Source organism: Muntiacus reevesi, chromosome 17, assembly GCF_963930625.1.
Source record: "Muntiacus reevesi chromosome 17, mMunRee1.1, whole genome shotgun sequence".
In the NCBI taxonomy this organism is placed as follows: domain Eukaryota; kingdom Metazoa; phylum Chordata; class Mammalia; order Artiodactyla; family Cervidae; genus Muntiacus; species Muntiacus reevesi.
In genome coordinates, this window is record NC_089265.1 from 145,797 (window position 1) to 289,975 (window position 144,179).

The 144,179-nt window shown below is 37.4% G+C and overlaps 1 protein-coding gene and 8 pseudogenes across 1 annotated transcript; 8 read left to right on the forward strand and 1 right to left on the reverse strand.

Moving 5' to 3' along the window:
* Nucleotides 1-141, forward strand: part of LOC136148776 (olfactory receptor 8H1-like) — a 949-nt pseudogene extending 808 nt beyond the window's left edge.
* A 27,496-nt stretch (nt 142-27,637) lies between these two features.
* On the reverse strand, nt 27,638-28,576 carry LOC136148277 (olfactory receptor 5AS1-like). The gene has a single exon (XM_065907752.1). It carries the CDS (start codon nt 28,574-28,576, stop codon nt 27,638-27,640), a length of 939 nt encoding a protein of 312 aa, XP_065763824.1.
* Nucleotides 28,577-51,463: 22,887 nt separating this feature from the next.
* LOC136148730 (olfactory receptor 5F1-like) lies at nt 51,464-52,454 on the forward strand (annotated as a pseudogene).
* Nucleotides 52,455-62,999: 10,545 nt separating this feature from the next.
* Nucleotides 63,000-63,818, forward strand: LOC136148683 (olfactory receptor 5F1-like; annotated as a pseudogene).
* Nucleotides 63,819-68,491: 4,673 nt separating this feature from the next.
* On the forward strand, nt 68,492-69,302 carry LOC136148731 (olfactory receptor 5F1-like; annotated as a pseudogene).
* Nucleotides 69,303-72,061: 2,759 nt separating this feature from the next.
* On the forward strand, nt 72,062-73,937 carry LOC136148732 (olfactory receptor 5F1-like; annotated as a pseudogene).
* Nucleotides 73,938-83,531: 9,594 nt separating this feature from the next.
* LOC136148733 (olfactory receptor 10AG1-like) lies at nt 83,532-86,711 on the forward strand (annotated as a pseudogene).
* Nucleotides 86,712-99,466: 12,755 nt separating this feature from the next.
* On the forward strand, nt 99,467-100,135 carry LOC136148734 (olfactory receptor 10AG1-like; annotated as a pseudogene).
* A 14,042-nt stretch (nt 100,136-114,177) lies between these two features.
* LOC136148735 (olfactory receptor 10AG1-like) lies at nt 114,178-115,116 on the forward strand (annotated as a pseudogene).
* Nucleotides 115,117-144,179: the final 29,063 nt, after the last annotated feature.

Sequence of the window (144,179 nt, forward strand, 5' to 3'; positions counted from 1 at the left end):
GAATGGATCAAGTGGCTTCTGTTTTTTACAGTTATCATCCCCATGCTGAATCCACTCATACACAGTCTTAGAAACAAGAAAGTGAAAAAGGCTCTCAGTAGAGTCAAGCAGAAGAGAAAGGTCTCCAAGGAATTAAAGTAGCATTGATGATAAATTTTAAGGCCACTTTTTTCCCTATAATGTATTTCTTTATTCTTTTTCCAGAAAGTTAATTCCCCACCTTTTTTTTTTTTTCTTCTTCTTCTTCTATTGAACCATCCTCTGCTTGCCCAAATATAATCTCAGGGATTTCAGGGACTATGCCTTTATAAATTCACCTTGTAATTGGAAAGCATGAAACATGTTAATATATGTGATTATCAGGGGGACTGATTTGCAAAATGAAAAAAAAAAAAAAAAGCTGTCAGCTTTTAAACTATATCATGCACATGCCCGTGTACAATCTATTTCAAAGAATTTTATGGTGGAGAAAGAGATCTATTTGGGAAACAGTGATAACATTTTAAGAAATTATCTCATTTATTTTGTGGAGAAGCCATACAACAGAGAGATTTTGAGCACTTGCTTTGGCAATAATATTCCATGATTTACAACTCTAGGTCTGCTATCTTTTATTGGTATAACACTTAATAAATCACTGAAACTTTAAGCCTCATGTTTCCTCAACTGCATAAAATAAATAATAACCCCAGGTCCAGAAGGGCTTCCCTGGTGGCTCAAATGGTAAAGACCCGTGATGTGGAAGACCTGGGTTTGATCCCTGGGTTGGGAAGATTCCATGGAAGAGGGCATGAGAATCCACTCCAGTACTCTTGCCTGGAAAATCCCATGGACAGAGGAGCCTGGCAGACAGACTACAGCCCATTGAGTCACAAAAGAATTGAATGTGACTGCGTGACTAAGTACACACACAGCACCAGGTCCAGAGAGTTTCTGCAAATATCAAATCAGATAGTAGATGTATCCAATTTAAGGCTTTACTAATTAATGGTGACCATTATCACTAGAACAGTCACATTGCCAGACATTTTTAATGCATAATGGTTTTTGCTTAAATAATTCACAATTTTGGAATTAAAATGATGTATGTTAATATTGGAGACAATGTGGAAAAAAACTGAAAAATTTAAAGAAATGGAAACTTCTTCTTAACAGATATAAACACTTTGAAGGTGTTCCTCTACCTTGATAGTTATATATGTATATATTACATACATGAGAAATATTTCTGTCATTTTCTATGTACTTTTTGGCAATTCTTCATGCACAATTGCAAGTTCAATCTTTGATTTTTTTTTTTCTTTTATCATTTAAATCCAAGATGAATGTGTTTAGGGGACATGAGGAAAACTGAGTCTCTTATTTTGCAATGCTTTGGATATGAAATGTTTGCAAATTTATCCAATTAAAAATCTGCATGAAGTGATATATCTTTATTGGCTACCTGAAAGCATTCAAGATCCCTACCTTTGTGATATATATCAACAAGTTTCAGTAAATTGTTTCTTTCTTGAAATTCTATGCATTTAAAAATAGCATTGCCTTTCTCCTGATTTCTATAGTTTTGTGTTGATCATTAAAGGTACATTCTTGAATTAAATGCTTGACTCATGTGTTTTAACAATTTTTCAGAGACAAGTCATAAAGCTACAGATTTACAATGAATTCAGGTTTTGTGGCAATCGATAAACTTTAGGCAGGTAGAGTGCTTAAATTTCCTTTTTTTTTTTTAATTTTTTTTCTCTACACAATCTTAAATTGCAGCTTATTATTTTTATTGACCTGCATTGTCAATTACTCAGACAGCTATTGCATGTAAATTTTTATCTTGATGGTTTTACAAACATTTCAAGTCATAAACAATGCAAAATAAGTCTCAATTATTCCCATGTACCAGTGATTCGTAGTGTATGCAATTTTTCCCTGTAGAGGGCATTTAATAATGTCTAAAGGTATTTTGGGGGCTTCCCTGATGGCTCAGTGGATAAAGAATCTGCCTGCAATGCTAGAAACACAGGAGATGCCAGTCCAATCCCACTGCTCAGTAAGATTACCCTGGCGGAGAAAATGGCAACCAACTCCAGTATTCTTGCCTGAAAAATTCTATGGACAGAGGAGCCTGGTGGGCTATAGTCCAAAGGGTTGCAAAGATTCATATATGACTAAGAGACTGGTCACATGCACAAAGAGGTATTTTTAGTTATCTTCTTTGAGGAGAACAGGTGTAACTTGCCTCTAATGTTGACCTACCAAGGACATGGCAGTCTCCATAACTAAAAATTATGCAATCCCAAGTGGCAATAATGTTGAAATCCATAAGTCTTAATTTACTTTATTAATCTTTGTTTTGATAGGTAAAACTTGGCATAGCTGATTTTACATGGAGCATCTCACTTTAGATTTATGTTTTTTCTTCTGAACTTTATTTCCTCCTTATAGTGTTTTATTCAATCAATAAAGATTACATTTTTAAACTTTCTCTTATTAAATTATGTACATATTACAATTTACTACTTCATTGCTTTCTAGAGAAATTGTAACTTTTTCTCTTGTTACAATTTTTTAAAAAATCAATATTTTCTCGCATTTAACACTGGAAGGGACATTCAACAGTCTAATTCACTTATTCCTGCTTGTCATTTATGTTATGTTCATCCCATGTTTTACCTCTTCACATGATCTAATCCCTGTGAAAAATCACTTTTGACATATCTTTAAGCTTGATAGTTAATAATCAGTCAATATTCTTTCATGTTTTTCACATGTGGATATTTTTATTATGCTCTGTATACAGGGGAAATTTCCTTCTGCTTAAAACTTACATTATTTCTTATTATAAATCTGGAAAATCCCCTTAGCTTCTGTTTGTTGATAAAGTCATTACTATTTTTTTTTTCTGTCCATTTTTGAAGAATTCTTTCCCTAAGAATAGAGTATTCCATATTTACTCCACTTTCTTTCATACTTAAAAATGTAAATTGGTCCTGCCCTCCCCCTGCCCATATTTTAATTTCTCTGATAAGTTTTCCCTAAATCTTACTGTTGCTACTTTGACCATGAAGCACCTACTCATGGGTTTCTCTGCATTTTTTGATTGGGGATATTCTGTTTGTCTTGAATACACTTGTTGAAGATTAATCAGTTTTGATAACATTTTAGGCCCTTTACCTTAAATTATTTATTATTATCTATTTTCTACTCTTTTCCTAGAGCAATAACTCCAAGTATTTCAGGTCATTAAATTGGAGTAAATATATATCCTATGTTCTGCTTTATATTTTCTTTTATTCTTTTTCTGTGTCTCATTTTAAATAATTTTTATTGGAGTGTATTTCAGTTTATTATTCCTATCTTATGGTGTGTCTAATACATTTTAAATTATTCCTTTGAGCTCTTATTTTCAGCATTTATGGGAATATTTTTTCCACCTTAAAAAACCTTTTGTTTCTTTTATAACAATTTTTTCTTGATGTATATCTGAGGTACAAAACATTACACATATGGAAAATATGGATTTGCATGAATTTGGACATATGTGTACATGATGAGAAATGCTGGGCTGGAAGAAGCACAAGCTGGAATCGAGATTGCTGGGAGAAATATCAATAACCTCAGATATGCAGATGACACCACCCTTATGGCAGAAAGTGAAGAGGAACTAAAAGGCCTCTTGATGAAAGTGAAAGAGGAGAGTGAAAAAGTTGGCTTAAAGCTCAACATTCAGAAAGCTAAGATCATGGCATCTGGTCCCATCACTTCATAGGAAATAGATGGGGAAACAGTGGAAACAGTGGCTGACTTTATTTTCTGGGGCTCCAAAATCACTGCAGATGGTGATTGCAGTCATGAAATTAAAAGACACTTACTCCTTGGAAGGAAAGTTATGACCAACCTAGACAGCATATTAAAAAGCAGAGACATTATTTTGCCAACAAAGGTCCGTCTGGTCAAGGCTATGGTTTATCCAGTGATCATGTATGGGTGTGAGAGTTGGACTCTGAAGAAAACTGAGTGCCGAAGAATTGATGCTTTTGAACTGTGGTGTTGGAGAAGACTCCTCAGAGTCCCTTGGACTGCAAGGAGAACCAACCAGTCCATCCTAAAAGAGATCAGTCCTGGGTGTTCATTGGAAGGACTGATGCTGAAGCTGAAACTTCAATAATTTGGCCACCTCATGCGAAGAGTTGACTCATTGGAAAAGTCCCTGATGCTGGGAGGGATTGGGGGCAGGAGGAGAAGGGGATGACAGAGGATGAGATGGCTGGATGGCATCACCGACTCGATGGACATGAGTTTGAGTAAACTCCGGGAGTTGGTGATGGACAGGGAGGCCTGGTGTGCTGTGATTCATGGGGTGGCAAAGAGTTGGACATGACTAAGCAACTGATCTAAACTGAACTGATACATCCATGAAATCATTACCACAATCTAGGTGATAGATAATTCTTAAAGTTTTTTCACGGATCTTTGTTTTGTTTTTCTCTTGCTGTGTGAATACTTAATAAGGGATTGAAACTGATCAAATTTTTAAGTACACAAACTGTATTGTTAACTATAAGCTGTATGTTATACAACAAATCTCTGGAATGTGTTTACCTCATGTAACTGAAACTCTAAGTTCATTGAGCAACAGTTCCCCATTTTCCTGTTCCCCTCAGAGAGATATCTGCACTCTCAAGGCCATTGTAGCTTTAGTCACAACAGCCAGAATGTGGAAAAACCCAATGTCCACCACCATTAAAAAGAATGTGGAGACAGTGGGTCTATTCATAATATGGGACATTACTGAACCTTAGACAACAGGCAAACCCTGCCATGTGCATAACATAGATAATAACATGCATTTTACTGAGTGATATAAGCCAATCCCAAAAGGGCAAACACTGCATGCTTCCCTGTATACACATCTAAAGAGCTATCTAATATAGCAACTTCAGAGAAGCTGAGAACAGAATGTTTCCATTTACCTTTATTTCTCTCTTGAAATATTTCATCTTAAATTTTTTTTCCAAATTTTCCCTATTTTTAATATGTTAATTTTAGTATTTTTTGAAACCTTTTTGTAGCTCCACCATGTAGATGTCCTGTGGTTCTGTTTGTATTCTGTGATTTCTTGTAAACAGAAGTTTCACAGAAACTAAAGATGATGCTACTTTTCACAATAGAGGGTTTCACTTTCTGTTTAAAAAGATATGAACAATGACAGAATGACTATGTTTATCCAACTATTAATAAAGCTGGGTCTTCTGTTGGAAGCCAGACCTCCTTTTTCTTCCAGGCTGTCCTTGTTCGGGGGTAGAATCCCTGTGCTGTTGACTGGGAAGTGGTCCCCTCTCTCTCTCCATCTCTCTCTCTCTCTCCATCTCTCTGTCTCTCTTCAGCCCTCAAACACTGCAGAAAATGCATTTTAGCGTTTTGGAGGTGTCAACTTGAGCCTCGTGCCCTACACAGCTGCACATCACAGCGAATCGTGAAGTGGCTGCCGGCCTCGTGGGGATGCAGGCCTCTCGCCTCCGTGGATGTCATCACCCAAACACCTAGAGACCAAGAGAGAGTCCACCTTGCCTTTCCAGTTCGGTCTGAATCCACAGAGACTGACCCCCTTGTGCTTCAGAAAGAAACACCCAGCGCCTCTGTGCCCGACTTAAAGCAGGGTCCAACCTGGAAACTGTTTTGGGAGAAGACCTGCACTTCCTCTGTCACTAGCTCTTCCCTCCAGAGGACGTGGTGTCTTCTCAGCAGCAGATAGCAGACGAGCCCAATCTGCCTCTGTGGCCCAGAACCGGCTCCTTAGAGTCTTCTGTCCACTGGCCCATCCCATTTCCTGTAGGAAGAAACAGTTGCGTGCTTAGGCTCCCGAAGCCCAGTTCATTTTGTCATCCCCTCTGACTGCAGAAAGCTCCACTGTTTTCTTTTTTCTCCCAGAGCAGTCACAGGACACAGGTCAGAGTCAGGAGTGTTCCCTTTGGCGGATCACAATCCTTAATGTTTGCATTGTTTGGAGCAATATCAAAAGCTCCTCTCTGCTTTTCACAAGTTCTCCACTTAATTCTGTCATTATATGGACCATCCTAAACAATATCTATCTACCTATGCTCAGTTCCTCTGCCGTGTCCAACTCTTTGTGACCCCGTGGACTGTAGCCCACCAGGCTCTTCTGTTCATGGGATTTTTCCAGGCAAGAATATTGGAGTGGGTTTCCATTCCCTCCTCCAGAGGATCTTCCTGACCTAGGGATCAAACCTGTGTCTCTTGCATCTTCTGAGTCTCCTGCGCTGGCAGGCAGAATCTGTACCACTGAACCACCTCAGTAGCCTTATCTATCTATGTGTGTGTGCCCACCCACTCAGCTGTGTCTGACTCCATGTGACTCCATGGACTGTAGCTTGTCAGGCTCCTCTGTTCATAGGATTTTTCCAGGCAGGAATACTCGAGTCGGTTGCCATATCCTCCTCTTGGGGATCTCCCCGAACCAGTGATCAAAACTGTGTCTTCTGCATCCCATGGTCTCATGCATTGGATGTGGATTCTTTACCACGGTACTACCTGAGAAGCCCCGTATCTATCTATAGATGGTGTTAGTCACTAAAGTCGTGTCTGACTCTGTGACCCCAAGGACTGTAGCCCTCCAGGCTCCTCTGTCCATGGAATTTTCCAGGCAGGGATACTGGAGTGGATTGATATTTCCTTCTCCAGTGGATCTTCCCACCCCCGGGATCGAACCCAGGTCTGCTGCATTGCAGGCAGATGATTTACCATGTGAACCACCAAGGAAACCCTATCTATCTATACCCATCACCTGCTTTCTGTCTGTTCATTTACTTCTTTGATCTCAGGACTTACTCAGGCACAGAACATTGCTAATGTTCCAAGAGGAAATACAACCTTGTAGAGTGAAACCTGGCTCCTGACAATGGAGATGACAATGCAGATGACACATTTTTTTGTTTTTGATCCCTTGAAGAAAGAAGTGGCAACTCACTCCAGTGTTCTTGCCTGGAAAATTCCATGGACAGAGGAACCTGGCAGGTTACAGTCCATGGGGTCACAAAGCTGTACATGACTGAGAAAAACAGGCACACATGCATAGTGAAACCTGTGAAGTATATGCTGAAAGAACCACAGTTTTCCCTGAACACTTGTGGATCCTATCTTATAGCCCACACTGCATTTTCAAGCGTGTTTGCATCAGTCAGACAAAAAGCAGCTCACCTCTCTAAGGTTACAGCTCCCTGAGTTCTAAACGACTTCCATTCTCTTTTCCTGAGTAGCTATTCACTTTTATCAACAGATAACATGTGTACCTTATCTTTGCTTTTCTTCACATTTTTATTCAAATCCTGTTTTAATCACATCCATCCATCCAGAAGTAAAAGTGCTCTCTCGTTTCATAAAAACTGTTCCCTGTGTTTTTCATTTTGAAACATGTCCAGCATACAGAAGGGATTCATGAAAAATACAAATTTGTAAAAATAGTTAATCACTCATGTTCCCTTACCTATAAATACCAATTGCAATTGCTACATAGGTTTTAGTTCTAGCTCTCTCATCTATGTATAGACATAGAATTCTTATGGCATGAAGCCCTTAGGTCTAAATTTTTCCTCTTAACTAATTTATCTTGCTAATGACACAGATACAAATTCCATTCATGCAAATGCTTTCTTTAAAAAAAAAGCATATTTTTATAAATTAAAAATAAATTTAAACATATAATTTTTATGAATAATAAGTACATAATATTTTACAATATTCAAGACACATTCATGCTTTCCAAAATTTTGAGATTTAATGTTAGGTAACATTCATCTTAGAATAGTCTACAAGCTCTGTTCAGTATACTATATCACATAATTGCTTTTTTAAATATTTTGATTCATATTATTTAAAATCTGAGATCCTTGAATTTGACTGAATTATACAACTTTTCACATTCTTTCTCTCTTGTAGTATTTCACTCCTTAAAAATACTAATCTGTCTATATTTATAATTGTATAACTAATAACTGCATATATATATATTTACATATCTATGGACGAAACTCTAAAGTGGTATGTTTATTCTCTTTTTATAAGTAAACAATTGTTTAGCAAATTTAACTATCATGTTTACTAGTATAGAATTAAGACACACTATCCTTCACGTGTATTGAAGTCTCTTGCCCCCATCACATGTTCAACTTCAGAAAGATTATAGGTGACTAAAACAATATATACACTGTAGGTTTGGGAATGTGCCATTGTATTTTATTTGTTTGCCTGTTAAACACTTTGGATTCACCTTTGGCTTTTCCCTCCTTCACCATCTTGCCAGGTCTCTCATCAGTATATATCTTTCATTTGTTTTCTCACAATTTTCACCATGACAGCTCTGGTCTAATGTGCCATCTGTTCAGTTCAGTTCAGTTCAGTTCTGTTTAGTCACTCAGTCGTGTCCGACTCTTTGCGACCCCATGAATCGCAGCACACCAGGCCTGCCTGTCCATCACCAACTCCTGGAGTTTACTCAAACTCATGTCTATCGTGTCGGTGATGCCATCCAGCCATCTCATCCTCTGTCGTCCCCTTCTCCTCCTGTCCCCAATCCCTCCCAGCATCTGGGGGTCTTTTCCAATGAGTCAACTCTTCGCATCAGGTGACCAAAGTATTGGAGTCTCAGCTTCAGCATCAGTCCTTCCAATGAACACCTGATCTCCTTTAGGATGGACTGGTTGGCTCTCCTTGCAGTCCAAGGGACTCTCAGGAGTCTTCTCCAACACCGTAGTTCAAAAGCATCAATTTTTCAGCTCTCAGCTTTCTTCACAGTCCAACTCTCACATCCACAAATGACCACTGGAAAAGTCATAGCCTTGACCAGATGGACATTTGCTGGCACAGTAATGTCTCTGCTTTTTAATATGCTGTCTAGGTTGGTCATAACTTTCCTTGGCTAAATGGTTGTGCAACCTCCTGCCCAGATTTCTGCCTTCCATTTTGCCATTCTATGGTCTATGCCTGAACCAATAGTTCAGGCAGAGTGAATTTTTTAAATTGTAATTTGGATCATGTCACTTTTCCATCTGACTCCCACTGTGCCTTTTCTTCACTCAAATTCTAAGCCTGTACATATACAGACATGATCTTGACCTCTTTTCCTCTCTGGAAGCATCTCCTGTTTCACCTCTCTTTCTGTCTTTATTCCAGTTCTGATCTTTTTGTTATTTCTTGAACATCCTAGGAGATCTTTTCTTCCCAGAAAATCTTCCTTTAGAAATTCTTATGCTATGAGGATCTTACATCTATTGTTTTTTCTCTTAACCAATTCATCTGACTGGTGACACAGGTTCAATTCTTCCTGGTCATGTCAAACATCTTTTTCTCAAAAGAAAGAAATAGAAATCTTAATCCTTTCTTAAGTCTTGTGGGTGATTTTCATGAACTACCTCTTGAATATGCCCCCTTCTTTGTATTACTCTTATCTATTTCAGAATAGCTTTTTTCTAATTTGTTCTTTTATTTTCCAAAATATTGGTAACAGTGATGTCCTGGGAAATTTCTTAAAGAATGCTATTTGCACATCATTGATACTCTCATTTATTAGCCATTGAGAGGGTGTAAAATGTGTTACACTGCTATTAAAGGCCTTCATATATATGGCAGAAAATAGCTTGCTAGACTTATTTTCTACAGCTTTTGCTTTAGAATTCTAGCCTAGAGCAAACTTCATATATTTGTTTTTATGTTAATAGTCCTTCCCACTTACCTTAGTCCTCCATTACCAGATCCTCTAGCAAGCTTTGGTTCCATACATTGACACTCTTTAGGTTTGGACCAAGCAGAGTAACTGGTACAATAAGAAATACTCAGTAAAAATGTGTTGAATGAGCAAATTATAACTAATGAGTATTTCCTTAGTCATTTTTCTAAGCTATGTTTCTAAGATATTATAAGATATGCAATGTAAGCATAAAATCGAAGATATTGTGAGACTTGACTGATGGCATTTTTAGAACAAAAAGCAATGGTAGTATCGAAGAAAACCATGCCAATGAAACATTTCAATTTTTTTCTGCAGTAGCAATGCATTTGACAAATGCCTGTTGTTGGAGTTTTCTATTGATTTTTGAGTCAATGACAATTTCTTCTAAATTCATGGTGAGTTCTTTCAGTTTATCATGAGAATTTGTTAGAAACAAAATATGAGTCTTTTAAGAATAAAGCCATTAAGTTGCAGAATAATGAATGGTGAAATAGAGTGATTTTTAGTCTCTTTGTCAAACTCAACACTTGTGTCGCAAATCCCATGAGTCTTGATTACAGTTGTGTTTGTTGTGTAACATTTGTTACACAATGTTTAAAATATATATTTTCAGATTAATGTTAGATTGGCAAAGCCACGGAGAAAACTGCATCAAGTGAAGGTTCTCTGCTGCCATATTGACGGTTTTGCTGCATTTTCACATCCTTATTCCTCAGTGGAATAAATCAGTGGGTTTAGCATGGGGATCACCAATGTATAAAACACAGCAGAGACCTTCTCCTGTTCCAAGGAATAATGAGAGCTTGGCTGGATGTAGCTGAAGGTCACAGACCCATAAAAAATGGTCACAGCAGTCAGATGGGAAGCACACATGGAGAAGGCTTTGTGCCTTCCCTCAGCTGAGCTGATTCTTTGGATGGCAATGATGATGTGACTATAAGAGACCATGATGATAATAAAAGTGAACATTGCAATGACTCCAGGGAATATTAAAAGCATCATTTCACTGTTATGAGCATCTGAACAAGAGACCTTGAGAAGAGGGGGAATGTCACAGAAATAATGATTCACGATGTTAGGACCGCAGAAGTCGAGTTTTAGCAAAACTATTGTGTGTGTCAGGGAGTTAATGAGCCCTCCCAAGTAAGATAAAAGAACCACCTGAATACAAACCCGTTGGGTCATAATGACTGTATGTAACAGCAGCTTGAAAAAAAAAAAAACAACAACAGCAGTTTGGCTGTTGCTACGTAGTGGTTATAAGCCATCATAGACAGGAGAATGCCTTCTATGGTTACATACAATGCAAAAAAGAAACTGTAGAACACACCCAGAAAAGGTGCTGAACTTGTGTTTTGAAAGGAAATTGGCCAGCATTCAGGACCACAGACAACAGGGCAGCCAACACGCAGAGAGAGGCCGCCGGGGAGGAAGACCCTGGTGGGTGATGCCGGGCATGCGGCTGGGTCAGCGTGTGCATCCCCCGCTGCCTGTCGGAGTGACAGAACAAACAAGGGAAAGGAGCAGAGAGAGGGGGACCTGCAATGGAGAATTTTCAGTTAAACCTACCAGAAGGAGTTCCTTCACACCTGTGTGATTCCAATCTGCCATGCATTCAGGCTTGTATAGCTCTTCAACTGCAGAACAAGATGGTATCACTCAGACAAAAAAAATATATATATATATATATATATATATATATATATATATATTTACATATATGTATGATTTCTCAATGATCGGGTGTCCATAATAACAGGAAGCATCTACAGGTTTAGCCTGTGATTAAGCAAAAAAAAAAATTAGCTTCAGCAACAGACCATGTATTTGCTAGACAATACATTTATAATGACTCACACTTTTGAAACTAGAGATTATTTTATTCCTTCCTTCTCAGTTTCTAGCCAACATTGCAATAAGGAATCTATCTTAGAGCATGAAACTACTAATTGGTAGAACTGACATTCTAACCCATATATGGCTTATATCAGCCACCTGACTTGGGCAATGACACATACAAGATCTCTGCTTACGAGGGCTACAAACTCTGTAATGGAAATGTGTGGCTAACCTATTCCTATTTTATAATACCCTGTTAGCTTTTGACACTCTTTCATAATATTCAACTCCTTTTGTTTACAAATCTCAAACAGCAGAAACTTTTTGCCTCACCCATGCTCAGATTCCCCACTTGGACAAACAATGGCTATGCCTTCCACGATAGTTGAAACAGGAGGAAGTGATAGAGACATATTTTAATTTGCTATTTAGTATTAAAGCTCACCAAAACCTAGCACTGTAATTTAACTTGATAATTTTTATATCACACTCTTGTATTTGCCTTCCCATCTTTTTTTTTAATTAACACGAAAACAACAAACCCAAAAACTTCATGTAAGGAGGTAAGCTGTGAGTATGAAGTGTCAAAACTATTACCTTCACATCTCTGATGATTTTTGTATGTTTGTTTGTTTGTTTTGTTTTTATTCAGTTCAGTTCAGTTCAGTCACTCAGTCATGTCCGACTCTTTTTTATTAGCATTAAGATAACAAACCTAAAAAACTTCATGTGAAGAGGCAAGGAGTGAGTGTGAAGTACCAAAGTTATATTGGTCAGATATGTGTAGCTTTTAAAAAATGTAGGCTGTCATTCAATTTCACTTGCTTTTTTGGCATGATATAATATTAACTGAACATATTTATGATTTAATATCAATAAATTAACCATTTGTATATACTTTCATATATTTAATATATACTATTTGTTATATGAGGCCTTCCCAAGGAGCATCACTGTAAAGAACCCTGTATTATTGCAGGGGACAGTAAAGATACAGGTCTGACACCTGGACTGGGAAGATCCCTTAAAGGAGGAAATGGCAACCCTCTCCAGTATTCTTGCCTGGAGAATTTTGATGGACAGAGGAGCCTGGTCAGATATGACTGAAGAGACTTAGCACACACTTACTACATATATACTTTCTGCCAAGAAATGTTATATTTGTTAGAGATGCACAAGAAAAACACCATGCTCTCAAGGTGTTTACATGTTATTGAGAGGGTAACAGGCAGGAAGGCCAGGGGTCTCCATATGGAGGAAATAGGCTGCAAGTGCCAGACATTTTTATCTCTCTTAAGCAGCAGGAGGAAACAAACCAGCGATATTTTTTTCCTTCTCTATACAAATTTAAAAGGAAGTTTCTCTTAAAATGCTGTGTTGCCATGACACCTGGTTTCACCTGAAGCTAACTATTCTCAAACCTTGAGTTAACCAATGCATTTTTCTTATGGAAATGTTTGTCTTAAACTATGCTAATGTACCCCAGACTCTGTCTTCAATCAGCCAAATGGCTCAGAACTTACTTGGCAAACCAGTATGTTATACTCAGATATTGTTTCCCTAATCTATGTAAACAAAACTATTTGTATGGTAATCTGCCCTTCTACAAGATTCAAGCCAACCATTTTATGGCCTGGGATAAATCATCTGGTGCCATTCTGAGTTTTAAGATATTCCTTTCTTTTTATTAACAGACTGCTAGTGACTATATAACATCCAGCTGAAAACTAACAGGAGGGTACTCCTGCCCCCTTCTGATGCCTATGTCAGAAGCTTTCTCTATCTCCTTTATACTTTAATAAACCTTTATTACACAAAGGCTCTGAGCGATCCGGCCCACCTCTGGCCCCAGATTGAATTCGTCTCCTCCGGAGGCCAAGAATCCCAGCGTCTTATCATTCAGCAACAACCTCTCATTATTAGAGAAATGAATCAAATAAGTACCTACTGATATTTCACATACAACAAGGGTGAATACCATGAAGAAAAGTAATGAAGGAGAGGGTGAATAGAGATGGTAGTTACTTTATTCTGTTGAGTATTAGTTTCTTATTGTTGCTGTAAAAAGTTCCCAAGAATTGGTGGCTTAAAATAACAAGCATGCATTTTATGCAAGACACTGGGTTAGGTGTTATACATCTCAAGAGGGGTGTTTGAGTTGTGCTTTCAAGGAACTTGAAGTCTGTGGAGGTCAGGATATGGATAAGTCTGGGATGAAAAATTCAAGTATTGTTAAACAAAACCAAAATCTTCATTGTATTAGTACAGAGGTTCATCACTCACAAACTGAGATTATACACTTGACCCTGTCTATATTTTAGATCAATGAATTTGGCAATCCAAGTCTACTATATCCAGGAAAAAGAAGAAATAATTTCTTGGAAAATAAGTATCTTTTTTTTCTGTTACAATATCTAGATTGTAAAATACAGAATTGGGGTATTATAATTTGGTACTAGGTGATCAGTCATGTTCAACTGTTTGTGACCTCATGGACTGTAACCCACTAAGCTCCTCTGTCCCTGGGGTTATCCCAACAAGAATACTAGAAAGGCTTGCTTTTACTCCTCCAGAGGATCTTCCAGACCCAGGGACCAAACCCCTGTGTCTTGTGTCTCCTGCATTTGCAGAAGACTTCTTTCACCAGTGCGCCACATGGGAAACCCAAGAGCACATTTGTGTCTTTTTTAATGGGAATATTTTTTTTTCTTCCTGTGAGGATTCTTAGTGTAATGGGGACATCATGTCACTGGTGTGTTAGGACTAGGATTGAAACAGGCTGGAACCTGAGACCTGGAACTCTTTGCTGCAGTGCTTGCACCTGGACAAATGTCTCCTTGAGCCACAAAATACAAAGAAACTATGAAGGACACAAAGATAGCTGTGCACGTGCACAGGTGGAGCCAATTGTGGACAACAAGACACAAAAAGACCAACCGTGCCCCTGCCCACCTCCCCCCTCCCAAAAAATAAAACAAAAAACCCAACTGCCACTTCTAAAGATCTGGGAGCAAAACTATGGTGTTGGGAGCAAAACCAGGGTACTTTGCGTGCCCCCTGCATTTACACCACCAAAAGGGTGGGCAAGCCATATAAGTCATCCCTCCAGCCTGACTCTTGGGACCCACCTCTACTCTCGCCCCATCAAAGGAACAGCTTGTCCCGCTTTGAGGAGCAAGCAAAGGAACCTATAATTGTTTTCACTCCCCCCACCCTGCTGCATCGGGGTCACAATAAAGCCTTGCCAGAATTTCTTGTCTAACCTCATCAATTTCTATTGATTAAGGAGGGTCAAAATTCTGACCAGTAAGAAGATGGCTTGAGTTCCAATATAACTCTTCCTTTGACCTGTTGCATATTCCTTATACTAATAAAAAGAAACAAAGAGAACAAGTGTGTATAAGTTTCTCTTCATTACTCAGAGAAAGAGAGGGAAAAACGAAGTTCTGTGCCAGCTTAATGAGCATAAGTCTTCACATAGAGGATGTAATAGTGACCTGAAGCACAATACTGATAGACATGCCTCAACACCAGGACACAGGAAAACCAGGTGACAATGCAACAGGTTAAACAGCAAGAGTTATAGCAACAGCTTTATCAATGGAAGGCATAATAGAAAACTCTAGGTAGGGAAAAGTGTTACATCACACGAAAGTATGATTTTCTCTCATGCTGTTAGAATTGCAACTAGAATGCAGAGTCATTCTGTCACTAAATTCAAGATTTCTGTTACCAACCAGTATCACTTATCTGATAAAATTAGAGTCTGCTTTTGAACAATAGTAATGGTGAATATTCCCTTAGGAAAAAGAACTACTGGAAACATTTTTGTGACCGAAAGAACATACTCAAATGCACTTCTTCCAAATCTCAGAAAAGTATCCTGAAAAGTCAAGATTCCCCAGAGAAAAGCATTTGTTTAAAAAATATGAAATTCCTGCATTGTAGTTTACTTTTTACTTGTAACTCCAAACAGACATTAGAAATAACACAATCAACAATGATCAAGGTCACAAAAAGAAAGGTAATGGTAAGACAAATCACAAAGTTAAAAGCATTTAGCAGGGTAATAAAAAAGTGATCCCAGCCAAGTATCTATCAAAACAGTCAAAACAATGTCAAAATGATGGTATAACTATGCTGTAAACCAGAACTGAACTATCTCACTATACTCTCTCATGAAGCTTTGCTTCCCAAATACGATTATGTTTTATAATATTTACAACTGAAATTGTAAAATATTATGTGTAAACATTGCATTTCATTTTTATTTTGTTCATGTTGCTACAGAATATTGTATACAGGTACATATAGAATTGAATGCATGCTATATGAACTATTTGTTACTTATAAATTCATAGCTATGCACATTTATAAGTATAAAAATATGCATTTCCATGTTTAGCCACTCAGTCGAATCTGACTCTTTGGTGACCCCATGGACTGTGGTCCACCAGGCTCCTCTGTCCTTTGGATTTTTCAGGCAAGGACACTGGTGAGGGTTGCAGTATTTCTTTCTCCAGGGAGACTTCACAATTTAGGAAGTGAACCTTCATCTCATGTGTCTCCTGCACTGCAGGCAGACTCTTTACCTACTGAGCCATGGAGAAGCCTGTATATAAACATAGCTTAAAGTAATATAAACTAAAATTTTATGATTAAAGTTGTTTATAAAACATCAATACACACACACACAGAAACTTAAATAGCAGTCATTAATAAAAATTTAGAAAGAAATACTATCAACAACCACCACCTTGACATAATGACTCAAAACTACATAGATCATACAGTCTAATTTTAAAATAAGACATATTGGAAATTTCCATGGTCCAGTGGCATTCTTACTGCCAGGGCTCCAGGCTGGGTGCTTAGTCGGGGAACTAAGATCCTGCAAGCAGCACGATGTGGTCAAATAAAATAAAATAATAAAAAATAATACATATTTATTTGTAGACAACTTTATCCAGGCACACTGCATTTGCAGTGGGCAGAAGTAGCAATGTATAGCAAAAGCATTCCTGAGCTCTGGAGATCAAGTGTCTGTGTGGATCCCCAGCTTTTGTTACAAACAGGATGCAATGATAAACTCAAGAAAAGTAGAAAATAATTCTTTAAATATGATTACTAGAACTATAAAATAAATGTAGAATAAAAGAGTTTTTATTAACAAACTGTTACTAATAACATTAGGAAGAAATGTTTTTTCTTGTACTATAGCCAAATAAATTAAAATTTTGAGATATAATATTCTACTTTCCATAGAATATCTCAAATTTACTGCAACTGTGAAAATGGCTTTAAGTTACCATGTGTGAAAATGAAAGTGTTAAAATATTAATCTTCAGTTGTGTCTGACTTTGCAAGCCCATGGACTGCAGCCCGCCAGGCTCCTATGTCCATGGAATTCTCCAGGCAAGTACTGGAGTGGATTCCCATGTCCTTCTCCAGGAGATCTTCCCAATCCAGGAATTGAACCCAGAACTCCCACATTGTGGGCAGATTCTTTACCATTTGAGCTACCCGGGAAACCCCATGTTAAATACCATAACCATACACAGACGCATGAAATATTGAGCATGTGTATTAAATAAATAGTTCCCATTCTCCAAAAAAATTAGAAGAAAGCATTTAAAAGATAAATAAAACACAGACTAGGACATTGTTATCTGGCTGTTTGAGAAAAGTACTGAAATCATACAGGTGGTAACAGATTTTTAGTGTGAAATAATAGGAAATGTCAAAATTTTAAATAAAACTATTGCCACTTCCTAAATATACTCACAGTTAAGCAAAGTCCAGAGTAAGCAGAAGATCTAGAAAAGACCAAGTTTTCATGATCTTAAAGGATTTATTACTGAAAGTAAAGCTTTATTATGTTTGCTTCTTTTTCTTTTGTGGTCACAGTTAGTATAAACAGCTCCTTGTGTAGATATGAATATGAGATGTCCACAGGCTGAATCATTAGCATTTTTTCTATTCTCTTGAGACTGAAACTAATCAAAACTGCAAGTCATCTCAATGGTTGTTCAGAAGGTGACTCTGCTCTCACTTTTTATATAAAATATATTTATTTTTATTTTATTTTATATTTTTACATGTATTCCCCATCCCGATCCCCCCTCCCACCTCCCTCTACACCCGACTCCTCTGGGTCCTCCCAGTGTACCAGGCCCGAGAACTTGACTCATGCATCCCACCTGGACTGGTGATCTGTTTCACCATAGATAATATACATGCTGTTCTTTCAAACATCCCACCCTCACCTTCTCCCACAGAGTTCAAAAGTCTGTTCTGTACTTCTGTGTCTCTTTTTCTGTTTTGCATATAAGGTTATCGTTACCATCTTTCTAAATTTCATATATATGTGTTAGTATGCTGTAATGTTCTTTATCTTTCTGGCTTACTTCACTGTGTATAACGGGCTCCAGTTTCATCCATCTCATTAGAACTGATTCAAATTAATTCTTTTTAACAGTTGAGTAATATTCCATGGTGTATATGTACCACAGCTTCCTTATCCATTCATCTGCTGATGGGCATCTGGGTTGCTTCCATGTCCTGGCTATTATAAACAGTGCTGCGATGAACATTGGGGTGCACGTGTCTCTTTCAGTTCAGGTTTCCTCGGTGTGTATGCCCAGAAGAGGTATTGCAGGGTCATATGGCAGTTCTATTTCCAGTTTCTTAAGAAATCTCCACACTGTTTTCCATAGTGGCTGTACTAGTTTGCATTCCCACCAACGGTGTAAGAGGGTTCCCTTTTCTCCACACCCTCTCCAGCATTTATTGTTTGTAGACTTTTGGATAACAGCCATCCTGACTGGCGTGTAATGGAACCTCATTGTGGTTTTGATTTGCATTTCTCTAATAATGAGTGATGTTGAGCATCTTTTCATGCGTTTGTTAGCCATCTGTATGTCTTCTTTGGAGAAATGTCTATTTCTTTGGTCCATTTTTTGATTGGATCATTTATTATTCTGGAATTGAGCTGCAGGTCTTGCTTGTATATTTTTGAGATTAATCCTTTGTCTGTTTCCTCATTTGCTATTATTTTCTCCCAATCTGAGGGCTGTCTTTTCACCTTACTTATAGTTTCCTTTGTAGTGCAAAAGCTTTTAAGTTTCATTAGGTCCCATTTGTTTAGTTTTGCTTTTATTTCCAATATTCTGGGAGGTGGGTCATAGAGGACCCTGCTGAGATTTATGTCGGAGAGTGTGTTGCCTATGTTCTCCTCTAGGAGTTTTATAGTTTCTGGTCTTACATTTAGATCTTTAATCCATTTTGAGTTTATTTTTGTGTATGGTGTTAGAAAGTGTTCTAGTTTCATTCTTTTACAAGTGGTTGACCAGTTTTCCCAGCACCACTTGTTAAAGAGGTTGTCTTTTTTCCATTGTATATCCTTGCCTCCTTTGTCAAAGATAAGGTGTCCATAGGTTCGTGGATTTATCTCTGGGCTTTCTATTCTGTTCCATTGGTCTATACTTCTGTCTTTGTGCCAGTACCATACTGTCTTGATGACTGTGGCTTTGTAGTAGAGTCTGAAGTCAGGCAGGTTGATTCCTCCAGTTCCATTCTTCTTTCTCAAGATTACTTTGGCTATTCGAGTTTTTTGTATTTCCATACAAATTGTGAAATTATTTGTTCTAGTTCTGTGAAAAATACCGTTGGTAGCTTGATAGGGATTGCATTGAATCTATAGATTGCTTTGGGTAGAATAGCCATTTTGACAATATTGATTCTTCCAATCCATGAACACGGTGATTCTCCATCTATTTGTGTCCTCTTTGATTTCTTTCATCAGTGTTTTATAGTTTTCTATGTATAGGTCTTTTGTTTCTTTAGGTAGATATACTCCTAAGTATTTTATTCTTTTTGTTGCAATGGTGAATGGTATTGTTTCCTTAATTTCTCTTTCTGTTTTTTCATTGTTAGTATATAGGAATGCAAGGGATTTCTGTGTGTTAATTTTATATCCTGCAACTTTACTATATTCATTGATTAGCTCTAGTAATTTTCTGGAAGAGTCTTTAGGGTTTTCTATGTAGAGGATCATGTCGTCTGCAAACAGCCAGAGTTTCACTTCTTCTTTTCCTATCTGGATTCCTTTTACTTCTTTTTCTGCTCTCGTTGCTGTGGCCAAAACTTCCAACATTACGTTGAATAGTAGTGGTGAGAGTGGGCACCCTTGTCTTGTTCCTGATTTCAGGGGAAATGCTTTCGATTTTTCACCATTGAGGGTGAGGCTTGCTGTGCGTTTGTCATATATAGCTTTTATTATGTTGAGGTATGTTCCTTCTATTCCTGCTTTCTGGAGAGTTTTAATCATAAATGAGTGTTGAATTTTGTCAAAGGCTTTCTCTGCGTCTATTGAGATAATCATATGGTTTTTTTCTTTCAATTTGTTAATGTGGTTTATTACATTGATTGATTTGTGGATATTAAAGAATGCTTGCATTCCTGGGATAAAGCCCACTTGGTCATGGTATATGATTTTTTTAATATGTTGTTGGATTCTGTTCGCTAAAATTTTGTTAAGGATTTTTGCATCTATGTTCATCAGTGATATTGGCCTGTCGTTTTCTTTTTCTGTGGCATCTTTGTCTGGTTTTCAAATTAGGGTGATGGTGGCCTCATAGAATGAGTTTGGAAGTTTACCTTCATCTGCAATTTTCTGGAAGAGTTTGAGTAAGATAGGTGTTAGCTCTTCTCTAAATTTTTGGTAGAATTCAGCTGTGAAGCCATCTGGTACTGGGCTTTTGTTTGCTGGAAGATTTTTGATTATAGTTTCGATTTCCTTGCTTGTGATGGGTTTGTTAAGATCTTCTATTTCTTCCTGGTTCAGTTTTGGAAAGTTATACTTTTCTAAGAATTTGTCCATTTCATCCAAGTTGTCCATTTTATTGGCATAGAGCTGCTGGTAGTAGTCTCTTATGATCCTTTGTATTTCAGTGTTGTCTGTTGTGATCTCACCCTTTTCATTTCTTATTTTGTTAATTTGGTTCTTCTCTCTTTGTTTCTTAATGAGTCTTGCTAATGGCTTGTCAATTTTGTTTATTTTTTCAAAAAACCAGCTTTTAGCTTTGTTGATTTTTGCTATGGTCTCTTTGGTTTCTTTTGCATTTATTTCTGCCCTAATTTTTAAGATTTCTTTCCTTCTGCTAACCCTGGGGCTCTTCATTTCTTCCTTCTCTAATTGCTTTAGGTATAGAGTTAGGTTATTTATTTGGCTTTTTTCTTGTTTCTTGATGTAAGCCTGTAATGCTATGAACCTTCCCCTTAGCACTGCTTTTACAGTGTCCCATAGGTTTTGGGTTGTTGTGTTTTCATTTTCATTCATTTCTATACATATTTTGATTTCTTTTTTTATTTCTTCTATGATTTGTTGGTTATTCAGAAGCGTGTTATTAAGCCTCCATATGTTTGAATTTTTAACAATTTTTTTTTCCTGTGATTGAGATCTAATCTTACTGCACTGTGGTCAGAAAAGATGACTGGAATGGTTTCAATTTTTCTGAATTTTCCAAGACCAGATTTATGGCCCAGGATGTAATCTATTCTGGAGAAGATTCCGTGTGCACTTGAGAAAAAGGTGAAGTTGATTGTTTTAGGGTGAAATGTCCTATAGATATCAATTAGGTCTAGCTGGTCCATTGTTTCATTTAAGGTTTGTGTTTCCTAAAAATATATTTATTTTTTAGATAAAGCAATTTTAAAAATGTGCTCTCTAAAACTCAAACATCTTGGGATAAGGTGCAAACAGAGATGCAATTGCAATTGCATCTAAATGCCATTGCAGAAATTAAAGATGTGTGTTTCAATGACATAGACACTACTCAGACATGTGCTCAAATATTCTGATGGTGAAACAACTGCAGTTGTCCTCTTTCCTGTAAAATGGAACCATTCGAACATACTTTATTTACCTCATTGATTCATTATGAAATTGACCCAGTGACTCAATGGTAAAGAATCCTGGGATTTTGATTTTTTTTTTTATTTGAATCCTGAGTTGAGAAGATCCCCTGGAGTAGGAAATGGCAACCCTCCAGTATTCCCACCTGGGAAATCCCAAGGACAGAGGAGCCTGGTGGTCCGCAGTTTATGAGGTCACAGAGTCAGACATGACTGAGTGACTAAACAACAACAGTTCACAACATCATACTCCAAAATTTTAACAGTCATTCACATTAAAGTTTTATGAGAGATTACACACACACATGAAATTAATTCAAATGTATGCTCTCTTTATGCTTATTAATATAATCAGTTCAATTCAGTTGCTCAGTCATATCTGACTCTTTGCAACCCCATAGACCGCAGCAGGCCAGGCCTCCCTGACCATCACCTACTCCCACAGTTTACTCAAACTCATGTTCATCGAGCTGGACATGCCATCCAACCATCGCATCCTCTGTCGTCATCTTCTCCTACTGCCTCCAATCTTTCCCAGCATCAGGGTCTTTTCAAGTCAGTCAGTTCTTTACACCAGGTGGCCAAAATATTGGAGTTTCAGTTTCAGCATCAGTCCTTCCAATGTATATTCGGGACTGATTTCCGTTGTGATGGACTGGTTGGATCTCCTTGCAGTCCAAAGGACTCTCAAGAGTCTTCTCCAACACCACAGTTCAAAAGCATCAATTCTTTGGTGCTCAGCTTTCTTTATAGTCCAACTCTCACATCCATACACGACTGCTGGAAAAACCATATATTTGACTAGATGGACCTTTGTTGACAAAGTAATGTCTCTCCTTTATAATATGCTGTCTAGGTTGGTCAGAGCTTTTCTTTCAAGGAGTCTTTTAATTTCATGAGTGCAGTCACCATCTGCAGTGATTTCAGAACCCAAAAACATAGTCTCAAGCTCTTTCCATTGTTTCCCCATCTATTTGCCATGAAGTGATGGGACCAGATGCCATGGTCTTAGTTTCCTGAATGTTGAGTTTTAAGCCCTGCCAATGTAGGTAGATGTAAGAGTTCACCCCCTGGGTAGGGGTGATCTCCTGGACAGAGCAGGGCCACCCACTCTAGTATTCTTGTCTGGAGAATCCCATAAACAGAGGAACCTGGCAAGCTGCAGTCCATAGGGTCTCAGAGAATCAGATACGACTGAAGTGACTTAGCATGCATGTATGCAAGAAATGATAAAACCATATTTTTTTGTTTGTTTGTTTGTCTTTATCACATTGGAGACTAATTTTGTATAAAAGTACAATGAAGCATAGGCATATATAGTTAGGACTAATAGTGATGTGTCAGTTAAAAGGACTGCATATACTCTCTATCATACTTAATAGTATTTGCAGTCACTAAAACAAAATATGGATTCTCAATGTTATTTCTTAATCTCCATTCTTATCAAAGTGCCAAATGTTACCTCATGTTTTTCAAAACTACATTTTTTTACTTACTTCTGAGAAAAAAAATTAGTTACAGATAAATTGAATGACAAACTACCCTACAATTGCACTCACTTCACATTCTAACAATGTAATATTCAAAATCCTTCAAGCTAGGCTTTAGCAGTATGTGAATCAAGAACATTCAGATGTACATACTGGGTTTAGAAAAGGCAGAAGGCCAGAGATCAAATTGCCAACATTTATTGGATCATAGAAAAAGCAAGATAATTCCAGAAAGACATCTACTTCCACTTTTTTGAATACACTGAAGTCTTTGACTTTGTCGATCACAACAAACTGTGTAAAATTCTTCAAGAGAGGCAAATACCAGTCTGTCTTACCTGTCTCTTGAGAAACCTATGTGCAGGTCAAGAAGCAACAGTTAGAAGCTTACATGGAACAATGAACTGGTTCAAAATTGGGAAAAGACTATGTCAAGGCTGTATATTGTTGCCCTGGTTATTTAACTTATATTTGGAGTACATCATGTGAAATACCAGACTGGATGAATCACAAGCTGGAGTCAAGATTGCTGAGAGAAATATTAACAACCTATGAGATATGCAGATGATATCACTCTAAGGCAGAAAACAAAGAGGAACTGAAAAGCCTCTTGGTGAGGGTGAAAGAAGAGACTGGAAAAGTTGGTTTAAAACTCAAAATGCAAAAATTAAAATCATGGCCTCCAGTCTCATCATTTCATAGCAATAAGAAGGAGAAAAAGTGGATACAGTGACACATGATTTTATTTTCTTGGGCTCTAAAATCACTGCGGACAATAACTGTATCCATGATGTTAAAAGATGCTTGTTGCTTGGAAAAAAAACTATGACAAATCTAGACAGTATATTAAAAAGCAGAGACATCACTTTGCCCACAATGATCCATATAGTCAAAGCTATGTTTTTCTCAGTAGTCATGTACGGATGTGACAGTGGTCCATAAAGAAGGCTGTCTCCAAATAACTGATGCTTTTGAATCATGGTGCTGGAGAAGGCTCTTGAGAGTCTCTTGGACTGCAAGGAAATCAAATTGGTTAACCCTAAAGGAAATCAACCCTGTATGTTTATTGGAAGGACTGATGTTGAAGCTGAAATTCCAATACTTTGGCCACCTCATGTGAAAAGCCAACTCATTGGAAAGACCCTGATGCTTGGAAAGATTAAAGGAAAGAAGGAAAGGGGGTAACAAATGAGTTGGTTGGTTAGCATCACCAACTCGATGGACATGAGTTTGAGCAAACTCTGGGAGACAGTGATGGATAGGGAAGCCTGGTGTGCCTCAGTCCATGGAGTCGCAAAGAGTTGGACTTGACTTATTGACTGAACAATGGCAACAAATTCCTTTGAAGATATCTGCTTTGTCCTTTAAATATAATTTTTTGCCTTATGTCACTAGAAAAATTGGTATTTTTTCAACTTATGCCATAAAATTAATTAGCCCCTGATCTCCAAGGCTCAGTATAAGGGTGATCAAGATTAGAATTGGAACATAGATTTTATTTTTTTTTAATTTTATTTTATTAGTTGGAGGCCAATTACTTCACAACATTTCAGTGGGTTTTGTCATACATTGACACGAATCAGCCATTGAGTTACACGTATTCCCCATCCCGATCCCCACTCCCACCTCCCTCTCCACCCGACTCCTCTGGGTCCTCCCAGTGCACCAGGCCCGAGCACTCGTCTCATGCATCCCACCTGGGCTAGTGATCTGATTCACCATAGATAATATACATGCTGTTCTTTTGAAACATCCCACCCTCACCTTCTCCCACGGAGTTCAAAAGTCTGTTCTGTACTTCTGTGTTTCTTTTTCTGTTTTGCATATAGGGTTATCGTTACCATCTTTCTAAAGAAAGATGGTAACGATAACCCTATATTTAGGAACATAGATTTTTAATTCTGACCTGAACTGAAGATATTCATCAAAATTCAGACATTTTCTATAGAGGGAACCTGAATTTAGTATTTCAAATTTGTAATGTTACATTACCTTCTTATGACTGAAATGAAATCTATCTTTTCAGTATTCTCTTTCTCTGACCATAGATAGGCAGAAAAGTAAATCTAATAATTTACTTAATTGTTACAAATATTCTACTTTATTCTGAAGTGTGGCTTTTCACTATATATATACATATATATGGAGAAGGCAATGGCACCCCACTCCATTACTCTTGCCTGGAAAATTCCATGGATGGAGGAGCCTGGTAGGCTGCCGTCCATGGGGTCGCGAAGAGTCTGACACGACTGAGTGACTTCAATTTCACTTTCCACCTTCATGCATTGGAGAAGGAAGTGGCAACCCACTCCAGTGTTCTTGCCTGGAGAATCCCAGGGACGGGGGAGCCCAATGGGCTGCCACCTATGGGGTCACACAGAGTCGGACAATACTGAAGTGACTTAGCAAACAAATACATATATATATGTACATATATATATTTCTCACTTTATGTGTTCATTAAGATTATGTCATGAATTTCTGTGTGTATATTATCAAGCCAGATATTATGAATTAGGGAAATACTTCAGACCAAAATAAATAAAATAATATCTGAGTTTTTCTTACCAAATTATTATTCTGACTTAAGTTCAGGCAGTGACCTTGCTATTATGGGTTTCTCTTGTGTTATGGACAGAGAAATACAGTTGAGAAAAATTTTTAGTTCTCATTCTCATCTGGGTATAATTTGCCTCCAGTGGGATATTGGCAAGGTTTGGATACATTTTTGGTTAACCTAAATAGGGAGGATGCTTCTAGTATCAAGTGAGTAGAGACCAGGTAGGCTGCTAAAACCCTAAACTGTACAGGGTAAACCTCTCCTCCTCTTCTTCCCCCAACAAAGGAGTATTGACCCAAACTGTCAATAATGTTGCTTTTAGAAACCAAGCTAATTAAACTTCTACAATTTTATAGTTTACATGGAAGTTGTAGTTTACTTATTTTAGACCAGTTTATTTTTGCAAATGAAAAATCTCTTAAATTTAACAGGTCCCTATTAAGGAAGCTGACATGCTTCTTTGTGCAACCTTATGTTCATTAACACAACAGATAGATGGTTAGAGGAAATCAGCTCATTCCATGAAAATCTCATTAGCTCTTTGCAGCAGGAGGAAACACTAACATTAAAGGAACAATACACAATAACCCCTACTTTTCAGAAACAGTTCAAGAATAAGATCGAATGAATGACATTGTACTCTGTACTCTAATAAAGTTTTCATTGAGGGCAAATGTTTCAACAGGATGAAGGGACACTGAGTTGAATCTTAGGTCCCAATTTTTTTTTTTAATTTCTCTCAGCATCCCAGAATCTCTGGAATTCTTCATGGATATTGTTAAGGCTTGTTGTTTCTTCTAGGAAATCAAACCCAGCTGCTCTCTTAAAATCATATAATAATGGTAAAATAATGAACAAGTGTATGCCGTTATATTTTAACAGGAAACAAGAGCTTTATGTATATTCTAGGAGATTTTTATATATTTGATCATTTAATTATCAAATTATTCATATACTAGGGAGATTACATATATTAATTCATTTATACTTCAAAACAACCCATTTCATTGGTAATATTTTATTGTCTTTATTTTCAGGGTTGTAATCCTGTAACAAATCCAGCCATTTATAGCTCTACAATTACTACCAAATGCACTGTATGATGTATTCATACCTACACAGTGTATTCCTTCAACTCTGTCAAGATAAAATAAAAAGGAAATTAGGACTCAAGGATTAAAAACAACCGCAGAAAATGTCTGATAATTTAATCATCAAAACTGATCCCAGAGAAAAAAGGATTCATACTTCAATTGATTTACATGGTCAATTTACAGAATACAGTGATCAAAGCAATTGTTGACCTCTTCCTGAAGATAGAGTCAGTAACTTAAGTGTAAATAATTAGTAATGTATATAGTTAATAGTCTTTATGATCTTCACAGACTTGGTTGGATTTCCCAGGTATCCACAGTGAATGAAAGAGCCTATTATGGTAATCAATCTAGCCTAAAGAGAAAATACATGCTATAATTTCACTCTCTCCTAATATGAATGTGACTATCACTGTATGTGCTTCTATCTGATTTTCTGAGAGCCATTGTAATCATGATTATCCATCATGAGTAATGTCAAATTTCTCTGATGGTAAATTTTCTTTAAGTGCAGAATCTAGGCTTATTTTCCCAAACACAGAAAACTGAATTTACTCACTCATCTATCCATTCATTCATCCACTTATTCACTAAATATATATAATGATGACATGCCTTACACCAAGCTGCATAGGTGTTGGAAAAATCAAACAAGATACATATTCCCAGCTGCCAAGGACTTTCTCATATGGAGAGGTTGACAGACAAGTCAACAAATACCTTCAATATTAGATGATAAAGAATATAAAAAATTCAATGTACAAAGAGCAACTATTATTTATTTTAATTCAGAAACATTTCCCAGAGCAGAATTTTCACAAGTCTGTTTTTGTAAGAGAGGATAAAAGCATTTTACAGAATAGAGCATGAGTAGTTATTTTTATTTCTGAAAGATGGGAAAACGTTTAAAATATTTGACATATAGGGTGATGTACAGCTGATTATCAGATTGGAAGGATAGGCTTTGCCTTAAATGTTGTTAAATAACTTCAAATCCTATTCATTTGAAAGTCCAGTTTCTGTCCAATAGCTTTCTGAGGGCATATTTTACATCCTTGTTTCTGAAACTGTAGATTATTGGATTAAACATGGGAAAGACAACTGTATAAAACACTGCAACTACTTTGTCAGTGTCTGGGGAGTAGCTGGTAGTGGGACGCAAGTACATAAACAGAAGTGTTCCATAGAATAAGGTGATTGCTATGAGATGGGAGGCACAGGTAGAGAACGTTTTGCTTCTTCCACCTGAAGACTTGATGCCCAAAACAGTGAGGAGGATACAGAAGTATGAGAAAAAGATGACCACAAAAGTGCTGGTCTGGATGAAGCCACACAAGGCAAAGAGCAGAAGCTCATTGATGTAGGTGTCTGTGCAGGATAATGCCAGGAGAGGTGGGATGTCACAGAAAAAATGGTTTACGATGTTGGAGCCACAAAATGGCAGTCTGAATGTGAGACAGACGTGGACCATTGAAGTCACAGCCCCACTGAAGTAGGCCAACACAACGCAGAAGACACAGACTCTCCGAGACACAAGAGCAGAATAGAGCAGTGGATTGCAGATGGCTGCATAGCGGTCGTAGGCCATTGCTGCCAGGATAAGGCATTCAGCATCAGCAAAACAACCAAAGGAAAACATCTGTAGTGCACAGCCAGAGAGGGAAATGCTTTTCTTGGATGCTAAGAAATTTACCAGCATTTTAGGAGTGATTGCTGTAGAGTAGCTAATGTCTAAGAAAGACAGGTTGCTGAGAAAATAATACATGGGGGTTTGAAGGCTTGAATTGATATTAACTAGGATTATTAAACCTACATTTCCCACCACAGTTAGTGTATAGACTATGAGAAATACCAAGAATAGTGCAACTCTGAGAGGTAGATAATCTGTGAATCCAACAAGTAGGAACTCAGCTGGCATGGTATAATTATTTTCCAACATCCCCTTGGTTATCTTGTCTTTCTCATCTGAAATAAATGGCATCAAGATACATTAATTGATTTGAGTGATTGATGAACCAAGGATATTTTTATTCTTCCTTCTAAAGAAGCAAAGATAAGGATAGAATAACCGTTAAGGCATTTTCTGTTATGTGCTTGGTTTGTTTTCTTTTTTTGTCACTTTTTATTTTTTTCCATTTATTTTTATTAGTTGGAGGCTAATTACGTTACAATATTGTAGTGGTTTTTGTCATACCTTTGTCACTTTATTTAAAAAACAATTAAAATCTTCATTGATGCTAAAGAATGTTATTCAGGTATGATGCTTCAAGAAGCAGTGATTCTTTAAAGACTGTGCACATTAACATATGATACTAATTCCTTTAAAGATGAAAAAGAATGAATTTGGCTGAGTTGATAAGTCCTAGTAGAACTAGAAGAACTGGCAAAGTCCTTATAGGCAAACGCCAATTTTTCAAATCCTAAAATCATATTCTTCCTTGTACAGGAAAGTATAGTTGAGAAAAATTCTAGGGAGAATGCATCCACAGATACACTGGATTAATCTACAGAATAGCTGTGATGTTGGGAGGTAATTTAAAATAACAGATAAGAGCATACCAGTTATCCAAGAGATGACTGGGTTCAAATCTAAGCTTTGCTACATATAGAATATATACTAATTGGTTATGTGAGCTTGATAAAGTTATTTAACCACTCTGTGATGATTAGAGGAAAAACAGATATTTGTAAAATACTTACATAACTGATACATAGTACACATTAGCATATATATATTTTTTACTTTTAATTGCTTACTTAGTAGTTTGAAATGCCCAGTTGTCTAAAAATTCATCTTATCTTTTTAAATTTTTTTATTGATTTTAATTGGCAGATAATTACCTTATAATATTGTGATGGCTTTTGCCATACATCAACATGAATCAACTATAGGTACATGTCCCCTGCTTCCTGAACATGCATCCCACCAAAATTCATCTTATCTTTGACATCGTGGGTACAGGATCTGACTTCTCTTAAACGTAATAGCCACTGTGTGTGTGTGTGTGTGTGTGTGTGTGTGTGTGTGTGTGTGTTCTATATAAATAAATTGCTAGGTAGCAGTAAATCTTTTACACAGGCATATAATTGTTCCTTCCCTTTCCCTAGGTTTATGTCTCTTTCTTGACTATGGAGTATGGATATAATGATGTCTGGTGTGAGGTCACAGAACATTCTTTTGAAGGACAACCATATTGCTGTACTTATTAATAAACTTTTAAACTAAGACTATATTGGGAAAAAGTATTATATAGTGAGAAGGAGAGAGTGCCCAAATGAAAAAACTTAGGATGAATGTCAATGAAAAATACAGTGAGATGGAGTATCCTGCAGGCAATTAAAGATATGCAATGTTGGAAGTGACTTAAGTCAGGAACACTGCAGTAAGTAATAAGAGGAACAAATAATGAGGATCTATTCTCTCTGCTATGCATGGGAATCCTATCATTCTCCCTGCCTCAAAAGTATGACCCACAATCTTCTAGAGGATCCAATCTTTGTTGGGAACTAAATGTTTAAAAGGAAAAAGTTGATTGGGAAAAGATGAATCCAAACTCTTAAATGAGAAAGCAATTACTGTGTCTATGTTGCACAAGTGTAATTTCTTTTTTTTTTTTTTCCATTTGTTTTTATTCATTGGAGGCTAATTACTTTACAATATTGTAGTGGTTTTTGTCATACATTGACATGAATCAGCCATGGATCCACATGTGTTCCCCATCCCGATCCCCCCTCCCGCCTCCCTCTACATCCCATCCCTGTAGGTCTTCTCAGTGCACCAGCCCTGAGCACTTATCTCATGCATCCAACCTGGGCTGGTGATCTGTTTCACCCTTGATAGTATACTTGTTTCAATGCTATTCTCTCAGAGCATCCCACCCTCGCCTTCTCCCACAAAGTCTAAAAGTCTGTTCTGTACATCTGTTTCTCTTTTTCTGTTTTGCATATAGGGTTATCGTTACCATCTTTTTAAATTCCATATATATGTGTTAGTATACTGTATTGGTCTTTATCTTTCTGGCTTACTTCACTCTGTATAATGGGCTCCAGTTTCTATGCTTACATAATATTCAGATTCTTTTTATTAACTCTTTGTCTTCCTTTTTGTAAAGAATCAATTCAATAATCATGAAAAGGACTTTCTTGAATTTTCTTGTGTGTGTGTGTGTGTGTGTGGTGTGTGTGTGTGTGTGTGTGTGTGTGTGTGTGTGTGTGTGTTGCCTGTGAGACACTCCAACAGTCTGACTCCTGTTTTGTTTGATATCACTGGAACAAAAGAGGCCCCAAAAATGAAGAAACTGGGGAAAGTAAGTGTCTGGAGACCTGGACTCTAATCCTGGTTCTACTAATTTAAATTATTTCATTTTTATTTATATCATCATATCCTCATTTATAAAATCAGACCTACTGTATTTATTTTTATGCTTGTCATCTAAGGCAAAAATATATATTCAAGAACTTCATAATAACTTACTAAACTTTTATATGTTTGCAGATTATTAGTAGGAATTGTTGAATCAGGCAAGTTTATTAAAACTTGAAACAACAAATGAACAGACATGCAGCATGAAAAATGTTATAAACTCTCACCAAACATAAATGGAGTATAACTGCCACCACCAATAAGACAACCGAGGCAAACTATAGTTTGTTTTCTTGAACAGCTTTAGCTTGGGTTTTCCTTGAACTGGAGCCCTGATATATTCACTGTGATACCTAGTTATGTGCGTTAAAGATGATACTGATGTGGTGAAAGCAACAAACAAAGCTAAAATTATCAATACGTTTTTCAATCACTTGACCTGCATCATTTTGTCAAAACCTATTATTCTACAGATAGATATTTTTCTAACTTTATAAGTGATAAAACTGAAACGTAGAAATGTAATTAAATTTTCAGAGTATGCACTGACAGAATCCTGTTCTCACTTTTTAACCAAAGTACTATGATGGGTCTGATGTTGAAATACTTTCTACTGCTGTAGGAATATTATGATATATCATTTGAATATAGAATGTCAGTGTGGGAAAGAACCTCAGCCATCATCTGAGGTTCTTGTTCTTCAGATGCCATGACTACAAGATCATTCAACATGGGGCATGACCACTAGTGACTTGGATGAGTATATCATATCTAAAAACAGGTTAAGAGATCAAAGTATGATTTTTATTCCTTAAGTTTCCATGAAAATTGAAAAACTGTCTAGAGGGTTTCTGTAGTCAGTTGTTGAATGGGAGACTGAGCATCCCACAACAATTCCACTTCTTTTGAAGAGTTCATCTCATACTACTTTGAACTGAGACCTTGATTAATCTAACATAAGCTGAGCCCCACTGATCCCCAAGGAAATCTTATGTGACAAATCTACTTCTAAAAACTACCCAACGATGGATTTTCATTTTGCTCTTCTGCATAAAGTATTAAGTGTAAAGTTTGCCCTCTCTCTCCTTTTCAAATTATGCTGTACTGTACTAATTAAACACAAACAGGATATGGAGTCAGGCAAAATTTAGTTTAACCTCAGATGTGACTTTGAATGTTCTATAAGTCATTGAATTTCTCTAGGCCTAAACTTCTTTATTTCATTTCATTAGCATAATATATACATGCGTGCTAAGTTACTTCTGTTGTATCTGACTCTGTGCAACCCTATGGACTATATAGCCCACCAGGCTCCTCTGTACATTGAATTCTACAGGCAAGAATACTGGAGTGGGTTGCCATTTCCTCCTCCAGGGGATCTTCCTGACTCAGGGATTGAATCGAAGTATCTTATACCATAAAATTGAAATCAGGATTAAATTGGATAATTTATGACACTTTACAGAGCTTGTTATATTATAGGTGCATGAAACAATAAATACATTATCTATTATAAATATTAATACTATTGTGATTATTTAATCATTCAATATCTGACTTCAAAATCATAAGTTCCTTCAGTTAATAATTAAAGGGACAATCATAAAATAGTTATACTGTATGTTAATACATGCATATTCTCATAGAAGCTAAGGTTTGGCTTGCTGATAAAATTTAGCTTACTAAATTTAGCTATGGAGTAGGAAATAGCAACCCATTCCAATATTCTTGTCTGGAAAACTCCATGGACAGCAGAGCCTGGCAGGTTACAGTCAGTTGGGTCACAGAGTCGGACATGACTGAGCTACACACCTAATTTAGCTAACTCAGTTAATTAGACTATTGGATATTGCAAGATTTCCAAAATAGCCATACTTGGATTTCCCATTATGGAAACAAGGACCACAATGAATCAGTCAATGACTTTTAGAAAATGCCATGGGGAAGGTCAGGTCAGATTTATACTCCACCATCCCCCCATCCACTCCTCTAGCTCACATACCTACACAAACTGAGAAAACCCTGCAGAGTCAGGGAAGATACATTTTATCTAAGGCAACAGTATCTTTGCTATATCCACAACACACACTGTTAATGCTTCGGGGAATCTGTCACCTACCTTGGCACCATCTGGACCTCTGAATTGTAGTATTTATTTTGTGCAAGAGGTTGACACCAGATTTTGCACATAGATGTTACAAGGGATAAATATTTATATTCTTGATGAGACAAGTGGGATATTATCCCAAGATAATTCCCAATGCCAGGTGGATTTTAGGTTGGCAATAATACTTTTTCTAGTGGTGTGGCTGGAATGATTCCCAAAGAGAAAAATGTAGAGTTATAATATAATTGACTATTATGTAGCCAATTACAATGTAATCCCTAACAGACAAATCTAAGATTAAACAACAAAAATCCTTTTATTTCTGCAAGATGATAGAGAACAAACAAAAAAATGTTATAAATCCTATGATTTCTACCAGATATTAAAAGATACTTTACAGCCTTTAGTTATATGAGAGGATCTGAAAGAGCAAATTCAATGATATTGAGAACAATCCCAGGTACCCACATTTTAGTTTGTTTCTTTCAATTTTCCTAGTGACTAGAAGGAAATATGTCTTGTATGATAAGATGTAAGAGCTTATGACTCAGGCAACCTGGATTTGAAAGTTAGATTTGCCATTTCACAACTCTGAGACTTTGAGTCACTTCTTAAATGTTATTGCTATTAATTGTAAAGTGATAAATACTAATTGTCCACCTCGTCAAATTCTTATGAAAATTGGGATAATACATGTAAAGAGTTAGTCCCTGCTTCAGCAGACTGCACACTTTCTTTTGTAATTGTAGCAGTATTTTTAACAGTATTTCTTTATAATTTAAAAAGCAGTTCTAGATTTTAACTTTCTTTAAATTATTAACAGGACTTCCCCCATGGCTCAGTGGTAAACAATCCACCTGCCAATGCAGGAGAGGAAGGTTCTATCCCTGGGTCTGGCAGATCCCCTGGAGAAGGAAATGGCAATTGATATTCTGGTATTCTTGCCTGGAATATCCCATGGGCAGAAGAGCCTGGGAAGCTACAGTCCATGGGTTTGCAAAGAGTCAAACATGACCAAACACGCATGCACAGGAGAAACAGGAAAAATGCAAACACCTGAGTTTTAGCTTCTAGGGAGATGGGAGAGAAATGTTTCCTCATCTTCAGTGCTCAGTCCTGGCTCCTAAAAATGTTCTGTGACACCCCCCAATCCTGTGGAGTGACCATTGTTACCTTAAAGGAAATGGTCTCCTGCATACAGCAGTCTCTAAAGTGACAAAGCCAAGAGTCACAGAGTGAGGTAGCAACATTTTTATGAGTATGTCATATATTAAATACTGAACCATCCCAGGGAGACCATCTACATACAATCTAAGTGAACTTCTCCTTGCTTTTCTGTCTAATCAAATAGATCTCTCTTACCAAGTAATGAGGACAGAAGTGTTTATTTATGGAAACTCTGTTTATTGATTACATTCTCCTATCATTATATGTATATATATATAATCATTATATATATATGTATATACATATGTATGTGTGTATATATATATAAATGCTATCAGGGAAGCTTGTGGCTCAGACGGTAAAGAATCTGCCTGCAATCCAGGAGACCTGGTTTCAATCCCTGGGTTGGGAAGATCCCCTGGAGAAGGGAAAGGCTGCCCACTCCAGTATCCTGGCCTGGAGAATTCCATGGACTGTATAGTCCATGAGGTCACAAAGAGTCAGACAAGACTGAGCGACTTTCACTTTCACTTTTATTCTGGGCTAATAATACTGCAGCAATACATTCTTTGCTTTAACCACTATAGCATAAGAAACTGACTATCAGGAGGCTAAGTATTTTGTGTTTTTGATTTTTTTATATTATTATTATCCTTTTTTGATATTTCTTTTTTATTTTTGAATTAATTATATTTTTAATTGAAGAATTATTGCTTTACAGAATTTTATAGTTTTCTGTCCTACATGAACAATAATCAGTCATAGGTGCACCCATGTTCCCTCCCTCCTGAGCCTCCTTCCCATCTCCCTCCCCATCCAACCCCTCTGGATGGTCACAGAGCCCCTGTCTGAGCTTCCTGAGCCACACAGCAAATTCCCATTGGCTGTCTATTTTACATGTGGTATTGTAAGTTTTCATGTTACTCCCTCCTTAGTCACAGAAAAGTCCTCACACTGTCCTTGGAAACTAAGAGAAGTTATCCTGAAAATTATTTGGACTTTTAGAATTTGTCCAGGTCCAGCTCCTCTTATGCAAATTCCATGAAATACTTAAAAGTTCTTGACGGATTGCATGATTTATCATGAAAGAGACCTTACGCCTGTGTTTGTAATAGAGACATTAGGACCCATGATGACCTGATGTCTGATGCATAGTGAGGTCCTCTATCTCAACCAGAACCAGTAACAGGGTGATGCTTATTTCTAGAAGCTAGAAAGCTAACTTGCTGAAGCAAAAAAAAAAAAGAAAAAAAAAAGACCTCTCTATTTAAAATATCTAAATTCTTCTGCTAACATATATAGTTTCTTGACGTGCTGAGTCTCAATTTTGGGGTTGCTATAGAAATATAGAATTGCCTGCAGTGCTGCCTAAAGAGGCCTTTCTGAATATAGTAATACATCCTACACAAACTGTCATTGTTTAAGAAGATCTACTGTGTGGTGACAGATGCCCTCATTTATATAGAAGATGCACCTTCCAAAACTGAAAGCAGTTTATTAATATCTTCTATCTTTTATGAGGGCAGAAACAAAGTTTAGAAAAGTATGCTTTCTCTTCCAGACGATATCCCAGCATGTCCCATGTGACCAGACTCAGAGACAAGGTATCTAGATCCTGATATTTCTAGTTGTTCATTTTATAGTCTATTTTCAATATGTGGATATATGTGTACTTTGTCACATAGTGAGAGGCAAATTTGTTAGTTTTGTTTTTTCCCTAGAGATTTCAGTTCAGTTCAGTCGCTCTGTCTTGTCCGGCTCTTTACGACCCCATGAATTGCAGGACGCCAGGCCTCCCTGTCCATCACCAACTCCCTGAGTTTATTCAAAATCATGCCCATTGAGTCGGTGATGCCATCTGCCATCTCATCCTCTGTCATCCCCTTCTCTTCCTGCCCCCAATCCCTCCCAGCATCAGGGTCTTTTCCAATGAGTCAACTCTTCGCATGAGGTGGCCAAAGAATTGGAGTTTCAGCTTCAGCATCAGTCCTTCCAAAGAACACCCAGGACTGATCTCCTTCAGGATGGACTGGTTGGATCTCCTTGCAGTCCAAGGGACTCTCAAGAGTCTTCTCCAACACCACAGTTCAAAAGCATCAATTCTTCGGCACTCAGATTTCTTCACAGTCCAACTCTCACATCTCTAAATGACCACTATAAAAACCATAGCCTTGCCAAGATGGATCTTTGTAGGCAAAGTAATGTCTCTGCTTTTTAATATGCTATCTAGGTTGGTCATAACTTTCCTTCCAAGAAATAAGCGTCTTTTAATTTCATGGCTGCAGTCACCATCTTCAGTGATTTGAGACCCAAAAAAGTAAAGTTTGACAGTGTTTTCACTGTTTCCCCATCTACTTCCTATGAAGTGATGGGACCAGATGCCATGATCTTAGTTTTCTGAATGTTGTGCTTTAAGCCAACTTTTTCACTCTCCCCTTTCACTTTTATCAAGAGACTCTTTAGTTCTTCTTCACTTTCTGCCATAAAGGTGGTGTCATCTACATAAGAATGGTCTGATTATTGATATTTCTCCCAGCAATCTTGATTTCACCTTGTGCTTCTTCCAGCCCAGTGTTTCTCACGATGTACTCTGCATATATGTTAAATAAGCAGAGTGACAATATATAGCCTTAACGTACTCCTTTTCCTATTTGGAACCAATCTGTTGGCCCACGTCCAGTTCTAACTGTTGCTTCCTGACCTGCATATAGGTTTCTCAAGGGGAAGGTCAGGCGGTCTGATATGCCCATCTCTTTCAGAATTTTCCACAGTTTATTGTGATCCACACAGTCAAAGGCTTTGCATAGTCAATAAAGCAGAAATAGATGCTCTGGAACTCTCTTGCATTTTTGATGATCCAGTGAATGTTGGCCTTTTGATCTCTGGTTCCTCTGCCTTTTCTAAAATCAGCTTGAGGATCTGGAAGTTCATGGTTCATGTATTGCTAAACCCTGGCTTGGTGAATTTTGAGCATTACTTTACTAGCGTGTGAGATGAGTGCAATTGTATGGTAGTTTGAGCTTTATTTGGCATTGCCTTTCTTTGGGATTGGAATGAAAATTGACTTTTTCCAGTCCTGTGGCTACTGCTGAATTTTCCAAAGTTCCTGGCATATTGAGTGCAGCACTTTCACAGCATCATCTTTCAGGATTTAAAACAGTTCAATTGGAATTCCATCACCTCCATGAGCTTTGTTCATAGTGGTACTTCCTAAGGCCCACCTGACTTCACATTCCAAGATGTCTGGCTCTAGGTGAGTGATCACACCATCGTGCTTATTTGTATCATGAATATGTTTTTTGTACAGTTCTTCTGTGTATTCTTGCCACCTCTTCTTAATATCTTCTGCTTCTGTTAGGTCCATACCATTTCTGTCCTTTATTGAACCCATCTTTTCATGAAATAGTCCCTTGGTATCTCTAATTTTCTTGAAGAGATCTCTAGTCTTTCCCATTCTGTTGTTTTCCTCTATTTCTTTGCATTGATTGCCAAGGAAGGTTTGCTTATCTCTCCTTACTGTTCTTTGGAACTCTGTATTCAAATGGGAATATCTTTCCTTTTCTCCTCTGCATTTCACTTCTCTTCTTTTCACAGCTGTTTCTAAGGCCTCCTCAGACAGCCATTTTGCTTTTTTACATTTGTTTTCCATGGGGATGGTCTTGATCCCTGTCCCCTGTACAAAGTCACAAACCTCTGTCCATAGTTCATCAGGCACTCTGTCTATCAGATCTCATCCCTTAAATCTATTTCTCACTTCCACTGTATAATCAGAAGGGTTTGATTTAGGTCATACCTGAATGGTCTAGTGGTTTTCCCTCCTTTCTTCAGTTTAAATCTGAATTTGGCAATAAGGGACTCATGACCTGAGCCACAGTCAGCTCCCAGTCTTGCTTTTGCTGACTGTATAGAGCATCTCCATCTTTGGCTGCAAAGAATATAATCAATCTGTTTTCAGTGTTGACCATCTGGTGATGTCGATGTGTAGAGTCTTCTCTTGTGTTGTTGTAAGAGGGTGTTTGCTATGACCAGTGTGTTCTCTTGGCGAAACTCTATTAGCCTTTGCCCTGCTGCATTCCATACTCCCAGGCCAAATTTCCCTATTACTCCAGGTGTTTCTTGACTTCCTACTTTTGCATTCCAGTCCCCTATAGTGAAAAGGACATCTTTTTTGGGTGTTAATTCTAAAAGGCCTTGCAGGTCTTCATAGAACAGTCCAACTTCAGCTTCTTCAGCATTACTGGTTGGGGCATAGGCTTGGATTACTGTGATATTGAATGGTTTGCCTTGGAAACAAACAGAGATCATTCTGTTGTTTTTGATATTGTATCAAAGTACTGCATTCCAGACTCTTTTGTTGACCATAATGGCTACTCTATTTCTTCTAAGGTATTTCTGCTCACAGTAGTAGATATGGATGAATTTATTTTTAAAGTTGAAAGCTAGGGAATAAGAAAAAAACAGAAGAGTATTTTATTCATATTTAACTGAGAGTCATTTGGTTTACAATATTGTATTAGTTTCAAGTGTACAACATAGTGATTCAGGTTTTTTTGCATTTTACACCAAGTTATTATAAAATATTGAACATATTCCCTGTGCTGTACAATATATCCCAGTAGGTTATTTAGTTTCTATTATTCTGATTTTTTTCCCATTTTTAATTTATTTATTTATTTTACTTTACAATATTGTATTAGTTTTGCCATGCAATGACTTGAATGCTCCCTGGGTGTACATGTGTTCCCCATCCTGAATCCCCCTCCCACCTGCCTCCCATCCCCCACCTCCCTCCCCATCCCATCCCTCTGGGTAATCCCAGTGCACCAGCCCTGAGCACCCTGTCTCGTGCATCAAACCTGGACTGGCAATTCATTTCACATATGATAATTTACATGTTTCAATGCCATTCTCCCATATCATCCCACTCTTGCCCTCTCCCACAGAGTCCAAAAGACTGTTCAATACATTTCTCTTGCTGTCTCGCATACAGGGTGATCGTTACCATATTTCTAAATTCCATATATATGCATTAGTATACTGTATTGGTGTTTTTCTTTCTGGCTTACTTCACTCTGCATAATAGGCTCCAGTTTCTTCCACCTCATTGGAACTGATTCAAATGTATTCTTTTTAATGTCTGAGTAATATTCCATGGTGTATATGTACCACAGCTTCCTTATCCATTCATCTGCTGATGGGCATCTAGGTTGCTTCCATGTCCTGGCTATTGTAAACAGTGCTGCAATGGACATTAGGGTGCACGTGTCTCTTTCAGATCTGGATTCCTCATTGTGGATGCCCAGCAGTGGGATTGCTGGGTCATATGGCAGTCTTATTTCCAGTTTTTAAGATTTTTTGATGTGGACCATTTTTTTAAAGTCTTTATTGAAACTGATATCATGTTTTCCTACCAATTTTTTTTAAACTTGTATTCTCCATTTATTGTTAGTGACACCCTATGATGCATCAAATCTTCATTTATCTGTGGATCCGTTTCTGGACCTTGTTTTCTGATAATCAGTCTATTGGTAAGCTTTCCTTTATGTAATGCAGACAAAGCTAGATAATTTTTCAGGAAAGACTTGATCTTTTTCTTCTGAGCTATTTCACCAAAACTTTAAAAAAGGCTTGTCACTCTTAGAATATATATTTTTTTTTAATTTTGGAGGGAATTTCCTTTATAGACCAATTCAATAAAACTTATATCTTCCAAATATTGAGTCATTCTCACAAACATTATGTCACTGTTTATTTATGCTATTTATTTAACATCTTTTAGTTATGTTTTATCATAAACATAAAAGTTTTTATTGATAGATATATTTCCCCAAGGGCCTTATATAATAAGAATCTGTTATTTAAAAATTATGATCTAAATATCTTCTGTAGTGGTGAGAAAATACTAATTTTCAGATCGAATATTGATTCTATAGTTAACAATTCACAAAGACTATTCTATTAACACCCATAGTTTTAATTATACCCTTTCACATGAGTCTTTTCTTTATCTATCTTAAAAATCTATAATTTATTGTTTTTAGATATCTTCCTCTGCTAGCAGCACCCTCCAGAGAATTATTACCTAGAGTTGGCAACTTTGGGCATCATTTTCCTTTACATAATTTTAAAGTGGATAACAGTGAACTTCTGTTTATTAATTTTGATCAAAAGATGTCAATTCAGTTTTAAGTCCTAATTAATTGCATGTCTGAACCTCCAGTTGCAATTTCTCTAGCTTTCCATGCATCATTATTGACATAAAGGAAGATGGAGGAAACTTATTTGCAATAGTAAATCTTTGGGAAGAAAAATCAAGCAAATAAATTGTAAACATTTAACCATAAAATTGTGAAAGAAGATGTAACATTAAATGTAACTGTCCAGCATTCTGGAAAGTATTTTCATTTTATCTTTTTAATCCACAAATTTGTTGTGCTAATGCTGCCATCTTTTGAGACAGACCTAACCATGCAAAGTGAATGTCCAATGTGTCTCATTAACAATAATCTTTGGTGCTTATTTAAATTTACCTTAAATTTAAATAGCATATAGTGCAATTATTGCTGAAAGGATAAGTACCATAAGCAATGATTAACCTGAGAGATAATTGATGAATAAATTACAAAGGATTGAGAACTCTTTCCTGCATTTTTTTTTTAGTGTAATGAAATCCCTTTGAAAAATGTTGTCCAATTATGTTATTTCTTACTGAATCTCAAGAGAAATCAATAGACATTATAGCTGTTTAATGAATCAACATATTTTTCATTCTCCAATATAAAAAAAAAAAACCTGCACATAGATCTTAGCAAAAGAAGTGGGCAAGTAAATGTCCTGTTTTTCCTAGATTCTTAACTTACAGTTGATTGCATGTATTTGCTTTATTATTTCAAATAAACTTGTTAGAGTAACATATTAGCACACTGAGGTTAATCCTTAGATAGATGACATGCAGTAAAATGTTCACAATCTAAAAAATAATGATTTTTTAAAATTATTAACCTAATCATTAACCTATTCATTTATAAAATTGATTTATTTTTAAATTTACATTTTAAGGTATAATCAAGAATCTTCATTTATTTGGTCATCTATCCACAAATATTTAATGACTATCTACTATGTAACAGAAACTGTTCTGCCAGCCTGACCAACCATTACAAAGATTTGTGCTCTAAAAAATTTATTAGAAGAGTAAAACAAGAAAATTAACTGAAAACAATGCTGTTACTAATAAGTATTTTTAATACAATTTAATAGATTTTTGTAATTAATTATTTCATTCTATCTTTGATGTTGAAGTCTTTGAAAATGTTTAATTAAGGAGTGTATGATAAATTTATCTAATAAAATCATGATATGTGGAAAGCTGAATTGACAAAAATTGAGTATTATCTTTATGAGATAACTTGATAATTAACAAAAATAGCTATCTCATTTAAAATTATCCTTTTATAGAGTTTCTTTTGGTCATATTTGAGTTAAGTGGCATGTGGTAATATAGATCTTATCCTATATCACATAAACTGCAATGTCCCTTTGATGAATACTCAATTTACACCTAATCAAAAGATAACTATTGAAATGCAAAAGTCTATCTCTGGTGCAAATTATTACATAATTTATTTATTTCCTAACAGGATAATCAGAAATAAAACATATACATACACAAAAAGAAGTTTCCACAGATGTATAAAGTTTTTAAGATATTAAGTTAAAAATAAAATAAATCTACTATACTCAGCAAAAAGCAAGTCAGTGATGGCATTGAAGAGAAAGCTATCCATGGGAAAGACACTGTACAAAATGTAACTCTGTGATGCCTGAGCACCAACATGTATTTCATGGTTCCACTTTTTTTATGGAAAATAAATCTAATTAGCTCAAAATTTATCCCTTGAAATATTTATTTGTATATAATGCTAATGAATACCTTATAAAATAAATAGCAAGAGCATCAGTTACTGTCAAGGTAAGTTTTCCAGCTAGACTTTAAGCCTGCATAGATATTTTAAAAAGTGGGTTTCCCAGGTAGCTCAGCAGAAAAGAATCTGACTGCCAAGCAGGAGATGTGAGTTCAATCCTTGGGTCGGGAAGATCCCCTGGAGTCAGAAATGGCAACCCACTCCAGGACACTTGCTCAGAAAATTCTGTAGACAGAGAAGCCTGGCAGGTTACAGTCCATGGGGTCACAAAGAGTCAGACCCAACTCAGTGACTGAACAACAATCTCCTCTTTATTCTATGGAGATATGGGGAAAGTGCAGGAATGCAGTAAGTTTGCATTCCAGAAGACAGCCTTATCTCTGCTTCTTACTTAAAAAAAAAAAAAAAATTGGATCAGTGTGTCATTGAAGGACGTCCTTGTCATTGAAGGATGACTATTATGAGCTCAGATGCCTAATTCTGGATATTGGTCTGCTGCTTAGGAGAGTGCTGAGAAATGACAGTTACACAGAATCTGAAGATCTTGTAACCCACAGAAAGATTGAACCATCTGGTGGAGAAAAGTGTAGATAGAATAAAAAGCCACTTGATTCTGGGGAAACTTTGAAATGACTCCTAGGGCAATAGTCACAAAATCCTGCCTACTGATGGTTTTTGTAGATATTTTTAAGATGTTAGTGATCTAGATAATATGAAATAATATTTCTATTAAAGTCAGTCTTTAAATTTTAGTGAAAATTTAATTTATCAGTTTTAAGAGTGCCATCAATCTCACAAACCTTTATCATTCAGAAGTATATCTACAGATCCTACAGTTCCATCAGGGTCAAATATTATGCACTTACATGTCTTAAATAAAATTGAAGTTATTCAAGTTTTTTAGAAAACAAATGATTAACTATGCATATAATGGCAATCCAAAAGTGGGTACAAGAGAATTGAGTCAAACTTCATTTTATGTTTTCTAGTTACACATAATGTTACCTCACTAGTATGAAAACATTATTATATGTTGGTACAGTCAAATACCTAGGGTAAGATATAAACATGTTAAAAGCTTTAAGAAAATGATGGCTGTATTCCTAGGTTTGAGTGTGTATTCAAAAGAAGTATGGGGGGTTTCTCTGGTGGCCCAGTGGTTCAGAATTTGCCTGCCAAAGTAGGGGACACAGATTGGGACCCTGGGGCAGGAAGACTCCACATACCATGGGGCAACTAAGCCCTAGCCTCACACCTGCTGAAGCCCAGGAGTGGAGAGTCTATGCTCTGCAACAGAGGAGCTACCACAATGAGAAGTTCACACACGGTGTCTAGAGGGTAGCCCTGCTCTCTGTGGCTAGAGAAAGTTATGTGCACAGCAGTGAAGACCTGGCAGAGCCAAAATAAATAAACACACAATATATTTTTAAAAAGGAGTTTGTGAATATCTGGTATTACTTGTACAAATGTTACTTAACAGAATTTCATTTGTCACAGTAAGAGCCTGAATACCCCTTGTGAGCATATGGTGATTTAAGCTTGAAAGTTTATCTAGGAACTGGGAGCAACTCTACAGAATACACAGTACAGAAACACACTCCTGCAACTAGGATCAATTTTTCTTCTCTTCTTTTTTTTTTTTTTTTTTTTAAGCTATGAGAAAGGAGGGAAGAATATACAGTGGAGAAAAGACAGTCTGTTCAATAAGCGGTGATGGAAAAATTGAACAGCTCTATGTAAAAGACTGAGATTAGAACACTACCTCACAAAAATGAATTCAAAATGGTTAAAGACCTAAATGTAAGACTAGAAACCATAAACTTCCTAGATAAGAACAGGCTAAACACACTTTGACATGTCACAGGACTATATTTGGGATCTGTCTCTGAAAGCAAAAGCAATAAGAGAAAGAGGGAAAGGGGGATTCAGTAGATTTCAGTTGTGTCCGACTCATTGCGACCCCATGGACTGCCGCATGCCAAGCCTCCCTGTCCATCACCAACTCCTGGAGTTTACCAAAACTCTTGCCCATTGAGTCAGTGATGCCATTCAACCATCTCATCCTCTGTCATCCCCTTCTCCTCCTACCTTCAATCTTTCCCAGAATCAGGGTCTTTTCAAATGAGTCAGCTGTTCTCTTTAGGATGGCCAAAGTATTGGAGTTTCAGCTCTGGCATCATTCCTTCCAATGGATATTCGGGATTGATTTCCTTTAGGACAGACTGGGTGGATCTCTTTGCAGCCCAAGGGACTTTCAAAACTTTTTGCTAACATCACAGTTCAAAAGCATCAATTCTTCAGGGCTCAGCTTTCTTTATAGTCCAATTCTCACATCCATTCACAACTACTGGAAAAACCAGTCTTGACGAGACAGACCTTTGTAGGCAAAGTAATGTCTCTGCTTTTTAATATGCTGTCTAGGTTGGTCATAACTTTCCTTCCAAGGAGTAAGCATCTTTTAATTACATAGCTGCAGTCACCATTTCCAGTGATTTGGGAGCCAAAAAACAATAAAGTCTGCCACTGTTTCCACTATTTCCCCATCTATCTGCCATGAAGTGATGGGACTGGATGCCATGATCTTAGTTTTCTGAATGTTGAGCTTTAAGCCAACATTTCCCCTTTCCTATCTCACTTTCAACAAGAGGCCCTTTAGTTCTTCAAATTCTGCCATAGGGGTGGAATCATCTGCATATTTGAGATTATTGATATTTCTCCTGGCAATCTTGATTCCAGCTTGTGCTTCCTCCAGCCCACCGTTTCTCATGAAGTATTCTGCATATAAGTTAAATAAGCAGGGTGACAGTACTTTTACTATATAAAACCAGTCTGTTGTTGTTCCCTGTCCATTTCTAACGGTTGCTTCCTGACCTGTATACAGGTTTCTCAAGAGGCAGGTCAGGTGGTCTAGTATTCCAATCTCTTCCACAATTTTCCAAGATTTGTTGTGATCTACATAGTCAAAGGCTTTGGCATAGTCAATAAAGCAGAAATAGATGCTTTTCTGGAACTCTCTTGCTTTTTTGATGTTCCAGCAGATATTGGCAATTTGATCTCTGGTTCCTCTGCCTTTTCTAAATTCATCTTGAGCATCTGAAAGCTCACGGTTCATGTGTTGTTGAATCCCTGCTTATAGAATTTCAAGCATTACTTTACTAGCGTATGAGATGAGTGCAATTGTGCAGTAGTTTGAAGATTCTTTGGCATTTCCTTTCTTAGGGGTTGGAATGAAAAGTGACCTTTTCCAGTCCTGTGGCCACTGGTGAGTTTTCCAAATTTGCTGGCATACCGAGTACAGCACTTTCATAGCATCATCTTTCAGGATTTGAAATAACTCAACTGGAACCCATCACCTCCACTAGCTTTGTTTGTAGTGATTCTTCCTCAGGCCCACTTCATGTCGCATTCCAGGATGTCTGGCTCTAGGTGAGTGTGAGTGATCATACCATCGTGATTATCTGGGTCATGAAGATCTTTTTTTGTACAGTTCTTCTGTGTATTCTTGCCACTTCTTCTTAATATCTTGTCCTTCTGTGTGGTCCATACCATTTCCATCCTTTTTTAAACCTTTCTTTGCATGAAATGTTCCCTTGGTATCTCTACTTTTCTGGAAGAGATCTCTACCCTTTCCCATTCTTGGTTTCTTCTATTTCTTTGCACTGATCATTGAGGAAAGCCATCTTATCTCTCCTTGCTATTCTTTGGAACTCTGCATTCAAATGGGTGTATCTTTCTTATTCTACTTTGGTTTTGGCTTCTCTTCTTTTCACAGCTATTTGAAATGCCTCCTCAGAAAGCTATTTGTTTTGTTGTGTTTTTTTTATTCCTTTTTCTTGGGGATGGCCTTGATCCCTGTCTCCTGTATGATGTCATGGACCTCAGGCCATAGTTCATCAGTCACTCTGTCTATCAAATCTAGTCCCTTAAATCTATTTCCCACTTACACTGTATAATCGTATGAAATTAGATTTAGATCATACCTGAATGGTCTGTGGTTTTCCCTATTTTATTTAATTTAAATCTGAATTTGACAATAAGGAGTTCATGATCTGAGCCACACTCAGCTCCTGGTCTTATTTTTACTGACTGTATAGATATTTTCCAATTTTGACTGCAAAGAATATAATCAATCTGATTTCGGTGTTGACCATTTGGTGATGTGTATGTGTAGAGTCTTCTCTCGTTTTGTTGCAAGAGGGTCATAGAGACCAGTGTGTTCTGTTGGCAAAACTCTATGAGCCTTATACCTACTTCATTCTGTATTCCAAGGCCAAATTTGCCTGTTAATCCAGTTGTTTCTTGACTTCCTACTTTTGCATTCCAGTCCCCTATAATGAAAAGGACATCTTTTTTGCATGTTTATTCTAAGAGTTCTTGTAGGTCTTAATAGAACCATTCAACTTCAGCTTCTTCACCATTACTGCTTAGACTTGGATAATGGGCTCAATAAAGGATAGAAATGGTAGGGACCTAACAGAAGAAGAAGATATTAAGAAGAAGTGGCAAGAATACACAGAAGAACTGTACAAAAAAGATCTTCATGATCCAGATAATCATGATGGTGTGATCACTCACCTAGAGCCAGACATCCTGCAATGTGAAATCAAAAGGGCCTTAGGAAGCATCACTAAGAACAAAGCTAGTTGAGGTGATGGAATTCCAGTTGAGCTATTTCAAATCCTGAAAGATGAGGATGTGAAAGTGCTGCACTTGATATGTCAGCATTTGGAAAACTCAGCAGTGACCACAGGACTGGAAAAGGTTTGGTTTCATTCCAATCCCAAAGAAAGGCAATCCAAAAGAATGCTCAAACTTCTGCACAATTGCACTCATCTCACACGCTAGCAAAGTAATGCTCAAAATTCTCCAAGCTAGGCCTCTGCAATATGTGAACTGTGAACTTCCAGATTTTCAATCTGGATTTAGAAAAGGCAGAGGATCCAGAGATCAAGTTGCCAACATCTGCTGTATCATCAAAAAAGCAAGAGAGTACCAGAAAAACATCTACTTCTGCTTTATTGACTATGCCAAAGCCTTTGACTGTGTGGATCACAATAAACTGTGGAAAATTCTGAAAGAGATGGGACTACAAAACCACCTGACCTGCCTCTTGAGAAACTTGTATACAGGTCAGGAATCAACAGTTAGAGCTGGAAATGGAACAGCAGACTGGTTCCAAGTAGGAAAAGGAGTACATCAAGGCTGTATATTGTCACTGTGTTTATTTAATTTATATGCAGAGTATTCATGAGAAATACTAGCCTGGAGGAAGCACAAGCTGGAATCAAGATTGCTGGGAGGAATATCAATAACCTCAGATATGCAGATGACACCATGCTTATGGCAGAAAGTGAAGAACTAAAGAGCCTCTTGATAAAAGTGAAAGAGGAGAGTGGAAAATGTTGACTTAAAGCTCAACATTCAGAAAACTAAGATCATGGCATTCAGTCCCCTCGTTTCATGGCAAATAGATGGGGAAACAGTGGCTGACTTTATTATTGGGGGCTCCAAAATCACTGCAGGTGGTGATTGCAGCCATGAAATTAAAAGACGCTTACTCCTTGGAAAGAAAGTTATGACCAACCTAGACAGCGTATTGAAAAGCAGAGACACTACTTTGTCAGCAAAGGTTAGTCTTGTAAAAGCTATGGTTTTTTCATTAGTCATGTGTGCATGTGAGAGTTGGACTATAAAGAAAGCTGAGCACCAAAGAATTGATGCTTTTGGACTATGGTGTTGGAGAAGGCTCTTGAGAGTCCATTGGACTGCAAGGAGATCCAATCAGTCCATCCTAAAGGAGATCAGTCCTAGGTGTTTATTGGAAGGACTGACGTTGAAGCTGAAACTCCAATACTTTGACCACCTGATGCGAAGAGCTGCCTCATTTGAAAAGTCCCTGATTCTGGGAAAGATTGAGGGCAGGAGGAGATGGGGATGATAGAGGATGAGATGGTTGGATGGCATCACTGACTTAATGGACTTGGATTTGGGTGGACTCCGGGAGTTGGTGATGGATAGGGAGGTCTGGCATGCTGCAGTTCATGGGGTCGCAAAGTGTCAGACACGAGTGAGTGACTGAACTGAACTGAACCGAATTGAGCTGATATTGAATGGTTTACCTTGGAATAAAACAGAGCTCATTCTGTCATTTTTGAGGTTTCATCAAAGTACTGCCTTTCGGACTCTTTTGATGACCCTGATTCTTGCCCATGGTAGTAGATATAATGGTCATCTGAGTTAAATTCACCCATCCCAGTCCATTTTAGTTCACTGATTCCTAAACCATTGATCTTCACCCTCCATGTCCTGTTTGACCACTTCCAATTTTCCTCTACTCCTGGACCTAATATTCCAGGTTCCTATGCAATATTGCTCTTCACAGCATCAGACTTTGCTTCTATCACCAATCATATCCACACCCAGATGCTGTTTTGGCTTTGGCTCCATCCCTTCATTCTTTCTGGAGTTATTTCTCCACTGATCTCCAGTAACATATTAGGCACCTGCTGACCTGGGGAGTTCATCTTTCAGTGTCCTATCTTTTTTCCTTTCCATGCTGTTCATGGGGTTCTCAAGGCAAGAATACGGAAGTGGTTTGCCATTCCCTTCTCCACTGGACCACATTTTGTCAGAACTCTCCACCATGACCCGTCTGTCTTTGTTGGCCCTACATGGTATGGTTCATAGTGTCTTTGAGTTAGACAAGCCTGTGATCCATGTGATTAGATTGGTTACTTTTCTGTGATTGTGATTTCTGTCTGTGTGGCCTCTGATGCCCTCTGCCTGTTCCTACCATCTTACTGTGATTTCTCTGACCTTGAACAGGGGAGTATATCATCTCGGCTGCTCTCCGCTTGAGCTCGTCCCAGCCTAAGAGGGAGTTTGCTGCTGCTGCTAAGTCGCTTCAGTCGTGTCTGACTCTGTGCAACCCCATAGACGGCAGCCCTCCAGGCTCCCCCATCCCTGGGATTCTCCAGGCAAGAACACTGGAGTGGGTTGCCATTTCCTTCTCCAATGCATGAAAATGAAAAGTGAAAGTGAGGTCGCTCAGTCGTGTCCGACTCTTCACGATCCCATGGACAGCAGACTACCAGGATCCTGTGTCCATGGGCTTTTCCAGGCAAGAGTACTGGAGTGGGGTGCCATTGCCTTCTCCTAAGAGGGAGTTTAGGGATATGCAATTAAGAAGGATAGGCTACTGTGTGTAAAATAGATGACCTACAGGGATATATTGTATAGTGTAAGAAATTATAGCCACTGTTTTGTAATTTTTTTAATTTTGTTTATTTTTAATTGGTGGAAAATTTTTCTTGGTTTCTGCTGCATAACACAAATCCATTATAATTATATATATAATTATTTATGTATATAACTTAAACTATATATAATTTCTAATTATGCATGTATTTATACATAGATATATATACATAGGATAATTTTATCTAATAAAATCAGCATATCCATCTATACCTATATCTATATATCTATCTATAATATATGTATCCCCTTCCCTCTTGAGCCTCCCTCCCCTTCCCCTACCCTACCCCTCTAGCTCTTTGAATAGAGTATAATCTGCAGAAATACTTAATCGCTATGCTGTTCACTTGAAACTAGTACAACATTGTAAATCAAGTATACCCAGATTTGAGAAGTTACATGTTCCTAATCTATTGTCTTAATGCTCAGGGCATAGTAATCTTTTAAGCAAATGATGTAGTTAGTGTCCCTTTGCATTTCACTCAAGAACAGAGTTAGAAGTTAAACTTACCCAGAACAAAGGAGGAGTACACATACATACACACAAAGGGAAGTGTAATAATTTTGTTGTTGGTTATGTACCTTTTTGATTAAGCTTAACTGATAAATAAAGAAGCAATTAAATATCCAATTAAAATTGTTCTATTTTACCTGGACAAAATATTTAAAGTAATATAGAGATCAGAAACCATTTTATGATCAAAGTACCATATGCTGTATTTCATTTATTTTCATATGATCAAAGTGCCACATAATGTTTTATTCAGTTATCTGCATATGATCACATTTTAAGTGCTTTGAGACTGAAGCTTCTGTCTTAAGAGGACTGACTCACAATTAAAAGCTATAATCTTGTTCCCATGGTTACCCAACCTTCTTTAAGGATGGCAAAATAAAAGGGAAGTCATGTATACATGCTCAGAAGGTGGCCTGAATTTTTTGCAGAGAGGTAATTCAAAGTTTTATGACTTTTCACTTCATCAAAAAATGTAAATCTTTTTATTTTAAATTTCACCTGAGCTTTTTCTAATTCTAATAAAAAGGAAAATAATGGACAGCACAACTAAGACTCTAAGAAGGAAGCTATAAATACCTGGTGCTGTCATTCACTGCTATGGACGGGTACAGTATATGTGACTACATGGAATTAATTTGATAGTGTGCTTTGTAATGAGTGCAGTTGTTTTGTTCCACTTGCAAAACAATGCAAAAGCATTCTTAAGAATGACATAGATGTCAAAATATTGGTTATTTGCAGTAGGCACTGTTTTTGCTGCTTGAAGAACACCGGTGTGATTTCTGAATGGTGATGCATGAATTTTGCTGTTGAAGAGTGTACAGAGCAGTCTTGATGAGGAAAGAAGGCATTGGAGTTAAACTTACATGCTTGTGCAGTGGATGAGAGAGAACTCAGCAAGAACAGCTCTATACTTTGCATTTTGGATGACAATAGGCTAGGAGAGAAAGAATAGAATGTATATGTTGCATTTTCAGAAACTTAAATGGACTATACGAACTTTGACCAGCAAACAGGGAGTTCCACAACCCAGATTCAATACAGACAATTGCTTATTGAATTCCAAAGCTTGCTCATTTGTCCACTAATTTCCCCTTTACTAAAGTCATTCTGGGAGTTGGCGATGGACAGGGAGGCCTGGCGTGCTACAGTCCATGCAGACTCAAAGAGTCGGACATGACTGAGTGACTGAACTGAACTGATAGTCACCCTGCTTACTCTACTATATTATCCCAGGATTTTATTTTTTCCATGTGTTAATAACTTCATTAACATCTCTACTATTTCTTGTGAAATTTGGACAATGACATATTTACAAAGAATACAAGTTTAAGCATATAGTATCTTTAATGAATGGCCAGAAATAAATGTACTTTGCTGATGGAGTTTCTCCTGTTGGGATTAGCAGACACACTGGAGCTACAGGCTATCCTTTTTTTTTTTTTCTTTTTTTGGTGATTTACACACTTACAGCTGTGGGAAATATTGGAATGATCCTTTTAATCAGGACTGATTCCAAACTTCACACACCTATGGCCTGCTTCCTGGCAATCCTGTCTTTTGCAGATATTAGTTATTCATCCACCGTCACTCCAAAGATGCTGGTAGACTTATTATCAGGGAAGAAAACCATCTTCTTTGCTGGCTGCTTTCTGCAGATGTAGTTCTTTATAGCCTTGGCCACAACTGAATGCATCCTTTTTGGGTGAATGGCCCGTGACCACTATGTGGCCATATGCAACCCTCTCCTTTACGCCTTGATCGGGTCCAGGACCGTTCGCCTGAAAACGGCAGCAGGGGCTTTTACATCGGGCCTGGTGAACTCTGTGGTTCACACGGGTTTTGAGCAGCTTGTCATTGTGCAGTTCCAATGGCATCCATCACTTCTTCTGTGACACCCCTCCAATTTTTTTTTTTTGTTTGTTTTTTGTTTTTTGTTTTAATTTTTTATTTTTCAGTGGGTTTTGTTATACATTGATGTGAATCAGCCATAGAGTTACACGAATTCCCCATCCCGGTCTCCCATCCCACCTCCCTCTCCACCCGATTCCTCTGGATCTTCCAACCCCTCCAATTTTTAAGCTTTCATGTTCTGACACACACCTGTATGAAAGCATCTTGTCCACTTTTGCTGGTGTGAATATAGTTGGAAGTCTGCTGGTGATCCTCACCTCCTACTGCTCCATTCTCTTCTCCATCTTCCTTATGCATGCAGGGGAGGGGAGGCACAAAGCGTTCTCCACGTTTGCGTCTCACCTGACAGCCATCATCCTGTTCTATTTCACCTCCACCTATACTTATGTCAGACCTTCCTCCAGCTACTGCCTGACTCAGGACAAAGTGGCTTCCATGTTCTACACAGTGGTCATCCCCATGTTGAATCCTCTGATCTACAGCCTCCGGAACGGTGAAATAAAGAAGGCTTTATGGAATGCAATTACTAGGAAAAGGGTTCCTTCATTTCTGGCATTGTTTCGTTAATTTTCTGAACTAAATGGAGTATTTAATGAATTCTATAATACTGGTTGAAGCTTACTGTGACTGTGGGCTTCATTTTCTTAACTTAATAGAGTACATATTGAACTTTAAAATGTTGGATCAGCTTATCATTTTGAATTAGAATATTTTCTAAGTAATCATGTTGTATTTATATCCAAATATATGAATACAACTGGAGATGTAAGTATCCCACTCCAGTATTCTTGCTTGGGAAATCCCATGAACAGAGGAGGCTAGAGGGCTTCTCTGTCCATGGGGTTGCAAAGAATTGGACATGACTTAGCAACTAACCCTCATATCCAACAGGATAAACTAAATTATCAAATTTATATGAAACTCTAAAACTTTCATCTAATTGTTCTATGTTTCCACTGGGTTCTCAAAAGTATGATGTGTTTTAATGAAACTTTGGTTAGAGAACAAAAAGATTAATTATTGGACTTCCTAGGTGGCACAGTGGTAAAGAATCTGCCTACCAATGAAAGAGATGCAGGGGACAAGGGTTCGACCCCTGGGTCAGGAGGATCCCCTGAAGAAGGAAATGGCAACCCACTCCAGCATTCCTACCTGGAAAATTCCATGGGCAGAGGAGTTTGGTGATCTGCAGTCTGCCATGGGGTAGCAAAGTGGGACATGACTGAGTACCTGATCATTTAGAGACAAAAGTTACAATATCATATGATCTAAGCATATAGAGTATTTTTAAGGTCTATTTAGTTTTTCCTTTGGTCTTCTTTGTCAGAATTCATGATTAATATTAATAAGAGATATTGATATGTTACATATGTCAAAAATACTTAAAATTTATTTCCATTTAAGTTTTTGAATTATTTCCCCAGGAGTCAGAATTCATGATTAATATTAATAAGAGATATTGATATGTTACATATGTCAAAAATACTTAAAATTTATTTCCATTTAAGTTTTTGAATTATTTCCCCAGGAGATGCTTAAGTCATATTTCATACTAAACTTTTAATTGTAGAAGTAGACCTTTTATTTCCCTTCTTCCCCTCATGCAAATATATGTTCACTAAATAATAAGTATGAGCTTATACAAACATATGCTATCAAGAAAATTGCTGACTGACTAGAACGCAACAATTAAAGTAGCACTCCTTGGATTCCTTCCATTCTCCATAGGTTTTCCAATGCTTGTCTCACTTCCTCTCTCCCAGACTGAGGCATATACACAAACCACAAACACAAACATTCAACTATGGCAATTTTTAATCAGTCCAAGGTTCCAAAGTAGGTAGGTCAGTGCTCAGTGAATGAATGTGACACATATTCTTTATAACAAGTTCATGGATTTCCTGGGTATGGGAATTTGTTATCAAGTTAGCAATAAAAATGAGTTAAGATGTGTCTTAAAGTTAAAGTTAAGCATTATATGGAGCTATCTAGGAAGCTGGTTTAGTAGAACTCTGGAGAAAACTGAGTGGGATCCAGGACTTGCTAAGGAGACAGGACCTGAGATGCTGTCAAGCTAACCTTATGGCCTGGCATGAAAGGCCAGTCGGTTCTAACATCCATTACCCTATGGTCCACATAGTTGACCTTCACCAAAGGGATATTCATGAAGTCATCAATGTTGTTAGTTCATCCCTGGACCATGCTCTCACCCCACAGGTCCAAATGGTTATCTCGTCCTGGAGGCCATGCAGCAGACTGATCAGGCTGTTCTCAGAGATGGTTCACTCCTTCACTGAGTGAGTGACTCACCCACATTTTTCTGCACCAGCAGGCTGCTCATTGGCTATATTTTTCTGCTTTCCCTGTCCTGAGTATTCAATGAAATCATATACATGGTCAAGATATATCATGAATAAATATTATATTTCTTGCATCAAATGCTTTAATTTCCAGTATAATTTAGAAATAGAAACAAGGTTTCAGAGATTAAATCCAGTTATTCTGTGATTTAGGGCTTCCCAGGTAAAGAACCTGCCTGCTAATGCCTGAAACATAGATTTGATCCCTGGGTCAGGGAGATCACTTGAAGAAGGAAATGGCAACCTACTCTAGTATTCTTGCCTAGGAAAGCCCATGAACAGAGGAATCTGGTGGGCTACAGTCCATGGGACCACAGAGTCGGACATGACTGAGTGACTAAACACCAAATTCTGAGTTTTAGGTTTTATGTATATCATATTTTGAACCTTGTTCTCTAGTCTCTATGTCTAGTCTCATATTTAGTTACTTTCATTTGCAAAGTCTTCAAATATTTCCAACTTTGGGATCTGTTACCATTTAATCATATTTGTTAATTTTAATTAACTGAATATGTACTGCTTATGTAACTTAAGATTATTTGTTTAGCATTTAATTGCTTGTGAAAATTATTTTTAAAGCACATTTTCTTGCTCATTTTTCAAATAATTTATGTAGAACATATTCAAAATAGTTTTTTTTTATTTTCTTTGACTCGAAAGAAATTTAGATTGTAAAAGCATTCAGTCCTCTAATTATGAGTTTGGTTTTATCTTTCTCTTCTTTAGAATCTGACATTTATTAAACCCTCCCTTGTGAATGTAGCATTCTTTTACACCTTTTGCTATTTGCATTTCATTCTGTTTTTCTAATGTCCCTCATCTTTTATTTCACTTAAACATTTAACATCACCACTTATCAACCAAGTTTTGCCTTATTCAAGGGTTCTTGAGTATTTTATTTACTAAAGTTAATTAATTTTGAAATGCATGCCTTTATGCTTTATTCAATCAATATTCATCAGCAATTCTGGGAAATCAGAGACTAACTTACAAAACCTGTGAATGTCATAAAGTTGGAAAATTAAGCAAACACATTGGAAAGGATGAAATAATCAATATTTAGGAATCACAAAGATTCAAATATACAACCTCCCAAAAAGATGAAATTATTGGAGTCCTGCATTTAGGAAGAAGAAATGTGCAGAGACAGTTGGTATTAATATATAAAAGTAATGTTTTATTTGCATTTGTTAAATATAAACTAAGATGCACAAAAATAATTTTCATTGGTTAATTTAAAAATGGGAAGTCTTACATTTTGTAAACAACTATTAGGTAAAGGGTAGTGGTGAGGTTAAGTGAAACAATAAGCCTGTTTAACTTCACACAACTCAATTAAGTTAAAACATAGTGTATTAGCTTATAATTATGTTTTAAAAGAGAAAGATAAGTGGTATTATGTCAAGATGATGAAAGTAAAAGGGTCACATGTATGGGGAAAAGTGAAATATAAAATAGTTGAATAGATTTAAAAAGATACAATCTGTAGTAAATGAAAGCACAATGAACTTTATTGAAAATATGTAGACATTGAAACATAAATTTATAGAGGCAAATAAGTAGTCTTTTAGAAATTGTATGGAATATATCTCAAATAGAAGGTATGACATCAGAAAGCAAAAAGGCGGTCATTTGTTGCTAAACTTAGGTATAATTTATTTCTTTGGCTGGGAAATTGGTATGTATCATCTTTTTATCTTTAAATTGTGTTATTTTAATCCTACTTTGAAGACATTGCATATACCTATATCCCATCCTTAAACCTGAAAATAGTCTATAAGATGTTTTAGTCACTTAATAAAAATTATTGTCCTAGAGTTGTTACTAAAGAAGGATGAATCTTGGCCAAGGAATTTCAAGTCTTTGCAAAGAAGAGATCAATGGGTTAAAGAGATATGTCATAAACTTGGTTTCTGAATTTGGTTCCAATCCTCAACTTCCTGAAATTGTATGATCTTTGTAAACTTGTGTTGTAAAACAAATAAACCTATAAGATATCATTCATTATCCATGTTTGTGCTGCATCTATGTCAGATTCACTAACACACTGGTTAGAAAAGACAGAAAGGTGAAAAGAACATACAGACTTGGAGAGTATATGGAGATACAAAGTTTATTTAAATGCAAAACAGACTCTTACTTTCAGATCAAAAAAAAAGAAGAGATTTTTGCCAAGATGCATACTGCTGAGCAACTTTACCCTACATTTTCTTCTAGATGTTTTATGGTTTAAAGGCTTATATTTACCCTTAATCGATTTGAGCTAAATTTTGTTCATGCTGTAAGTTAGGTGTCCAATTTCATTCTTTAACAGGTGGCTATACAATTTTCTCAGTATTATTCATTGGAGAATTGGTCTTTTTCCCACTGAGCATTCTTAGCTCCTTTGTCAAATATAACTGACTATACATAAATGTTAGTTGACTCTACATGGCTGTGCTGTGCAGCATGCAGGATTTGGTTCCCCAACCATGGATCAAACCCAGGCCCCACACAGTGGAAGTCCAGAGTCTGAACCACTGAACTACCAGGGAAATCCCTAAAAGACTTGGCCTTAATGGCTCATGAAGTGTCCAAAATACAACATTTTAGGCCTGTAAGGAACAGAAGTAGAATATTATTTGCAATAGTGAGGACATGGAAGGAATCTGACTGTCCAAGAGTGGATGAATAGGTAAAGAAAATGTTATATGTGTATGTACATGCACACACAAAAAAAGGAATTAATAGCCATAAAAAAGGATATCTTACCATTTGTGGCAACATGGATGGACCTTGAGGGCATTATGCTAAGTGAAAAAACTAACCAATCTGATCACATGGAACACAACCTTGTCTAACTCAATGAAACTCTGAGCCATGCAGTGTAGGGCCACCCAAGACAGACAGGTCATGGTGAAGAGTTCTGACAGAATGCGGTCCACTGGAGAAGGGAATGGCAAACCACTTCAGTATTCTTGCCTTGAGAACCCCATGAACAGCATGAAAAAGCAAAAAGACAAGACACTGAAAGATGAACTCTCCAGGCTGATAAGTGCCCAATATGCTACTGGAGATCAGTGTAGAAGTAACTCCAGAGAGAAGGAAGAGATGGGAGCAAAGCAAAAACAACACCAAGTTGTGGATGTGACTGGTGATAGAAACAAAGTCTGATGCTGTGAAGAGCAATATTACATAGGAACCTGGAATGTTAGGTCCATGAATCATAGCAAATTGGAAGAAGTGGTCAAACAGGAGATGGCAAGAGTGAACGTCAACATTTTAGGAATCAGTGAACTAAAATGGACTGGGATGGGTGAATTTAACTCAGATGACCATTATATCTACTACTGTGGGAAGAATCCCTTAGAAGAAGTGGAGTAGCCAACACAGTCAACCAAAAAGTCTGAAATGCAATACTAGGATACAACCTCAAAAATGACAGAATGATCTCTGTTCATCTCTGAGGAAAACCATTCAATATCGAGGTAATCCAAGACTATGCCCTGACCAGTAAACCTGAAGAAGCTTTACCTTCTAGACCTTCTAGAACACCCCAAAAAGATTTCCTTTTCATTATAGGGGACTGGAATGCAAAAGTAAGAAGTCAAGAATCACCTGGAGTAACAGGCAAATTTGGCCTTGGAGTACAGAATGAAGCAGGGCAAAGGCTAACAGAGTTGTGTCCAGATAATGCACTGGTCATAGCAAACACCCTCTTATAACAACACAAGTGAAGACCCTACACGTGGACATCACCAGATGGTCAATTCCGAAATCTGATTGATTATATTCTTTGCAATCAAAGATGGAGAAGCTCTAAAAAGTCAGCAAAAACAAGACTGGGAACTGACTGTGGCTCAGATCATGAACTTCTTATTGCTAAATTCAGAATAAAATTGAAGAAAGTAGGAAAAAACTCTAGACCATTCAGGTATGACATAAATCAAATCCCTCATGATTATACAGTGAAAGTGAGAAATAGATTCAAACGACTATATTTGATAGACAGGGTGCCTGAAGAACTATGGACAGAGATCTATGACACTGTACAGGTGACAGGGATCAAGACCATTCCCAAGAAAAAAGAATGCAAAAAAGCAAAATGGCTCTCTGAAGAGGCCTTACAAATGAATGTGAAAAGAAGAGAAGTGAACAGCAAAGGAGAAAAGGAAAGATATACCCATTGGAATCCAGAGTTCCAAAGAATAGCAAAGAGAGATAAGAAAGCCTTCCTCAGCCATCAGTGCAAAGAAATAGAGGAAAACAATAGAATGGGGGAGACTAGAGATCTCTTCAAGAAAATTAGAGACACCAAGGGAACATTTTGTGCAAAGATGGACTCAATAAAGGACAGAAATGGTATGGACCTTACAGGAGCAGAAGATATTAAGAAGAGCTGGCAAGAAAACATGGAGGAACTATACAAAAAATATCTTCACGACCTAGATAATCATGATGGTATGATCACTCATCTAGAACCAGACATCTTGGAATGTGAAGTCAAGTGGGCCTTAGGAAACACCACTATGAACAAAGCTAGAGAAGGTGAAGGAATTCCAATTGAACTATTTCAAATCCTAAAAGACGATGCTGGAGAAGTGCTGCACTCAAAAAGCCAGCAAATTTGCAAAATCCAGCAGAGGCCACAGGATGGGAAAACATCAGTTTTCATTCCAATCCCAAAGAAAGGCAATGCCAAAGAATGTTCAAACTACTGCACAATTGCACTCATCTCACACTCTAGCAAAGTAATGCTCAAAATTCTCAACAGTGAACAGAGAATTTCCAGATGTACAAACTGGTTCTAGAAAAGGCAGAGGAACCAGAGATCAAATTGCCAACATTTGCTGGATCATTGAAAAAGCAAGAAAGTTCCAGAAAAGCATCTATTTCAGCTTTATTGACTATGCAAAGTGTTTGACTGTGTGGATCACAACAAACTGTGGAAAATTCTTCAAGAGAAGGGACTACCAGGCCACCTGACCCGTTTCTTGAGAAATCTGTATGCAGGTCAAGAAGCAACAGTTAGAACTGGATATGGAACAACAGACTGGTTCCAAGTTGAGAAAGGGGTACGTCAAGTATGTATTTTGTATTACCCTGCTTATTTAACTTGCATGCAGAGTACAGCATAAGAAATGCTGGGCTGGATGAAGCACAAGCTGGAATCATAACTGCCAGGAGAAATATCAATAACCTCAGAAATGTAGATGTTACCACCCATATGGCAGAAAGCAAAGAAGAACGAAAGAGCCTCTTGATGAAAGTGAAAGAGGGGAGTGAAAAAGTTGTCTTAAATTTTGACATTCAGAAAACTAAGATCATGGAGTCTGTTCCCATGAATTCATGGCAAATAGACGGGGAAACAGTGGTAACAGTGTCAGACTTTATTTTTGGGCCTCCAAAATCAGTGCAGATGGTGATTGCAGCCATGAAATTAAAAGATGCTTGTGCCTTGGGAAAAAAGTTATGACAAACCTAGAGAACATATTTAAAAGCAGAGACATTACTTTGCCAACAAAGGTCCATCTAGTCAAAGCTGTGGTTTTTCCATTAGTCATGTGTGGATGTGAGAGTTGGACTATAAAGAAAGCTGAGCACTGAAGAAATACTGCTTTTGAACTGTGGTGTTGGAGAAGACACTTGAGAGCCTCTTAGACTACGAGGAGATCCAGCCAGTCCACCCTAAAGAAAATCAGTCCAGAATATTCATTAGAAGGACTGATGTTGAAGCTGACTCCAATACCTTGGCCACCTGATGCAAAGAACTGACTCATTTGAAAAGACCCTGATGTTGGGAAACATTGAAGATGAGAGAAGGAGACCATAGAGGACAAGATGGTTGGATGGCATCATCTACTCAATGGACATGAGTTTGAGTAAACTGTGGGAGTCAGTGATGGACAGGGAGGCCTGGTGTGCTGCAGCCCGTGATGTCACAAAGATCCAGTGACTGAGCAACTGAATTGATAGATGTGTATTTCTTTATGGTGTCTCAATTCTGCTTCATTTGTCTATGTGCTTAGGTTTGTTTGAGTACCATACTAGTTCAATAACTATAACTTTTGAATATCATTTGAAGTTTGGAAGTGTGATGACTCGAGATTTGCTCTTGCTTGAAATTATTTAGCTGCAATGGAGTTTTACATTGCTCATCATTTAAGGAAACCTAATGTATTTAGGTACAAATTAATGAAGTTTCTTTCTATATATTTCAGTAAATTAAACTCCTCAAAAAAAAACTGCAGTGTGAAATGTGTTGATGCTAGTTCTGGTACTATTTTTTTTTTTTTTAGTTCTCCATTTACAAATCCATCCATGAAACTATGAAAATCAATATGAATCCAGGAAGCAGTGGACTTAGTCATGCTATAAACAGACCTGACATAGGAAACAATATCATGACAAAGAAGATGAAAAGAATGAAATCACAGACCACACTTTTAATAAGAGAATGTGAGATGGAAGAAGAGACTGATGACAAGATATTTGTGAGATGTATTCAGGAAACAATCTCTTAGAATCTGATCTCAGTAACTCTAGCATGAATGTTCTTTATGTATGGATGTGAGAGTTTGATTATAAAGAAAGCTGAGTGCAGAAGAATTGATGCTTTTGAACTGCGGTGTCGAAGAAGGCTCTTGAGAGTCCCTTGGACTGCAAGGAGATCCAACCAGTCCATCCTAAAGGAGATCAGTCCAGGGTGTTTATTGGAAGGACTGATGCTGAAGCTGAAACTCCAATACTTTGGCCACCTGAGGTTAAGAGCTGACTCGTTTGAAAAGACCCTGATGCTGGGAAAGATTGAGGGCAGGAGGAGAAGGTGATGACAGAGGACGAGTTGGTTGAATGGCATCACTGCCTCAATGGACATGGGGTTTGGGTGAACTCCGGGAGTTGGTGATAGACAGGCAGGCCTGGCATGCTGCAGTCCATGGGGTTGCAAAGAGTCGGACATGACTGAGTGACTGAACTGAACTAAACTGAATGTATAAATATGAATTGTGTAGCAGTGTTCTAAATAGAAAACAGCTATTTCCCTAAAAAGCACAATTAGACCAGTTTTTTTTTCCCTATTCCTTTCTTTTCTTCTCAGAAATTTCCTGTTCTTCTTTGAGTTTCTCTCCTCCAGAGTGATACATATAAACAAAGCCACATGAACAAACGTTCAGTATGGAAGTGGACTGGGAGTGACAGTAGAATTCTGGAGGAAATTGAGGGGGAAGTCAGCTCTTGTTAAGATGGTAAATATATTATATAGTTTTTGGAGAGAAATTCCCCATGGCCCTTGTCTTGCACTTGCTGCTAAAGTGGAACCTGATAGAAGCTGTGATGTTCAAGCCAGCTGGGATGTGGTAAAGCTGATCTCATGACCTGTTACAAACTTGTCATCCAGCTCAAAAATCTAGGTCCCTTTGTGGCCAACATAATTCATATTCGTCAGAAGAATATTCATGAACTTAGCAGTTAACATCTTACTTCCAATTTATTTCACTCATAACAGGTGGATTACAGGTTAAATTTACCCAAAAATGTGGTGAGTTACATACACACACAGTTACGCACTCAGACATATGCATACATAGAGGGAGAATTATAATTTTGTAATGGGTTATGTACCCTTTTGGAATAAGCTAAAATTATCAAAAAATAGGCAGTTAAATAGCCAAATAAAAGATTTTATATTTGGAAAATGACTTTAAAGTAACACAGATATCGATAACCAAGTTATGATGCAAATCCACATAGAGTGTGCCGTAATTCCACCTACCTATTTGTGATCGTATTTTAATTACTTTTGAGAATGGAGTTTCTGCCATTTGAGGATTGACTCACAATTAAAAGCTCTAGTCTAGTCCGCATGGTCTTCCAACCCTCTTTCAGGGAAAAAAAAAAAAAAATCCAGGTAAGTGTGTATATTCAAGAAGTGTCTCAAATTTTTAAACAGAGAGAATCAATATTATCTCTGATTTCATTTCATTTCAACATGAAAATTGTCTCTTTGTAATTTTTATGCCTCAATTGAGTTATTAGAGAAGATTCTGATAAGAAAGAAAATAACAGACCAGATGAACAAGTGCTAGGAAAGATATTATTAAGTGTGAACAGCTGCCCTTATCTTTCCCTGCTAAAGTCAGGTATGGTGACTGCTACTACAGAGCATTGATTGGATAGTGTGCTTTGTAATGAGAACAGACGTGTGGTTAACTTTTAAAATGCTACATAGTAATTCTCAAGAGTATAATAGGTATCAAAATATTGGTTATTTGAAACAGGCTATGTTTGCTGCTTGGGGAACACAAAAGTGATGTTCGGATGGTGAGTCATAAATATTGGACTCAAAGAATATAGAGAGCCGTCTTTGTGAGAAAAAAAAATGCATTTGAGTTAAATACCTCCTCAGAAAACGGGGAAGACTTCAACAAGGATCGCTCTGAACTTCGCGTTTTGGATGTGGGCTAGAAGAGAAAGAATAGACCATAAATGTTGCATTTGAAAATACTGAAGTGGAATATGTAGACTTAGACCAAGGATTTGTGGATGCCTCAACCCACATTTAATACAATTGCTTAACAAACTCCAATGTTTATTCATTTTTCACTAGTTTCTACCTTATTTCAATTGTTCTATTTACTATACTCTATTATCCAAGCCTTTTTTTTCCCTCATGTGCCACTAACCACATTAACATTGCTATTACTTCATGCAAACATAGAACAGTGAAATGTTTCCATCTAGTGGAAGCTGAAGCATTATAAATCTGTAATAAATGGCCAGAAAAAATTATACTTCACTGATGGAGTCCATCCTGTTGGAATTAGCAGACACACTGGAGCTACAGCTTATGCTCTTTTGTCATTTTTCTATTATTTATATGCTTACAGTTGTGGGGAATGTTGGGATGATCCTCTTAATCAGAGCTGATTCCCAGCTTCACACACCCATGTATTTTTTACTGGCAAACCTGTCCTTTGTGGGTGTTTGTTATTCATCCATCATCACTGCAACGATGCTAGTAGATTTTTTATCAGAGAAGAAAACCATCTCCTTTGCTGGCTGCTTTCTGCAGATGTAGTTCTTTATAGCCTTGGCCACAACTGAATGCATCCTTTTTGGGTGAATGACCCGTGACCGCTATGTGGCCATATGCAACCCTCTCCTTTACGCCTTGATCATGTCCAGGATGGTCTGCCTAGAAATGGTAGTGGGGGCTTTTACAGCAGGACTGTTGAACTCCATGGTTCACACAAGTTGTATAAGCCGCTTGTCATTCTGTGGATCCAATGTCATCCACAACTTCTTCTGTGACACCACTCCAATTTTTAAGCTCTCGTGTTCTGACACACACCTGTGTGAAAGCATCTTTTCACATTTGCTGGTGTGAACATGATCAGAACTCTGCTGGTGATCCTCACCTCCTACTCCTACATTCTCTTCTCCATCTTCAATACGCATGCAGGGGAGGGGAGGCGCAAAGCCTTTTCCACCAGTGCGTCTCACCTGACAGCCATCATCCTGTTCTATTCCACCTCCATCTATTCCTATCTGAGACCTACTTTCAGCTACTCACTGACTCAGGACAAAGTAGCTTCCATGTTCTGAGCTGTGGTGATCCCCATATTGAATCCTCTGATCTACAGCCTTAGGAATGAGGAAGTAAAGAAGATTTTATGGAATGTGATTACTAAGAAAATGGTCCGTTTATCTGTAGGACTGTTGCCTATGTTTTCTTGACTAAACAGAGCAAGTTTTGAAGTTTTAAAGTGTGGGTCAAGCTTACTGTTTTTCATGAGAGTATTTCCCAATTAATCATGTATTATTATTACTCAAGTACTTGTATCCGATTAGATATAAACTGCTGCTGCTGCTGCTGCTGCTAAGTCACTTCAGTCGTGTCCAACTCTGTGTGACCCCATAGACGTCAGCCCACCAGGCTCCGCCATCCCTGGGATTCTCCAGGCAAGAACATTGGAGTGGGTTGCTATTTCCTTCTCCAATGCATGAGAGTGAAAAATGAAAGTGAAGTCGCTCAGTTGTGTCCGACTCTTTGCGACCCATGGACTGTAGCCTACCAGGCTCCTCCGTCCATGGGATTTTCCAGGCAAGAGTACTGGAGTGGCTTGCCATTGCCTTCTCCGTAGATATAAACTAACTGATATAAAATGTATATCAGACTGTTATAAAATTATATACTTTTTACCTAATTATTTCATATTTCCATTGTGTCATCAAAATTTGTACTTATTTATAAAGTAATCTTGGTTAGGGAAATTAAATTATTAAGTATTTAAAGACAAAAGTAACAGTATCACATGAAACTAGCCAAGAAAAGAATGTAGAATTTTCAGTTTATTTTTTCAAATGCATACTTTTTCACCATTTATGTTTTGTAGTAGATTGCTGTATAGCATATATGCCAAATGTTTTAAGTTTTGAATAGATTCCCATTTTATTTCATGGAATAATTTCCTGGGGATAAGCTTAAATCAAAATTCAGGAACATAATTTTAATAGTAGCAGAAAACACATCAACTTTTATTTCTGCTATTCCTACAAATACATATTCGCTAAAAAAAAGAAGTTATGAATTTGTATAAAAGAATGCAATTTAGAAAACTGTTCTCTGATTAGAATGCACCACTTACAATAGTTTTTCTTATATTACCTTCTTTCCTTTCAAAATTTTCTATTCTTCTCTCACTTTCTGTCTTCCCGATGATTTATACAGTCAAAGCCACCTCACACACATTCAGCTACTCCAGAGTTTAATTAGCTCTACCCATAGATGTTGACATTGAATGGATATAACACACATATTATGGAAATCTATCAATTAACAATAAATAGTCAAAATTAATCATAATATTAAAGCTAACCATTAATATGAATGTGGAATGGGAATTGGATTAGCAGAACTCTGGAGTAAAGTTAGTGTGGTTCAGGGCTTGCTAAAAAGATCAACACATATAATTTTTGAAGGGAAATTCTCCATGGCTCTTTCTGCTAAAGTTGCACCTGATAGAAGTTGTGATGCTCAAGGTATCTGGGATGTGGCAGAACAGATCATGACCTGTCATAAAAGGTCCCTCAGGTCAAGCATCCCTGGCGCTCTGTGGTCTGAACAGCATTCACGTAGTCATTCATGCTGTCTGTTCACCCCTGCGTCCTGCTCTCAGGCCATGTGTTTTCTCTGTTCCTGGCGGCCCTGCAGCAGGCTGATCAGGCTGATCTCAGTGACGATCCACTCCTTCACTAAGTGACTCACCTACATTCTGCTGCACCAGCCAGCTGCTCTTTGGTTGGTCTCTTTCTACTTTCTCTGTCATAGGTACTTCTGGGATCAAGATAGTTCACTAATAAACACTAATATTCTACTCCTTCCACTAAACGCTTTACTTTCTAGTAAAACTTCTGAATAGAAAGATTGTGTTCAGGATGAAATATAGTTATTCTGAGATTTGGGTGTTTTGACATATTGCATTTAGAACCATGTTCACTGTTCTCTTGGAGAAGGAAATGACAACCCACTCCAGTACCCTTGCCTGGAAAATTCCATGGATGAAGGAGCCTGGTGGTCTGTAGTCCATGGGGTTGCAAAGAGTCAGGCATGACTGAGCAGCTTCACTTTCACTGTTCTTTAATTCAGCCTTCAGGAAATCAGCCTTCTATATTTAATTAATCTTGCAAATATTTAAAACTTTGGGATATTTTTTTAAATTAATGAATGTGCTGCTTATATACATTTAGACTAATTTTTGACCTGCAATTTTTGTAACAAGTGTTTTTAAAATTATTGTATGTTCTTTCTTATTCGGGCTTCCCTCATAGCTCAGTTGGTAAAGAATCTGACTGCAATGCAAGAGACTTGGGTTCATTCCCTGGGTCTGGCAGATCCCCTGGAGAAGGAAATGGTAACCCACTCCAGTGTTCTTGCCTGGAGAACCCCATGGACAGAGGAGCCTGAGGGGCCGCAGCCCACGGGGTCACAAGAGTCGGACACGACTTGGAGACTAAACCGCCACCGCTGCCTTTATGCCTGTTTGTGCCTGTTTGCTATGCTCTACACTACTTCCTTCTTCTCTAATTTTCCAAGAATTTTATCTCATTTGAATGTTTAATGTTACCACCTTTTCCAAATATACAGTTGTCAATCCATGTTTTGCCTTATTCAACTGTTTATGAATAATTTATTCACTGAAAGTAGTGAACTTTGAAACCTATGCCTTTGGCTTTGTTTTGGTCTATATTATTTTGTGTTTAGGTCAGATAAATCAGGCTTATAATACCTGGGAACATCACAATTTGGAAAAGTTGGAAAAAAGTAAGTTAAAAAGTTGGAAGGAATGACATAATACATATTCAATAATCACATGGATCCAAATAAATAGTCAAAAGGGGGGATATTACTAAGAAACAGAGCCCTGAATTTAGGCAAAAATTATGCAGAAAGTGTTTGATATTAATACATAATGATGATTTTTTTAATTTAGTTTGTTAAACAGAAATTTCACAACAGAATTTTCATGGGTCTACTGAAAACTGAAAATTATACGTTTTGTAAGCAATAATTAGGTTAAGGTTAGTACTGAGATTAAGTGAAGAAATAATCTTATTCCACTTCATACTGCTCAAGTTAAATTAAACATAGTATATTAATTCATAATCACATTTCAATGGACAGAGATGAAAACATATGCTGTCCAAAAGGTAAAATGTAAATGGTTAGGTGTACAGAAAATATTATAATGTGAAAGAATTGAATTGATGTGAGAATATTCAATCTGTAGAGATTAATGTACACATAACTTTAATGCAAATATGTAGCTTTATTGCAAAGATAAAGCTTCATTGGACATATATATATATATATAGCTTTATAGGAACAATCTTAAGGCAAACAATTTTATTAAAACTATATGGAATATATGACAAATAGAACTGTGGCACCAGAAAACAGAAATGTGGTCATTGTTTGCTAATATGAGATACAATTTATAGCTTTGGTGGGAAAATGCTCAAATTCTCTTTAAAGGTTGTAATATTAGTCCTAAAATGAAAACATTGCATGTACCCATCCACCACCTTTAAGTCTCAAAATAGTCCTTGGTATATTTTAGTTATATAATAAATATTATTCTCCTTAGATTTGTTACTAAAGCAGTGTGGTAATTATTAGCATGGGATTTCAAATTTTGCAAACAAGAGATCAATCTGACGATGAGCAGAGGAAAATGTCTAAGCTAATTGATTGAATTCAAAACATTCAATCTCCTGAAATTGTCTCATCATGTAAGACCAGAAACTATAAAACTCCTAGAGGAAAACATAGGCAAAACACTCTCTGATATAAACCACAGCAGGAGCCTCTATGACCCACCTCCCAGAATATTGGAAATAAAAGCAAAAATAAACAAATGGGACCTAATTAAAGTTAAAAGCTTCTGCTAAACAAAGGAAACTATAAGCAAAATGAAAAGACAGCCTTCAGAATGGGAGAAAATAATAGCAAACGAAGCAATAGACAAAGGTTAATCTCAAAAATATACAAGTAACTCCTGCAGCTCAATTCCAGAAAAATAAATGACCCAATCAAAAAGTGGGCCAAAGAACTAAGCAGACATTTCTCCAAAGAAGACATACAGATGGCTAACAAACACATGAAAAGATGCTCAACATCACTCATCATCAGAGAAATGCAAATCAAAACCACAATGAGGTACCATTACACTCCAGTCAGGATGGCTGCTATCCAAAAGTCTACAAGCAATAAATGCTGGAGAGGGTGTGGAGAAAAGGGAACCCTCTTACACTGTTAGTGGGAATGCAAACTAGTACAGCCACTGTGGAAAACAGAGTGGAGATTTCTTAAAAATCTGGAACCCAGCAATCCCACTTCTGGGCATACACGCCGAGGAAACCAGATCTGAAAGAGACACATGCACCCCAATGTTCATCGCAGCACTGTTTATAATAGCCAGGATATGGAAGCAACCTAGATACCCATCAGCAGACAAATGGATAAGGAAGCTGTGGTACATATACACCATGGAATTTTACTCAGCCTGTAAACTTTTGAGAGGAAAATGTTTACATTAATTCAAATTGAAGCATAAAGTATCTGTAATTAGTGGCCAGAAAAAATTATACTTTGCTCACTGAGTTCATCCTGTTGGGATTAGCAGATACACTGGAGCTACAGGTTATCCTCTTTTGCCTTTTTTTCTGTGATTTATACACTTAACAGTTGTGGCAAATGTTGGGATGATTCTCTTAATCAGAACAGATTCCCAACTTCACACACCCATGTACTTCTTCCTGGCAACCTGTCCTTTGTGGATGTTTGTTATTCATCCACCATCACTACAAAGATGCTAGTAGATTTTTTATCATGGAAGAAAACCATCTCCTTTGCTGGCTGCTTTCTGCAAATGTACTTCTTTATAGCCTTGGTCACAACTGCATGCATCCTTTTTGGGTGAATGGCCCGTGACTGCTATGTGGCCATATGCAACCCTCTCCTTTAAGCCTTGATCGGGTCCAGGACGGTCCGCCTGAAAACGGCAGCAGGGGCTTTTACAGTGGGCCTGGTGAACTCTGTGGTTCACACAGGTTATATGAGCAGCTTGTCATTGTGCAGTTCTAGTGTTGTCCATCACTTCTTCTGTGACACCCCTCCAACTTTTAAGCTCTCATGTTCTGATACACACCTGTATGAAAGCATCTTGTCCACTTTTGCTGGTGTGAATGTAGTTGGAAGTCTGCTGGTGATCCTCACCTCCTACTGCTACATTCTATTCTCAATCTTCCATATGCATCCCAGGAAGGGGAGATGCAATGCCTTCTCCACAGGGCATCTCATCTGACAGCCACCATCCTGTTCTATTCCACCTCCATCTACACTTATCTGAGACCTACTTCCAGCTACTCCCTGACTCAGGACAAAGGGGCTTCCGTGTTCTACACAGTTGTCATCCCCATGTTGAATCCTCTGATCTACAGTCTCCAGAACAGGGAAGTGAAGAAAGCGTTATGGAATACAGTTACTAGAAAAAGGATACCTTCATTTCTGTGATTGCTTACTTTTCTGAACTAAATAAAGTATATAACTTAACTTTCAGAAACTGGATAAAGCTTATCTTCATTACAACTTAAGCTGTGTAATCATGTTCTGGTAATGTTCATGGACATGAATCCAGTTAGATATAACTTATCAAACTTATGTAAGATCATGAAACTTTTTTCTAATCATTGTATGTTTTCCTATAGGTTTCTAAAATGTGATTTATTTATAGAACTGTCTTGGTTAGGGAAATAAAGGGTTAAGCATATGGTGACAGCTTTTGCAATCTCACATGAATCTAGTCATTTATTACATTTGTAATTGTCAGCTTTTTTAAATATATTTTTCAACCCTTGTGATTTATAAAGAATTATATATATCACATATGTGAAAATGTTTTCAATATAGATTTCCACTTTATTGAATTAAGACTGTAATGCTTAAATCAAAACTCAATAATATCATTTAACTGCTACAGTAAATATGTGTACCTTTATCTCCCTTATCCCCACAAACACATACTTATTAATTAAAGAATATGTAGGAATTTGTTTAAATGTATTTGTTTAGAAAACTGCTGTCTGGTTAGAAGGCACCAATTGCAACAACTTTTCTTCTCTTCCCATCTTTTCTTCTCAAAAATTTCCTGTTCTCTCACATTTTCTCTCCCAGACTGATCCACATATTATACATAAAGCCACATGCACACACAGTCAGCTATAGCAGAGTTTAATCAAAGCATAGTTCAAAGTAGGTAGATCGATCTTTGAAGGATGAAACAGACCCATATCCTTTAAAATAGTCTCATGTACTTCCTGATTATGGAATTATTCTACCAGTCATCAATAAAATCCATTAAAGTTAATCCACATATTATATTAAAGCTAAGGAATAATATATAGGTGGAATGGAGTAGCATAGTAGAATTCTGGAGAAAATTGAGTGGGGTTCAGGGCTTGCTAAAATGCTCACCACACTTAGAGTTTTTGGAGGAATATTCCCCGTGGTTCTTCCTTTGTCCTTGCTGCTGAAATTGTTCCTGATAGAAGTTGCAATATTCAAGTCATCTGGGATATAACAAAGCAGATCTCATGACCTGTCACACCATCCAGTGCCCTCTGCTGTCCACATAGTCCAGCTGGGTCTGATGAATATTCCATATAGGCATGTAGTTTGGAGTTAGTGTCTCCTAATTTATTTCACTTAAAAACAGAGCTTCCATGTTGGCTCGGTTGGTAAAGAATTTTCCTGCAATGTGGGAGATCTGGGTTCAATCCCTGAGTTGGGAAGATCCCTGGAGAAGGAAATGACAACCCGTTCCAGTATTCTTACCTGTAGAACTCCAGGGACAAAGGAGTTCAGCAGGCTACAGACCAGGTGGTCCCAAAGAGTCAGACACAACTGAGTGACTAACACACTCACTTTCAAGAACAAAGCTAGACTGAAGGTTAGATTCAGCCAGACAAGTGTAGGGGTATGCACATACACATACACAAAGGGAAGAATCATAATTTGGTAGAGGATTATGTAACCATTGTAATAAGCTAAAACTTCAAAGAAAGAGGCAATTAAATAGATTTTTTTTAATTTGGCAAATAAATAGCTTTGAAATAACACAGAGATCAGAAATTTCCATATAGGGTTTAATCACATCTACTTGCACATGATCATATGTAAATACTTCTGAGACTGCAGTTTCTGCCTTTAGAGGATACATGACACAACTAAAACCTATAATCCAGTCCCCATGGTTACCCAACCCTCTTTAAGGAGAATAAAATAAAAGGATAGCAATATGCATATACTCAGAATGTGTCTCAAATTTTTACAAAGTGGTAATTCAAAATTTCACTGCTTTACATTTCACTTAGAGCATGAAAATTGCCTTCTTTATGTTTTTTTGTGCCTCACCTGAGTTATTAGGGATTCTAGTAAGAACAGAAATAATGGAGTAGACAAGTTAGTACTGAGAAAAATGCTGCTAAGCACTTGGTGCAGTCTCTGTCATTCACCGCCATAAACAGCCACAGTGTGTGCTACCCCCTGACATCAGCTTGACAGCATGCTTTGAAAGGAGAACAGTTATTTGTGTACCTTAATACACTACAGTATCATCATTAAGAATATGATAGATGTCAAAATATTAGTTATTGAACTGGGGTATTTTTTGCTGCCTGGAGAATCACACACAAGTGATTTCCAAGTGGCCATGCATAAATTTTGGAGTTGAAGAATATAGAAAGCAGAAAAAAAATTATTTCAGTTAAATTCAAATACCTGCTCAGAGAATGGAAAAGACTTCAACAAGAATAGTTCTGTACTTTGCGTTTGGATACGGACAAGAGGGGAAAGAACAGAACACAGATGCTGCATGCAAAAAAGAACCTCAGGTGGTGAATGTGTATTTGGATGAGTCATTTATGGATCCCTCAGTACAGAATTAATAGAGTCAGTACTTAATAAAGCCCAATGCTTATTCATTTGTCTACTAATTCTCCTCTGACTCTATTTACCATGCTCTGTTGTCCTAGGCTTCTTTTCCATGTATGTTTTACTTTATCAGTATTTCTATTTCTGGTAAACTGTGCAAAGGGAAATATGCACACCCAGTTTAAATTTAAGCATACTGTATCTGTAATCAATGGGCAGAAAAAATTGCCCTTCACTCACAGAGCTCATCCTGTTGGGATTAGCATATGCATTGGAGGTACAGGTTATCCTCTTGCCTTTTCTTGGTGATTTACATGCTTGCAGTTGTGGGGAATGTTGGGATGATCCTCTTAATCAGGACTGATTCCAAACTTCACAAACCCATGTATTTCTTCCTGGCAACCTGTCCTTTGCAGATGCTTGTTATTCCTCCACCATCACTTCAAAGATGCTGGTTGATTTATTTTCAGAGAAGAAAACAATCTCCTTTGTTCGCTGCTTTTTGCAGATGTACTTCTTTATAGCCTTGACCACAACCGAATGCATCCTTTTTGGGTTAATGGCCTGTGACCGCTATGTGGCCATATGGAATCCTCTCCTTTACTCCTTGATTGTGTCCAGGACGGTCCGCCTGAAAATGGCAGGGGGGAGGGGGGTGGCTTTTACAGCAGGCCTGGTGAACTCCATGGTTCACACAAGTTGTATAAGCCACTTGCCATTCTGTGGATCCAAAGTCATCCATCACTTCTTCTGTGACAATCTCCCACTTTTTAAGCTCTCCTGTTCTGAAACTCGCCTGCATGTGCCGGGAGCCAGCACACGAGATCCCACCCATGACAAGGTCATGAGGGAGAAAACCTGACAGGCAAGGTGGGTCAGGTTTTCAGGGATTCCAAAAAGCTGCCCCCGGTGCTCACCTTAAAGATGATATCTGTCTTTCTGATGCTTGTTTCAATAGACTACTCCCTAATTTCTGTGCCACAGGCAGAAGGTCTTCCCCAATCTCTTTCCAAATAAGAATCAATTTAGAACTTTATCAATAAGCTTCCCGGGTGGTGGTATTTTATGAGATTATCCAGGGTGAAAGGAGTGTTTTAATTTAAACTCCTTTGCTGGTATTTTAGTTTGTTTGGCAAATGCGTTTATGCCCTTGGTACTAATATGCATGATTGCTTATAATACCCTAATCATAAAACAGCATAAAGAACCTGATCACATAAAGGCCCTAATAGGCACAGAGCCCATCGGGGGTGAGGAAGCCCTATTAGAGAACATAAAAATATTATTCTAAAAGTGGTTATAGTTAAAGATTTAGAAAAATAAGAGTTTAGAATTGTTAATTTTAACCAGGAATGCTAAACAGGGGCTGCCTCACTGGAGCTGCAGAGTCTTTGTATGGTAAACCTTTTAGATATATTTAACTGATAACTTCTGCAAAAGGACTGACCTTTGTGTTCATTAAAGAATAGATTACGGAAAATAGCTTTGCATTCACCTAGGTCATAAAATGTCAATAGGCCCCAAGGCCAGAAGATAATGTACAAGACCCTCATAAACAAAGAAGTATGCAGAAAACACCCTGGTTTTGTGAAGAACAAGTTGATGTAATGTTAAACTATCTTCCCCTTAGAAATGTACTAATTTAGGCTATAAAAGCCACGGTAAAAAATAAAGCATTGCCAGACTCTGCAGACACCCCCGTCTGGTCATTCTCTCTCTCTCTCTCTCTGTCTCTCTCTCTGTCTCTCTCTCTCTCTCTCTCTCTCTCTCTGTCCCCTCATCTCAGACTTGGCCCTATCAAGTCTGGTCTCACGTGTCTTCTCTCTCTCTCTCACCGACACCATTCATCCTGAGGCTATCCCCTGGATCCTGCTGAGGCCGGATCCCGGCATGCCTGAAAGCATCTTTTCCACGTTTGCTGGTGTGAATATGGTCAGAACTCTGTTGGTGATGTTCACCTCCTACTCCTACATTCTCTTCTCCATCTTCCGTACGCATTCAGGAGAGGGGAGACGTAAAGCGTTCTCCACGTGTGCATCTCACCTGACAGCCATCATCCTGTTCTATTCCACCTCCATCTACACTTATCTGAGACCTACTTCCAGCTACTCGTTGAATCAGTACAAAGTGGCATCTGTGTTCTACACAGTGGTGATCCCCATGTTGAATTCTCTGATCTACAGCCTCCAGAATAAGAAAGTACAGAAGGCTTTATGAAATGTAATTACTAAGAAAAGAGTCCCTTCACCTCTGGGATTTTTTGGTGAAATTTCTGCCTTAAATAGAGTACATTGAAATTTGGAAAGCTAGATTCAAGCTAGTTTTTCATTAAAATATTTTCTAATTAATCAAGTCCATTCAGTTTCACATACATGTATCCAATTAGATACAAGTAAAGTTACTGAAGTTATATATAAAACTATGGAAGTGTCATTTAATCATTCTATATTTCTTTTGGGTTCTCAGAAATAGGGATAACTTGTAAAGAAATTTGGGTTATGAAAATAAGCAATTCAGTATTTAGAGTCAAAAGTTACAATATCATATGAAATTTACCATGAAGAGTATTTACAATTGTCAATTTATTTTTTCCTGATGCATGTTTTTTTCACAATTTATAATTTGTGATAGTGTTATAAACAACATGTATCAAACTTTTTAAACTTTAAAATAGATTCTAGTTTTATTTATGGAATTATTTCCTGCAGAGTTGCTTAAGTCTAAATTCAGGAATATCATTTTAATTGCAAAAGTAAACATACTAACTATCATTTCCTTTATCCCTGGAAAAACACACATATCTGTTAGAGAAAAAGTATGAATTGGTGTGAAAGAGTGCTATTTTAAAAACTGCTGTCTGATTTGAATGCACAAATTTATGATAGTTTTTCTTCTAGTCTTTGTTTTCTTCTCAAAAATTTCCTATCCTCTCACTTACTCTCTTCCAGATATTAGTACATAAACACAAAGACACATGCACACATACTCAGATAATCACGTTTCAAAGATAATAAATAGTATAAAGTCAAGAAGGTAAAATACAAATGGCTAAGTGTAGAAGAATAAAAATTCCATTATAAAGTAGCTGAATTTATGTGACAATGTGTAAGCTGTATAGATTAATGCGCACATAATTTTTTGCAAATAAGTAGTAGTAGTGGCAGTGTTAGTTGCTTAGTTGTGTCCAATCCTTTGCCACCCCACACACTGTAGCCCATCAGCCTCCTCCAAGGGATTCTTCAGGCAAGAATACTGGAGTAGGTTGCAAATATACAACTTATTGCAATTAGATAGCTCTCTTACCAATCTGTAGCCTTATAGAAATAGTTTTAAAACAAATAGGTCTATTGAAACTATATGGCATGTATGTCAAATGGAAAGTGCAGCACCAAAAAACAGAAATATGGTCATTTTTTGCTAAACTGAGGTATAATTTACTGCCTTAGATGGGAAATTAATGTGTACTTATGTTACCATTCTCTTTAAACTTTGTGATACTAGCCCTTCTGTGGACACATTGCTATGTCAAAAACTGAATTTGTGAATTGGGCTCAAAGCATTAAATCTCCTGAAATTATATTATCATGTTTGCCTTTGTTATAAAACAAATAAGATGTAAAAAATATCATTTATTAGTCATGGTTGCTTTGTGTGTGTCAGTCATTAACTCACGGGTAAAGGAAAACAGAAAGATGAAAAATGCATACATACTTTTTTACACATCTGTTTGATTATCCTCTATCTCCCTGATGTCTAACTAAATTTTCTCCAGTCAATACTGAGGAAGATATGGAAAACAATTCTCAGTCTAAAAAAAAAAAAAAATACACTACAGACAAAGAGGGATAAACACTTTCTCTTGGTTCTTATTTCAATAGCTGCAGTAAATAGTTTGGTTGAACCATCTTTGTATAACAAGCACTGTGGACTTAGTCACCTGTGGCCAGGTGAGTGCATTCACATGTTAGTGCAATGGCTATGTGGAATGTGGGAGATGAGTGTGAGGAATGTTCTTAGATAATTTATGCAGAGGGAGAGCAGGGAAAAAAAGGTAGTGCATCTGTGCTAACTTGGTTAAACTCTGATAAAGAAAGGAAACTCCTGCATTTCTAAGATATGAGTGTTCTAAAGCAGAGTATTTGCAAAGAGTTGGATGCTACTGAGTGACAAACACATACACATCCTAATTCAGGGGGAAGCTTCACTGTAAACAGTCATTCAGGGGCAGCTGGCTTTGGTATTTCCCACTGGTGACTTCCATTGTTTTTTGGTATCTTTTTGTGGTTTTGCAGTCAAAATAGGGAGGAGCAGAATTCTAGGAGATGACCTCTTGTTACTGAGTCCAAGTTCGCTCTGCTTTCCACAGAACAAGCCACTGAATGAATCTGAGAGACAAAATGTTGAGGCAAGGAAAATTACTTTATTTGGAAAGCAACTGACCCTGAATATTCACTGGAAGGACTGATGCTGAAGCTGAAGCTCCAATACTCAGCCTGATGTGAAGAGCCGACTCATTGGAAAAGACCTTGATGCTGAGAAAGATTGAGGGCAGGAAAAGAAGGGATGACAGAGGATGAGAGGCTGGATGGCATCACCGATTCAATGGACATGAGCTGAGTAGACTCAAGGAATCAGTGAAGGACAGGAAAGCCTGATGTGCTGCAGTCCACTGGGTAGCAAAGAGTCAATGACTTTGAACAATAATTGTCACATATGGTTGATTGATTTCTCGAGGCTAGTTGTTTCCATGACATTTTCTTCAGCTATTTACTTTGGTCCCCTGGTCCTGGTCAAAATATTCCTCCTTTGATAATTCTTGCTTTGCTGACCATGGCCTTGGGTTTTTGTGGTCAAGTCAGGAGGTAGGATCAGAAAGGCTGCAGGAAGGGGAACCCCTTTCAGAGCCCAAAAGGGAGCTCTCATCTAACACTCAGAAATGAATTGTCAGAGGAGACACGGTCACTGACAAAGCAAGAGACTTTATCAGGAAGGGAGGCCCAGGCAGAGGCCAGGGTGGTGAGGGAGCCCAGGAGGACTGCTTTGCCATGCGGCTCACAGGCTGGGGCTTTGTGTTGATGGAATTAGTTTCCAAATCATCTTTAGTTGATCATTAAGACTCAGGGTCCTTTCTGGTGGTGCACACATTGGTCAGCCAAGGTGGATGTCAACGAGAAGGCTTCTGGGAGGGGGTAGGATATGTGGAGTCTCCTTTTGACCTTTCCCAGATTCTTCCAGTGGATGGTGTCTTGTTAGTTCCTTACCAGGACTTCCCATAGTAAAATAATTCATGCAAATTTGTACTAAGATTTCTAGACAGGGTTGGCAGTTTTAGTCAGTGTGTTTCCCCTAACAGAAACAGTGAGAATGCCATGCACATGAATCAGCAACAAAGAATGCACATTAACAAAGAATGCAAATTTTAATTCTCAGCAATTAAAGAGAACACAGAGGGGAAACACACAAAACAAAGAACAGAATTACTCATCAGTTTTAATTTTGAGGGTCCTATTACCCAACCATCAAGATAAAAGAGAAAAATATTACATATTACTGTACTCAGGAATTAGACTTCAGAGTTAAAAGGTTGTGATACCTTGCAATGTACATTGTTGCATAACACAGTATCAAAATTTTAGTTTAAACAAACACACATACACATATACATATACACAGACACACAGTAATTATTCCCAAGTTCTGTAGGCCAGGAGTCTTATCATAGAGTTGCGTATTCTTCTGTGTAGGGTCTCACAAGATTGCAATCAGGGTATTATCTAGGGTTGTAGACTCAGCTGAGGATTAACTAGAGAAAGACCCAGTTTTGTTGGCATAATTCAATTGTTTGCAGTTGTTAGACTGAAGGCATCACTTCTGGCTAGATACTGGCTACAGGCTCTCTGTTCCTATGCTCAAGATAAGCAACAACTAATATGATAGTTTGCTTCTTTAAGGCAGCATGGGCAATAGAACTTACTACCAAGATGGATGCCACAGGCTTCTGTGATGGATTCTTATTTACATAATCATAGGCATCCTATTGTACTTCCCTGCCTAGATTAGTAGCAAGGACATGACCAACTACACTCAGTTGGAAGGTATTGACCAAAAGTAAGGCTATCAGGAGGTAGGGACCACAGAAGTCACCGTAAGAGTCTGTCCATCATGGAAGGAAATTCACAATGTTAATCTCATGACCATGCTGGTTTTATGCCTGGAGATAATTTCCTGATCAAAGTAAGGGTAAATAGAACTGAAAGAATAGCACAGATGTATCACTGAACTGAGGGGGCAGAGAGCAGAACTCAACAAAAGATCCTAAGATCTGTCCCAAGGCACAAAACATAAGGGAGGTGTGTTGGTGGCTGAGGCTGGGGACTGACCAATAGACCTGTATTAAATTTTCCTGAGAGTCTCTGGGAGAACAATGGGATATGCATATGCCAGAGAAGGTTACAGGGGGCTTCTAAGAAAATGACGGCCATGTGGTTGCAAAAAGAATGGAGATACTAGAGACAAAACGTAGCTCAGAGTCATAGGAGTCGCCTCCCAACCAGAACAGTCAGCATCTGGGTATATTTGTGAGGTGGGCGACAGTGGGCCTCTGGGCCAGACACCTGGTGTTGTCAAGTGGGTAGAATTGAGCCTTTGTTCTCACCCCAATACCCCAAGGACAAAGCCAGTGGTAAAATCTGAGCCCTGCCAGAATCAAGAGACAGGTAGGTGCCCATTCCTGAGGACAAGGAAGACTTGCCTGTCTGCGCATGTGCAGAAAATTCTTGGGGGTTGAAAAGGGAGGGGCCGCACCCTGTAATAAGTGTGAACATGCACCCATAGGCCTCTGTGGTGGGATCCATCTTAGAAAAAAACTGTGCACTCCTCTTGAGGCGGCTCCATGGACCAGTCAGGTTGAAGGAAGAAGCAAGACAACCGACCAAAGGTAAACAAAACCCCAGAAGGACGGTCCTATATGTGTGATTTATGTCACCTCCTTAGTGCGCTCCTCCCCACTCAGGACAAACCCCTTCCTCTCAGGGTGTGTATCTCTGCCTAGTTTCTGATGTACTGCACTCCTCCTCATTGGAAACGATGCCCATACCCTTTCTTTCTGGGGGTGTATCTCTGCCCTGCTTCTGAGTTGGATAAACAGTTTTCCTGTGTGATCTCCCATGCATTGAGCTATATCTCTAATGGTAAAATTTTTACCTGTTTTTACAGTTTATCTCTTCTTGAAACATTCTTGCTTTCAGTTAGAGACAAGAGTCAGAGCCACTTTAATTCTAGCCCCTGGTGGGCTTGTGGCTAGGGCTCTTGGTTTTCATCCCATGCACCATAGGCTATTTAAATTACCTAGAATATGAAAAGCTCAGGAAGACTAACCCACTATCCAGAAAAAAAAACTTAGAATCAGTTGAAAATGACTGAAATGACTGCAAGATGTCTCAAGTGATGAATTTAGTAATGCCTCCCATAATCTCTTAATAGGATAGCCAAGGACTTGAAATAAAAAATAGCTAAACAAAATTTGAGTTAAATACAGAGTTTCAGGGTTTCCCTGGTGGTTCAGATGGTAAAGAATCATCTTGCAATGAGGGAGACCTGGGTTTGATCCCTGTCTTGGGAAGATTCCCTGGCAAAGGGACAGCTGCCCTCTCCAATATTCTGGTCTGGAGAATTCCATGAACAGAGGAGCCTGGCATTCTACAGTCCATGAAGTAAAAAAGAGTCAGACACAACTGTGTGACTTTCACTTTCACACACAGAGTTTCAACAAATACATAAAGCCTGTAAAAAATGCACTGAAATTCTAGAGTGAAAGGTAAAAAGAAAGGGAATGAAATATAAGTGAAAAGTAAGTAAAATGAAAAATTAATGGGATTAGATTTACAGCAATTTGGACATGTGCAAAGAAATACCAGTGAACTTGAATTCAAATTCTGGAAAAAGAAATAAAACCCATAAAGAGTATTTTTAAAATGATGTAAAAAAATATCACAGCCTCAAGAACAGGCACTGTCTAAAATTGCCTAAAATATGAATAACTGAAGGCCAAATGTAAAGAAATAATTATAGTGACAGAATAATTTTCAAATTTGTTGGAAATGGTGAATATATGTACTATAGTGAGCCCCTTTAGAATGAATAAGAATAAAATCTATCACACCATACTGAGACTGTTACAGAATGCAAGATTGTGTCCCTGATGCATAGTGAACCCAAACACAGCTGACACATCCCACTTTGGAGCAGAGAAAGCTTGACTTCAGAGCCATGCAAGAACAGGTGCCTCATACTCCAAAAACATTTGGAACTCTGGCAAGCATTTTAACTAAGTATTTTTAAAGGTCAGATGAGGGAGAGGGTCCCAGTGTACGTGATCAAATTATGTATTTCATTGATTCAGAGCATTGATAATGTTAGCAGAGCAGCTAACATTATCAATCATTAGGTGCCATTAGGTCTGGAAATCAAGCAGTTCATTTCTTCCACTTGGTAGTGGTTATTAGCATTTGAGGACTTCCCTGGTGGCTCAGATGGTAAAGAATCTGCCTGTAAAGCAAGAGATCTGGGTTTGATCCCTGGGTCGGGAAGATCTCCTGGAGAAGGGAATGGAAACTCACTCCAGTGTTCTTGCCTGGGAAATCCCATGGACAGAGGAGCCTAGTGGGCTACAGTCCCAAAGAGTAGGACATGACTGAACAACTAACACTTGACCTCTTTAGCATCTGAAAAACCCAGGGAATGTACATGAAATACTATTATCTGGGTACTTCACAGAGGAGCTAGACAGAGGATTTCAGCGAGGTGCAATAGGGGTCCTGATCTGTTAGACAAATGACTACTTAAAGTTAAAATATTGACAGGGTAAGCTGGGATTATAATATAGTTACAAGTATAATATATGGCATCAATAACACAGAGAATGCAATCTGAGGAACTGGCAGTATACTGTTACAAGATTAATGCATTTGTGAAATGTCAGGTGTGAAGTGCTTGATGTGAGATATGAAGTGCAATTCGGAAAGTTATAAACAAAGATCAAAGTGGAACAATTTTAACTGTAGGCAAACATTGGCAATTTGTGCATTTAAAATTGTAAGCCCTGACCCAGCAATCCCACTCCTGGGCATACACACCGAGGAAACCAGATCTGAAAGAGACACGTGTACCCCAATGTTCACCACAGCACTGTTTATAATAGCCAGGACAAGGAAGCAACCTAGATGCCCATCAGCAGACGAATGGATAAGAAAGTCATGGTACATATACACAATGGAATATTACTCAGCCATTAAAAATAATACATTTGAATCAGTTCTAATGAGATGGATGAAACTGGAGCCCATTATACAGAGTGAAGTAAGCCAGAAAGATAAACACCAATACAGTATACTAACAACGCATATATATATGGAATTTAGAAAGATGGTAGCGATAACCCTATATGCAAAACAGAAAAAGAGACACAGATGTATAGAACAGACTTTTGAACTCTGTGGGAGAAGGCGAGGGTGGGATGATCTGAGAGAACAGCATCAAAACATGTATATTATCAAGTGTGAAACAGATTGCCAGTCCAGGCTGGATGCATGAGACAAGTGCTCGGGGCTGGTGCACTGGGATGACCCAGAGGGATGGGATGGGGAGGGAGGTGGGAGAGGGGTTCAGGATGGGGAATACATGTAAATCCATGACTGATTCATGTCAATGTATGGCAAAAAACCACTACAATACTGTAAATTAATTAGTCTTCAACTAATAAAAATAAATAAAAAATAAAAAAATAAAAAGTCAGAACAAGATATTAAATATAATCTGCCACATTGAACTGCATTTTGAATAAACAGACTAAAAGTGATTGAAAGTAAAAGAAATGAACGAGTGAGATAATTTCTATATAATAGATCATTAATAAATGTTTTTGAATGTGTAAACATGGAGAGAAGAAAAAAATGAGATAAGGTATAAAGAAGAAAGAAAGTGAAGTCGCTCAGTCGTGTCCGACTCTTTGAGATCTCAAGGACTGTAGCCCACCAGGCTCCTCAGTCCATGGAATTTTCCAGGCAAGAGTACTGGAGTGGGTTGCCATTTCCTCCTCTAGGGGATCTACCCGACCCAGGGATCAAACCCGGGTGTCCTGCATTGCAGGCAGACGCTTTGCCGTCTGAGCCACCAGGGAAGCAAGGTATAAGAAAAATGTACATATATTAGATATTAAAGAGGTCATCATACAAGTATATTCAGCATGGTGTGTGTGTGTGTGTGTGTGTGTGTGTGTGTGTGTGTGTGTACGCGTGTGCATGTGCACACGCGCTAATTGCTTTGGTCACGTCAGATTCTTTGAGATCCTATGGATTATAGCTCTCCAGGTTCCTACGTCCGAGATTTCCCAGGCAAGAAAACTGGAGTGGGTTTCCATTACCTCCTCCAGGGCATCTTCCCAACCCAGGGATTGAACCTGTGTCTCACGTCTCCTGCAGTGGCAGGTGGGGTCTTTAGCACTAGCGCCCCCTAGAGTATGTTCTGAGTATAAAGCAAATCTGTCAAAATCAGAAGCAAAGACAGCTCTCAAAGAACACTTTTGAAATAGGAAAGCATTTTTAAAACAGCAGTAAGGTGGGAAAATGAATCAGACATTTGCTTGTACTATATGTAGTTTATCTTGTATCCCTGCTTCATCCATAAACTTCCATAAGCAAATACAGCTTTTGTTGGTAATAAGAATATTTTCCAGCTTCAGGAAGGAGATTTTTCTAAGAATTCCTCCCAGCAATGAGGGCTGTGTGCTTGTACACGGGGCGAGGGGGGCGGGATAGAAGACACTTCTTCTCTTTTCTGGCTACAGGGAGCTCGTGTCAGAGCCTAGCCATGATCCTCAAATTCTCACTCTGTGCACACTGGGCATTTAGGGATCCTTTTCCTAGGAATAACGTGGTTTCAGTCACAGGGTTCCTGGTCAAAATTCTGGGTATAACACAGTCATAACGTTCCTGCTGGCACATGCTGTGTGGTAAGTGTTTGCCCAAAACCTGTGGAGATCATAGGGGCGCAGATTTAGAGTCAGGAAACACAGTCTTTGTTCTTTTACTTAAGAGTCTAATTCTACATTTTTGGCAGTCAAAGTGGGATCCGGCCCGTAGAGGTCAGTGTTAGGCACTATTTGAATTTACCTAACTTCCCCCTAATAGAAGTGTGGTAAAATGATTGCAAGGGAGTACAACCTCCTGACTAAGGAAAAACGCTGAGGCTCAAAATTCTAAGAAATAGTCTCCTAAGAGCAGAAACCCAGGCCTGGAAAATGACTCTGTTACAGGAAGAATAGCAAAAATTAGTCTGTAAATATTAGATTCATGCTTGAAGTGCTTCTCTTCACAAAATACATGGATGTGGGTTGAAACTGAGAAATGTAAATTACTAAATATTTCAATAAGAAAGAGGGGTTTTTAATTTAGAAAATGTTATAAGTAATGGTTGTTCTTGGGACTTCCCTGACAGTCAGTGGTTAAGGCTTTACCTTCAAGTCCAGGGGACAGTTTCGATCCCTGGTCAAAAAACCAAAAATACATGAAACAAAAGCAATATTGAAACAAATTTAATAAAGGCTTTAAAAATGACCCACATTAAAAGAAAAAAACTTCAAATAATATAGTTGTTCTTAATCTTTGTTTATAGATTTCATTAATGAGCTATTATGTGTTTATTCGGGGATTCCCAGGGAGTCTGAGAGATAATCATACTTTGATTAAAATAATCTTAGTTTCGCTTAAAGGTGCGAGAATAAATAAGTAGAGCATGTTCAGATGGTAACAATGCATGGTTTTTGGAAAAAGACTATTCAGAGAAATTAAAGAAAATAAAATAACACAGGTAAGAAACCAGTTGATAAAGAATTTGGACATTTTCCTGCAGGTACTGTTGGACCATTAAAGGTGTTCCTTCTTCTAGGATGTCTTTGCCCACTGACTGCATCTAGGAAATGGAGGAGGCATGCAATTATATTCTGTGGAAGACCTGAAGGAAAGTCTGGTCTACGGTGGAAGTATTGTTTGTAAAAACACACGAACTTAATTGCCAACAGGAGCATTTAACTAGCAATTTAGATGTATAGAGGGAAAAGAAATATTCCCTTGAGGAAGAAGTGAGGATTTCCTCTATAAAGAGCCTTACTTTATAAAAGCAAGTTAAGTTCTTGTTTGAAAATCTTATAGATCTTTAACAATGTAACATTTTTAAATGTATAAAAAAAATCATCAGCAGGAATAAAGTAACCAGAAAAATTTGAAAAATGTAAACTATTATGTATTAATATTCTATTTTAATTCAAGATAGTTTCTAAATTTCAGGATCAAGATTTAAAAATAATATCAAACAACAATGGGCTCTCCCTTGTGGCTCAGAGAGTAAAGAATCTGTCTACAATGCAGGAGACCCAGATTCAATCCCTGGGTTGGAAAGATCCCCTGGAAAAGGGAATGACTATCCATTCCAGTATTCTTCCCTGGAAAATTTCACAGAGTAGATAGGCTACACTCTGGTGTCACAAAGAGTCCGACATGACTGAACGACTAATACACATGCCAGACAACTAAAATCATGAGTGTATATGGGTTGAGCACCTATTTTTTCTTTAAGATAGCCTCATTTAAGTTAGATTTCTTACTTTCTGCATTAAAAATTTAAATAATGTGTTTGAAGCATTTGAGATATGTGTTTCTAATTTTTCTATTGTTAACATAATACTAACATTAATATTATTCATTTCTAGAAATAATCTATTAAGAAAACTGTAATCAAAAATGCTATATTGCATTCAAATTAATCAAACATTTTGCTAAACTGTCAATAAAGTAAATGTTGCAATTACAACTAAAATAATTTTAATGACAAAGAATCACCTTTTATTAGTGAATTTCCTTCTATAGAGCTTCCTGAGTGGCACTAGTGGTAAAGAATCTGCCTGCCAGTGCAGGAGACATTAGAGACATGGGTTTAATCCCTGGGTCAGGAAGATTCTTTGGATGAGGGTATGGCAACCCACTCCAGTATTCTTGCCTGGAGAATCCCGTGCACAGAGGAGCCTGGAAGGCTACAGGGTGGAAAAGAGTTGGACACGACTGAACATCTGAGCACTTCCCTATATAGGGGAATATACAAAGCACTTTTTGCATTCAAATTATAATTTCCTGAAAAAAGAATATTTAGCTTAACCTTTTTGGTTGATTTTTATTATTGTTTATGTTACTCAATCAAATCAGACCACAAGCAGGGAAGGAATTGGACAAAATATCTGACTACATTTGTGAATCTTTTATATCTTTCTTTTCCCTAGGAACATTTAATTTTGGTTAAAAAGTATTTAAATGTCCAAAATTAATAGAATTAAAAACAGTTAAATGTCAAAAGTTGTGTTTTTAAGCAATGAGATGTATTTTAATTCAGTAATTTGGAATTCTAATTGGTGGAACCTTATGATCTTGAATATAAAAGCTTTGACTTTTACATTCTTATAGTATTGACTTTCTCACTTCTTAGAAAATAACCACTTCTAATAATATTTCCACTTTTAAGTTAATTCAGAAGCATTTATGAAGTAGTAAGTTAGGGCAGAGCCTTATGCCATATCTTTATAGAATGAGTTATTAGGTATAATATTAAGAGTAAAAAGGATACATAAATAGTCAATAGAACATTGTGTTAGATGTTTTAGACCAGATATTATATTATAGACTAGGTTGATTGGGGTAAAAAAAATCATGGAAGTTAGACAATTAATAGTTGATGTTTTGACTGTAAGAAGTAGTTTATCTGCTTTCTCCATTCTCATGCCATAATTTAAATTAAAATGGTGAGACATATAGATTTTTTTAGAATGTAGATGTAGCATTATAAATCATTTAAGATTCTTTATGTAGATGAGTTTATAGATCCTGATTTCAAATCAACTCTCCCCAAATCACAGAACACAAGTGTGTCAGAAAATATCTGAGAACTGATTAATACCAAAGCCCATATCCTAGTCCGATTGTAAAAAAAGAAAACGCAGTCAAGAAATGTACATTTAGAGAGAGAAGATCATTTGAAAATTACAGAAACAAATCTCACTATCATGATGAAATTTGTCCTCCTGAGTTTCACTGATATTCCCCAATTTCAATGGTTTCTTTAGTCATCTACATGATTATCCTGTTGGGGAATGGCGTCATAATTCTAATAACCAGAGTAGATACCACTCTTCAGACACCCATGTATTTTTTCCTCGGCAATTTTTCTTTCCTAGAAATCTGTTGCTACCGGTCACTCTTCCCAGGATGCTCGTGGACCTTTGGACCCAGACAGGAACCATTTCTTTTTGCACTTGCGCTGTACAAACGTGCTTCTTCCTTGCGCTGGGAGCCACTGAGTGCTTCCTCCTGGCGGTGATGGCCTATGACCACTGCGTGGCCATCTGTGGCCCTCTGCACTATCCCCTGGTCATGCGCCCCCAGGTCTGCGTCGGGCTGGTGGCTGCCTCCTGGATCAGCGGTGCTCCAGTCCAGATAGGCCAGACATGCCAGATTTTCTCTCTGCCTTTCTGTGGCTCCAACATAATCAGTCATTTCTTCTGTGATGTTCCGCCATTATTAAAACTGACTCCACTGTGGAGACATCTTTGTTAATGAGATGGTGGTCCATGTATTTGTTATATTGTTTGTCACTGTTCCTTTTCTGTTGATACTTGGATTCTGTATCAGAATTAGCTCCACCATCCTAAAGTTGCCAGCAAACACAGGACGGACCAAAGTTTTCTCCACTTGCTCTTCCCACATCACCGTTGTACATTTATTCTACAGATCAGCCACTGTCACCTACTTAAACCCTAAATCAAATGAGCATGAAGGACTAGACAAACTGCTCTCTCTTTTCTACACAATTTTGACTCCACTGTTCAATCCTATCATATATAGTCTGTGGAACAAAGACGTTAGAAAGGCAATGAGAAAATGTCTTCCCTAATTATCAGGATTATGAGACATTTGAAATAACACAGAAATCATGCCACATTTATGTATGTAATTTGTTCACAGACTTAATTGAAATTTATTGTTCAGTATTGTCCTAACCTTTTAAATAAGCTCATACTGTAATTTCCTTTTAGTAGAGTTATGTCCTCAAGTTTATGGCAATTGTGTTCATTTACTTAGCAATGCTTTACTTTTAAAAATCAGTTTTCTCCTCACTGTAAACTAGTAAATAGAGATATCTAAATAAACAAGAAAGTGTGATATTCAGGATGTGCTATAATTGAAATTATGCCATTTTCCCTTTTTTTCAATGCCTTTCTATACTCTAGATTTATATTCTCTATTAAATAAATAAAACACCCTCAGATACTACAGAATCATTACTAAGTGATTTCCTCATAGGAAAAAGAAAAACCCAAACTATGTAAGGGTATAAATATGAGAAGTACCTATAATCCTATAGTAGCAATAATATCTAATGTCAATGCTTATTGCAACACTATTTTTCTAAGCAAAAAAAAAAAAGAAACAAAAGAAAGAAAATGAATGCTCAAGTTGAGAAAGGTTTTAATAAATATTGTGCATAAATATCAGAAAAATATGGAGTCATTTAAAAAAAGCACATTTCATCTATATGGTAAGGGCCCCCAATAAATCATATATTCTTGTATCCATGTTTTTTTGTCATTCCTTCCTAGACTGACCCTTTGTTTAGCTATATGATTGCCTTTGGCAAGGAAACTTTAATAAATATGAATAACACTTTGACATTAGAATTTGTCCTTTCTAACAACGGAAATCTTTTCATCACTGTGTTAAAAAGTTCAGTCTACACTCCTAGACAATTAAAGAGCACATAGAAAGAAGCTACAGCTCACGTATAAATGATATAAAGATGGAATCAATTTCAACAGATTTGCAATCTGCTACTTTAAGGGTTTTTTAATCAATTACACAACATTCTTTACAAGTTCTTTAAACTGTATATTATTCATTGATGTTAAAAGTTTCTCTCTTTCTATACTGAAATGTACATTTTAATTGTTGTTTTAGAATACTCATATATGGTAAAATTTTCTAAGTACTTTCATGTCTGGAAATTTACTTCACGAAGTTAATATCTTTGGACTAAAATAAAAGTCTTTCTGCTGAGTACTATAGATCAAAATTTGAATGACCTTCAGTATTACTACAAAGGAGTAAGGCACACACACTGTTAGATACTGGGAGTAAGGATAAAAATGCACAACCTAATTTTTTTTTTTACGACCTAATTTTTTAAGTCTACAGTTCTCAACACAATGGTATGTGTGTCTTTACTTTTTTAAGGAAAAAATTTACCATAAAAGACCAAAAACTGTACAACTAAACAAACAAAACTTAAAACCAAACAAACAAACAAAAAAATCTGATTATGTTCTATGGGCATAATGGAATTAAATGCAAATGATAGTTTGTGAGTGGTGGAGAATGGTGAAACGAGGGAGCATGAGAAAATTTCTATGTATGATAAACATGTTCCTTATCTTGGTTGAGATGGTGGTTTCACTGGTGTACACACATGCAAAATATGTCTAATTATAAGCTTTCAGTATGCACTGTTTATTACATTTCATGCATTAGGGCTTCCCTGGCAGCTCAGCAGGTAAAAAAAATCCACCCACAATACAGAAGATGCCGGCTCAATTTCTGGGTCAGGAAGATTCACTGGAAAAGGGACAGGCTACCCACTTCAGTATTCTTGGGCTTCCCTTGTGGCTTAGCTGGTAAAGAATCTGCCTGAAATCAGGAGACCTGAGTTCGATCCCTGGGTTGGGAAGATCCCCTAGAGAAGGGAATGGCTGCCCACTCCAGTATTCTGGCCTGGAGAATTCCATGGACTGTATGGTCCATAGGGTCCCAAAGAGTCAGACATGACTGAGCGACTTTCACTTTCACACATAAGCAAATGTTAAAAAGAAATTTTTTAAAGATTGGAATTGAAAGTAGAAACTTTCAGTAAAAGAAAACAAAGAGAAATTGTTACTATCAGTCTTGATCTACCAACAATGTCAAACAAATATATAGCCTGTAGTAACATGACACTATTGGTAATTTCATATCAGAAATGAACTAAAAACAATATGGTAAATTCAAGAATAAACATCACAGATTGTGTTTCTATTTTATTTTCAATGCATATGTGTCTTTAAAACAAGCATTTTAATATTTTAATTATATAACACTAGTTCATAAAAGGTATCATAGGTCTTATGGTAATTTGGTAGATAATGATCAAGTGCTCAGTTTCTAGTAATGCCCAGTAGCAAGTCAAGAGCTCAATATTAAAAAGAAGAGCCCTTTGAAGAGAATGAAAGAGTCTTACTCAAAAATCCTTAAGGCTTGAGCTATAGTTCACCTTTGGGGACCTGTCAAAGGCTTCAAGCGGCATCCCTATTTGCCACGGAGACTTCAAACACCATTGGATCTCCTGACACATATGGATCAAGTGATAGAGAGGCTTAGACAATAGCTTGGACCTATTGCAGAGCCTTCTGTTGTTCTAGGCTTCATTCAAAACTAGCAGTGTTTTGGGTCACTTGGGAACTGGATCATAGGAACAAACTTGAAAAAAGGAATATGTTGCCTCCCAAATCTAAAAAGGCCTAGTATATCTGATCCTTCTTTCCTTGCTCTAGGAGACAACAGATGTAGCAATAACCATTCATCTGAGAAGAGCTATCTCAATATATCCCCACTTCATTGGCCCTCTAGAAATTTCACTGAGTCAGAAGACCCTTGAAATTTAGTCATGTTTATTTCTTACTCAGGATAAGAAAAGTAAGAAAGTACTTTACCAACAAGCCAGAGCAGTTGCTGCTTCTTGTTTCCTCGGTCCAGTAAACATCATACCATCAGTATTAGGATGAGTGTTATATTCTTTGGAAGAGAAAGATAATTAAGGGCTCTACAAACTAAATTATGATGGAGAGATGGAGAGTTCATACACCCTTGAAGTGAATGAGTGAAGATGTGTTGCCGGTCTTGCTAACAGAAAGCAAACTCTGTCTTGTGGGCCTCACAATGTGGAGAACACGGATAGTTTCATGCCAGGGTCTGGGGAAGTGGTCATTGGCTCAACCATTGAAACTACATCTGGTTCATCAGGAGCAGTTGAAGACACTGCTTGGTTAAGCTCATGCTAATTACTCTTTTTCTTCAATATTTGTCTTCTACATAATTCAAATGGGAGAGCTGAATGGGAATATAGGAAGAATTACCATCACTGTGTCGTTTAAGTCCTTGTAGCACCTGGGTTTCCCAGGTGGTGAAAGTGGTAAAGAACCTGCCTGCCAATGCAGGAGACTTAACAGATGCACGTTCGATCCCTGGGTTGGGATGATCCCCTGGAGGAGAGCATGGCAATCCACTCCAGTATTCTTGCCTAGAGAATGTCACGGACAGAGGAGTCTGGTGGGCTACAGTCCATAGGGTCTCAAACGGTAGGATACAACTGAAGCGACTTAGCACACAAGCATGCACTCAGACAGCACCCATCTCTGTAACACCTCCAGGACAGTAGTACTACTGTAAAATTTTCCCAGAAATGGTCAGTTTTAATGGCTCCTGTTTGGACTTTCTCACCATGACACCCCTCACTTCACAGTTTATGGAACCTTTGTGGGGGTGCTGCCAACTGTTAAGAATATCTATTCTAATTATACATTCTGGAACTTGGAAAATAGCTATAGCTATAGAATGAATTCAAGAACTCCCTGGACTCACTATGAGGTGAATCTGAGCTAGAGTTCTGTTGATCACTTGACCCCCATAAGGTTCTACTTTGACTGGATGACTACAGTGACAACTTGGGTCTCTTGGAATCAATGTCTTTTCACAGCCAGTGTTCAGTTCAGTTGCTCAGTTGTGTCCAACTCTTTGTGACCCCAGGGACTGCAGCACGACATGCCTCCCTGCCCATCACCAACTCCCAGAGCTTACTCAAATGCAAGTCCATTGAGTCAGTGATGCCATCCAACCAACTCATCCTACATTGTCCCCTTCTCCTCCCAACTTCAAAAGTTCCCAGCATCAGGGTCTTTTCGATTGAGGCAGTTTTTCACATCAGATGACCAAAATATTGGAGTTTCAGCTTCAGCATCAGTCCTTCCAGTGAATACTCAGGACTGATCACCTTTAGGATGGACTGGTTGGATCTCTTCCAGTCAAAGGGACTCTCAAGAGTCCCAACACCACAGTTCAAAAGCATCAATTCTTCAGCGCTAAACTTTATTTATGGTCCAACTCTCACATCCATGTATGGCTACAGGAAAAACTATAGCTTTGAATAGACAGACCTTTGTTGGCAAAATAATGTGTTTGATTTTTATCATGCTGTCTAGATTGGTCATACCTTTTCATCCAAGGAGCAAGTGCCTTTTAATTTCAAGTCTGCAGTGATTTTGGAGCCCCCAAAATAAAAAGTCCAATAGTTTCAGAAAATTATGATTATTTATTTCCTTTCCCCAAGTGCATTTACCTTGATAAAATCTTTATGCCCTTTAGGGGAGGATGGAATAAATATCACAAATAAAAATTCTGGCTCTTGTTGCATCATTCTTTAGAGGACCCAAACTCCCCTTCATTGAAAGGTTTCTGGGGCTGCAAAGTGTCTCATTTCTGGGAAGTAATGAGGAGCCATGACTATCTATTTTAATAATTTCAATTCTATTTTGGTCGATTAAGGTCGAGTTAAGTCAGTAGGTGCCCAATACGCTACTGGAGATCAGTGGGAAAATAACTCCAGAAAGAATGAAGAGAAGGAGCCAAAGCAAAAATAACACCCAGTTATGGATGTGACTGGTAATGGAAGCAAGGTCCAATGCTATGAAAAGCAACATTGCATAGGAATCTGGAATGTTAGGTTCATGAATCAAGGCAAATTGGAGGTGATCAAACAGGAGATGGCAAGAGTGAACATCGACATTTAAGGAATCAGCAAACTAAAATGGACTGGAATGGGTGAATTTAACTCAGATGACCATTGTATCTACTACTGTGGACAGGAATCCCTTAGAAGGAATGGAGTAGCCATCACAGTCAACAAAAGAGTCCGAAATGCAGTACTTGAATGCAATTTCAAAAATGACAGAATGATCCCTGTTTGTTTCCAAGAAAACCATTCAATATCATGGTAATCCAAGTCTATGCCCTGACCAGTAATACTGAAGAAGCTGAAGTTGAATGGTTCTATGAAGACCTACACGAGTTTTTAGAACTAACACCCAAAAAAGATGTCCTTTTCATTATAGGGGACTGGAATGCAAAAGTAAGAAGTCAAGAAACACCTGGAGTAACATGCTAATTTGACCTTGGAGTACAGAATGAAGCAGGGCAAAGGCTAATAGAATTTTGGCAAAAGAATGCACTGGTCATAGCAAACACCCTCTTCCAACAACACGAGAGAAGTTGTACATGGACATCACCAGATGGTCAACACCGATATCAGACTGATTATATTCTTTGTAGCTAAAGATGGAAAAACTCTAGACAGTCAGCAAAAACAAGACTTGGAACTGACTGTTGCTCAGATCATGACCTCCTTATTGCCAAATTCAGACTTAAATTGAAGAAAGTAGGGAAACCATTGGAGAAGGCAATGGCACCCCCACTCCAGTACTCTTGCCTGGAAAATCCTATGGATGGAGGGGCCTGGTAGACTGCAGTCCATGGGGTTGCGAAGAGTCGGACATGACTGAGTGACTTCACTTTCACTTTTCACTTTCATGCACTGGAGAAGGAAAAGGCAACCCACACCAGTATTCTTGCCTGGAGAATCCCAGGGATGGGAGCCTGGTGGGCTGCCATCTATGGGGTCACACACACTTGGACACGACTGACATGACTTAGCAGCAGCAGCAGGGAAAACCACTAGGCCATTCAGGTGTGACCTAAATCAAATCCCTTATGATTATACAGTGGAAGTGAGAAATAGATTCAAGGGACTAGATTGGATAGACAGAGTGCCTGATGAACTATGGATGGAGATTCATGACATTGTACAGAAGACATGGATCAAGACCATCCCCAAGAAAAAGACATGCAAAAAATACAAAATGACTGTCTGAGGAGTCCTTACAAATAGCTGTGAAAAGAAGATAAGTGAAAAGCAAATGAGAAAATGATAGATATTCCCATTCTAATGCAGAGTTCCAAAGTATAGCAAGGAGACATAAAAAGCCTTCCTCAGTGATCAGGTCAAAGAAATATAGGAAAACAATAGAAGGGGAAAGACTAGAGATCTCTTCAAGAAAATTAGAGATACCAAGCGAACATTTCATGCAATGATGGGCTCAATAAAGGACAGAAAAGGTATGGACCTAACAGAAACAGAAGATATTAAGAAGAGCTGGCAAGAATACACAAAATATACTAAAAAGATCTTCACGACCCAGATAACCACGATGGTGTGATCACTCACCTAGAGCCAGAAGTGGGGTTCGAACCCATGAGGATATAAATCCATTGGATCTTATGTACAATGTCTTAAACACTTGGCCATTCTAGTACCTACATTTTCTATAATTACTATAAAATACACTCTTCCCTAGGTGGGGGGAGGGAACCCCCCTCCCCCGATACAAAAATGAAAGATGCTCAAGTTCTTTACATAAAATGGAGAGATATTTACAATATAAGCAACAGACCTCTTCTCACATACTTAAACCCATCTATAGATTACTTATAAAACCTAATACAATGTAAATGTTGTCTAAAAGGTTGTAAATACAATTTAAATATGTTTTTAACTGTTGTTGATGTGCTGCAAATTTGTTTTGCTTTTTCAACTCTGGAAATTATTATTTCACAATACTTTGGATCTACAGTTGAACCAAGGGAAGTAGAACCCTTGGATATAACTAGCACTTACTACAAATATCTCCTGATGACAGATAATAAAATTCTTTAGAAAAGGTATTGCTAAAAGAAGCACATGACAATATAAACCACAATGTAGTGTTTTATTATGGCTCCATTTCCCTATGCTGTCAGATTGTTGCTTATTCAGTGGAGTACGAAGAAAGCAAAGTGCAAAACAAACAAGCAAAATGTCAAAACATCAAAAATATCTGTACCTAAAGACTCCATCATTGAAACAATTGGATATTACATTTACTGTATTTAGGACCAAGATTTGGGCATTGTGACTCTTGTTTTCCTTCAGTGTGCTGTATAGATCAACACAGATTTAAAAGAATAAAAAAACTGCTGTGGGTAGGATTGAGCTGAATTCAGTGACATATCAATAGCTTATATTACTAACATGAAATGCACTATATCTTTGTTATAATGAGACATCCATATATCAAATAGAGAATGAGTAAATCAGCTTAAAATCACTTTTATAAGGAAAAGAAAACCTCACGTCTTTATTTTCTCAGATAGTTCCTCCTAGATTCACATGGAAAATTTTCTTGATACATAAATAACTGTTCAACTATCGAGTTACCAAATTGAAAAGGATGAGCTTACTTAATCTTTAGAGAAACATACAAATATAATGCAAAAAATCATACAAATATAATACATAATTAAGTCAAATATTGAGCTCTTTGTTAATTCAAACAACTCACATATTACTCTTGAAACACATACACACACAAAAATATATTATAAAAATTCCAGTTTAATTTGAACAGTTATATTAAGAAAATACCTTATAAAGCCATTAAGTTTATTAACATTAAATATATTAAGTATATTAGATGTATTATTTGAGTATCAACAATACTGTCATGTTTTTAAAATTCTTTGTTATCAATCTTTCTCCTTCAAGAATCCATGTATTACACACACAAATATTGATTGAAAAGAACCAGTTTCAATATAGGAATTTGGTAGATAAGAAGTATAGTAAAAATAATAAAAATACACAGGCAAATTTTGAAAAATACATCAAGAAATGGTCTAATAAAGGAATTTTTTTGGAATTTTTAAAAAAATAAATGTTCACTAACCTTCACAAGGGAAACTTTAGCATCATTATGATTCTAATTTTTATTTTACTGATGTGGCTGAGACAACACTGTCATGGAAGATGGAAAATACTGTATTTAACTCTAGAACCTTAATATTACAATCGCAGATTTACCCGCTAATGTGATTTAGTAAAAGTAACTTGATCCTTCAAATGAAAGAATAAAATTGATCAAAATGTTGGTGCATATTTTGTTCAACTACGTGAACATAGTATGACAACAGAGTTCTTACTTATGAGATGCATTAAAATGTTTTATTGAAGTATTAATTATGTGTGAAGGATGCATACCTATCAAATATGACTATAATTTTTTCAGGCTTTTTATCATGAATTCTAATTTTGAGCCAAAGTTAAACTTTTCTGAAAGCTTTAAGATTATACAAATTTTAATTTAGAATGCTTTCATTGTTTCACTTTCTACACTATTTAAATCTATGCATCATTCAAAGCCTTCCTATTTTAAAGCTACCATGCTGTTACAATAACATTAATTTAAAAGTCTATATTTTGCAAACATGTTATGGTATTTTGGTATTGGATGATAAATTTGTGTCTTTTTTCTGAATTCTATTTTCTATGGCATCAGAAATTTTCTCTATCCCTACATAATACTACACTGTGCTAACTATGAGACTTTAGAACTCTGTTCAGCGCAGCTGTTTTTTGTGTGTGCCCCCGTAGTAGCTCAGACCTGGCTGACTTCTCACATCACCCACTCCCCACTCACCTTCCGTGGTGCCTTCCACATGACCCCTGCCAGTCTGTTAGCACCTTCACACTCACTCTCTGTTAGAACACTACCATCAGAGCTCCCTCTCATGGAAATATTTTCTGTTTGCCATCATGAACCCTTAGAAGCCACTGTTTACTAATAAGTAACATGAATGGGTCCAAATCAACATTTCTGAAGCAATCTGGATGTCGGGAATAATTGTTTTTCACAGAATTGAAGCCCAGAAGACACAGGCTGTGTCTTTCCACACTATCCTAGTTGGAAAATTCAAGTTATTTTGTCCTATACGAAGTTTTGGTATTATTTTTTCTTACAACTGCTTTCACACTAGAAATTTGAAACTGAGAAAATAAAACCCCTATTATCAGTGGTTCTAAATTTTTTTTTTAATTTTAGGAATAATAATATAACAGCTATCCCTTAGGTCTCCCCGGTGCCTGGGTAAGAATCAATGACATATAAGATTAAAATAGTACCTATCATTTGGGCAATTACATGTGCAGAACCCTAGATATCAATTAAGAATATAATATAGGAGGATATAAGAAAACGTGTTCAGGAAACCGTGCTGCAAGCTCGGTGTTAACGGAAAGACGCTCACAGCAGAGTGCTAGTGACAGCGTTTGAGCTGGGCGAGTGTCAGTTGTAGATGGCCGCCAGTTACGCTGCTCAGCACCTACTCAATTCTAAGAAACGGAAAGTGTGCTCTGCACTCTACTCCATGGAGAGGCTGAAGGGAAAGCATTCTGGGTGGAGTGAGAACCACCTGGGAAAAATAAAACGAATCACAGAGTCCCAAAAGATGCTTTTAATTGGAAATGCAACATGACTGGTCAAAGAGATCTCATGGGGTGAGAAACTTTGTTAAAGAACCCTTTATTTTGGGAAAAATGGAATATTTTAAAGGCAACTTGAATGTCTGATTAAATTGTGATTTCACTTAAACTAATATAATTATTTATATCCTCTACAGTGAGAAAATTTCAGCATCATCTTATATAAGGATGGTAAATATGAACTATTTTACATTCTTGTAAGCTTTACCTTATAACTTTTATTTTAAAATTTAATACTTAATGTATAATACCAAAAATGCTATGTTAAAGGAACTTCCATGTATTTCTGACTATGTCAAATATAGTTTATAGTTAAAATATTTAATAATAATATTAAATTATTTTGAAATGCTAAAAACTTGAATAACTGATACATTATACATAACATGGGGAGATAAACTTGGTTTTGAGTGAAAATATTTTAATGGGCATTTTTAAATTAATTAGAATCCTGATAATATTTTAAGAGGAGATTTAATATAAAACAAAGACTGATGCTGAAGCTTACGCTCCAATACTTTGGCCACCAGATCCAAAGAACCGACTTATTAGAAAAGATCCTGATGCTGGGAAAGATTGAAGGCAGGAGGAAAAGGGAACCACAGAGGATGAGGTGGTTGGATGGCATCACTGACTCAATGGACATGAGTTTGAGTAGGCTCTGGGAATTGGTGACGGACAGGGAAGCCTGGCGTGCTGCAGTTCATGGGTTCACGCAGAGTTGGACACGACTGGGTGACTGAACTGAAATGAATATAAAGTAATCTAATTCATACAACTGCAAGTTCTGGGGAATTTAAGGAACATCTATTTCAAGAAAAAAAATAAATGCTTTTAAATTTAAGATAATGAAATAATTTTGAGTTCAGTACTGATTTTAAATTGCTTACATGATTTAACCTGCTGCTGCTGCTGCTAAGTCGCTTCAGTCGTGTCCGACTCTGTACAACTCCAGAGATGGCAGCCCACCAGGCTCCCCCATCCCTGGGATTCTCCAGGCAAGGACACTGGAGTGCGTAATTTAACCTGCTAGTTAATATTAAATCTACAGACCTAACTGAAGTAGGTAGGGTAGAGATGGTGATATGAGCAATAGCAAACTGATATGGAATATTATCATACATCTTCTTAATCATTTGAATTTTTCTGAGTAATGGAGACTTGAGTTCAAAAATAGCAATATTAGATCTTTAATATTTATTTCCCTTAATAATAAGCATTAAACATTTACAAGAAAGAGGTATAATACAAGTAACTTAGTGATAGCATGTAGAGTAATTGCTTTTTCTAATTTACTCACTGTTTAGAATAACATGCAAAACTTTGTGTTACCATGAATCTTATTCATGGTATACGTCGATAATTTAAGAATCAAAATGCTGGACTTGTACAATTAAAAATCATAATTTATTTAGCACTGAAGAATAAGAAATGTTGGGGATGGATGAGTGAAAGCAAGTGCTAAATCTTCTCTTTCTATAGAGAAAACACAAAAAAGAGAAGAGAGCAAAAAAAAAATACACCAGAATAAAATCTAACTAAATTGAAGGAATTTCTTCTCTTGTACATTGCTGATGTTCACCATCTCCAGCGGCTTCTATTTGAGTTGTTTTTAGTCAAGTATATCATTATTTTGATGGGCGACAGCACCATTCTAATAGCAAAAGTGGGTCTTGACCCCTACATCCCCATGTATTGTTTCCCTGGCAATTCTTCCCTTTTGGAAATAGCTATGGATCTGTTACCCTTCCTCACAATGCTCATGAATCCTGGAAGTCAAAGAGAAAACAGCTTTTTTTTTCTTTGTAGTTTAATCACATAAACCTTTGAGCCCTAGTTTCTTCATCTATAATATCAATATAAGATGACATTAACATAATTCAATAATATGCTATTGCAAGTAGCTTACTAACATAAGAGTAGCACAGTTAAAGTCATTTGTGTTTTCCAATTTCCTAGATACTATTTAAAGCTACAGTTTACTAATCACCTTTCTTTTAAAATTCTTATATTTTCCAAGTATATCTCAATAAAGAAGAACTTTGAGTCTGTATAGGTCTCACTAATTACTCACTAAACTATACTTGCTCACTGACTTACTAGCTAAAACATATATTCTCTGCTTTTGATATTTTTGACAACTGTGTATTAACCATAGTTTAAATAATTTATAGTTTTCAGTTTTAATGTTTATGTGTTGCATCTTGATATATTATTAACATGATAATTTTTAAATGGAAGTGACCTCTGGCACATCACAAGAGATTTGAGAATAGATCTACTAGGCAGTTTCAGAAATCCTATCATCAATGTAATTCCTTCAAGTTTGTCATTATTAATTAAATAACCAGTAAGTCAAGAACATTGTCAAACATAAACTGCATGCTTGCAAAGGATAAATAAAAGTTCCTGCTTTATAATTCCTGATGGTTATGTTGCTTATTTTAGTGGATAAAGGCAGTCAGAATGGTCTAAAATAAAGTCCACGCACAGTAATAAGAGAATATGCAGAATATGGAAGGAAAGGCATGCTTTATTCTTGAGAAATTTCCAATGGAGGAGTTGGGAAATTAATGAAAAATGCATTACAGAATTTGGTTGTGTCCTACCACTGAGAAAGTGGGATACAAATATTTCTGCTTCAGAATTCTGTTTTTTAATATGACAAGTAAAATGGATTGATTTTGCTCTGCACACAGATTCAAAATGAAGGTGCATAATTCTCAAGCATATCACTTTTATTTAAAGTTAAACCTTGAATTGCAGCTTATGCTTTTATATTTAGAATTTAGCATACAATTCTCCATAAGACTTCAATTATGTTGAGTCCAGGATATAAAATACTAGACATTAATAGAAAATAGAAATCTTATGTACTATTAATAATTCCCCTAAATCCCTTTAATTTATAGAATTACAAAACAAAAAAAAAGATAAATACCTAATTATACTATTTTCACAGATGGAACCTCAAAAATATCTAGCGAATGTGAATCTCACTTCAATGATGGAATTTGTTCATTTGGGATTTTCTGACATTCCCAGTCTCCAAATGTTTCTTTTTGTGATGTTTCTGTTTATCTATGTGATAACTCTGATGGGAAATGGTGTCATTATTCTCATAACAGGACAGAACAGACCAGACTCTCCAGACTCCCATGTACTTTTTCCTCGGTAATTTTTCCTTCTTGGAAATCTGTTATGTGTCTGCCACTCTTCCTAGAATGCTCATAAACTTTTGGACTCAGAAAAGACATATTTCTTTGTTTGCTTGTGCAACACAGATGAGTTTTGTCCTTATATTTGGAAACATAGAGTGCCTGTTTCTTACAGTGATGGCCTATGACCACTACATGGCCATTTGTAGCCCCCTGCACTATCCTCTGGTCATGAGCCACAAGGTCTGTGTCCAGCTGGTGGCTGACTGCTGGGTCACTGGAGTTCCAGTTGAGATAGAGCAGACGTGCCAGATTTTCTCTCTGTCCTTGTGTAGATCCAACCAAACCAATCACTACTTCTGTGACATCGCCCCAGTACTGAAGCTGGCCTGTAGGGACACTTCTGAATGAGACGTTGGTCTTTATAGTTGCTGTGTTTTTGTCACGGTCCCTTTTCTGTTGATACGTGGCTCCTACAAAAAAATCACTTCCAGCATCCTGAAGTTGCCATCGGCAACAGGAAGAGCAAAGGCATTCTCCACCTGCTCATCTCATGTCATGGTGGTGACTTTATTCTTTATTTATGACCTAAATCTAAAAATTGTCCCAGAACAGACAAATTTCTCTCACTTTTCTATACCATTATCACCCCGATGTTTAACCCCCTGATATACACTCTGAGAAATAAGGATGTCTTGACAGCCTTGAGAAAACTGCTACCTTAATGTAAGGCATTATCTGTTTGGTTTAAACTAATTTTCTGTTTTCTTATTTAATTCTGCAATTGTATAATCAGAAATAGTTTGCTTTTTCCACATGATTAAAAGATTTATTATATTTTTTCTTTCATTCCTGACCTTATTGTTTTATGCTGGATTTTGTAATATCAGGATTATATTACGGTGTCTTGCTGATAAGAAACTGTGTATTTAGGCAATCTTATATTCAGTTCACAATTTTACTGGTGATTTGCAATTTCATGAGAAAATATAGTATCATTTACCCACCTTTCCCCCTAAAGCCATAGATATTTTTGTACTGTCCTGTTCACATAGCTATCATGCACTTATTTTTTTTCTTTTCATGATGTTTTTAGATAATATAGATGGCAAAAGTTTGGAGAACAGTTGTTAAATATCTTATGTGTTTTTAACTTTAGACATTTAACCTTTCAATGACTTCAGTTTGATCCTTCTGTAAAGATTAAAAATAAAACTCTGCATAATGACCCTTAAAATTTTGTAGGGTGGCAATAAATTTTTACCCTCTGTTTCTCTCTGAATTCTTCTTTGTAGATATGTTTTGTTTATGTAGCCAAATCATGCTACTAGCATCTTGATAATTTGTTGCTTTAATTTTTACTAATGCAAAAAATATGAATGCATGTTTGCTCTTCAGAGATATAAGGTATATGGAATTCAATCATTTTGTGCCCATATAGTGTTATCCATTCTCTAAGATCTCTTGTTTTGTTGTTATTGCTGTTGTTTTGTTTTGTTTTAATTTTTTGGTGGAGTAGATAATTGAAATTAAAATGAAAACACTTGGGATATTTAGTACATTATTTTCCCAAGTTTTCCTGGTTGTAAAGGATGATATAAGATAAGAGAGAATCACTATATTGAGCTAAAAACAATACTATTTAAAAGATCTTGGATTTCTTCAGATGGAAAGAGTTGAACTACACATAGTACACTGGATCATTTTCAGTCAAACTGATTGGGAAAGGATGCAATCTGAGGAAAGCTTTTTCTTTTATATTTTACTTTTAAATCTTTAAGACAGATTAAGACTGAAAATGATCCAGTGTACTATGTGTAGTTCAACTCTTTCCATCTGAAGAAATCCAAGATCTTTTAAATAGTATTGTTTTTAGCTCAATATAGTGATTATAATTATATATAAAAGCTTTTGCACAACAAAGGAAACTATAAGTAAGGTGAAAAGACAGCCCTCAGATTGGGAGAAAATAATAACAAATGAGGAAACAGACAAAGGATTAATCTCAAAAATATACAAGCAACTCCTGAAGCTCAATTCCAGAAAAATAAACGACCCAATCAAAAAATGGGCCAAAGAACTAAACAGACATTTCTCCAAAGAAGACATACAGATGGCTAACAAACACATGAAAAGATGCTCAACATCACTCATCATCAGAGAAATGCAAATCAAAACCACAATGAGGTACCATTACACGCCAGTCAGGATGGCTGCTATCCAAAAGTCTACAAGCAATAAATGCTGGAGAGGGTGTGGAGAAAAGGGAACCCTCTTACACTGTTGGTGGGAATGCAAACTAGTACAGCCACTATGGAAAACAGTGTGGAGATTTCTTAAAAAACTGGAAATAGAACTGCCATATGACCCAGCAATACCACTTCTGGGCATACACACTGAGGAATCCAAATCTGAAAGAGACACGGGCACCCCAATGTTCATCGCAGCACTGTTTATAATAGCCAGGACATGGAAGCAACCCAGATGCCCATCAACAGATGAATGGATAAGGAAGCTGTGGTACATATACACCATGGAATATTACTCAGCCGTTAAAAAGAATTCATTTGAATCAGTTCTAAGGAGATGGATGAAACTGGAGCCCATTATACAGAGTGAAGTAAGCCAGAAAGATAAAGAACATTACAGTATACTAACACATATATACGGAATTTAGATAGATGGTGGCGATAACCCTATATGCAAAACAGAAAAAGAGACACAGAAGTACAGAACAGACTTTTGAACTCTGGGGAAGAACGTGAGGGTGGGATGTTTTGAAAGAACAGCATGTATACTATCTATGGTGAAACGGACTACCAGCCCAGGTGGGATACATGAGTCAGGTGCTCGGGCCTGGTGCACTGGGAGGACCCTGAGGAGTCGGGTGGGGAGGGAGGTGGGAGGGGGGATCGGGATGGGGAATACGTGTAACTATATGGCTGATTCATGCCAATGTATGACAAAACCCACTGAAATGTTGTAAAGTGATTGGCCTCCAACTAATAAAATAATATTTAAAAAAAAAAATAAATAAATAAAATGATCATTAGGTACAGGAGAGAAAAGTTGAGAAAACTAAAATTTCACTTGTAAATAAAACTGGGTTATTTCATTATGAAAATAACATCTGCAAATTTTAAAGTAATTTAATATGAAATTCACTTCCCTTCTTAATTAAAAACCCAGACTATGACAACATGTAATTTTAAAATGTAACATGAATGAAGAATATGAGAGAAAAAAGAGAAGAGACCCTCTTCTGGGGACAGTCTGGTAATACAACGTATGTACTCTTAAGTTGGCAAGTGTAACTGTCATTGAGTAAAGACATGGAGAGAGCTAAAAAAAAAAAAATAAAAAAAAAAATAAATAAATAAATAAATAATTTATTTTTCATAAGGCCATAATTCACCTATCAGCTAGTTCTCTTCTTTGAGTACGTATCATGTCACCAAAAAAGACTTCTAAAAAGCACACAAAAATTAAAGTAATCATTTCAAAGGAGATAATGTGCAGATGACAGTAACAGATGACAACTGTGACTATTACATATTTCCCATTGAGGGGACTAAAGGAAGTAAAATATAAAAGTTGGCTTTATAGCCATTTTAAAGTCCTCTGTTTCAAAGGACTATTAAAACAGAGGCTGTTCAACTATTCTGTTGCTGCACAACAAATTATATCCAAGGTTTATGGTTTAGAAGAATATCATTTGATTGTATCATGTACATTGTCCAGAATTGAGGCAGGGATCAGCTGCATGATTGTTCTCTTCCATATAACATTGACTGTCATCACTAAGGGGAATTCATATGGTGACTGATTTGGTTTTCATATCTAAAAGAGCTTCACATAAACTATACTGTGCAATTACAGTGATGTACTACTGTACATCAGAGTAATGTAGTACTACTGTACTACAGAGAAGAAAAATCCAGTTTTCATGTAAATTTCATACTCTAGGGGAAGAAACTGCTACTGGATAAATAATAAAGTAATTTAGCATAAAATCATAAAATAAATCATACAGTAAAGTGATCCACATTGAACTTGCAATATTAGAATGGTGCTTAGCTTAGCTTGGGAAATAAGTTAAGGAATGCTTTCAGTAAAGGATGACACTTTTTTTTTAATCTCAGCAATATGGCTAACACACACAATTAAATAAAAAAATGTTGAAACATGTCTTTCCATAATTTGAACCAAGGAAAAGGATTTTTCTCTCTTACAGTTTTTATTCATTTTACTGAGATACTAGCCTATACAGTGGGGGAGGGGGGGGAAGAGAGATAGAGAAAATAAAATGTATATGTAAACATTGTAAAGTGTTAGTTGCTCAGTCATGTCTGACTCTTGTGGTCCAATGGACTGTAGTCTGCCAGGCTCCTCTGTCCATGGAGTTCTCCCGGCAAAAACACTGGAGATGGTAGCCATTCCCTTTTCCATGGGATCTTCCCAACCCAGGGATCAAGCCTGGTTCTCCCTCATTACAGGCAGATTTTTTACCATCTGAGGCTCCAGGCTTGTATTAAACTAACTGTTGGAAGATATTATATATGAATACATGGAAAATATTTAATAATATACAATGAAGTTATTAGACATGATGAATGAATTCAACATGTGTACTGGATACAGAGTCAGCAAACAAATCAGTTTATTTCCATATGTGCATGCATGCTAAGTCGCTTCAGTCATGTCCAGCTCTCTGCGACCCTATGGACTATACCCTGCCTGGCTCCTCTGTTCATGGAATTCTACAGGCAAGAATACCGGAGTGGGTTGCCGTGCCTTTCTCCAGGGGATCCTCGTGATCTAGGGATCAAACCCTCATCTCTTATGTCTCCTGCTTTGGCAGGCAGTTTCTTTACCACTAGCGCCACCTGGGAAGCCCTTATTTCCACACTGAAAAGCAAAAGTAAGTAGACATTGAAAATACTATTTAAATAGGAAGAAAGATATGAACATTTTAAAAGTAATGGAAATGAAAACCATGCAGGAAGTTTATTTAGTAAACTAGAAAATAATTTGATAAAAATTTAAGATAAGGAACTAAATAGATAGTTATAATATTTTTATGTACTGGAAAACTCAATATTTCAAAGACGTCAATTTTCCCTGATATAATTCAATTCAATGATACAGAAATTTCATAAAGTAGGATAAAATTCCTTAGGTGTATGGGTGGGTGAGTTGGTATACAGGGGAGTGTGTGTGTGACTTATGCTGATTCTAAATGGTTGTGTATATAATGACAACCAATTATAACCAAGGTACTCCTGAAGAACAGTAAAGTGAGAGGATTTACTTTACTGGACAACATGCCTTACTATAATAGTGCAGAATTCAGATAGTGATCAATAAAAACACCAGGGGTATGTGATAGAGAGCCCAACAAATATCTCCTTCATGCATGCACACTTAAAAATAAAAAAAGAAGGAAAAACTAGAAGTAGCCAGGGAAAAACACATGTGATAACAATGGGGCAGATTCGTTTGCTGCAGATTTCAATTTGGAAACTCTTTAGGACAGAAGAATGGTTTACATCTTAAAAGAACTGGGTGAAACAAGTGTCAAACTAGAATGATTTTTCTAATAAGATTACCTCACAAAAGAGAAAGTGAACTTTAAAAATAAAAGCATCAACTTACAAAGTAAAGGGAAAAATTATATCACAAGCATATTTGCATATGAGAATGTAAAAGGAAGTTCTTCAAATAGAAGAAAATACTACAGATTAAAATAATTTGGATCAACACAAAGAATGAACAGATCACAAAATGGAAAATAAGATGACTAATATTAACATTTTTCATATTTTAAAATGTCCATCAAATAATAAATAACAGTTGGAAAAAATATCATGGTGTTCATAAATTAAAGAATAAATATGGTGTGTATATATATATATGAATAATACTGTCATAAAAAAGAAATAATGACATTTGCAGTAACATGGATGGACCTAGAGATTGTTAAACTGAGTGAAGTGACAGAGAAAGAAAAGTATCATATCATATTACTTACATATGGGATCTATAAAACTGGCACAGATAAATCTCTTTACAAACGGAAATAAAATCACACATGTTGAAAACAAACTTAAGATTACCAAGAGGGAAAGGTGGAGGGGAAAGGGTAAATTAAGATATTGGGATTGAAATATAGACCCTAACCTGTCTAAAATAGATAGCTAGTAAGAACTTACTGTATAGCATAGGAACTCTACTTAATACTCTGCAATAATCTATATGGGAATAGAATCTTAAAAGAGTCAAAGTACGTATATGTATCACTGATTCACTTTGCCGTATGGTGGAAGCTAGATAACATTGTAAATCAACTGTAGTCCAGTAAAATTAATTTAAAAAGAGTAAGTGTAAGGCAATAATGGCTTCCCTGATGGCTCAGAGGTTAAAGCGTCTGCCTGCAATGCGGGAGACCTGAGTTCGATTCCTGGGTTGGGAAGATCCCCTGGAGAAGGAAATGGCAACCCACTCCAGTATTCTTTCTTGGAGAATCCCATGAACAGAGGAACCTGGTGGGCTACAGTCCACGGGGTCGCAAAGAGTCAGACACAACTGAGTGACTTAACTAAGGCAATAATACAAAATCAAAGATAACATGATACAAATAGGAGCATTTTCTTTTCAGGATCTTAACATTTTGCATATCAAAATATGTAAGTTTTTAATGATATATTGTATTAGGCAGATATTTCTTTTGCAAACTCTATAGTTATACTTAAAAATTAATAAGGATCCTTGCATTCCTGGGATAAAGCCCACTTGGTCATGGTGTATGATTTTTTTAATATGTTGTTGGATTCTGTTTGCTAGAATTTTGTTAAGGATTTTTGCATCTATGTTCATCAGTGATATTGGCCTGTAGTTTTCTTTTTTTGTGGCATCTTTGTCTGGTTTTGGAATTAGGGTGATGGTGGCCTCATAGAATGAGTTGGGAAGTTTACCTTCATCTGCAATTTTCTGGAAGAGTTTGAGTAAGATAGTTGTTAGCTCTTGTCTGAATTTTTGGTAGAATTCAGTTGTGAAGCCATCTGGTCCTGGGCTTTTGTTTGCTGGAAGATTTTTGATTACAGTTTCGATTTCCTTGCTTGTGATGGGTCTGTTAAGATCTTCTATTTCTTCCTGGTTCAGTTTTGGAAAGTTATACTTTTCTAAGAATTTGTCCATTTCATCCAAGTTGTCCATTTTATTGGCATAGAGCTGCTGGTAGTAGTCTCTTATGATCCTTTGGATTTCAGTGTTGTCTGTTGTGATCTCACCCTTTTCATTTCTTATTTTGTTAATTTGGTTCTTCTTTCTTTGTTTCTTAATGAGTCTTGCTAATGGTTTGTCAATTTTGTTTATTTTTTCAAAAAACCAGCTTTTAGCTTTGTTGATTTTTGCTATGGTCTCTTTAGTTTCTTTTGCATTTATTTCTGCCCTAATTTTTAAGATTTCTTTTCTTCTGCTAACCCTGGGGTTCTTCATTTCTTCCTTCTCTAATTGCTTTAGGTGTAGAGTTAGGTTATTTATTTGGCTTTTTTCTTGTTTCTTGATGTAAGCCTGTAATGCTATGAACCTTCCCCTTAGCGCTGCTTTTACAGTGTCCCATAGGTTTTGGGTTGTTGTGTTTTCATTTTCATTCATTTATATACATATTTTGATTTCTTTTTTGATTTCTTCTATGATTTGTTGGTTATTCAGAAGCGTGTTGTTTAGCCTCCGTATGTTTGAATTTTTAACAATTTTTTTTCCTGTAATTGAGATCTAATCTTACTGCACTGTGGTCAGAAAAGATGACTGGAATGATTTCAATTTTTCTGAATTTTCCCAGACCAGATTTATGGCCCAGGATGTGATCTATTCTGGAGAACTTTCCATGTGCACTTGAGAAAAAGGTGAAATTGATTGTTTTGGGCAGCACTGTTTATAATAGCCAGGACATGGAAGCAGCCTAGATGCCCATCAGCAGATGAATGGATAAGGAAGCTGTGGTACATATACACCATGGAATATTACTCAGCTGTTAAAAAGAATTCATTTGAATCAGTTCTAATGAGATGGATGAAACTGGAGCCCATTATACAGAGTGAAATAAGCCAGAAAGATAAAGAACATTACAGCATACTAACACATATATATGGAATTTAGAAAGATGGTAACGATAACCCTATATGCAAAACAGAAAAAGAGACACAGAAGTACAGAACAGACTTTTGAACTCTGTGGGAGAAGGTGAGGGTGGGATGTTTTGAAAGAACAGCATGTATATTATCTATGGTGAAACAGATCACCAGCCCAGGTGGGATGCATGAGACGAGTGCTCGGGCCTGGTGCACTGGGAGGACCCAGAGGAGTCGGGTGGAGAGGGAGGTGGGAGGGGGGATCGGGATGGGGAATACGTGTAACTCTATGGCTGATTCGTGTCAATGTATGACAAAACCCACTGAAATGTTGTGAAGTGTTTGGCCTCCAACTAATAAAATAAAATTTAAAAAAAAAAAAGCAAACCCTAAAAAAAAAAAAAAAAAAAAAAAAATTAATAAGGAGCATCAGATAAAAAAAAATGGTTCAGTTCAGCTCAGTTCAGTTGCTCAGTCATGTCCAACTCTTTGCGACCCTATAGACTGCAGCATTCCAGGCCTCCCTCTCAGTCAACAACTCCCAGAGCTTACTCAAACTCATGTACACTGAGTAGGTGATGCCATCCAACCGTCTGATCTCCTCCCACCTTCAATCTTTCCCAGAATCAAGATCTTTTCCAATGAGTCAATTCTTCACATCAGGTGGTCAAAAAGTTGGAGTTTCAGCTTCAGCATCAGTCCTTCCAATGAATATTCAGGACTGATTTACCTTAGGATGGACTGATTGTATCTCTTTGCTTTCCAAGGGACTCTTAAGAGTCTTCTCCAACATCACAGTTCAAAACATCAATTCTTTGGTGCTTAGGTTCCTTTATAGTCCAACACTCATATCCATACATGACTACTGGAAAAACCAAAGCTTTGACTAGACTGACCTTTGTTGGCAAAGTAATGTCTCTGCTTTTTAATGTGCTGGCTAGGTGATATATAAATGCTAAAAGTCTACTCAAATCACAAAAGAATAATAAGAAAAAAAAGCAAACAAAGTATATATAAGAGAAATATAACACAAACAGCAAGGCAGTAAATTTAAATTTAGTCATATTTATAAAACCACTATTGAAATGTATAGCAATCCAATCAGTGTACAGCATAGTGCTGTTATTTGGTGACTAAATTGTGTTTGACTCTGCAACCCCATGAACTGCAGCACGCCAGGCCTCCCTGTGCTTCACTATCTCCTAGAGTTTGTTCAAACTCATGTCCATTGTGTCAGTGATGCTGTCTCATCCTCTGTCGCCCCCTTCTCCTTTTGCTCTCAATCTTTCCCAGCATCAGGGTCTTTTCCAATTATCTGGCTCTTTGCATGAGGTGACCAAAGTATTGGAGTTTCAACTTCAGCATCAGTCCTTCCAGTGAATATTCAGGGTTGATCTCCTTTAGGATTAACCAGTTTGAGCTCCTTGCAGTCCAAGGGACCCTCAAGAGTCTTCTCCAACAGCACAGTTCAAAAGCATCAATTCTTCAGTGCTCACTTTTCTTTATATTCTAACTCTCATAGCCATATGTGACTATCCATAGCTTTAACTCTGCATAGCTTTGTCAGCAAAGTGATGTCTCTGCTTTTTAATATGCTATCCAAGTTTGTCATAGGTTTTTATCTAAGGAACAAATGCCTTTTACTTTCATGGCTGCTCACCGTCCTCATTGATTTTGGTGCCCAAGAAAATAATATAGAGCATGGTGACTGTAGTTAAATAATTTTATATATTTGAAAGTTTCTAAGAGAAATTTTTTAAAAATCACATTGCAAGAAAAAAAGTGCATAACTTTGGGTAGTGATGGATATTAACTACACATTATGATGATCATTTAAAATATATTTATTTTGTACCACAGAAGTTAATAGAATGCTATAAGTCAAGTGTATCTCAATTAATCACTTTGAATTTTAAAGGTCATGCTTTATGTTATGTAAATTATGCCTCAATACTATTGCTAATTTAAACATCAAAGCCTAATGAAAATAATAATGACATTGTGTTGTTAGGCACAAATATATCTATAAAACAAATTAATATGCATAGATATATACAATAAATACTTATTCCCTCATGTGCCATGCTAAATCTTCAGTCTAAAGGTATACATGTTGTGGCATGTTATAACACCCTTTTAATCAGTGACCAAAAATGAGGACTGTGGCAGAATCTGGCTTTATGCTCTTCAAATACCTCTGTTTTGTTGACATATAGTGAACATCATTCCCTAACTTTCTCAGAGCTACATTGGACCAGGTGATTAGTTTCTACAATGAAACATGGGTAGAAGTGATGTGTTTATTATGCATAGGCTCTAAATAGTGTATTTGTTTCCTTATGTTCTGTCTGTCTGGTGTCAGGTTCCTGCATGTTGAAAATTTGGTAGGAAACTACAAAGAAAAAGTAGGAACAGTGGGACCCCTAGATGAAAACAACCAGGGTTTCTTCATCACGGACTGCAAATGTGTGCTGTAATATGATAGTAAAATGTTTCTTTATTTTGTTACACTGATATGTTTGAGGTATTGTCTCAGAGTGTAGATCTGTTTTCAGGTGATGATGATACTGAATTGAACAGAGAAATATTCAATTCACTATCCTAATGATAGAATTAGGGATTAGATCAGTTTACTCACATGGGTGATGGACATTCAATTTGTTTCATCTTGTAAGTAAAACTTAGTTGAAACAAATAATGAGCGCAATTCTCATTTGTAAATAAACATGACACTAAATGACATGGATACCACATCAGTCCTAAAAAAGATTACAGAGGTCCAATTTACTAGGAACATGCTGTCATTAAAAAAAACAAATTTAACATACAAAAAAAGAAATGCAATTTTAGAAACACCAATGGTGTTTCAAATTGTCAAAGAATCTCTAAACAGAAAGAAAAAAAAAAAAAAAGAATGTGCTATTGAACAGAAGTTGAAATTGGCTTTGTAACCTCATTCCTGACAATTTTACCTACATACCTGCCTGGAAGTAGCTGAAATAGAAAAAGCATTTTGTAGGAGTTTTTTTGTTTTGTTTTGTTTTTCTGTCTTAAATTATTGAGTTTAAATTTTTTTTTAATTATTAATTGGAGGATGATTGCTTTACAATGGTGCGTTTGTTCTGCCATACAACAAAGTAAATCAGTCATGGGGTACAAATTTCCCCTCTGTCTTTAACCTCCCTCCCACACCCCATCCCATCCCCCCCCCCCAGGTTGTCATAGAGCATCAGGTTGAGTTTCCTGTTTTTTATATTTAGAAACTTCCCACTAGCTCTCTGTTTTGCATGTGGTGGTATGTATGTCTCAATGTTAAATCTTTCAGTTTGTCCCACCCTCTCCTTCCCTCACTGTGTCCACAAGTCTGTTCTCTATGTCTGCATCTATATGTCTGCCTTGCAAATATGTTTTTCAGTATCATTTTCTCAAGCATTATATATATATATCTGTTTATGTGCATGTGTGTGTTAATATATGATATCTGTCTTTCCCTTTCTGACTTACTTCACTTTGCTTAACAGGTTCTAGGCTATTTTTAAGGTGCCTTTTGTTTTGAATCTGCTAGATACCTACGCTGATGACCAACTAGATATCCTAACATGAATAAAACTACCCAGATTTTTGTCACCAGATACAACAGACTTTAATTTCCACAAAAGATAATCTAGGAACAGAGTGTTCCACTTCTGAAAAGGGATCTAACCTTCCCTGCAATGGATTGGAAAGAACAAACATATCACTTTTGTGTATTAGTAAGTGACACATTTTTCTAAAGATGTGAAAGATGAGATCTGGATGAATTATGGGAATAGAATTAAGGAAGGCAAATTTACAGCAATTACTAATGGTATGAAATGCAATAAATTGAAAGTTTTAATTGTTTTTCCAGAAAGTACTATTGATACTAGAAAATTAGGTGTCATTTCTCTACTGTTTCTACCCCCACAGAGGGGATCCTTTATGCCAAGGAGGAGCTGCAGAAGACAAGTCATCTACAGAAAAAGTAGTTTTAAAACATAAACCCAAATGATCAGCAAACAGAAGCAGTCTTCTAGAAATTAAATTGATATTCAAGAGAAAATGTCCCCCAGGGTGAACATGACTATTTCCTATTTCAGAGCAGCTGATCTTTGAAGAATCCTCCAGAATGCCAGTGGCTTCCTGACTCAAAAGAATTATAAAAGTGGGATGTTTCAAGAGAACAGCATTGAAACATGTATATTATCTAGGCTGAAACAGATCACCAGCCCAGATTGGATGCATGAGACAAGTGCTTGGGCCTGGTGCACTGGGAAGACCCAGAGGGATCAGGTAGAGAGGGAGGTGGGAGGGGGGATCGGGATGAGGAATACATGTAAATCCATGACTGATTCATGTCAATGTATGACAAAAATCACTACAATATTGTAAAGCAATTCACCTCCAACTAATAAAAATAAATGAAAAAAAGAATTATAAAATTTACAGGGTCAAAACTTCTATATTCTCATAGATAACTTCATGTAAATCCGTGAAGTTAAGATGTTAGATGGTTTTATTTAAAAATAGTTCTGAATTTGAGATTTAAGATGCAAAGGATAAAGCATAAAAATATGAAATTCTGAGATCTTTATATGAAAATTGGTTATTAACTTAAGTGTTTCTTAACTTTTTTAATGATAAAATAAAATTAGATATAAGTGAACTAACAATAATAATATTAATAGTATTTATAATAAAACTCTCAAGATAATTTTGAAACCTAATTCTAGTGGAAATAGAGAAATATGAGAGAATATTTGTTGACTCAATTTTATTTATCAAAATACTAATGACAAAACAATAGTTTGTGGGGCTGGAATATGGGAACAGATACAGTAGATTTAGTGAAATATTAAAACACAGTTAGAGAACAAACATTAATGAAGTGTTGTGAGAATTGTCAAAGTGTTGACTGCCTGATATCTGATTACATGAACTTGAAGTGAAGCAAGATAATGTGCCTGTGTGTGTGTGTGTGTGTGTGTGTGTGTGTTAGTCCCACTCAAGGGCTTCCCTGGTGGCTCAGAGGTTAAACCATCTGCCTGCAATGTGGGAGACCTGGGTTCGATCCCTGGGTCAGGAAGATCCCCTGGAGGAGGAAATGGCAACCCACTCCAGTGTTCTTGCCTGGAGAATTCCATGGATGGAGGTGCCTGGTGGGCTACAGTCCACGGGGTCAAAAAGAGTCGGACACAACTGAGCGACTTCACTTCACTTCACTTCACTTCATGCTTTAGCCATTTGCATTCCTAAAATAAATAATCATAGGGTTTAAGTAAAGTTACATTTATTAGATAAAATCACAATGGAATTATATAGGACACATTTTATTTGGTTGTAAGAGAAGGAGATGACGAGGGATCAGAGAATCACATATGTTAAGAAGAAACTATATTAAAATATCATGAAAGTGAAAGTCACTCAGTCATGTCCAACACTTTGTTACCCCATGGACTATATAGTCCATAGAATTATCCAGGCCAGCATACTGGAGTGGGTAGCCTATCCCTTCTCCAGGGGATCTTCCTGATCTTGGATCTTGGATCTGGGAATCAAACCAGGGTCTCCTGCATTGCAGGTAGATTCTTTACCAACTGAGCTATCAGGGAACTCCAAATATCATGAAGAATGGGTCATATTTAGAGACTGAGTTAAAGGTTAATTGGTATTTGTAATGCAGTGTACAATGGGTATTAATGGGGAACATTATTGGACCCCATGATGTAACATGCTTTCTATGTGTAGCATAACTGATGGGTGAGGTACACAGAAGAGAACAATACCACTACACGAATCTGTTCCCCCAGTAACAAGGAATGAGTTTAAGAAAGTCAGCTCTCATTGGAGTAGAAATGGGAGGGCTTAAAATATTTTGAATAAGAATTAGGCAAAAGTTTTAAGTGAAAATCTTTGAATTGAAAGGAGATGGAATAAGTCAATAGGTACAGAAAAAGAAGTTGATGAACCCAAAGAAAAACAATGGCAAGCCTGTGTCATATATAATTTCACCCTTAAAAGGGGTGAAATAATTTAATACTATTCCTGCACAATAAGCCATAAATAAATGCATACATCCTATTGCTTCTGGTATCAGTACTGCTGCTGCTCAGTCACTTCCATCATGTCTGACTCTTTGTGATTCTGTGAACCATAACCCACCAGCCTCCTCTGTCCATGGAATTCTCTAGGCAAGAATACTGGAGTGGGTTGCCATCCCCTCCTTCAAGGGATCTTCCTTACCCGTGGATCAAACCTACATCTCCTGTATCTCCTGAATATTAGGCAAATGATTTTACTGCTGAGATACTAGAGAAGCCCTCTGGTATCAGTACATCAAAGTGTAAACAATGAGGATTTTATTTCTCTAAATGATTTTAACTGCACATCAGTTCATTGCTGAGGTTTCAAATCTCATTTCTTAGAAACTGAACAAGGCAAAGGCAGAAATACTTGCATGGCTTATGTAAAGAAGTTCATGCATCTAATCCAGTTGACAGAAGGGAAATGTTGCTCAGAAGCGTTAATGAATTGACCATCTTGAATTTACCATATCTACAGATGGAGTACAAATTAAGAACAGAAAAATCAAACATCACTACAATGATGGAATTTATCCTCTTGGGGTTTTCTGATATTCCCAATTTCCAGTGGATTCTTTTGGGGATGTTTTTAGTCCTCTATCTGACCATCCCGATGTGCAATACTGTCATTGCACTGATAACAAGAATTGACCCTACTCTCCAGACCCCCATGTACTTCCTCAATCGCTTTTCCATTTTAGCAATCTGTTATGTAACTGTCACTATCCCAAGAATGCTCACAGACCTTCTGAACCAGAAAGGGCACATTTCTTTCATTGCCTGTGCTACACAAATGTGTTTGGTCCTTCTGTTTGGAGTGTCTCCTCATGGCCGTGATGGCCTATGACCTCTATGTGGCCATTTGTAACCCTCTTCACTATGGTCTGATCATGAACCCCCGGTCAGTGGAGTTCCTGTTGTAATGGTGCGAACATGGCAGGTTTTCTCTCTGCCCTTTTGTGAGTCTACCACAATTAATCATTTTCTCTGTGACCTCCCCCCAGTATTCAAGCTTACTTGTGGGGACACATTTGTGAACGAGATAGCAGTCTATGTAGTTGCAGTGGTGTTCATCATGGTTCCATTTCTGTTGACTGTTGTCTCCTATGGCAAAATCACCTCCAACATTCTGAAATTGCCATCCGCCAAAAGGAGAGCTAAAGCCTTTTCCACTTGCTCTCCTAAACTCACAGTGGTGGTCTTATTCTATGGCACAGCTTCTACCACCTATTTACAGCTCAAACCAAATGAATCTGAAGAAACTGGGAAGCTGAAAAATCAATCTGAAGAAACTGGGACACTGATCTCTTTTTTCTACACAGTTTTGATCTCAATGTTGAATCCCGTTATATATACTCTGAGGAACAAAGATATCACCATAGCATTGAGAAAACTATTAAGTAAATTATCAACTTGACTCGAAGTCCTGAATTTACAGAAGCAGTTTATTTCTATGTTTCCCATGCAAATACATCAGAAAATGTCATCTAGTATTATTTCTATGTTCCTATGAAATGATAGTTAATATCATCACTGCCATCTCACATTATGTAAAAGGACCTTAGTTTCAAAGAGTTAAGGGTTTCTGGGTTATCAAAGCACACATTATCTCCTTGGCAATGATCTATTCTGAAGACCTATCTTTCCTCTCACTGGGAAGGAGTGAGTTAAGAGATTTCCTGAGCAATGAAATGATAGTTAACTGTGATATAACCAATGATCAGGATCATGCCCTGTAAGAAATTTGCTTGAAACTTCCCATTCCTTCAGGCATATTCACTGTCCTTTTGTATACTTAGGATTGGATTTAGACGATGAGAAAACAACAACCCCATCCAAGTTGGTTGGAGTAGGGGAATCTGAGTGTTTTCTAGCAATTTTTCCTTCTTTCTCTGTTTTGCAAGTGTCTATGTCCCTTTGTTCTTGCCTGGAGAATCCCGGGGATGGGGGAGCCTAGTGGGCTGCCGTCTACGGGGTTGCACAGAGTCCGACGTGACTGAAGCGACTTAGCAGCAGCCTGTCACTTTCAGAGTACAAACCATGAAAGGATCCTTTGTTACGAAAATGCTGACTGTTCTCTAGTGACACCATTTCCTCCAGCTTGTAGCTTCATGTTTTGCTTTGGTAGTGTCTCTTTAGTATTAGGAAGATTAGGAATTTAAACTATAAAAGGCAGTGGGTTGAATGTTGATCCCTCTAAATATATATCAGGTTATAACCTGCAAACCTGAACTTATTAGAATAAAAACCTTTGCAGATGTAATTCAGTTAAGGATTTTGAAATAAGATTATCTTAGTTTAAGGGAAGGGTCCTATGATCAGTGTTCTTAGTTCTCATAAGGAGGAAGAGAGATTAAGAATAGAGATGCAGTGGCACATAGAAGAATGTCACGTGAAGATGGAGGAAGCAACCCGGAGTGACATAGCCATGAAACAAAGCAGGTCAGGGACCACCAAAAGCTGAAAGAGTCTGTGGAGGAAAATCCTGCCAGCACTGTGATTTGGGACCCTGGCTTTTAAAAATGTGAGAAAGTCAACTTCTGTTACTTAAACCTCTCAATTTATGATAATTTGTTACAATAGATCTAGGAAAGTAATACACTGTGTAAGCAGTCATTTTATTAAGGTGTTTTTATTCTAAACATCTGGAATAAATTCTGTATCTTTTAGGAACAGTGATTTTTTTTTAATGTAGAATTTTTTTTTAACTTTAAAAACTATATCAATGAAGCCTCATAAAAATATTTGCCTGAGAATGATGGTTAATTGTGTTTGTTCAAGGATGTTTGTTAAAAGCTTTTTTAATACTGCAAAAGACAACATTAGCAAAGCAAAGGGAAGCCGTTCTCAGTTGGAACACAGTAGACACGGGTGCCGGTTTACCATGTGATGCTGCACACTCTCTCAAGACAATGCTACAAAGCCACGCCAGTGAGGAAATCCCAAGCTTTTCAGACGTTTAAAAAGTACATAAATATATGTATAAATATAACTCCATTTTTGTAAAACAGAGGGAGATGGCATCCATAGATTCATATATCATTTCACATGTGCATCATTCTAGGTGGTGTGTATACATGTCAGCAATATCTGGATGTGTATTAGAAGAGAGAATGGGCTTCTTTACAGTGACAGGAGTTCAGAAAATGTCTGACTTATTTATTTATACTTTTTTTGGAATATGGATTTATTACAAAGAGAATAATATTCACCTCACAAAAATAATAAATTTTATTCAGAAAATAAAAACTACATATGGAAGAAAATTACTGCATTTCTTCTTTTCTTATTGCCTTCCAGTATTTTACAGAATATTTAGTAGCTAACAGAGAAATTTCAATATCAGCCAAATAATCTTTGATAGTTGAAGGGAATAACACATTTTTTATGAACTAAACAGAATCAAAATATTTAATATTTGATCATTTCTTTTAAACAAAGACTAAAATAGCTTTAATAATAGTTACAAATAGAGATAAATTTAAGATTATGAAATGGATATATATATGTACATAGGCACACTTGCATATGTATAATATATATTATATATAATATAAACATATATATTTCAATATTCACTGGAAGGACTGAGGCTGAAGCTGAAGCTCCAATACTTTGGCCAACTGATGCAAACAGCTGGCTCATTAGAAAAGACCCTGATGCTGGGAAAGACTGAAGGTAGAAGGAGAAAAGGGCATCAGAAGATGAGATGGCTGAATGGTATCACAGATGCAATGGACGTGAACTATGGCAAACTCCAGAATATGGTGACAGATAGGGTGACCAGGAGTGCTACAGTCTGTAGGGATATGAAGAGTTGGACACAGCTGGAAGAGTGAACAACAACAAATATATATTTATATATAGCTATACAAAAATAGAAAAATGCCTGATTTCACTCTTTTCACAGAGAAAACATGAAACAAACACACAACCCAGAAGCATATCTCACTTCAGTGATAACATTAGTTCTTTGGGAAATTTTCTGTATTCCCAATGTCTGAGCGTTTCTTTTTGTAATATTTTCTTTTTTATGTGATTATCCTGGTGAGAAGCAACATCAATATTCTCATAATCAGAATTGACCAAGCTCTCAAATTCCCATATATTTTTTCCTCAGTAACTTTTCCTTCCTGGAAATCTGTTATGTATCTGTCACTCTTTCTAGAATATCCATAAACCTTCAGTCAGAATATATACATATATATTTTTTTGCATGCACTGCAAAGATATATTTTATTTCTGTTCTTGGGAACACAGAATACTTGGTCTCAACAGTTCTATACCGTGACTGCTATGTGGCCAACTATAACTTTCTGCAGCTTCCTCTAATTATAAACCAGGGGCTCTGTATTCAGTTGATGATGCTTGGCTCTTGGATCAGTGGTGTTACAGCCAGAATAAGCAAACATGCCAGATTTTTCCTCTGTCATTTTTTTGGATCTAACTACAAGCTGGGCTGTGGTCATGTTTTCCTGAGTGAGATGTCAGTCTCTATAGTTATACCATTAGTGAATCATTTGTCATGACCCCTTTTCATTGGATACTTGGCTCCTACAGTAAAATCACTTCCCCATCCTATGTTGCCATCAGCAATGAAATGAGTCAAAATTTTCTCCACCTGTTCAGTTCACATCACACGTGTGCACTAAATTGTTTCAGTAGTGTCCGACTCTCTGCAACCCTGTGAATGGGAGCCCACCAGGCTCCTGTGTCCATGGGACTCTCCAGGCAAGAACACTGGAATGGGCTGCTGGGCCCTTCTCCAGGGGCTCTTCCCTACACAGGGGTTGAACCTGCCTCTCTTATGTCTCCTGCATTGGCAGGTAGATTCTTTATTATTAGCGCCACCTGGGAAGCCCCATAGTTGAGCCTTTATTTTGTGGACCCAGAATCATTACATATTTATGACATGATTTCAAACATTTTTACAGGAAAGATTTTTTTCTCCTTTCTATGCCACATCACCCTGATGTTTAACACTATGACACATACTCTGAGGAATAAGGCTGTCACGACAACCTTGAGAAAATGACTGCCGTAATGTTTAACGTCTTGTCCACTGCTTTGAGCTAGTGATCTTTTTCCTCACTTAGTTCTGCTCCTGTCTTAATCAGACATTTATTGGAATTTTGCTCCCTACATTGATATAAATTGATTATCCTCATGATCCTGCCATTTTTTGCTTGACTTTCTGATATCAGGAATATCTCCCTAGTGTTTGTATTTATAAGAAATTAATTCTTTTGCTGAACTCATGTTTAATGAACTAGTCTCTGTCAGCAAAAATTCACTGCTTGTTTGATTTGTTGCTGTTGTTCAGTTGGTGAGTCAGGTCCGACTCTGTGTCTTCATGGATACAGATTCATGGCACACCAGTTTCCTCAGTCCTTCACTATGTCTGGAATTTGCTCAGATTCATGTCCGTTGAGTCAGTGACACTATTAATATTCAACCGTCTCATCCTCTGCTGTCTCCTTCTCCTTTTTGCCTTCATCTTTACTAGCATCAGGGTCTTTTACATTGAGTTGGCTCTTTGTATCAGGTGGTCAAAGTACTAAAACAATATAGTATATTTTATCTATCAATTGACCTCCCAATATTTTTTCCAAAATCCATAATGTATATTCTAGTTTGTCCCCCTCTGTATTCTTATAACTTATTTAAAACCAAAAGATTTCAGCTAGCAAAGATTACTGCATATGGAAAGCTTTAGAAAATACTTGTTGAATGACTGTAGAACATGGGCACACTTGAATAAGTGAAAGTTCATACTGCAGAAAATGTAGAAAAGATGATCTTCTAATAAATTATATTAATTTAAATATATATAATGGTGCCAAAAAAGAGAGTTGACCCTCACTTCACAAAATTTATTTTAAAATGTAATCTCAGATAATTTGTAAACTTAAGTAAAAATGCATAACAATGAGTCTTTACCAAGATAATGCTTATTAACTTCATGACCTTGGTGCGAGAAAAGTGTTTTTGATAAAATTATTAGCCATAATGTAAACATTAATCAGTTGAACTTCCTGGACTAAATAATACTGCTATGCAGAGTGAAATTTTTCAACATAAAAATTTTAAATACATTATAGTTAAAGGAGTGCTCTAAATCAAAAGCATCAAAAATTCAGGAGAAAAATTGACAACAGACTTAAAGGTGCAACTCACAAGACAGAATAATCTAAATGCCCAGAAAAAAGAAGAAAATAACTCATTAGCAACCAGTAAATGCAAATTAAAACCAGATTAAAACCAAATGAAATCTATGACACATTCATTACAAGGATGAAATAAACAAACAAAAAGACTCAACCCATCACATACGTAAGGGGTGTGGAGTAATGAAAGCTCTCCCCTGATGTTGGTGTGTGAATTGCTCAGCATGTTAGCACACAGCCTGCCTTCATCAAGAAAAACTTACCCTTAGCCATGTACCAGAGGAAATGTGTGCACATGTGTGCCAAGGGACTCATCTGAGAATGCTCATTTGGCATCATTCATAATGTCAAATCTTTATCAAATTAGAATTGATTATAATTGTGATAATTTCACACAAAGGAAAACCAAGGAGTTATAGAAATGGATAAAATGCAGTTACATACATCATGGATTAAGCATACTTTTAAGCAAACCAAATCATAATCATATTGTACATATCCTTTTTGTTAAGGTAAAAAACAGTATTTAGAACACCATTTATCATATATATATACATAATTCCCTCTATTTCTTAAATTTTATTTAATGAGCATAGTCTATCATGGAAAAAAGTATTAAGCTTTCTTATTTTTGGTTACACTTCTATTTTTTTCTGAATCTTATTCAGAAAAATGAATTACCTTTTATTATAAAAAGGTAGCAATCAGACAACAAAAATATGATTTAAGACTGGTGATGCCACTGGATTGCTTTGAAAAATAAATTAGCATCTTTATAAAAGGACATACTTAAAGCCAAGTTTAATTTTCCAACCTCTAAAACAACAACAAAAAAATAACTTTCATTTGTGGTTAAGAGGCACTGGGTCACAGCAAGCCAGTCTAGTTTCAAGCACTAGACATTTTTTATAAATTATAGAACATATTTTAAAGGTATCATACAACTGTGGGAGAAAAAAGAATAGATGACAATATTGAAATCAAGGCTCATGAAGTCATAAAATATTCACATTTTTTCAAGCCACAAATTTGTTGCAATATCATGTTATTGCATATCTTAGTATGTGTGCATGCTTTCTGATTAACTCAAAGGGTGATCACAATTGTGATATTGGTTGATTGGATATTCCTCTCCACGCATATACAATGCATAGGAAAGTGTCTCAGATTTTTTAATTCTGTATCATTGTTCAGATTACAATTTACATATTTTTTTACAAATGAAGCTGTTATCTGTATGTTGAAAGAATAATTTTCTTCTGTGAATTATTAATTCATCTGTTTTACCCATTTTTTAATTTATACTTTGGACTTCTCCTCTGTATTAAAGAAGGAGCCAAGGTCACTTTATTTGAAATCAGTTGTAACAATTTTTCCTTTATAGTAATTATCTTTGATACTTATGGGGCTTGCTACTTTTTTAGCATCTAGAATCATTTATTTTTACACAGATTGTGTGTATATGTGTGTGTGTCCTGCGTTCTAAACTTTAATGAGTTAAATATTCCTTACTTCAAAGTTATAAAACACATTTCTTAGGATACTTTAATCATTTCACTCTAAAATATACAAAATTAAAAAAAATAAAAATAAAATAAAATATACAAAATTGTGTATCATTTGGAGTTTATCTTGCTGTGGGATAGTTATCAAAAATACATATCCTCTTTTGTTTTGTTTTTTCTCTAAGGCTGCCCAGTTGTCCGAATAACAGTTGTTTTAAGCATCCATGCTTTACCAGTTTGGTAGACTGATTTAGTCAGTGACAAGTTTTCATGTCTACCTGAGCCTTTTCTGGAATTTCTATTCTACTCCAGCGGAGGCTCCTTTGTTTATGCGTGGTGCTGTGCTGTGGTCCGCTCAGCCGCTCAGCCGCGTCACTCTTTGCCACTCCGTGGACAATAGCCCGCCAGGCTCCCCGGCCTCTCTTGCCTTAGTAGGCAGAGTCTTTACCACTGAGCCACCCGAGAAGCCGTAATACCACGCTCTGCGAATGACAGGGTCTTTAGCTCCTTTCCAGCACTGACTGTTTCTTGGATGAGCCCCGGCAGGAGCCCAGCCTGGCTGGCCTCTCACTCCTCGTCTGTCCTTTGTCACATCAGGTCCCCGTGAGAAGCCTGTCCCACCACCCGCTACTCATGGGCCTTCCCTGACCTTTGCCGTGAGGCTCCTGATACTTTTTAACTAACCTTCCCAATCACTCGCAGGGTCACATTACGATATGTGTTCCCTCTCTTGTAAATATTTTCTCTTCATAATCATAAACGTTAATAAATCACTTTTTACTAAATAATAGGAAACAATACAGAGAAGGAAATGGAAACCCCTCCAGTGTTCTTGCCTGTAGAATCCTGTGGAAGGAGGAGCCTGGTGGGCTATGGGGGCGCACAGAGTCAAACACGGCTGAAGCGACTTGGCGGCAGCAGTAGCAGGAAACAATATCCGTTTTTGTGGGTCATGAGAAACCGGCTCTAAGCCAAAATTTGTAAACAATCTTTATGTTGGAGAAATTTCTCCACATTTGAAATATACAACTCACAAACTTTTTGCTTGGCATCTTTCCCATGATCTCAGCTGAACTTATTCCAGATTCTCATTTTATTGTAACTAGAGCTGCAAGGGCACAGGAGGGTTGAGAGGAGCTACTCCACGTTCAAGGTCAGGAGGGGCGACCTCGTCCAAGGTAAGGAGCAGTGGCTGTGCTTTGTTGGAGCAGCAGTGAAGAGATACCCCACGTCCAAAGTAAGAGAAACCCAACTAAGACGATAGATGTTGTGAGAAGGCATCAGAAGGCAGACACACTGAAACCACAATCACAAAAAACTATCCAATCTGATCACAGGACCACAGTCTGTCTAACTCAATGAAACTAAGCCATGCGGTGCGGGGCCACTCAAGATGGTTGGGTCATGGTGGAGAGGTCTGACAGAATGTGGTCCACTGGAGAAGGGAATGGCAAACCACTTCAGTATTCTTGCCTTGAGAACCCCATGAACAGTATGAAAAGGAAAAATGATAGGATACTGAAAGAGGAACTCCCTAGGTCGGTAGGTGCCCAATACGCTACTGGAGCTCAGTGGAGAAATAACTCCAGAAAGAATGAAGGGATGGAGCCAAAGCAAAAACAATACCCAGTTGTGGATGTGACTGGTGATAGAAACAAGGTCTGATGCTATAAAGAGCAATATTGCATAAGAACCTGGAATGTTAGATCCATGAATAAAGGCAAACTGGAAGTGGTCAAACAGGAGAGGACAAGAGTAAATGTCAGCATTCTAGGAATCAGCAAACTAAAACGGACAGGAATGTGTGAATTTAACTCAGATGACCATTATATCTACTAGTGTGGGCAGGAATCCCTTAGAAGAAATGGAGTAGCCATCATGGTCAACAAAAGAGTCCAAAATGCAGTACTTGGATGCAATCTCAAAAATGACAGAATGATCTCTGTTCATTTCCAAGGCAAACCATTCAATATCACAGTAATCCAAGCCTATGCCCCAACCAGTAACACTGAAGAAGTGGAAGTTAAACAGTTTTGTGAAGACTTACATGAACTTTTAGAACTAACACCCAAAAAAGATGTCCTTTTCATTATAGGGAACTGGAATGCAAAAGTAGAAAATCGAGAAACACCTGCAGTAACTGGCATATTTGGCCTTGTAGTACAAAATGAAGCAAGGGCAAAGGCTAATAGAGTATTGGAAAGAAAACACACTGGTCGTAGCAAACACCCTCTTCCAGCAACAAAAGAGAAGACTCTACACATGGACATCACCAGATGGTCAACACCGAAATCAAACTGACTATATTCCTTGCAGTCAAACATGGAGAATCTCTATACAGTGACCAAAAACAAGACCAGGAGCTGACTGTAGCTGAGATCATGAACTTTTTTTTTTTTTTTTTTTGCCAGATTCAGACTTAAACTGAAGAAAGTAGGGGAAACCACTAAGCCATTCAGGTATGACCAAAATCAAATCCCTTATGACTATACAGTGGAAGTTAGAAATAAATTTAAGGGACTAGATCTGATAGACAGAGAGCCTGATGAACTATGGACGGAGGTTCCTGACATTGCATAGGAGACAGGGATCAAGACCATCCCCATGGAAAAGAAATGCAAAAAGGCAAAATGGTTGTCTGAGGAGGCCTTACAAATAGCTGTGAAAAGAAGAGAAGGGAAAAGGAAAGGAGATAAGGAAAGATATTCGCATTTGAATGCAGAGTTCCAAAGAATAGCCAGGAGAGATAAGAAAGCTTCCTCAGCAATCAATACAAAGAAATAGAGGAAAACAACAGAATGGAAAAGACTAGAGATTTCTTCAAGAAAATTAGAGATATGAAGGGAAAATTTCAGGCAAAGATGGGTTCGATAAAGGACAGAAATGGTATGCACCTAACAGAAGCAGAAGATATCAAGAAGAGGTGACAAGCATACACAGAAGAACTGTACAAAAAAGATCTTCACAACCCAGATAATCACAATGATGGGATCCTTCACCTGAGCCAGACATCCTGGAATGTGAAGTTAAGTGGGTCTTAGAAAGCATCACTATGAACAAAGCTAGTGGATGTGATGGAATTCCAGTTGAGCTACTTCAAATCCTGAAAGATGATGCTGTGAAAGTGCTGCACTCAATATGCCAGCAAATTGGGAAAACTCAGCAGTGGCCACAGGACTGGAAAAGGTCAGTTTTCATTCCAATCCCAAAGAAAGGCAATGCCAAATAAAGCTCAAACTACTGCACCATTGCACTCATCTCACACGCCAGTAAAGTAATACTCAAAATTCTCCAAGCCAGGCTTCAGCAATACGTGAATCGAGAACTTCCAGATGTTCAGGCTGGTTTTAGAAAAGGCAGAGGAACAAGAGATCAAATTGCCAACATCCGCTGGATCATCGAAAAAGTAAAAGAGGTCCAAGAAAAACATCTATTTCTTCTTTATTGACTATGCCAAAGCCTTTGACTGTGTGGATCACAATAAACTGTGGAAAATTCTGAGAGAGATGGGATTACCAGACCACCTGACTTGCCTCTTGAGAAACCTGTATGCAAGTCAGGAAGCAACAGTTAGAATTGGACATGGAACAACAGACTGGTTCCAAATAGGAAAAGAAGTGCATCAAGGCTGTATATTGTCACCCTGCTTATTTAACTTCTATACAGAGTACATCATGAGAAATGCTGAGCTGGAAGAAGCACAAGCTGGAATCAAGATTGCCAGGAGAAATATCAATAACCTCAGATATGCAGGTGACACCACTCTTATGGCAGAAAGTGAAGGTGAACTAAAAAGCCTCTTGATGAAAGTGAAAGAGGAGAGTAAAAAGATTGGCTTAAAGCTCAACATTCAGGGAACTAAGATCATGGCCTCTGGTCCCATCACTTCATGGGAAGTAGATGAAGAGACAGTGGAAACAGTGTCAGAATTTATTTTTTTGGACTCCTAAATCACTGCAGATGGTGACTGCAGCCATGAAATTCAAAGACGCTTACTCCTTCTAAGGAAAGATATGACCAACCTACACAGCATATTAAAAAGAAGAGACATTACTTTGCCAACAGAGGTCTGTCTGATCAAGGCTATGGTTTTTCCAGTGGTCATGTATGGATGTGAGAGTTGGACTATAAAGAAAGCTGAGCGCTGAAAAATTGATGCTTTTGAACTATGGTGTTGGAGAAGACTCTTGAGAGTCCCTTGGACTGCAAGGACATCCAACCAGTCCATCCTAAAGGAGATCAGATCTGGGTGTTCTTTAGATGGAGTGATGCTGAAGCTGAAACTCCAATACTTTTGCCACCTCATGCGAAGAGGTGACTCACTGGAAAAGACGCTGATGCTGGGAGGGATTGGGGGCAGAAGCAGAAGGGGACTACAGAGGATGAGATGGCTGGATGGCATCACCGACTCGATGAGCATGAGTTTGCGTAAACTCCGGGAGCTGGTGATGGACAGGGCGGCCTGGCGTGCTGTGATTCATGGGGTTGCAGAGTCGGACATGACTGAGCGACTGAACTGAACTGAACTGATTCCAAGAACCAGTCACTTATAATTCTGGGAAACTAAGCACACACAATTTTATTATTTAGAAGTACAAAAACAGATATTTATTTACATATGTATGCATGTTTTTCTGTGTGTGTCTGTGTACTACTGGAGGAAAATATTGCTTTTGTGTACTGAAGTCAATTGGCAACAAAGGATGGGAAAGTCAATAATATGTGCAAAATCTTTCCAAGGCTGATAGCCTGATTCAGGGAAAGTGAAAAGTGAATATGTCTTCATCATGCATCTGGATTGTATTAATAGTTATGGAAACTTTGCTGGAAAAGAATATGCAGGGAATAATGGTAGACAATCTTCTCTTTCTTTCCTTTTTGAAAAGCACCTGTATATTTATATATGTACATATAGATATCATATGTATAATTGTTTCTTGGAAAAGAGTTTTGCTGTATGTAATCTTTATATTGATAAACTGTTTATTTGTGACATGGAAACATTTAAGCTTATTTCACTGTCAGATATTTAGTACAGAGAACATATATGGAAATAGAATACTAATAATAATAGAATAATTGGACGATATGAAGAATGTGAACATATGGTCTAAGGGTAGAGTTGGGAAAAATATAAATTATGAAATGAACTTTCAGGGAGATGATGCTGAAATTTCAAAGGAAAAATTGTTGAGTTTTGCCATAACAAGCCTTATACACAAAAGATACACGTATCTATTTATGTATATTTATATTTTTGTATAGAGCATTTAGATAGATGATAGACACATAGATAAGAAGAGTTTGTGTTATGTGCATGAAATAACAGAGATGTGAATTTTTCTAGGTGGATTCATTGAACTCATTATATTTAGAATGATTAAGGTTGTCATGTCTGGGTACCACAGTGGCTCAGCAGTAAAGAATCTGCCTGAAATGCAGTAGCTGCAGGAGACGTGGGTTCAGCCCTGGGGTTGGGAAGATTACTTGAAGGAGGGCATGGCAACCCACTCCAGTATTCTTGCCTGGAGAATCCCATGGACATAGGAGGCTGGCGGGCTACAGTCCATAGGATGGCACAATGGGATGCAACTGAAGTGACTTGGCATGCACCCATGCAAGGTTTCCACATATATATTGATGTTGTTGTGCAACTGCTCAGTTGTTTCTGACTCTTTGTGAGCCTGTGAACTGCAGCACACCAGGCATCCCTGTCCTTTATCATCTCCTGGAGCTTGTTCAAACTTATGGCCATTGAATTGGTGATGCCATCCAACCATCTCATCCTCTGTCATCCCCTCCTCCTCCTGCCTTCAATCTTTCCTAGCATCAGGGTCTTTTCTAGTGAGTAGGCTCTTTGCATCATGTGGCCAAAGTATTGGAGCTTCAGCATCTGTCCTTCCAATGAATAGTCAGGATTGATTTTGTCTGGGATTGACTGGTTTGATCCCTTTGCAGTCCAAGGTACTCTCAAGAGCCTTCTCCAACACCACAGTTCAAAAGCATCAATTATTCAGCACTCAGCCTAAAATGTGTCTTTGAGGGTCATTATTTTGTGACCACCAACATATTTGACAAAACAGAGTCAATTATTAACTCATTCATATATTAGATTTCCATATTGGAAGTATATGTAAACATTAGCAAACCATTTAATATCCTAGATCAGATAAAAAGAAAGAAGAAGCCTTGAGATAATCTCTGTCTTTTTAAGTGAGGTCACATTTAGGATTGTACGTAAAATCAAATGACTAACAAAGACTATATGCTCTCTTTCAGTGTGATGAGGAATGACAGATGACAATGAAAATCATATTAGGAAAAATAGTTAATGAATTAAAGAATATTTCTAGCAGTTTGAAAATCAATTGATGAGAGTCAAGAAATGAAAGTAGATAGAAGAAAATGTGTTCTATGGAAATTCAGTGTAAAATTAAATGTCCCATGTCAACAAACAGTGGCAGGAGCTGTGAGCCCAGGATAAGAGCAGGTTTTTATTCATGCATGCATATCTTGAGAAACCAAGGTAGAATGAACTCTGAAGGTTTAAGATGGCAGGAAAGTGTGAACATTGTTGTAAGATTACTATTATTAACTCCAATTTCAAAATTTAAATGAGTAAATTTCATTCTATGGAAAACTAGATATTGTCAAATACTTCCTTCTCCAAGACTTTTAAAAGTTCCAAAAAGACTTCTTGAATCCATCATAATGTGTTCGTTACTTTGATGTATTAATAATACTAGGCATTATTACTATTTTATAGACAGAGAAATTGATACAAAGAGAACAGTTGAGATGATTGACAATACACATATTAAATTAGAAACAAAAATAAGAATATATATAAACAAAAATCAGTTATCTTAATTCCAGGACTGATACTGTTTCATTTCATTGCAATTTGCTTTTCTAAGAGTTAAGGGATAGAATTGCTATTATTGTTCAGTCTCAAAGTCATGTCCAACTGTTTGTGATCCCATGGATTGTAGTATGCCAGGCTTCTCTGTCCTCCACTATTTCCCAGAATTTGCTCAAGTTCATGTCCATGATGCTATTGAGTCCATGATGCTATTAAAAGGTTGTTGCTGACCCACAAAAAGATGCCAGACTCCTTGGCCTCTGGAGGAGAAGAAGTCAATCCAGGGCCAGAGACAAGGTTGGATCTCTCAGAGCTTTTGTGCAATAAAGTTTTATTAAAGTATAAAGGAGATAGAGAAAGCTTCTGACACAGGCATCAGAAGGGGACAGAAAGAGCACCCCCTGCTAGTCTTCAGCTGGATGTTCTATAGTCACTAGCTGTCTGTTAATGAAAGAAAGGAATGTCTTAAAGTTCAGAATGGCACCAGGCCCCTCATCCATAAGATGTATTTTGGGGTAATCTTGGCACTAGATGATTCATCCCGGGCCATAAAACGATTGACTTGAATCTTATAGAAGGGCAGTTCACCATACAAATAGCTTTGTTTACATAGATTAGGGGAACAATGTCTGAGTATAACATACTGTTTTGTCAAGTAGGTTCTGAGCCATTAGGCAGAACTGACTTGAAGACACAGTTTGGGGTAAATGCATAGCACATTAACATAGTTTAAGCCAAACATTTCCATAAGAAAAATGCATTGGTTAACTCAAGGTTTGAGAATAGTTAACTTCAGGTGAAACCAGGTATCATTATGGCAACACAGTATTTTAAGAGAAATCTCCTTTTAAATTTGTATAGAGAAGGAAAAACATATCGCTAGTTTTGTTTCCTACTGCCACTTAAGAGAGATAAAAATGTCTGACACTTGCAGCCTATTTCCTCCATTTGGAGACCCCTGGCCTTCCTGCCTGTTATCCTCTCATTATCTAACCATCTCATCCACTGCCACCTCCTTTTCCATTTGCCTTCAATCTTTCCCAGCATCAGGGTCTTTTCCAAAGAGTTGGTTCTCTGCATCAGGTGACCAGAGTATTGGAGTTTCAACTTTAGGATCAGTCCTTCCAATGAATATTCAGGGTTGATTTCCTTTCGGACTGACTAATAGTTTGATCTCTTTGCGTCCTAAAGACTCTCAAGAGTCTTCTTTAGCATCACAGTTTGAAAGCAAAGGGAAAGAATAGCACTCCCACAACTATTATATCTTCACTCTCATTATCACATCAGTAATGCATTTACTATTTGACATATACCAAAAAATAGATGAAGTAGACTAAGATACTCACACCCATGTTGCCATGTGTGTGTTCTGTCACTCAGTCAAATCCAACTTCTGCTACCCCATGAGGCTATAGCCCACTGGCTCCTCTGTCCGTGGAATTTTTCAAGCAAGAGTATCAGAGTTCGTTGTCACTTCCTTCTCCAGGGGATCTTCCAGACCCAGGAATCAAAACTGCATCTCCTGCTTTAGCAGGCAAATTCTATACCACCGTGCCACCTAAGAAGACCCACAAGCCCTAGAAAATAAAAATCCAAATTTATAAACCAAATGTTATAATTAAACTGTTAACTCCTGTAAAGAGAAATTAATCTGAAGGAACAAAATCTACAAAGGTAATTAAACCTTTAATCTTTAAACTTGTAAAGATTAGTTATTTTTATACTAACTTAAATATGGCTTGCAGGCAGGCAGTGTTAGGCATTTTTTGGAATATATTACTATTTGTGATATTAAGTAATTGTGTGTGAATCTTTGCTTTAACTTTTCTTTTTCTCCATCTAAGTTTCTAATGTGTTCCTTGATATTAAGATATTAAGTGTAAAAAATAAGCCATAGATGTTTTTTCAATGCAACTTTGTCAATTCAAGTAAGCTCTAACAAAGATTCTAGGCAGGAAATGGATTTTGTAAATTGGTATGAAGCACAGTAATGATACATTGAAAGCAGGATGACAGAGCTGTGTCAGATGTTTGATATTAGATTTTCATCTACCTCTGGTTACACATGGAACCATTTTCTTAATTTATACTGAGAAAATGGGTGCAATGAAAGGTTTCCATTCTTTTTTAAATGATTGCTCACAATTAAATATATGATTATAATTTATTACTGTGTTCATTCCTCATCACATATCTAATGAAAATCTACATGAAAAATTAATGTGTCACAATTACAAATGGCAGTAGCAGCATATTTGCAAGTAATTTACCAGTTGAGGAAGCAAAGTATTTTTTTTCTACACATTTTAAGCAAAATTCTAGTGGTTTAAATTATCTGAAAAGTTTAGAGGTGCATCCTAAGAGCTTCAGTCATCTTCGACCCCGTGGACTGTAGTGCACCAGGCTCCTCTGTCCATGGGATTCTCCAGGCAAGAATACCGGAGTGAGTAGTCATTTCCTTCTCCAGGGGATCTTCCCCACCCAGGCATGGAACCGTGGGTCTCTTATGTCTCCTGCACTGTCAGATGGGTTGGTTACTACTATTGCCATCTGGGAAATCCTATTTTAGAGGTGGGTAAATTTTAAATGGCTATGAAAAAGTGGATTTGTCTTAAAAAATAAAACACAATTACTTTACTTCTTTAAAATGTAGTCACAACTGACTTCAGGCAGGAGACCCAAAAAATGTAGTAATTGTAAATGATGACATAATAATTGGGAATAATTACACTAAGTCCTTACTGTCAGTAAGGGTTTGATTCCTGGGTCGGGAAGATCCCCTGGAGAAGGAAATGGCAACCCATTCCAGTATTCTTGCCTGGAAAATCCCATGGACAGAGGAGCCTGGCAGGCTACAGTCCATGGTCTCGCAAGTCGGATAAGACTTAGCGAGTAAAGCACCACCAATACACTATCAGTAAACATAGGAAGAGTGAAATTAAATCATATTTCTGTGAGCCCTACGAGACAAATATTAAAAAGTGACCTTTCACATGTTTGCAGTGTTTTCTTAAGTAATAACTTTTTCAAAGCTGCAATCACATCCTTATTCCTAAGACTGTATATCAAGGTGTTAAACACTGGCGTCACAGCAGTGTAGGGACCAGAGAGCATTTTGTCGGTTCCTGCGGAATGATTTGATTTGGGGCGTAAATAGGCAATAGTCACGGAGTCAAAGAATAAAAGCACAACCGTGAGATGGGAAGAGCAGGTGGAGAAGGCTTCGGACCGGCCTGTGACTGAGCGCAGCTTTCAGATGGCAGAAATGATTTTGACATCAGAGCCCAGTGTCAGGAGGAAAGGAATCGTGGCAAACAGCACAGCAACAGCATAGACGCACACTTCATTAAGCACAGGGTCCCCACAGGCCAGGGTGATCACGGGGGATGTCACAGAAGAAGCGGTCGATCTGGTGTGAAGCACAGAAGGGCAGTGAGGACAGCCGGCATGTCTGTGCTGTCGGGACTGGAATGCCCCACCCGGGCGCCAGCAGCCGACTGCAGGCCCGTCCTGTGGGTCGTGAGCAGACGGCGCTGCAGGGGCTGCACGTGGACGCGCCGGGCACAGGCCTCGCCCCCAGGAGGAGCGCCCCCTGGCGCCCGGGAGCAAGGAAGAAGCGCGTCTGATGGCGCAGCTCAGCCAAGAAAAGCTGCTTCTGTCTTGGGTTCAAAGGTTCACTGGAATCCTAGGGAGAGTGACAAATTCTTAACAGATCTCCAGCGACGAGAAATTTGCAAGAAAAAAATACATAGGTGTCTGGAGCACAGGGTCTACCCTCGTGATTACTAATATAAGACCATTTCCTGCTAAGTTGAATAGGTAGATGAGAAAGAAAGTTCCAAATAGAAGGTTTTTCTGGAGGTTTGGAAGATCCAAAAATCCCAGAAGAACAAATGCCATGACTGAAGAGAAATTGCCTTCTGCTGTTTGGTCTCCTGGAAGCTTCTGCAAAAATTTAAAAAAAAAAAAAAAAAAAGTAAAGTCCTCTATCTCTCTGAGTTGCAGTTTGCCAAGTGATAAAATGTGTACACTGCACTTTCAAAACTCACTAATTTGAGTCCTAGGAAAGCATCTAAATTTGAAATTAATCCGTGGTTTAAAGAAGTTCATTCTTTCACAAAAAAATAATACAACAGAAAAAGAGTAATATCAGAAATTAGGTCTGCTGAGAGATGGCTGTATTTTCTTGTTACTGATAATGAAATAATTGATGCTGTGTTTTGTTATTCAGCTTTGTGAGAGGAATATATAGCAAGAAATCTGACAATTTTATTTCAAATCACCTTTCAATCAATTTTCCTTTCTCGTATTATTTCTTTTAAATTAATTGCATTTCTTTATATTGTGATTAAAGCTATCGAAATATTTTTGAGACATCATGCAACTATAAGTAAAATGTAAGTCAGAAAAAGTGATTTGGGGGATGATGTTTGTGATTATTTTGTGTTACAATAGTTGCTATTGCCAGTTTACTTCAATTGAAAGAGTCATAAAAGAACTCAGCCAAAGAGATTTTTCAGTTCAGTTCAGTCACTCAGTCGTGTCCGACTCTTTGTGAACCCATGAATCACAGCACTCCAGGCCTCCCTGTCCATCAGGGAGGAGTTTATTCAAACCCGTGTCCATCTAGTTAGTAATGCCATCCAACCATCTCATCCTCTGTCGTCCCCTTCTCCTCCTGCCCCCAATCCCTCCCAGCATCAGCGTCTTTTCCAATGAGTCACCTCTTCGCATGAGGTGGCCAAAGTACTGGAGTTTCAGCTTCAGCATCAGTCCTTCCAATGAACACCCAGGACTGATCTCCTTTAGGATGGACTGGTTGGATCTCCTTGCAGTCCAAGGGACTCTCAAGAGTCTTCTCCAACACCATAGTTCAAAAGCATCAATTTTTTGGCGCTCAGCTTTCTTTATAGTCCAACTCTCACATCCATACATGACTACTGGAAAAACCATAGCCTTGACCAGATGGACCTTTGTTGGCAAAGTAATGTCTCTTCTTTTTAATATGCTATCTAGGTTGGCCATAACTTTCCTTCCAAGGAGTACGTGTCTTTGAATTTCATGGCTACAGTCACCATCTGCAGTGATTTTGAAGTCCAAAAAAATAAAGTCTGACACTGTTTCCACTGTCTCCCCATCTACTTCCCATGAAGTGATGGGATCAGATGCCATGATCTTAGTTTTCTGAAGGTTGAGCTTTAAGCCAATCTTTTTACTCTCCTCTTTCACTTTCATCAAAAGGCTTTTTAGTTCACTTTCACTTTCTGCCATTAGGGTGGTGTCACCTGCATATCTGAGGTTATTGATATTTCCCCTGGCAATCTTGATTCCAGCTTGCAATTCTTCCAGCCCAGCGTTTCTCATGATGTACTCTGCATATAAGTTAAATAAGCAGGGTGACAATATATAGCCTTGAGGTACTCCTTTTCCTATTTGGAACCAGTCTGCTGTTCCATGCATAGTTCTAACTGTTGCTTCCTGACTTGCATACAGGTTTCTCAAGAGGCAGGTCAGATGGTCTGGTAATCCCATCTCTTTCAGAATTTTCCACAGTTTATTGTGATCCACACAGTCAAAGGCTTTGGCATAGTCAATAAAGAAGAAATAGATGTTTTTCTGGACCTCTCTTGCTTTTTCGATGATCCAGCGGATGTTGGCAATTTGATCTCTGATTCCTCTGCCTTTTCTAAAACCAGCCTGAACATCTGGAAGGTCTTGATTCACGTATTGCTGAAGCCTGGCTTAGAGAATTTTGAGCATTACTTTACTGGCGTGTGAGATGAGTGCAATGGTGCGGTAGTTTGAGCATTCCTTGGGATTTCCTTTCTTTGGGATTGGAATGAAAACTGACATTTTCCAATCCTGTGGCCACTGCTGAGTTTTCCCAATTTGCTGGCATATTGAGTGCAGCACTTTCACAGCATCATCTTTCAGGATTTGAAGTAGCTCAACTGGAATTCCATCACATCCACTAATTTTGTTCATAGTGATGCTTCCTAAGGCCCACTTAGCTTCACATTCCAGGATGTCTGACTCTAAGTGAGTGATCATACCATTGTGATTATCTGGGTTGTGAAGTTCTTTTTTGTACAGTTTTGTGTGTTCTTGCCACCTCTTCTTGACATCTTCTGCTTCTGTTAGGTCCATACCATTTCTGTCCGTTATCGAACCCATCTTTGCCTGAAATTTCCCCTTGATATCTCTAATTTTCTGAAGAGATCTCTAGTCTTTCCCATTCTGTTGTTTTCCTCTATTTCTTTGCATTGATCACTGAGGAAGGCTTTCTTATCTCTCCTGGCTATTCTTTGGAAGTCTACATTCAAATGCGAATACCTTTTCTTATCTCCTTTGCTTTTCACTTCTCTTCTTTTCACAGCAACTTGTAAGCCCTCCTCAGACAACCATTTTGCCTTTTTGCATTTCTTTTCCATGGGGATGGTCTTGATCCCTGTCTCCTATACAATGTTAGAAACCTCCATCCATAGTTCATCAGGCTCTCTATCAGATCCAGTTTTTAACAAATCTTAAGCACTGATTTTCCATTTGAGTGGTAATTCCTGCAACCACCAGGCATGCTCTCAATAAATTTCAACTTTAAAATGTTATATAAATTAGCTAAGATCAAAGCAAATAAAAGTCATCATTAAGACTAAATTTTAGGAGTGTACAACTCAAAATCCAAGTTATTTTTACTGCAACAGATGATTTCAGGGGAACATAGAATATATCATCTATATATATTTTCTCCTTCCTGGGACTTAATGTATATAAATCACCCAATAATATTTGATTTATGGATGGATAACAATATCCAATATTAATTAGATTACTATATCCTCCGCTAATGCTTGGTATGGGATACACTATTCTCTTTATTGTGTTTTGTGTTCACCTCTCTCTCTGCACATTGAATTCTTGTCTTAATTCTTCTCCAGTATTGTAACAATATTCTTCTTCAATATTTTTCTGAAGTATTTTGGAAAAAAAAATCAGAGAAAAGTAAAACTAACAAATAATTGAAAAACAAATTGGAAATTGTAACAATCTACAGCTGAGTACTAATTTGCTTAACTAGGATTTGAGACAAGTTCTTAATAATATGTAATGATAAGTAATTTTTGAAATTTCCACATGTTAATATTAAATAGGTATTGCATGATAAAATCTTTTGAAATGTAGAGAAGTGAAGTTATTAAGCAGTTTGTATCCAATTTCTGATTGCCTCCTTAAATATTATAGTAGCATAAAATCTTTCCTACATGTAAAAATCCTGAGAATTTTCTCCATGAATTTGGAATGTTTTCCAGGTAGTACCAGAAACACCATTCTTACATGGCTTTATTATGATACTGAAAGATATTTTGTATTTGTATATGACAGTGAAAGATGTATATACTGGTCAGACCTTGTGTTGGACTCGTGGATTACTTCCGTTTCAACCCAGAACACTGAGAGAACTGTGTTTCAAAGAAAAAGCATACAAACCAGTTTCTGACTATAAATTCCATTCTAATTCCAATATTTGTTTCAGACTCTGATTAACAGTTTTAATTTGTGTTAAATGATTTTATGTTTAATTTCCAATATAGTTTTAATGAAATCACAGTGTTATGAAATACAGAGGAGTTTCCCAGGTGACACTAGTGGTAAAGAATCCGCCTGCCAGTGCAGGAGACAGAAGAGTTGCAGGTTCAATCTCTGGATCTGGAAGATCCCATGGAGGAGGAGAGGGCAACACACTCCAGCATTCTTGCCTGGAAAATTCCATAGATAAAGGAGCCTAATGGGCTACAGTCCACGAGATTGCAGAGTCAGACACAACTGAGCACGCACTCACACATGCAATATAGAGGTGGTGATATTATCTACCACATATACTATAAGTCTGTCCACATTTTATTTTCTCAAATGATACTTAAGCAATAAAATTATAATGAGCTGGATGAAATTCAAGCAACATAAAGAGAGAAAAGGAAAGAGGGGGGAGAGAATGGAAGGAAGAAAGAAAGAGGGGAGAAGGGAGGGAAGGTGGGGGGAAGAAGGAAGGGAGAGAGAGAGAGATGGAAAAGCCATGACCTATGAGTTACTCTAAGTATTTTCATAACAAAACATTCACCTTAGTGAATCCCTGATGGTTCAGTGATAAAGAATCCACCTGTAATGCAGGAGACATGGGTCCAATCTCTGGGTCAGGAAGATCCCCTGGAGAAGGAAACGGCACCACTCTCCAGTATTCTTGCCTGGGAAATCTCTTGGACAGAGGAACCTGGTAGGCTACAGTTCATGGGGATCACGAGAGTCAGACAGGACAGCGCCTAAACTACCACCAATGTTTTAATACTGGAGATGAGATTAGTATTGTGATTTGATTGTATACTTGTATCGTTTCACTGTAGGTAGAGAAGAGCAAAGAAATGTTAAGTCACTACTCTAAAATTAATTCTACTCAGTTTTCTTTTGCAGAAGTCCTTCCAAGCGAACAGTAAAAAGGCTTGATTGCTTTAATTGAGGCTTTTTGTTCGTTTGTTTTTCCTTTAGGTTGGATTCTTTTCTTAGGGACACAGGCCAATTTCTCTTTTACTTACTAATGACCTCAGGGCTCTAACTCTGGATGAGGACAAAGACGGTTATATTTGTAGTCTGATTTTGTAGTAGTCTCATCAGGTGACCAAAGTGATGCGAAGGGCTGACTCATTTGAAAAGACCCTGATGGTGGGAAAGATTGAAGGCAGGAGGAGAAGGGGACGACAGAGGATGAGATGGTTAGATGGCATCACCGACTCAATGGACATGGGTTTGGGTGGACTCCGGGAGTTGGTGATGGACAGGGAGGCGTGGCGTACTGCAGTTCATGGGGTAGAAAAGAGTCGGACACGACTGAGCAACTGAACTGAACTAGCCCACCAGGCTCCTCTGTCCATGTGATTTTCCAGGCAAGAATACTGGAGTGGGTTGCCATTTCCTTCTCCAGAAGATCTTTCTGACCCTGGAGTCAAAGCCATATCTCTTCTGTCTCCTGCATTGACAGGTGGATTCTTTGCCAGTGAGCTACCTGGGAAACCTTATATCCAATAAATCCTAGAGTAAATTGGAATTTATAAGTAGCAGCTTGAAGACTATAGGTTACTTTAAAAGCAGTATATTTGTTTTCCTCCCTTTTATTTTTGTAAATGAAAGTATTACTGAAAGTGTGGAACATTTTTCTCTGGCATCTCAGAAAGACAATCAGCTACCGAATGTGTAACCTGTGACTTCGTGGGCAGGTTGCTGACAGGACATTGGGAAGCACAGAGGATGTGCTCTTGAAGCCTGAACTTAAAGGACATATATCACTGAAAAATATATTTCCATAGCTGACTTTTTGTTATTTATTTTTATCATAATCATTATTATATCACTATTTAATTGTCATTTATGTATCTTTTTAGTAAGGCTCAAATAATTTCATTTTTAATCAAATTGTGTTTTAATTATGTATAAAAATTATGTACACTCTGAATACAAGTTCTTTTTCAGATATATGGTTTGCAAATATTTTCTTCAGTTCATCTATCAATGTAGCATCTATCTGTATTACATAATAATATATAGTATTAATAATGATTTCTTAAATTATGTAATAGCAATAATAAATTATTAGAGAAAAATAAATTTCCCTCTCTGCTTATATTCTGTTCATTCTATTCATACCAGTTCAGTTTTATTTCATTATATAGGCACCATCTTAAATGGAACAGTTGTTAAATAAAGACTACTGAACTGTATTCTGCTATTCATCATATTGAATGAGGACAGTTGTTACAGAACCAAATGCTGGGCTGGGTTGTATGGTCTCAATACTGGCACCAGGATAAGAGCATCTAGAAAGGCTGACTGAGCTGGTTCCCTTTTCCTCTCTATGTAGTCTCACGTCCTGTTACACAGTTTATCCAGAAGGTTAGTTATCATTCCTACATGCCAGCTCCTGGCTGTCAGTATCTGTTTTTGCAAAGGCTAGACTCAGCAGTGAAATACACTATTTCTACCAATTTCTGTGATTATAACCGTTAAAGGACAGCAGAAGTTAGGAGGGGACATAAATTGGCACTGTTTAAAGAAAAAAATACCTCCATGTCTGGCATCCAGTCCCATCAATTCAGGCAAATAGAAGGGGAAAAGTGGAAGCTGGAACAGATTTTATTTTCTCAGGCTCCAAAATCACTGTGGACAGTGACTGCAGCCATGAAATTAAAATACACTTGTTCCTTGTAAGGAAAGCTATGAAAAATCTAGACAGCATATTAAAAAGGAGCAACTTCACTTTGCTGACAAAGGTCCATATAGTTAAAGTTATGGTCTGTCCAGTCATCATGTATCATCATGTATGGATGTGAGAGTTGGACCATAAAGAAGGCTGAGCAACAAGGAATTGATGCTTTCAAATTGTGGTGCTGGAGAAGACTCTAAAAGTCGCTTAGACTGCAAGATCAAACCAGTCAAGCCTAAAGAAAATCAACCCTGAACATGAATTGGAAGTACTGATGATGAAGTTGAAGCCCGGATACGCCGGGCACTTGATGTGAAGAGCTGACTCATTGGAAAAGACCCTGATGCTAGGAAAGATTGAAGTCAAAAGGAGAAAGAGACAGAGGATGAGAAGGTGAGATAGCATCACTGACTCAAAAGACATGAATTTAGCAAAATTTGGAGATATTGGAGGCCAGAGGAGCCTGGCATCCTGCAATCCGTAAGGTCACAAAGAGTCAGACAGGACTTAGGGACTGAATAATAACAATAACAATCTTTAATCTGCATAAATTATTATCAGCCTGGTGTAGAAGGCTAAATTACATATTCCAGATTTTTTCATAAATAGCTGTTAAACTTTTAAGAAAAGTAGTGAATATATGTGTATGCTTTATTTATTTATTTCTGTGCACGTACTTAGAAAATCCACAGAATGAAATAGTACTTGAACACCACAGACACAAAGGAGAGTGACAGACACATTAATCATCCAGGTCACCATGAAAACAGGGTTAGCTCTGAGACCCTTGTAAGTAGTCAAATCACCCTAGATACCAAGATGTTACCAAGGTTCAAGAAGTATGGAAAATTCATTGCTATTATCACTCCTGGGCAGGATTTAGAGAGGATACAAACTGAAGTTTCCAATACTGCTCAATTTTTCAAAGAACTGATATGGATATAAGCAAGATAAAATTATTTTCAGAAAATAAAGCAGAAGTCTGATATTTTTAGAAAAAGTATTATCCATGCCAAAAACTTTAAATGAATCATCCTTGCACATATGAGATATATCATTAAAGGAAAAAAACTCCCACATTCCAGTTTATTTCTGTTCTTTTTACATAACCCTCTATTTTTAGCAGCCTTAAATGTTTAACAATAAATATTAAGCAACAATAATTTTTGCAAATCTTTGTCCTACAGACCTCAGGCAATACCAAAAGTACACACTGATATTTTCAAAGCCTTAATAGTAGTAGATAAGTTCCTTTATGAATAAAATAAACATAATTGAAGAAAGAGAATAATAAGCATAGAGGATACAATAGTCACAAAGTCAGTGAAATGTCCCTGGATGATATATGGTTGGAGGATGGGAATAATATGTGGTGATGAAAGTGGCCTTGAAACAAGAATGATTATAGCATCATTATTTATCATATCCAAAAGTAGAAGCAACCCAATCTTCATCCAACTGATGGCTAGATTAACAAACTAGATCCAAAATGAAACATTTTTTAGCTTCAGTTCAGTTCTGTCGCTCAGTCGTGTCTGACTCTTTACCAGTCCATGAACTGCAGCACACCAGGCCTCCCTGTCCATCACCAACTCCTGGACTTTACCCAAACCCATGTCCATTGAGTCAGTGATGCCATCCAACCATCTCATCCTCTGTTGTCCCCTTCTCCTCCCGCTTTCAATCTTTCCCAGCATCAGGGTCTTTTCAAATGAGTCAGCACTTTGCATCAGGTGGTCAAAGTATTGGAGTTTCAGCTTCAGCATCAGTCCTTCTGATGACCACCCAGAACTGATCTCCTTTAGGATGGACTGGTTGGATCTCCTTGCAGTCCAAGGAACTGTCAAGAGTCCTCTCCAACACCACAGTTCAAAAGCATCAGTTCTTCGGTGCTCAGCTTTCTTCACAGTCCAACTCTCACATCCATACAAGACCACTGGACAAACCATAGCCTTGACTAGACAGACATTTTTTGACAAAGTAAAGTTTTGCTTTTTAATATGCTGTCTAGGTTGGTCATAACCTTCCTTCCAAGGAGCAAGCATCTTTTAATTTCATGGCTGCAATCTATACATTAAAAAAAAAAAAAAAGACACATGCATCAATGTGAGTGAACCCTGAAAAATTATTCTGAGTCAAATAAAGATGACCCACATAGAAAACACATACTGTATGATTTTGCTTACATAGGATGTTTGTAATTAGCAAACACATACATTCAATATGTCAATCAATGGTTATGGGGAGGGAAGGAAGGAAAGGGAGTGATTCTTTATTAGTGTGGGTTCCTAATTGGTAAGATGAAAAATGTTCTGAAATTAGTTGTCAAGACTGCATGATTTTGAAAACATACTAAGAACAAAAAAAGTGTACATGTTCAAAGGGTGACTTTTATATTATGTGAATTATATTTCAAAAAAGAAGTAATGCATTAAATGGCAATGATATTAATAAATATGGTTTCAGTGAAGGAGAATATTTCAAAAACGAAAGAAACAAAATTAACGTTAGAAAATCTTTGGAAATGATCAAATGGGATCCTATTTGCATTTCATTATGTTTCAGGTTTGATTAGAGAAGGAGGAAACTATGAATCATAACATAAAAATAATTTGATGTTTTCTCCTTATCATAGATCATACCGGTACAACAGTGAACCAAAACTTTGCTAATGTTTCTGTAAACATGGGAGAATATACTGCGCCAGAAATAATGGGATGTTTTAAAGTGAATGTGACTCACTTGTGTCTTTGTGACCCCATGGACTATAATATCCATGGAATTCTCCAGGCCAGAATACTGGAGAGGGTAGCTGTTCCCTTCTCCAGGGGATCTTTCCAACCCAGGGATAGAACTCAGGTCTCCCTCGTTGAAGCAGAAGTAGATTTTTTTTTTCTTAATTCTTTGATTTCTCCATGATTCAACAGATGGCAATTTAATCTCTGGTTCCTCTACCTTTTCTAAATCCAGCTTGCACATCTGGAAGTTCTCGGTTTACAAACTTCTGAAGCCTAGTTGAAGGATTTTGAGCATTACCTTGCTAGCATGTGAAATGAGTTTGAATGTACTTTGGCATTCCCTCCTTTGGGATTGGAATGAAAATTCACCTTTTCCACTCCTGTGGCCACTGCTGAGTTTTTCAAATTTGCTGGCATATTGAGTGCAGCACTTCTTTACCAGATGGATTATGCGGAGGAATTCCTTACCAGCTGAGCCATATGGAAGCCTAGGTGTTGTTTGCAAAACATCAAAAAATGACATATTTGCATAAGAACATACCATCAGCTCAAGAGCTTCAGAGATTCAAGTCACAAATCTAACCTGGTAAAATAAAATGCCATCTACCTATTTATTGTCAGCTGACTGAAACCGCTTTATCTCAGGTAGGTACCTGAGTCTCCAAAATTAAATAATATAAGAGGAGAGTGAGAAAAGGAAAAAACTAACCTTTTCAGGAAAAAAAAAACCTGAGAGATTTATAAATTAATCATTTATGACTGCTTGCTCAATTTAATGAACATTAGAATTTGATCACTACAAATGGCATTTTCCTCTCAGAATGAAAAGACTCTGACTGAAGTTATTAGTATCCACAAAATAACATTTAAATGTTTATTCTAATCCAGGTTTATCAAAAAGACTATGTTCCTTTTATCTCTGGGCTTCCCAGGTGGCTCAGACAGTAAAGCATCTGCCTGCAATGCAGGAAACCCAGGTTCAATCCCTGGGTCAGGAAGATCCCCTGGAGAAGGAAATGGCAACCATGGGACTTGATTTTCATCACCAGACACATCCACAACTGAACATCATTTCTGCTTTGACCCAGCTGCTTCATTCTTTCTGGAGCTATTCATAACTGACCTTTGCTCTTCCCCAGCAGCATACTGGACACCTTCTGACGTAGGGGGCTCAGGTTCTGGTGTCATATTTTATTGCCTTTTCATATTGTTCATGGAATTTTCACTGCGTGAATACTGGAGTGGCTGCCATTTCCTAAAATTGGAGATATTGAAGGGCCACGTCATGCAAAGATGAGAAGGGTAAAGTACCTAACAGAAGCAAAGAAAATAAGAGTTGACAAGAATACACAGAAGAACTGTACAAAAAAGGTCTTCATGACCCAGATAACCATGAAGGTGCAGTCACTCACCTAGAGCCAGATATCCTGGAGTGTGAAGTCAAGTGGGCCTTACGAAGTGTTACTGTGAACAAAGCTAGTGGAAGTGATGGAATTCAGGCTGAGCTATTTCAAATCCTGAAAGATGATGCTGTGAAAGCACTACACTCAATATGCCAGCAAATTTGGAAAACTCAGCAGTGGCCACAGGACTGGAAAAGGTCAATTTTCATTCCAGTCCCAAAGAATGTTCAAACTCATTTCACATGCTAGCAAGGTAATGCTCAAAATCCTTCAACTAGGCTTCAGAAGTAAGTGAACCGAGAACTTCCAGATGTACAAGCTGGATTTAGAAAAGGCAGAGGAACCCGAATTAAAGTTGCCAGCACCCATTTAATCATGGAGAAAGCAAAGAATTCCAAAGAAACGTCTACTTCTGTTCATTGACTACACTAAAGCCTTTGACTGTATGGATCACAACAAATTGTGGGAAATTCTTAAAGAGATGGGAATACCAGACCACCTTACCTACCTCCTGAGAAATCTGTATGCAAGTCAAGAAGCAACAGTTAGAACTGGACATGGAATAATGGACTGGCTCAAAATTGGGAAAGGAATACAAGGCTGTATATTGTTACCCTGCTTATTTAACTTTGATGCAATGTGCATCATGCAAAATGCCAGCCTGTCTGAATCACAAACTGTAATCAAGTTGCTGGGAGAAATACCACAACCTCAGATATTCATATGATAAAAGACTAATGGCAGAAAGTGAGTAGGAACTAAAGAGCCTCTTGAGTAAAGTGAAAGAGGAGGGTGAAAAAGCTAGCTTAAGGCTTAACATTCAATAAATGAAGATAATGGCATCTGGTCCCATCACTTCATGACAAATAGAAGGGGGAAAATTGAAAGTAGTGTCAATCAGTTCAGTTGCTCAGTCATCTCTGACTCTTTGCCACCCCATGAATTGCAGCACGCCAGGCCTCCCTGTCCGTCACCAGCTCCCAGAGTTTAATCAAACTCATGCCCATTGAATCGGTGATGACATCCAGCCATCACATCTTCTGTTGTCTCCTTCTCCTCCTGCTCCCAATCCCTCCCAGCATCAAGGTCTTTTCCAATGAGTCAACTCTTCGCATCAGGTGGCCAAAGAATTGGAGTTTCAGCTTCAGCATCAGTCCTTCCAATGACCACCCAGGACTGATCTCCTTTAGGATGGATTGTTTGGGTCTCCTTGCAGTCCAAGGGACTCTCAAGAGTCTTCTCCAACACCACAGTTCAAAAGCATCAGTTCTTTGGTGCTCAGCTTTCTTCACAGTTCAACTCTCACATCCATACATGACCACTGGAAAAACCATAGCCTTGATTAGACGGACCTTTGTTGGCAAAGTAATGTCTCTGCTTTTTAATATGCTATCTAGGTTGGTCATAATATATTCTTATAAAAAAAGGAAACAGGATCAATGAGTAATAATGCTCCTAAATGAAGTGATGAAGGAGAATATTTCAAAAACAAAATGAATGTTCAAAAGGAAATCGAAAAAATAAGGGGAGGAATCTACTTGAGTTTCATTAGGTTTCCT

What these genes read in the sequence shown, in the direction of transcription:
- LOC136148277 (XM_065907752.1), bottom strand. Translation starts at nt 28,576, where the DNA reads ATGTTGGAAAATAATTATACCATGCCAGCTGAGTTCCTACTTGTTGGA.